Source organism: Pristiophorus japonicus, chromosome 13, assembly GCF_044704955.1.
Source record: "Pristiophorus japonicus isolate sPriJap1 chromosome 13, sPriJap1.hap1, whole genome shotgun sequence".
NCBI lineage: Eukaryota > Metazoa > Chordata > Chondrichthyes > Pristiophoridae > Pristiophorus > Pristiophorus japonicus.
Genome location: NC_091989.1, coordinates 96,432,364 through 96,567,363, shown reverse-complemented (window position 1 = coordinate 96,567,363; position 135,000 = coordinate 96,432,364). Strand labels below are relative to the sequence as shown.

General features: G+C 50.2%; 2 protein-coding genes across 6 annotated transcripts in view; one reads left to right on the top strand and one right to left on the bottom strand.

Annotated features, from left to right (window-relative positions):
• Positions 1-42,738: 42,738 nt before the first annotated feature.
• fbxl9 (F-box and leucine rich repeat protein) lies at positions 42,739-93,226 on the top strand. 3 transcript variants are annotated; one of them, XM_070897772.1, is made up of 8 exons: positions 42,739-42,780; positions 63,832-64,059; positions 77,995-78,096; positions 81,157-82,140; positions 84,210-84,428; positions 86,107-86,313; positions 87,109-87,326; positions 88,666-93,226. In XM_070897772.1, the coding sequence occupies exons 2-8, from the start codon at positions 64,027-64,029 to the stop codon at positions 88,832-88,834; spliced, it is 1,932 nt and encodes a 643-aa protein (XP_070753873.1). In that variant the 5' UTR covers positions 42,739-42,780; positions 63,832-64,026; the 3' UTR covers positions 88,835-93,226. The 3 variants fall into 3 exon arrangements, with proteins under 3 accessions (XP_070753873.1, XP_070753872.1, XP_070753874.1); XM_070897771.1 differs by lacking the exon at positions 42,739-42,780 and adding an exon at positions 62,817-63,718; XM_070897773.1 differs by lacking the exons at positions 42,739-42,780; positions 84,210-84,428 and adding an exon at positions 62,817-63,718.
• Positions 93,227-100,327: 7,101 nt separating this feature from the next.
• Positions 100,328-135,000, bottom strand: part of elmo3 (engulfment and cell motility 3) — a 133,382-nt gene continuing 98,709 nt past the window's right edge. For all 3 annotated transcript variants that reach the window (XM_070897769.1, XM_070897768.1, XM_070897770.1), the window contains 6 exons: positions 117,855-118,018; positions 116,011-116,123; positions 113,314-113,418; positions 109,747-109,829; positions 103,607-103,687; positions 100,328-100,878 (listed from right to left, as the gene is read on the bottom strand). In XM_070897769.1, coding sequence (XP_070753870.1) covers positions 100,666-100,878; positions 103,607-103,687; positions 109,747-109,829; positions 113,314-113,418; positions 116,011-116,123; positions 117,855-118,018 — 759 coding nt within the window. In that variant the 3' untranslated portion in view covers positions 100,328-100,665. The remainder of the gene's footprint in view (positions 100,879-103,606; positions 103,688-109,746; positions 109,830-113,313; positions 113,419-116,010; positions 116,124-117,854; positions 118,019-135,000) is intronic.

Here is a 135,000-nt window from a genome sequence, read left to right as displayed (position 1 = left end):
CAGGTGGCCCTGTACAATAGTAGTAAGACCTTCCTGCTCCTATACTTGATGTTTGAATGTGTGTGTGAGTGTGTGTGTGTGTGTGTATGTGTGAGTGTGGGTATGTGTGTGTGTGAGTGTGTGAATATATGTTTGTGTGTGAGTGCGCGCGCGTGCATTGGTGAATCTGTCTGAGTGTGTGAATATGTGTGTGTGAATGTGTGTGTGCGTTAGTATGTGTGTATGAATGTGTGTGTGAATGTGTGTGCAAGTGTGAGTGTACGTGTGTGAATGCGTGTGTGTGTGCGTGAATGTGAGTGTGTGTGAATGTGTGCGTATGAGTGTGTGAATGTGTGTGTGAGTGTGTGAATGTGTGTATGTGTGTGTGACTGTCTGTGCATGTGTGTGAATGTGTGTGTGTGGGGGGTGAATATGTGAATCTGTGTTTGGGTGTGATTGTGTGTGCGTGCGTGAGTGTGAATGTGTGTGTGCATGTATGAATGTGTGTGTGTTTGTGTGAACATGTGTGTGAGTGTGTGTGTAAGAGTGTGAATGTGTGTGAGTTTGAGTATGTGTGTGTGAGTTTGAGTATGTGTGTGTGAGTGTGTGTATGTGTGAGTTTGAGTATGTGTGTGTGAATGTGTGTGTGGGTGTGTGAATGCATGTATGTGTGTGTGTCTGAATGTGTGTGCATATGTGAATGTGTGTGAGTACGTGCATGTGTGAATGTGTGTGTGTGTATGTGTGTGTGAATGTGTGTGTGTGCGTGTGTGCATGTGTGCATGTGTGAGTGAATGTGTATGTGTGAGCATAGAAACATAGAAACATAGAAAATAGATGCAGGAGTAGGCCATTTGGCCCTTCGACCCTGCACTACCATTCATTATGATCATGGCTGATCATGCATTTCAGTACCCCATTCCTGCCTTCTCTCCATACCCCTTGATCTCTTTAGCCATGAGGGCCACATCTAACTCCCTTTTGAATATATTTAACGAACTAGCCTCAACAACTTTCTGTAGTAGAGAATTCCACAGGTTCACAATTCTGAGTGAAGAAGTTTCTCCTCATCTCGGTCCTAACTGGCTTACCCCTTATCCTTAAACTGTGACCCCTGGTTCTGGACTTCCCCAACATCGGGAACATTCTTCCTGCATCTAACCTGTCCAATCCCATCAGAATTTTATATGTTTCGATAAGATGTGTGTGTGTGTGTAAGTGTGAGTGTGAATGTGTGTATGTGTGAGTGTGAATGTGTTTGTGTGTGCATATGTTTGTGTGTGTGAATGTGAAAGTGTGTGCATATGAGTGTGTGTGTGTGTGAATGTGGATGTGTGAGTGTGTGGGTGTGCGTGCGTGTGTGTGTGTGAATGTGTGAGTGTGTACATCTGCATGTGTAAATCTGTGTGTGAGTGTGTGTGAATGTGTGTGCATGTGTGCGCGCATGTGTAAATATTTGTGTGTGTGTGTGTGTCTGCGAATGTGTGTGTGTATTGGTGAATCTGTATGTGTGTGTGTGAGTATATGTGTGAATGTGAGTGTGTGTGTATGTGTGTGTGAGTGTGTGTGTGAGTATGTGTGTGTGAGTATGTGTGTGTGAGTGTGTGTGTGAGTATGTGTATGTGAATGTGTGTGAGTATGTGTGTGTGAATGTGTGTGCATGTGTGTGTGTGTGTGTGAATGTGTGAGTGTGAATGTGTTGTGTGCATGTGTGAATGTGTGTGTGTGTGAGTGTGAATGTGTGTGTATGTGTGTGAGTGTAAATGTGTGTGTGTGTTTGTGAGACTGTGTGCGCGTTAGTGTGAATGTGCGTGTGCTTGTGTCTGTGTGTGTGTGTGTGTGTGCGTGTGAGAGAGAGAGTGTGTGTGTGTGTGTGTGTGTGAATGTGTTTGTGTTTGTGTGTGTGTGTGCGTATGTGAATATGTGTGTGTGGGTGTGTGTGAATGTGTGAGTGTGTGTGTGTGTGAGTCTGAATGTGTTGTGTGCATGTATGAATGTGTGTGTGTTTTTGTGTGAAAATGTGTGTGTGTTTGTGAGAGTGTGTGTGTGTTAGTGTGAATGTGCGTGTGCTTATGTCTGTGTCTGTGACTGTGAATGTGTGAGTGTGTGTGTGTGTGTGTGTGCGTGCGTGTGTGTGTGTGTGTGAATGTGTGTGAGTGTGTGTGTGTGAATGTGTGGGTGTGTGTGCGTGTGTGTGTATGTGGGTGTGTGTGCTCACATGCACAAACACACAGTCGGGAATGTACAAGAGGTCAGAGTTGGAGGAATGCAGCTCTCAAAGGGCTGGAGGAGGTTACAGATAGGGAAGGGCGAGGCCATGAAGATATTTAACACAGGATGTAACCAGCAATGGGAACCCTGAATGAGCTCCAACTGGCCTAACCCAGCAGCTGTGAGACAGATTGTAGAACCGCTACCCCGACCCTGGGTAAACAGGCATTATCTCGAGTCAAACCTGCCACATCCCGGAGTATATGGCTGAAAATCGCTGAGCCATCGAGGGAGCCTGGTGAAAGAAAGACTTGAATTACATAGCGCCTTTCATGACTTCAGGAATATCCCAAAGTGCTTTACATACAATGAAGTACTTTTGAAGTGTGGCCACCGTTGTGTTGCTGGGAACAGCTTTGCGCACAGCAAGCTCCCACAAACAGCAATGTGATAATGAGGGTGAACTTTGTCTTGGGCAGGTCAGCAAGATGATGTAGTGAGACAATCTGTACAGCTCCCTCGGGGAGAAAGAAAGACATAGAAAAGAGAATAGGGAGAGAAAAAGAAAGAGAGAAAAAGAAAGGGAATGTGAAAGAAAGAGATAAAGAGATAAAGAGAGAGATAAAGAGATAAAGAGAGATAGAGAGATAAAGAGAGAGAGAGAAAGAGAGGGAGAAAGAAAGAGAGAAAGAGAGAGAGAGAGAGAGGAAGGAAGAAAAGAGGAAGTGAGGAAGGAGGGAGGGAGGAAGGAACAAAGGAGGGAGGGAGGGAGGAAGGAAGGGAGGACGTGAGGAAGGAGGGAAAGAAGGGAGGAATCATGGATCATCCTGTAAAAGTGATTGAGATAACGAGCTGTCCACTGAGAAAAACAAATTGGCTTCATTGATCCTAATTGATTTGAACAAATAATCATTTGCTCACAACGGGACTGTGACAAAGACCACTATTACTAGACCCATTACTTCACCTGGTTAGAGGTCAGAGATCAATACAATCCCAACCAACATCATATTTGGACAGCAGTTCACAAGCGCCTCATCACATCTCCGAGATTTTAGGTGGGAAGTGTGGCTGCCATTTTCACCACAGCAAGATCCCACAGTCAGCAATGGGCAGATCATAGAAACATAGAAAATAGGTGCAGGAGTAGGTAATTCAGCCCTTTGAGCCTGCACCACCATTCAATAAGATCATGGCTGATCAGGCACTTCAGTACCCCATTCCTGCTTTCTCTCCATACCACTTGACCACTTTAGCCATAAGGGCCACATCTAACTCCCTTTTGAATATACCTACCGACTGACCTCAACAGCTTTCTGTGGTAGAGAATTCCACATGCCCACAACTCTCTGAGTGAAGAAGTTTCTCCTCATCTCGGGCCTAAATGGCTTACCCCAATCCTTAGACTGTGACCCCTGGTTCTGGACTTCCCCAACATTGGGAACATTCTTCCTGCATCTAACCTGTCCAGTCCCGTCAGAATTGTATATGTTTCTATGAGATCCCCTCTCATTCTTCTAAATTCCATTGAATATAAGCCTAGTCGATCCAGTCTTTCTTCATATGTCAGTTCTGCCATCCCGGGAATCAGTCTGGTGAACCTTCGCTGCACTCCCTCAATAGCAAGAACGTCCTTCCTCAGATTAGGAGACCAAAACTGAACACAATATTCTAGGTGAGGCCTCACTAAGGCCCTGTACAACTGCAGTAAGACCTCCGTGCTCCTATACTCAAATCCTCTCGTTATGAAGGCCAACATGCCATTTGCCTTCTTCATCGCCTGCTGTACCTGCATGCCAACTTTCAATGACTGATGTACCATGACACTCAGGTCTCGTTGCACCTCCCCTTTTACTAATCTGTCACCATTCAGATAATATTCTGCCTTCCTGTTTTTGCCACCAAAGTGGATAACCTCACATTTATCTACAAACTACCGCATCTGCCATGCATTTGCCCACTCACCTAACCTGTCCAAGTCCCCTGCAGCCTCTTAGCATCCGCCTCACAGCTGACACTGCCATCCAGCTTAGTATCATCTGCAAACTTGGAGATATTACATTCAATTCCTTCGTCTAAATCATTAATGTAAATTGTAAATAGCAGGGGTCCCAGCACTGAACCTTGCGGTACCCCACTAGTCACTGCCTGCCATTCTGAAAAGGGCCCGTTTATTCCTATTCTTTGCTTCCTGTCTGCCAACCAGTTCTCTATCTACTTCAGTACATTACCCCCAATACCATGTGCTTTAATTTTGCACACTAATCTCTTGTGTGGGACCTTGTCAAAAGCCTTTTGAAAGTCTAAATACACCACATCCACTGGCTCCCCTTGCCCACTCTACTAGTTACATGCTCAAAAAAATTGATGGTGGATAGGCAATGATTTCCCTTTCATAAATCCATGCTGACTAGGACTGATCCTGTCACTGCTTTCCAAATGCGCTGCTATTACATCTTTAATAATTGATTCCAACATTTGCCCCACCACCGATGTTAGGCTAACCGGCCTATAATTCCCTGTTTTCTCTCTCTCTCCTTTTTTAAAAAGTGAGGTTACATTAGCTACCCTCCAGGCCAGAGGAACTGATCCAGAGTCTATAGAATGTTGGAAAATGACCACCAATGCATCCACTATTTCTAGGGCCACTTCCTTAACTGGGATGCAGACTATCAGGCCCTGGGGATTTATTGGCCTTCAATCCCATCAATTTTTCTAACACACTTTACTGACTAATAAGGATTTCCTTTAGTTCCTCCTTCTCACTAGACCCTCGGTCCCCAAGTAGTTCTGGAAGGTTATTTGTGTCTTCCTTAGTGAAGAGAGAACCAATGTATTTGTTCAATTGGTCTGCCATTTCTTTGTTCCCCATTATAAATTCGCCTGATTTTGACTGTAAGGGGCCTACATTTGTCTTCATTAATCTTTTTCTCTTCACATATCTGTAGAAGCTTTTGCACTCAGTTTTTATGTTCCCTGCAAGCTTACTCTCATATTCTATTTTCCCCCTCCTAATTAAACCCTTTGTCCTCCTCTGCTGAATTCTAAATTCAGATTTGCTGCTTTTTTTGGCCACTTTACATGCCTCTCCTTGGATTTAACACTATCCCTAATTTCCCTTATAAGCCACGGTTGAGCCACCTTCCCTGTTTTATTTTTACGCCAGACAGGGATGTACAATTATTGAAGTTCATCCATGTGATCTTTAAAATGTTTGCCATTGCCTATCCACCATCAACCTTTTAAGTATCATTCGCCAGTCTATCCTAGCCAATTCACGTCTCATACCGTCTTTAAGTTCAGGACTTTAGTCTCTGAATTAACTGTGTCACTCTCCACCTTAATGAAGAATTCTACCATGTTATGGTCACTCTACCCCAAGGGGCCTCACACAATAAGACTGCTAATTACTTCTCTCTCATTACACAATATCCAATATAGGATGGCCAGTTCTCTAGTTGGTTCCTCGACATATTAGCCTAGAAAACCATCCCTTATACACTTGAGGAAATCCTCCTCCACTGTATTGCTACCAGTTTGTTTAGCCCAATCTATATGTAGATTAAAGTCACCCATGATAACTGGTGTACCTTTATTGCACACATCCCTAATTTCCTGTTTGATGCCATCCCCAACCTTACGACTGTTTGGTGGCCTGTACACAACTCCCACTAGCGTTTTCTGCCCTTTGGTGTTCCGCAGCTCTACCCATACAGGGCCCAAGTTTTGAGCCGCGCCTAGAACGGCGCAGTCCCGACCTGGACGCCCATTTTTCGCGCCATAAAGTGCGCTTAAAAAAAACTTCTAGATTCTCCAGCTCCCTGCAGGTCGTTTGCAGCTTGGCGCAGTGCAGCAGGAGCTGTAGGGGGCGGAGCCAGGTCCCTGCGCTGAAAACAGTGCCGGGACCTCTGCACATGCGTGCTACAGTGGGCGCGCATGTGCAGTAGCTCCAGGCGCCCAAAACTGTGTGGGAGGGGCCAAATGGCCTCACTGGGGCTACGTGAATAAGGCTCCTCCCACGGCCAGCTCCTGCTTCCTCCCGACGCGACCCGACTTCCACTTCCTCCCCGCCCCCGGACTGGACCTGACCCGACTCCCGCTCCCCCGCCTCCGGTCCGGACCCGACACCGACCCGACTTCCGCTTCCTCCCCGCCCCCGGACCGGACCTGACCCGACTCCCGCTCCCTCGCCTCCGGTCCGGACCCGACACCGACCCGACTTCCGCTTCCTCCCCCGCCCCTGGACCGGACCCGACCCCGACACCGACACCGACCCGACTCCCGCTTCACCCCCACACCCCCGACTGGACCCGACCTGACCTCCCTCCCCCCGACCCGAACCGAACCGACCTCCCTCCCACCACCCCCCCGACCCGCGCTCCCCCCGACCCGACCCAACGCCACCTACCTGTAAATCTGCTGCTGGGGACGAGCCCTGCCCGAAGTCTCGGGCCCGGCCCGTTCAGCCTCCCTCCCCCTTCTCCTTTCCTCCCCCCCCCCATCTCCTTTCCCGCCCCCCCATCTCCTTCCCCCCATCTCCTTTCCCCCCCATCTCCTTTCCCCCCTCTTCCCCCCCCTTCTCCCCCCCTTCTCCCCCATCCCTCCCTCTGCTTCCCCCCTCTCTCCCTCTACCCCCCTCCTCTCCCTCCCCTTGCTGTCAGAAACACAGACACTGACAGACAGAGAATGAGAGACACACAGACACACAGACAGACAGACAGAGAGATAGAGACACACTGTGGGGGGGTGGGGGGGCATCCCAGCACGCTGTTGGAAGGCTCCTGGTGCTGCAGTCGGTAAGTAGAAAATGTTTTATTTATTGATTTAAAACATTTTTATTTCTTATTAATTTTTTTGGATTGATTTATTGGTTGATTTATTGATGTATTTATCATTTATTATTGATGGTGGCTCTTTATTTGCAAAACTGAAGTGTTTAATGTTTGTAAACTTCCCTTTAAAACCCCCCCCCCCCACCTCATTCCCTACGCCTGATTTGTAACCTACGTCTGATTTTCTAAAGTGTAGACAAGGTTTTTTCGAGCGTACAAAAATCTTCACTTACTCCATTCTAAGTTAGTTTGGAGTAAGTTTTCACTGACGAAACTTTGAAATCAGGCGTAAGTGGCCGGACACGCCCCCTTTTGAAAAAAAAATTCTGTTCCAAAGTGAAACTGTTCTAACTGACTAGAACTGGAGCAAACTAAATGGCGAGAATTCCGATTTCTAAGATACTCCGTTCTACACCAGTTGCTCCTAAAAATCAGGAGCAAGTCATGTCGAAACTTGGGGCCACAGATTCCACCTCATCCACGCTAATGTCCTTCCTTACTATTGTGTCAATCTCCTCTTTAACCAGCAATACTACCCCACCTCCTTTTCCTTTCTGTCTATCCTTCCTGAATGTTGAATACCCCTTGAGTTCCCAGCCTTGGTCACCCTGGAGCCATGTCTCTGTAATTCCAATTACATAATATCCGTTAACAGCTATCGGCGCAGTCAATTCATCCACCTTATTACGAATGCTCCTCGCATTGAGACAGAGCCTTCAGGTTTGTTTTTTTAACACTCTTCGTCCTTTTAGAATTATGTTCTGCTTTTTGCCTTTGATTTTTCTGTCCTCCACTTCTATTTTTTTCCTTTCTACCTTTTGCTTCTGACCTCATTTTACTTCCCTCTGTCTCCCTGCATAGGTTCCCATCACCCTGCCCTATTAGTTTAAATCCTCCCCAACAGTACTAGCAAACACTCCCCCTAGGACATTGGTTCCGGTCCTGCCCAGGTGCAGACCATCCGGTTTGTACTGGTCCCACCTCCCCCAGAACCGGTTCCAATGTCCCAGGAATTTGAATCCCTCCTTCTTACACCTTTCCTCAAGCCATGTATTCATCCTAACTATCCTACTATTTCTACCCTGACTAGCATGTGGCACTGGTAGCAATCCTGAGATTACTACCTTTGAGGTCCTACTTTTTAATTTAACTCCTAGTTCCCTAAATTCAGCTTGTAGGTCCTCATCCCGCTTTTTACCTATATCGTTGGTACCTATATGCACTACAGCAACTGGCTGTTCACCCTCCTCCTCCAGAATGCCTTGCAGCCGCTCCGAGACATCCTTGACCCTTGCATCAGGGAGGCAACATACCATCCTGGAGTCTCGTTTGCGGCCGCAGAAAGGCCTATCTATTCCCCTTACAATAGAATTCCCTATCACTATAGCTCTCCAACCTTTTTTACTGCTCTTCTGCGCAGCAGAACCACCCATGGTGCCATGAACTTGGCTGCTGCTGCCCTCCCCTGATGAGCCATTTCCCTCAACAGTACCCAAGGTGGTGTATCTGTTTTGGAGGGAGATGACTGCAGGGGACCCCTGCACTATCTTCCTTCCACTGCTCTTCCTGATGGTCACCCATTCCCTATCTGACTGAGTAACCTTTACATGCGGTGTGACTAACTCACTAAACGTGCTATTCACGACATCTTCAGCATCGCGGATGCTCCAGAGTGAATCCATGCGCAGCTCCAGTGCTGCAATGCGGTCTGTCAGGAGCTGAAGCTAGATACACTTCCCGCACACATAGTAGTCAGGGACACTGGAAGCGTCCCTGATTTCCCACATAGCACAGGAGGAGCATGGCAAAGGTCTGGGTTCTCCTGCCATGACTTAACCCTTAAATTACTTAATTTTTCAACAATGACAAGGTTTCTTACTGCTAAGAAAAAGAAAAAAAATGAAGAAAAAGAAAACTACTCACCACTCAACTAGCCAATCACTTACCCTCTTGGCTGTGATGTCACACTTCGATTACTTTTTACTTCTTTCTTACTTTTGACCCCACTGCAGCTGCAGCTAGCTGCTCCTCCAACTGCTCCTCTCCGACTGCTGCCGATCCTGGACTGCCGCTAGGCCTTTATAGGCCGCCGCTGCTCCTCCTCCGGCCGCTGCTCCCCGACCCTAATGTGCTGTGACGTTGGTTGAGGGACATTGGATCCCTCCCTCAGTACTGCCCCTCCGACAGTGCAGCGCTCCCTCAGTACTGCCCCTCCGACAGTGCCGTGCTCCCTCAGTACTGCCCCTCCGACAGTGCCGCGCTCCCTCAGTACTGCCCCTCCGACAGTGCAGCGCTCCCTCAGTACTGCCCCGCCGACAGTGTGTTGCTGCCCCAATGCTGCCCCACCGACAGTGCGGCGCTCCCTCAGTACTGCCCCTCCGACAGTGCCGCGCTCCCTCAGTACTGCCCCTCCGACAGTGCAGCGCTCCCTCAGTACTGCCCCTCCGACAGTGCAGCGCTCCTTCAGTACTGCCCCTCCGACAGTGCCGTGCTCCCTCAGTACTGCCCCTCCGACAGTGCCGTGCTCCCTCAGTACTGCCCCTCCGACAGTGCCGTGCTCCCTCAGTACTGCCCCTCCGACAGTGTGTTGCTGCCCCAATACTGCCCCTCAGACAATGCGGCGCTCCCTCAGTACTGCCCCTCCGACAGTGCCATGCTACCTCAGTACTGCCCCTCCGACAGTGCCATGCTCCCTCAGTACTGCCCCTCCGACAGTGCCGTGCTCCCTCAGTACTGCCCCTCCGACAGTGCCGTGCTCCCTCAGTACTGCCCCTCCGACAGTGCCGTGCTCCCTCAGTACTGCCCCTCAGACAATGCGGCGCTCCCTCAGTACTGCCCCTCCGACAGTGCCATGCTCCCTCAGTACTGCCCCTCCGACAGTGCCATGCTCCCTCAGTACTGCCCCTCCGACAGTGTGTTGCTGCCCCAATACTGCCCCTCCGACAGTGCGGCGCTCCCTCAGTACTGCCCCTCAGACAGTGCGGTTTTTCCTCAGTACTGCCCCTCCGACAGTGCGGTTTTTCCTCATGTTGCCTTTGGTTCTTTTTCCAATCACCTTAAATCTGTGTCCTCTGGTTCTCGACCCTTCCACCAATGGGAACCGTTTCTCTCTATCTGCTCTGTCCAGACCCCTCATGATTTTGAACACCTCGATCAAATCTCCTCTCAACCTTCACTGCTCCATGGAGAACAACCCCAGCTTCTCCAGTCTATCCACATAACTGAAGTCCCTCATCCCTGGAACCATTCTCGTAAATCTTTCCTGCACCCTCTCTAAGGCCTTCACATCCTTCCTAAAGTGGGGTACCCAGAATTGGACACAATGTTCCAGTTGAGGCTGAACCAGTGTTTTATACAGGTTCATCATAATTTCCACACTTTTGTACTTTCTGCCTCTATTTATGAAGCTCTTGATCCCGTAAAGTTTTTTTAATGGCTTTCTCAACCTGTCCCGCCTCCTTCAACGATTTCTGCACAAATACTCCCAGGTCTCTGTTCATGCACCCCCTTTAGGATTGCACTCTTTAGTTTATATTGCCTCTCCTTGTTCTTTCTACCAAAATGTAACACTTTGCACTTTTCTACATTAAATTTCATCTGCCCCGTGTCCGCCCATTTCACCAGCCTGTCTATGTCCTCTTCAAGTCTATCACTATCCTCCTCACTGTTCACTACACTTCCAAGTTTTGTGTCATCTGCAAATTTTGAAATTGTACCTGTACCCCCAAGTCCATGTCATTAATATGTATCAATAAAATCAGTGGTCCTAGTACTGACCCCTGGGGAACACCACTGTGTACCTTCCTCCAGTCCAAAAAACAACCGTTCACCGCTACTCTCTGTTTCCTGTCACTTCGCCAATTTTGTATCCATGCTGCCACTGTCCCTTTTATTCAAATTTGCTGACAAGCCTATTATGTGGCAATTTGTCCATACACACCACGTCAACCGAGTTGCCCTCATCAATCCTCTGTTACCTCATCAAAAAACTCAATTAAGTTAGTTAAACACGATTTGCCTTTAACAAATCCGTGCTGGCTTTGTCCAAGTGAATGTTAACTTTGTCTCTGATTATCATTTCTTAAAGCTTCCCCACGACCGAGGTTAAACTGACTGGCCTGTGGTTGCTGGGTTTATCTTTACACCCTTTTTTGAACAAGGATTTAACATTTGAAATTCCCCGTCCTCCGACACCGCCCCTGTATCCGAGGATGATGGGAAGATTATAGCCAGTACCGCCGTGATATCCTCCTTCACTTCCCTCAGCATCCTAGGATGTATTCCATCCAGTCCTGGTGACTTATCAACTTTAAGTGCAGCCAGCCTTTTTAGTACCTGCTCTTTATCAATTTTTATCTCATCCAGTATCCCCACTACCTCCTCTTTCACTATGACATTGGCAGCATCTTCTTTCTTGGTATAGACAGATGCAAATACTCATTTATACCCTCAGCCATGCCCTCTGCCTCCATGTGTAGGTTTCCGTTTTGATCCCTAATCCACCCCACCCCTCCTCTTATTACTCATTTACTATTTAAAATGGTAAAACGTACAATTTATTTTAGTGACCCTACTCCTGGAGTATCCAGGACAGTCCTAAAGGGTTGGCAACCCTTCGGGTACAACAACAGCATTTACATAGCGCCTTTAATGTAGTAAAATGTCCCAAGGTGCTTCACAGGAGGGTTATAAAACAACATTTCACACCAAGCCAAATAAGGAGATATAGGGACAGGGAAAAGGTATGTTTTAAGGAGCGTCTTAAAGGAGGTTTAGGGATGTAGAAGGGTGGAGAGGTTTAGGGAGAGAATTCCAGAGCTTAGGGCCTCGGTGGCTGAAGGCACGGCCGCCAATGGTGGGGCGAATAAAATGAGAGATGTGCCAGAGGCCAGAATTGGAGGAGCGCAGCGATCACTGAGGTGAGGGGAGCGGGGGGGGGGGGGCAATTGCGGGTGAGGCCATGGAGGGATTTGTAAACAAGGATGAAAATTTTGAAATCAAGGCGTTGCACAACCAGGAGCAAATGTAGTTCAGCGAGCACAGGGGTGATGGGTGAGCGGGACTGGGTGCGAGTTAGGACACGGGCAGCGAGCACAGGGGTGATGGGTGAGCGGGACTGGGTGCGAGTTAGGACACGGCAGCGAGCACAGGGGTGATGGGTGAGCGGGACTTGGTGCGAGTTAGGACATGGGCAGCGAGCACAGGGGTGATGGGTGAGCGGGACTGGGTGCGAGTTAGGACACGGGCAGCGAGCACAGGGGTGATGGGTGAGCGGGACTGGGTGCGAGTTAGGATACGGGCTGCCGAGTTTTGGTTGAGCTCAAGCTTGTGGAGGGTGGAAGATGGGAGGCCAGCCAGGAGTGCGTTGGAATAGTCAAGTCTAGAGGTAACAAAGGCATGGATGAGGGTTTCAGCAGCAGATGAGCTGAGGCAGGGGTGGAGATGGGCGATGTTACGGAGATGGAAATAGACGGTTTTAATTATGCTGCGGATATGTAGTCGGAAGCTCATCTCTGGGTCAAATATGACACCAAGGTTGTAAACAGTGAGTTTCAGCCTCAGACAATTGCTAGGGAGAGGGAGTGGCTACGGAATGGAGTTTGTGGCGGGGATCGAAGACAATGGCTTCGGTCTTCCCAATATTTACTTGGAGGAATTTTCTGCTCTTCCAGTCGGGATGTTGGACAAGCAGTGTGATAGGCACAGTTGTGAGGTTTAGCTGCCTGGCCTCTCCCTTCAGGCCACTGCTCTAAATAGGCAAACCCAGGTAATTGTGAATCTGCTGAGGTGTAACTGCCTCTGAATTTCAGGCCTGAGCTCATTAACTGCCTTTTCCTTTGGTTTTTGTTCAAAGAGCAGTTGATCCGCCGTGGGGTGCCTCACAGGGAGTCGAGGTGAGGCGGAGTCTTCAGGTCAAATGGTGGTGCGGCTCATTGGGTCATGGCTGAGGGGTAACTGCAAGGATGGAGGGAAATGGAGGATGGGGAGGGTCCTTCTGAGTGTTTAACAACGTGTATTTATATAGCGCCGTTAACGTAGAGAAACGTCCCAAGGTGCTTCACAGGAGTGTGTTAAGACAAAACAAATACATTTGACACCGAACCACACAAAAAGAAATGATGGCACATGACCAAAAGCTTGGTCAAAGAGGTAGGTTTTAAGGAGCATCTTAAGGGAAGAAAGAGAGGCAGAAAGGCGGAGAGGTTTAGGGAGGGAGTTCCAGAGCTTGAGGCCTAGGCAACTGAAGGCTTGGCCACCAATGGTTGAGCAGTTACAATCAGGGATGTTCAAGAGGGCAGAATTTGAGAAACGCAGACATCTCGGTGGGTTTTGTGGGGCTGGAGGTGATTAGAGATAGGGAGGGGTGAGGCCATGGAGGGATTTGAAAGCAAGGATGAAAGAGGGACTAGTAACCAGTGAAACCCCAGCAGCTGTCAGTCTGGCCGTGGCCCCAGGCCTATTCACTGCTGCCCTGACCCAGCACATTCACTGTCCTTGGCAGTTCAATCATTAACAGACACCCTCCCTTCCTTTCCAGTACAGTCAGCTGTGGCTCAGTGGGTAGCACTCTGGCCTCTGAGTCAGAGGGTTGTAGGTTCAAGTCCCACTCCAGAGACTTAAGCACAAGATCTAGGCTGACACTCTCAGTGCAGTGCTGGGAGCAGCGTGGAGGCCCCGACCTGTGTGAGAACACCAGCGGCAGGTCGGGGCCATAATAAGAGCAGAGGTGCGGCCTGGGGAAAGCGTGGAGGCCTACCAGCCCAGGGAGCAGCGCGAGCTGGTGCAGGAGGGTGACAGCAGCGAAGAGTGACGTCATCAAGGTCCAGGTCGGTGATAGGAGCGGCGAGAGACTGTGGAGGGATGTGATCAGGGCCCAGGGGAGGCACGAGTTCGGGGCCAGGGACAGCACGGGCCAGCCCACACTGCGATATGTGTACGCACTAGGTCTGTGCAGCAGAGCTGTTTCCAGTCGTCTTGGTTAACCCTTGCTACTGGACCAAGACCTAGCTCTGTCCAGCCCGTGTGGAGGTTGGTGTACAACGGCCACTACACGTTAAATAAATCCACGCACAGGCATCTTCCACCCTTCAGGATGTAGTTCAGGATCTGGAATATTAGGTCCTTCATTGAAACACATGTGAACTCATCCTTTTTTTGGCATGGAAGCAAGTCATCCTCGCTTCGAGGGACTGCCTATGAGGAGGTGCTGTCTTTTAGATGAGACATTAAACCGAGGCCCCATCTGCCTTCACGGGCTGGCAATATTTTGAAGAAGAGCAGGGAAGTTATCCCACACAGTAAAATATACACGGGCATGTATATACAGTGGGACACGCATTTATATAGCACCTTCCAAGACCTCAGAACGTCCTAAAGTGCTTGACGTGCAAATAGAAACATAGAAACATAGAAAATAGGTGCAGGAGTAGGCCATTCGGCCCTTCAAGCCTGCACCACCATTCAATAAGATAATTGCTGATCATTCCCTCAGTACCCCTTTCCTGCTTTCCATACCTCTTGATCCCTTTAGCCGTAAGGGCCATATCTAACTCCCTCTTGAAGTAGTTTTGGAGTGTAGTCACTGTTGTAATGTGGGAAACGCAGCAGCCAAGTTGCGCACAGCAAGCTCCCACAAACAGCAATGTGATAATGACCAGATAATCTGAGTTAGTGATGTTGGTTGAGGGATAAATATTGGCCAGGACACTGGGGATAACTCTTCTGCTCTTCTTCAAACAGTGCCATGGGTGTTTCACACCCAGCTGAGAGATCAGACGGGGCCTCGGTTTAACATCTCATCCGAAAGATGCTAATGGACACATCCGCACCCCGATCAGTGAGCACTCGAACTTCAGATTGCTGGCAGCACTTCGCTGGGTGGACACAGTCCTGGATCACCATGTGGGACCAATCACCGTGTGGGACCAATCACCGTGTGGGACCAATCACCGTATGGGACCAATCACCGTGTTGGACCAATCAATGTGTCGGACCAATCAACCAATCACCATGTGGGACCAATCACCGTATGGGACCAATCACTGTGTGGGACCAATCACTGTGTCGGACCAATCACTGTGTGGGACCAATCACTGTGTCGGACCAATCACTGTGTGAGACCAATCACTGTGTGAGACCAATCACTGTGTGGGACCAATCACTGTGTCGGACCAATCACCGTATGGGACCAATCACCGTGTGGGACCAATCACCATGTGGGACCAATCACCGTGTCGGACCAATCACCATATGGGACCAATCACCGTGTTGGACCAATCACTGTGTCGGCCCAATCAACCAATCACCGTGTGGGACCAATCACCGTGTGGGACCAATCACCGTGTGGGACCAATCACTGTGTCGGACCAATCACTGTGTCGGACCAATCACCGTGTGGGACCAATCACCGTGTCGGACCAATCACTGTGTCGGACCAATCACTGTGTCGGACCAATCACTGTGTGGGACCAATCACTGTGTCGGACCAATCACCGGAGGCGTGTTGAGCTGAACTAAGTGCAGCTGTCAAGAACAACAGCTTCGGGTTCAGGGAAAGAATTCCAGAGCTTGCGGCCAGGCAGCCTCCATTTCAAAATTCTCATCCTAGTTTTCATATCCCTCCCCATCTCTATTGTAATTCAATGACAGAGGTTGGAACAATCTTGGATCTGGACTGGAGGCGTCGGAGGTAAAACAATTTACCGCTTGTCCTGCAGATTATCTCCACTCCAGCGTGGAGCTTGTTAAAGGTGAGATGAAGCATTGCAGCGAGGAAGATTGAGAAGAGTGTTGGTGCGATGACACAGCCTTGCTTGACCCCGGTCTGAACTTCTATTGGGTCTGTGGTGGATCCATTGGTCAGGATCACGGCTTGCATGTTGTTGTGAAGCAGGCGGAGGATGATGACAAATATTTGAGGGCTCCGGGGGACTGTCTAAGAAGAGAAGAGATATAAATACTTGATGTTGTTGTTGAAGGCACGACTGCCAGTGGTGGAGCAATTAAAATCGGGGCTGCGCACAAGGCCAGAATTACAGTAGCACCGATATCTCGGGGGGTTGTGGAGCTGGAGGAGGTCACACAGACAGGGAGGGGTGAGGTCATAAAGGGATTTGAAAACAAGGATTTTAAAATTGAGTTGTTGCCGGACTGGGACCCAATGTAGGTCAGCAGGTACAGAGGTGATGGGTGAACGGGACTTGGTGCGAGTTCATCATAGGTGGTCCCTCGAACGAGGATGACTTGCTTCCACGAGTTCACAGGTGTTTCGATAAAGGACCCGATGTTCCAGTCCTGAACTCCAATTGAGGGGGTGGAAGATGCCTGTGCGTGGATTTTTTTAACATGTGGTGGCCGTTGCACACTAGCCACCACACGGGCTTGACAGAGCTAGGTCTTGGTCCAGTGGCAAGGGTTAACCAGGACGACTGGAGACCTAGTGCGCACACATATCGCAGTGTGGGCTGGCCCGTGTTGCCCCTGGACCCTCAGCTCTTCTGGGCCCCGTACCCTCATCTGTCGCACCTCCGCCATGATCTCTCGCTGCTCCTCCGCCATAAACATTCACCGCATCTTGTCACACATGCTTGCCGCTCATCCGCCCCGACCTTCCCACTCCTCTGTACCTGGGTCCTGCCGATGTTCCTGCCCACGCTCCAAAATAGCGACCAGATTTTGATGACGTCACCCAGTCGCCCATCTCAAAATCGTCGCACACTTGGAGCAGCTCGCGCTGGACACGAGTTAGGACTTGGGCAGCAGTGGGTGCATCTTGGGAGAGCTCCAGTTTACGTCAAGGTTTGTCAAGGTTACGTCAAAATCCTGCAAATCCCCTGGGAGGACAGGCGCACCAACATCAGTGTCCTCAACCAGGCTAACATCCCCAGTATTGAAGTACTGACCACACTTGATCAGCTTCACTGGGCAGGCCACATAGTTCGCATGCCAGATACGAGATTCCTTAAGAAAATGCTTTATGCGGAGCTCCTTCATGGAAAACAAGCCAAAGGAGGACAGCGGGAACGTTATAAGGACACCCTCAAAGCCTCCCTGGTAAAGTGTGACATCACCAGTGACACCTGGGAGATCCTGGCCGAAGACCGCCCGAGGTGGAGAAAGTGCATCCGGGAGGGCGTTGAGCTCTTCAAATCTCAACGCAAAGAGCGTGAAGAGGTCAAGCGCAGGCAGCGGAAGGAGCACGCGGCAAACCAGCCCCACCGACCCCTTCCCTCGACGAATGTCTGTCCCATCTGTGACAGGATCTGTGGCTCTCGTGTTGGACTGTTCAGCCACCGGAGAACTCACTTTGGGAGTGGAAGCAAGTCTTCCTCGATTGCGAGGGACTGCCTATGATGATGATGATGCTGATGTGGACAACAGCGCCATCCATTGGTCAAGCATGGGAGTGCAAACCGACGCAGAATGGACACTCCGTGACTCTCCTGATGGTGCAGCTTGTTAACCCAATGACTGGCTGAACAGTGCTGAGACAGGCTTAGGCCCCATTCTGTGGTGAGTGTGCTGATCTCGGGGGTGGGGTGGGTTTGGGAGGGAGGTGACAATAGAGGTGCTGCAATTGGTTTCAGTGCCTTGGGGCACAAGAAGGGAACTTGACAAGGGGAGATGTGTGTTTAATTATCATATGCAGTCCACTCGGAATCGAGGAAGACTTGCTTCCACTCCTGAAGTGAGTCCTTTGGTGGCTGAACAGTCCAATACGAGAGCCACAGATCCTGTCACAGGTGGGACAGACATTCGGCGGGGGAAGAGGGGGTGGGTGGGACTGGTTTGCCACGCGCTCCTTCCGCTGCCTGCGCCCGACCTCTTCACACTCACAGTGTTGAGATTCGAAGAGCTCAGCGCCCTCCCGGATGCACTTCCTCACTCAGGGCAGTCTTCGGCCAGGGATTCCCAGGTGTCAGTGGGGATGTTGCACTTTATCAGGGAGGCTTTGAGGGTGTCCTTGTAACGTTTCCGCTGCCCACCTTTGGCTCGTTTGCCGAAGAGGAGTCAGTGAGTGAGTGTGTATGTTTGTGAGAGAGTGAGCATGTCAGTATGGGTGCACCATCATCCCCTCTGCCTGCCGCTCTATCACACACCTTGCTCTTTGCTCTTTTCTCCCCTCCCTTCTTTCCCTGCCTCTGCACTCGCTTAAACGGCATTAGTGACAGCATGGCGGCCCCAACCTGCGAGAGACCATCAGCGGCAGGACAGGGCCATAAAAGGAGCGGCGAACGGCGGCCATGGGTAGCGTGGCAGCGTACCACGGCAAAGTACAGCGTAAGCTGGTGCAGGAGGGCGACGGCAGCGAAGAGTGACATCATCAAGGTCCAGGTTGCTGACTGGAGCGTGGGCAGGTACAGCAGGAGCGGCGAGGTTGGGGCAAAGGAGCAGCGAGAGATTGTAGAGGGACATGATCGGGGCCTGGGAGAGGCGAGAGTTCGGGGCCAGGGGCCCAGGGGCAGCACGGGCCAGCCCACACTGCGATATGTGTGCGCATTAGGTCCGTGCAGCAGAGCTGGTCTCCAGTCGTCCTGGGTAACTCTTGCCACTGGACCAAGACCTAGCTCTGTCAAGCCCGTGTGGTGGTTGGTGTGCAACGGCCACCACACGTTAAAAAAATCCACGCACAGGCATCTTCCACCCTTCAGGATGTAGTTCAGGATCTGGAATATTAGGTCCTTCATTGAAACACCTGTGAACACATCCCTTTTGGGCGTGGAAGCAAGTCATCCTCGATACGAGAGACTGCCTATGATGGTGACGTGCTTAAAACCCGTCACATCTGTAACATTTTCCAGCTCTGACCAGAGGTCATCGGCCAGAAACGTTAACTCGGTTTCTCCCTCCACAGCCACTGCTGAGTATCGCCAGCATTTTCTGCTCCCTCTAGTGACAGCCTGCGGAACAACCTCGCTGCCAGTCTGGGAGTGGGACACTTGCCCATCATCTCACCCAGGGACTGGGGCTCAGGTGGAAATCAAACAGGAGGCTGAAAGTCTCCACACCCTCTGTGCTGTAACACTGATTCACACCGAGCAGAAAGTCACAGGTTTGATCCCGATCTGAACCATCGTGCCTTTGTCGGCTCTTTGAAAGAGCCATCCCATTAATCCCACTCCCCTGCTGTTTGCCCACAGCCTTGCAAATTTGTCCTCGTTTATATCCAATTCCCCTTTGAATGTTACTATTGAATCTTCTCCCATCACCCTGTCAGACCGTGCGTTCCAGATCACAACAACTCGCTGTGTAAAATATCGTTTCCTAATGTCACCCTTGGTTCTTTTGCCAATCACCTTAAATCTGTGTCCTCTGGTTACCAACCCTTCTGCCACTGTAAAGAGTTTCTCCTTAATTACTCTATCAAAACCTTCATCATTTTGAACACCTCTAGTAAATCTCCGCTTAACCTTCTCTGCTCTATGTAGAACAATCCCAGCTTCTCCAGTCTATCCACATAACTGAAGTGCCTTATCCCGAGTACCATTCTGGTAAATCTCCTCGACCAGCTCCTTTGGGCGGGCCACGTCGTCCGCATGCCCGATACGAAACTCCCAAAACAAGCGCTCTACTCGGGGCTTCGACACGGTAAGCGGGCCCCAGGTGGGCAGAGGAGACACTTCAAGGACACCCTCAAAGTCTCCTTGTAAAAATGTAGCATCCCCACCGACACCTGGGAATCCCTGGCCCAAGACCGCCCAATGTGGAGGAAAAGCATCCGAGAAGGTGCCGAACACCTTGAGTCTCTTCGCCGAGAGCAAGCTGTATCCAAGCGTCGACAGTGGAAAGAGCCTGCGGCAACCCAGGCTCCTACCCCATCCGTTCCTTCAACCACCGTCTGCCCCACCTGTGACAGAGACTGTAGGTCCCACATTGGACTCATCAGTCACCTGAGAACTCATTTTTAGTGCGGAAGCAAGTCATCCTCGACTCCGAGGGACAGCCTCAGAAGAGAAGTGGCAGAACTGAAATATGAGGAGAGACTGGATCGACTGGGCCTGTATTCACTGGAGTTTAGAAGGATGAGAGGGGATCTCATAGAAACATATAAAATTCTGATGGGACTGGACAGGTTAGATGCAGGAAGAATGTTCCCGATGTTAGGGTCACAGTCTGAGGATAAGGGGTAAGCCATTTAGGACTGAGATGAGGAGAAACTTCTTCACTCAGAGAGTTGTTAACCTGTGGAATTCTCTACCACAGAAAGTTGTTGAGGCCAATTCACTGGATATATTCAAAAGGGAGTTAGATATGGTCCTTATGGCTAAAGGGATCAAGGGGTATGGAGAGAGAGTAGGAAAGGGGTACAGAGGTGAATGATCAGCCATGATGTTATTGAATGGTGGTGCAGGCTCGAAGGGCCGAATGGCCTCCTCCTGCACCTATTTTCTATGTTTCTAAGAGAAATCCCCTCTGTACCCTTTCCAAGGCCCTAACATCCTTCCTAAAGTGCGGCGCCCAGAATTGAACACAATACCCCAGCCTGGGCCGAACCAGTGTTTTATAAAGGTTTAGCAGAACTTCTTTGCTTATGTCCTCCATTCCTCGATTGATAAAGCCAACGATCCTAGATGCTATTTTAACAGCCGCTCAACTTGTCTTGCCACCTTATACGGTTTGTGTATACACCCCTGGGTCTCCCACGGAAACAAGCTCCCCTTGCCCCACATCATTCCCCAGAACTGGATCCAGCACTGCTCCCCTCTCATTGGCTGGAAACACACTGATCAATAATGTTCTCTCCCCCTCTAGCCCTTTACACTGTGACTATCCCAGTCTCCATCAGGGTCACCGAAGTCCCCAATTATCACTACTCTGTAGTTCCTGCATCTTTCTGTAATTTGCTCCTCTATCCCCTTCCCACTATTTGCTGGCCTACAGTCTTCTTCTTCTTAGGCAGCTCGCTGGAGTCGAGGATGACTTGCTGCCACACTGATATGAGTTCGAAGGTGACAGATGAGACCAATGCAGGATCTACAGTCTCTGTCACAGGTAGGGCAGGTAGTGGTTGGAGGGACGGGTGGGTGGGCTGATTGGTCTGTCGTACACTCCTTCTGCTATTTGTACTTGGCTTCCGCATGCTCCCGGCTATTATGTCTGTAATGTACCTATGAATGACTCCACGAGGCAATGTGTTGTACTCAAACTGTAGTGATCTTGGTCCTTTATTCGTAACTCCAGAGTGAGGCAGCCACATGGTGGCTCCCCTTTTATACAGTCCCTGCCACTAGGGCAGGAACTCCAGTCTCCACCAGTTGCACCCTCTAGTGGTGCCAGCATATATATACACAATGTAAACCTTATTGATAGTACATCAGGTCACAAGTCTCCATCTTATGCAACTATACAGTGACTATACAGAGAGTATATCTATAGTCTGCATATATAACATCACTCTCCCCCAATCATTTGTGCCGATTACCTTTGCACTATGTGCTCTGGTTTAGTTCTCCCCCAGACTTAAGTGCCAATAGCCCTTGCACCTTGGCTGTGCTATGGCTTGGCTCTCTCCTTGTTAACCCCCAAGTCCTTTTGCCACAACGTTTGGTAGTGGCTATCAGTTTGGATGGTTCGGTGATGCCATGGAGGTTCCAGTGGGTTCTGGGTGTGATCCATGTGTGTGTCCATGGCAACATACATCCATTTCCCCCCCCCCACCACAGCGAGATCATGCAACTGGCCCGTTACATTAACATACACTGCAAATACACAGAAAGGAAGGAAAAAAATTGTTATACTTTGTATCGTGACACCTTGGTTCAGTGGCTTACATTTGTTACGTTTTATGGTCGTGCGCCAGGATTGGGTAGCTTGCATAATTAGTTCAGTCATGGTCAGTACTGCGGTAACAGTACAGGTATGCGAGGACGCAAGTTCCAGAGCAACCGGACGGGGTCCGAGTCGTCTGATAGCGGTGCTTCGCCCCCTGCTAGGGGGGTGGGCTTGGTTCGCTCACCTTGCCAGGACTCCGGGCCTTTGCCGTTGCCTAGTGATGGGCAGAGCCACAGATGTATGTGGCCTCCATGTCCTCATTTGAGGGCTGCAGCATCTTCTGCCTGCTCTCTAACGGTGTTGGGAACCTGGTTGTTCCAGGTCCCGTTTGGGGAACTCGTTGGTTCTGACCTCTCGCTCCCGGACATGGCCAAGGTAGCGACTGGGTCTGGGGACTGCGCCGTCTCCACCCGGGTGGTGGGTAACGGCGGCCGACTGTGCGTATTGGTGCCATTTTCATTTCCAGGTCCATGGCGAATATTGCCATCGGCTGCCTGCAGCGTGGGATAGAACTGGGGCAGGGTATCAGGATCAGTGCCTTCACCCTCCTGAGGTCACTGGCCTATAACTTGTGGGGACACCTGAGGCAGGGCATCTTTACCCTCCCGAATTTGCTCCCTTGCTACTTTTGGGGACACTCTATTCCCCACATTTCGCAACATTTTGTTCTTTACATTCTTAATCGGTGTGTTACATTGATTGCCATGCATACAATGTCTCTTTAAGTTCAGTTGGTTGCAGGTCTCCTTTAAGAGAACCCTGCTGGCTTTATTCCAATCAAATCCTTTGTTAGACATCATGTGTTGTTCCCTCAGCGTTGCACCTCGTGATATGGCCACGGCCATCTTTTTTTTCAGCCACGCTGCATCTCGCTGCAGCAGGGACGCCATCTTGCCTCGGTCCTCGAGGTCGACTGCCTTGATCCTTCTCTCCCGCGATTCTGCCACAAAAGCTGGAAGAGTGCCTGTGAATTCGATCTTCCTCCCCAGGAGTCTTGCCACTGGAGCCGGGAAGGTATTTTTAGGTCGTGCCAGTCGAATCATTGCCTCGCAGTCATGATGGATCGTCTGTGCCTCAGGTGCTGCGCTGGTCTGTTCTCTGGTGCCTGGCCCAAGCGAAGGTGAGGTTTTGCTCTGCCTCTGAGCATGGGGGACATCGATTGCTGGAGTGAAGAGGTCTTCCCATTTCCACTGGATCTTCCCCATCCACTTTCTTCCGAGTAGCATTGGACCATCACCTGCAGCAATCCACAGAGGTAACTTGTGCACTACGCCATTATGGATTACACTTACATCCGCACTACCAAGGACTGGGATCAGCTCCTTGGTGTAGGTGCGCAACTTTTCCTGTACTGGAACCAGCTCGTGTCGTTTTTCATTCCACAGCCTCTCAAAGGCATTCTGGCTCATCACTGATTGGCTTGCTCCCGTGTCCACTTCCATGAAGACTGGAACGCCGTTTATCTCTGTCATGTATTCAACTATCATTGTAACCCATGTATAAGCTGACCTAAGTTGTACACCTTGAGAACATTGACCACAAGGGGGTGTACTTGTGGGAGACACTCCTAACCTGGACTTTCAGGTATAAAAGGGGAAGCTCCACCCACCTTCATCACTTGAGGTCTTGGGAATAAAGGTAACTGGTCACAGAGTGACCTTCTCTCAAATATGGGCCTCGTGTGCATTTATACTGTATAGTAAGGACATATCATTGGCGACGAGAAACTGGGATTTAAACCATGTGAGCATGGCCACTTGCAGCACAGAAGAGAGGTACTGTGTTGGTGATGATTGGGACGACTTTATTGGGAGGCTACAGCAAAGTTTTGTCACTAAGGAATGGTTGGGACAGGATTCGGCCGACAAACGCAGGGCTCATCTCCTGACGGTTTGTGGATCCAGAACGTACTCCCTGATGCAGGACCTTCTAGCGCCAGAGAAGCCGGCAGACAAGATGTTCGAAGAGCTCAGTAAGTTGATCGGGGAACACCATAAGCCGACAAGCAGCATGCACATGGCGAGACACCGGTTTTACATGCACCGGTGGCGAGAAGGGCAAAGCGTTCCAGACTTCGTGGCAGACCTCCGGCAACTGGTGCATGCTGCGAAACTTTTTTTATTGAGAGCATTGGGCACGCTGGGGTTTTCAGGAAACAGATTGAGACCAAAGACTTGACCTTGGAAGCGGCGGCTCTGATAGCCCAGACATTTATCTCCGGGGAGGAAGAGACCAGAATGATGTATGACAAAAATCTTGGCTCAAATGCGGCAAATGACCAGGGAGTCAACATTGTTAATGCGGCACACAGTTCTCTAGGCAGACAAGGGCAATCGCATATACCCCAGCATGTAGTCAAACCCAAAGGGGGAATTCAACAGAGAAAATGGCTAGCTGAACGGTGATTCATGCCATCGCAATGGACAATGCGGCTAGTAATGGGGCCATCAACACCTGTTAATAGTGCGCTTAAGGACAGTTACAGAGACAGTCAGACGATCGACTGATAATGGACCTTTTGTTTCCAACAACAGCTCATGCTGGAGGTGTGGAGGCAAACAACAGCAATATACCTGCAGAAACTGCAACGTCAGCGGTCATTTTGCGCGTATTTCCAGGAAGCCTGCAGCCAGGTTGATGTACGAGGAGGACGGGCCCGATGTAAGCCCTATGAGGCCAAATGAATACTGGGGAAAATTGCTAGAAGCTGAAGTTCAGCGAGTTCATGTGGAGCACATACACAGTTCATATACCTGGACGCCACCGATAATGATGAAAGTGCTCCTCAATGGCATCCCAGTATTAATGGAGCTAGACACGGGGGCCAGCCAGTCCCTGATGAGTATCAAACAGTTCGAAAGGTTGTGGGTGTCCAACGCCAGGAGGCCAAAATTATTGCTGATTGACGCACTGCTACGGACATATACAAAGGAGATCATTCAGAGAACAGGTTGCCACTCTGGATTGTCCCAGGGGACGGTCCCGCACTACTGGGGAGGAGTTGGCTTGCTGTCATGAACTGGAAATGGGACAATGTCAATGCAATTTCTTCTGTGGAGCGAGTATCATGCTCACAGATCCTGGACAAATTTGACTCATTATTTCAACCCGGAATTGGCACTTTCATGGGGACCAAGGTAGTGATTGACATAAACCCAGACGCCAGGCCAGTACACCACAAGGCCAGAGCGGTGCCGTACGTGATGCGGATAAAGATAGAAGGCGAATTAGACCACCTGAGGGAAGGCATCATCTCGCCAATTGAATTCAGTGACTGGGCGAGCCCGATCATGCCGGTGCTCAAGGCGGATGGGTCGGTCAGGATATGTGGCGATTACAAGGCCGCCATCAATCGGGTGTCACTCCAAGACCAGTACCTGCTACCGAGAACGGAGGGCCTCTTTGCGACGCTATCCGGGGGCAAACTTTTTTCAAATTTGGACCTGACCTCAGCTTACATGACCCAGGAGCTGGCGAGTGAGTCAAAGAAGCTGACCACCATCACGACACAGAAGGGGTTGTTTGAGTATAACAGATGTCCGTTCGGGATTCGTTCGACTGCCGCGATCTTTCAGCGAAATATGGGAAGCCTCTTCAAGTCGATTCCAAGGATGGTGGTTTTTCAAGACGACATCCTCATCACGGGTCGCAATACTGAAGAACACCTCCGCAACCTGGAGGAGGTGCTACGCAGACTGGACCGGGTAGGGCTTGGACTGAAAAAGGCTAAGTGCTTCTTCTTAGCTCCAGAGGTAGAATTCTTGGGGAGGAGGGTAGCAGCAGACAGGATCAGACCTACTGCGTCCAAAACGGAAGCGATCCAGAGAGCACCCAGACCCCGTAACACGACGGAGCTGCCTTCGTTCCTGGGGCTCCTGAACTATTTTGGCAACTTTCTTCCCAAATTGAGCACGCTGTTAGAGCCGCTACACGTGCTCCTACGCAAAGGTCACGATTGGATCTGGGGGGACAGCCAGGAAAGGGCTTTTGATAGAGCACGCAATTTGTTATGCTCCAACAAACTGTTAACGTTATATGACCCATGTAATAAACTTGTTTTAACCTGCGATGCGTCATCCTATGGGGTCGGGTGTGTGTTGCAGCATGTGAATGCCAATGATCAGTTACAGCCGGTAGCTTATGCCTCCAGAAGTCTGTCCCAGGCAGAAAGGGGCTACGAGATGGTAGAAAAGGAAGCGCTAGCATGTGTATATGCATTAAAAAAAATGCACCGTACCTGTTTGGCAGGAAATTTGAGCTGGAGACAGATCACAAACCCCTAACGTCCCTTTTGGCCGACAACAAGGCCATAAATGCGAATGCATCGGCCCACATACAGAGGTGGGCACTCAACGTTAGCCGCCTATGACTACACAAATCGCCACCGACCGGGCACTGAAAACTGCGCCGATGTACTCAGCAGGCTCCCACTAGCCACCACTGAGGGGGCAACTGTGCATGATGCTGAGATGGTCATGGCTGTTGAAGCTTTCGAAAGCGAAGGCTCACCTGTGACAGCCCGCCAGATTAAATTCTGGACAAATAAGTCCCGCTACTGTCTTTAGTTAAGAAATCTGTCCTGAATGGGGACTGGGCAGCAACGTACGGGGCATGCCCTGAGGAATTTAAACCGTTTCATAGGCGCAAGGATGAACTCTCGATTCAGGCCGATTGCCTACTGTGGGGAAGCCGAGTAGTCATGCCCCAGAAGGGCAGAGAGGTGTTCATCAGAGAACTTCACAATGAGCACCCGGGCATTGTCATGATGAAGGCAATTGCCAGGTCACACGTTTGGTGGCCAGGGATAGATGCAGACCTGGAACTTTGTGTTCGCAGGTGCAACCCGTGTGCTCAGCTGGGCAACGCACCCAAGGAAGCCCCCGTTAGCCCCTGGTCCTGGCCCGCCAAGCCATGGTCATGCATCCATGTGGACTACGCAGGTCCTTTCATGGGAAAAATGTATTTGGTTGTAGTAGACGCCTACTCCAAATGGATTGAGTGTGCCATTTTAAATTCAAACACATCCTCTGCCACGGTAGAAAGTCTACAGGCAATGTTCACCGCCCATGGTCTACCGGATGTTTTGGTCAGTGACAATGGCACGTGCTTCACAAGCACTGAATTCCAGGACTTCATGGCAGCAAATGATATCAACCATGTCAGAACGGCACCGTTCAAGCCGGCCTCAAACGGCCAGGCGGAACGAGCAGTGCAGATAATCAAACAGGGGATGCTCAGAATCCAAGGGGGTTCCCTACAAAACCGCTTATCACGCCTCTTGTTGGCCAATAGATCCCGACCACATTCGCTCACAGGGGTTCCACCCACAGAGCTGCTAATGAAAAGGACGCTCAAAACCATGTTATCCCTTATACTTCCCCCCTATGAAAGAAATTGTTGAGAGCAGACGTCAGTCACAATGTGACTACCATGACAGGAATGCGAGGGCGCGATGTATTGATGTCAATTACCCTGTTTTTGTCCTTAATTACGCTGCAGGGCCCAAATGGCTTGCAGGCACTGTGATTGCCAAAGAGGGGAATAGGGTTTTGGTAGTTAAACTCACCAATGGACAAATCTGCCGTAAACACATGGATCAAACTAAAAGGAGGTTCAGCAACCCCATAGAAGAAGTAGAGGAAGAACACGACGTAGAGTTTACTCCACCACAGGTGACCGAACACCGGAACCAAGTGGAGAAGAGCCCAATCACTGTGGGCAGTCCGGACAGGCCTGAGGCACCGCAAACAGCAGACACTCAGGCCAGCGCCCAACAACCGGAGCCCCAACTCAGTCGCTCTACAAGGGAGCGTAAACCACCAGAGAGACTTAACCTGTGATCCCAATAAGACTTTGGGGGGGAGGTGATGTCATGAATTCAACTATCATTGTAACCCATGTATAAGCTGACCTAAGTTGTACACCTTGAGAACATTGACCACAAGGGTGTGAACTTGTGGGAGACACTCCGAACCTGGACTTTCAGGTATAAAAGGGGAAGCTCCACCCACCTTCACTTGAGGTCTTGGTAATAAAGGTAACTGGTCACAGAATGACATTCTCTCAAGTATGGGCCTCGTGTGCATTTATACTGTATAGTAAGGACATATCAATCTCGACTTCCATCTTCACTGGAGGACAATCGGTGGTGCAGGTATACACTCCATACACTTCTTCTTGAGACTGAGCTGCCTCTCTGGCCAAATCATCATACTCCCCGCTGGATTCAAAGTCATCTACCGACTCCTCTGCTAGACGGTGAGTCGTGTTTCTTTTACACATAAACTGGAGGTGGTCCTTCGTGTTACAGGCTTTGCATACGTACTCAGAAAACCAACACTGGTGAGACCTATGGTTTCCTCCACAACACCAGCATGGTGCTACTCGATTAGCACCCCTTGGCAGACTCTGAGTCCTGGAACCCCGAGGTCTGTGCTCTCTGCCCTGGGCAGAGCCACGTTCTACAATCCTGCCTGTGAAAGGCACCATTCTGTCTACAGTACTTGCCGGGTTTGAGTCCACAGGATGAATGATTTGCTTGGTGCTGCAGGTCGAGGTCATGAATGCCTGACTGATGCGGATGGCCTTCTGCAAGTTGACTGTGGTCGGCAGCATATTTTGCAATCTCCTGGCCCTCAGGTCTGCGGTGAGTGTAGAATCTGTGCCTGGCCGTGAGGATGCTCTGTTTTGGTTTTAGTTGGTCGCGAATTAGTTCAGTCAGCTCATCATATGTCTTATCCTTGCCCTTCATGAGTGCCAACAAATCCCTGACAAGGCAGTAGACCTCAGGCCCACAACTGGTCAGCAGTATAGCCTTGCGCTTCTCCGCTGATGCGTCCGTCTCCCCTGCCAGGTCGTTTGCCACGAAATATAGCTCGAGCCTTTCCGTGAAAGCATCCCAATCCTCACCCTCTGCGAAGTCTTTTAATGTGCCAAAGGTAGCCATAATCACATGAAAGTTCCTATTCTCGTCGCCAGTTGTTATGTCTGTAATGTGCCTATGAATGACTCCACGAAGCAACGTGTTGTACTCAAACAGTAGTGATCTTGGTCCTTTATTCGTAACTCCAGAGTGAGGCAGCCACATGGTGGCTCTCCTTTTATACAGTCCCTGCCACCAGGGCAGGAAACCCTGGTCTCCACCAGTTGCACCCTCTAGTGGTGCCAATATATATACACAGTGTAAACCTTATTGATAGTACATCAGGTAAACATGTATCCATATTATGCAACTATACAGTGACTACACAGAATATATCTATAATCTGCACATATAACACCGGCGAAGAGACTCGAGGAGTTTGTGCCTTCTCAAAGGTTTCTCCTCTACTTTGAGTGGTCTTGGGCCAGGGATTCCCAAGTGTCGGTGAGGATGTTACACTGTTTCAGGGAGGATTTGAAGGTGTCCTTGAAGCATTTTCTCTGCCCTCCTGAGGCTTGCCTGTCGTGACGGAGCTCCGAGAAGAGCGCTTGTTTCAGGAACCTTGTATCAGGCATGTGGACGATGTGGCCCGTCCATCGGAGCTGATTGAGCGTGATCAGTGCTTCAGTGCTGGGGATGTTGGCCTGAGTGAATTTGTTGTGCGGTAAAAATTATGTCCGTTGTGCCTCTAAGTGGGCGGAATTTGTATTGCGACTCTGGGAGGAGCTCTTCAGCCACTGGGAGGAGACGATTGAGGAGGATTCTTGTGATAATTTTGCCTGTGGCAGACAGCAGGGAAACTCCTCTGCAATTACTGCAATCGGACTTGTCCCCTTTCTTGAAGATGGTCACGATTACGGCATCTCTGAGATCTCCTGGCCGCTCTCCTCCTGCCAGATAAGAAAGATGAGGTCATGGATTCGCGCCGAGTACTTCTCCACCATGCATACAGTATACACCCAGTAGCATAATCACTCCTCCATTGATCCTTCAGAGAAGAGGCCAGGTTGTCGGTGGAGGAAAGGATGCCCAGTCACCGCTGGGTGGAGGCTCAGAGGGCAGGCTGGCGCATGAGGTAGGCCCGAACCTGTGGTTGGAGCTGGTCGAAGGCTCACCGGGTGCCGTTGTGGATCGGGTGGAGCAGCTGAGTCAGCCACGTCCAGCCACGTCCAGTGGGGAGCGTGAGGTAGGCCTGCGGGGAGCTTGGGGGATGGGCAAGACAAAGCTTCTCCACCAGCACTGCCCCCCCAGTCATCAAGATCCATGGCACGGCCCTGGACAAGGTGGACCATTTCCCATACCTCGGGAGTCTCTTATCAACAAGTGCAGGCATCGACAACAAGATTCAACATTGCCTCCAGTGCGCCAGCACAGCCTTCGGCCGCCTGAGGAAAAGAGTGTTCAAAGATCAGGCCCTCAAATCTGGAACCAAGTTCATGGTCTACAGGGCTGTAGTAATTGTGCCTGCAGCTCACCAACCTTATTTACCATGCTCCGTGCATTTACAAACCCATCTTAGACTGCTTGGCAATTTGCCTCGTCTGATCCCTCCTATGTGTGAACTATTCTTTACTCCAGTGTTATTTGCCACTTCCAGTCCTCTGTTCACTTTTTTTCTCCTCTCTAATGTTTCATCTGGGTGCCTTACCAAATGAGTCAACTGATGCCAGCCCAGGTGATGACAAGGATGGTACGGCCCCCATCAGGTTGGGAATGGAGAATCCACTTCCTATCCAGTACTGCCCGTCCGAAATGTTCCGTGTGTCTAGTCAACGGAGTGAGGACAGAATCAGATTCGGTGGTGATGCCCACCACTGTCAAATAGCCTGCCTGAGCTCACACTTGAAACATAGAAACATAGAAACATAGAAAATAGGTGCAGGAGTAGGCCATTCAGCCCTTCTAGCCTGCACCGCTGTAAATTCCTGGATTCTTTTACCTCAATCTGGTTCAGTAAAATTACTGAGTCGAATACCTCTTGTGCTTTGAACAAAGCAGTCTTTATTACCGGCCAGTAAGACCTATCAGACAGAAGATATACTCTCTGGATAGAGCGTACACACTCCCTACGGATAGGTGAAGTTACATCGTAAAGCGTTAACAGTTAGACAGTTTTGAAATCAGATAACAAAATACAAATGGATTGACAGTCTAACTCAGCCACTCATTAGTCAATCTATATGAGATGTTCTTCTTGAAAGCTCAAGCATTGCCTCTAAATGTTCCAATCTAGTGGTGTGACTATTAGCTGAGACCTTGCAATTCTGCAGATGTATTTCATGTTACAATTATATATTATTGGCAGGATTAGTGACTTGAAACCTTGAGAAAGACTGTTAGCTATGCTGATGTTGCACTATTTGCAATCTGACATTCTCCCAGCTATTCTTCCATGGCTTATACATTTTCATATATCCCGTTTACCTTACTGTCCTTAATTCCATATATTCCGTTCAGATATCCACATCCCTCCTTTTATCATTCTATGATAACATTTAGGATCATTCTAGGAGTATTGCATTGTTGAGTAGTTCTCTAGTTTGTTGGATCATAACCCGGGAACCCTTGACCACAAAGAGGGTCTGCTAACCTTGTCATTACTTTACAGCAGAGGTTAAGGCAACCAACAATCAAACAGCAGGTAATTATTACGATGAGAACAATTGCCCCATGTATTAGATAGGATCTCCAAGATCCACCCAGAAACCAATCAAACCTGCTAAGTTCTTTTGCTGGTGTGGATAACTTTTTCACCTCCCTCCTTATGTGATCGGCAAGGTGGGTTATATTTTCTGAACTATCAGGAATGTAAGTGCAACATTCAGATCCTATCAGGACACACGTTCCCCCTTTCTCAGCTAACAGGTAATCGAGGGCCATTCGGTTTTGTAATGCTACGATCCTTATCGCTACCATTTCAGCTGTGATGCCCTCCAGAGCCTCAGCAGTGCGGTTAGCTACCTGTTCCAATATCGTTTCTTTGAATCCATCTAACAGCCTCAGTTAGGGTCAGTGGAACGGTGCGCAAAGGAATTCCCCCTTTGGAATGTATAGGGATATGTGAACACACCCAGCATCTAGTGAAGTGCCCTTTTTCCGCATAAACGTAAGATATATACAAAAAGGTGTTTACATGGAGCTCTCGCCTTTGTCTTCCTTCCCGTGCGCCAAAACTGTCATATATCAACACTATTATGCAGACAGTGGCATACAGACACAGTCTCATCTTATAAATAGTCCAATTATTTAGCTGATAAAGAGTTCTGTTTTCCCGTTTCCCTTCTTCAGGTCTCCGTCAGTGTATTTGGCTGTCTTACAGGTAAAAGTTCAAACTGATCCTCCTTCAACTGCCTTGTTCAGCTATGGGGAAGAGGAGATCTGGAACAGAAACAGGAATTAGACTAACCAGCAAAATTTGTTTAAATGGTGATGAGCTTGCAGTGGTGCAGGTGAACCCAGGCACTTTTCCCCTCAACCTTGGCTGCAGTGGGGGTAGTGAGTGACACCTAAAAAAGGTCCCTCCCATTGTGGCTCTAATCCCTTCCGAATCCATACTTCCCTGGTGCCACGAGGGACAATTCGGGTAAAACTGGGAGGTCGAGGTGAGCATCTTGAACCTGGTTGTGAACTAGTCGCAGAGCCTGAGTCAGAGAAAGAACATAGGTGGTCATCAGTCGAGCTGAGATCTCATATCTAGGAACAATTTCCCTCATTAACACCTTAACAACAGTCTGAGTCTTATTGTCCAGGTTAGGGTAGGCTTCAATCCATCTGCCAAACACATCTACTATTACTAACACATATTTGTAACACTGAACTTTTTGCAACTCAATGTAGTCCAACTGAAATGTCTCAAAGGGACCTTCGGGTAGGGGCGTTTTACCCCAATCACAGGGGACTCCCTTCCCTGGATTATGTTGCTGGCCAACCAGGCAACGACTACTGATGTTCTGGGTGAGCGCCTGGAGTCTAGGGTGCCACCAAGTAGCCAAAAGTGTGTCACTCGTGGTCCTTGCTCCACAATGAGTAGCAAAATGCAGACATTCTATAACCCATGAGGCCAACTCGTCAGACATGCAAGTCTGTTCCGCGGGCGTGGTCCAGAGTTTAGAAACATTGTCATAAGTACATGCATAATATTTCCACAACAGTTTATCTTTTTCAAGAGCGTCCTCCTGTGCTTATATAACATCTTGGATGGTTGGCATTGGTTTTTCCGAGGCTAACTTATCCTTCGCAGGATTTTTAGTCTGACTCATAATTTTGGGCACTACCATCTGTTGGTCACGAGAGGCCTGTTTGGCCTCTTGGTCAGGACAACGATTCCCTATATCAACCAGAGAATTTCTGGTAGTATGGGCGGTGCATTTGACAATGGCAATGCGTTTGGGGAACATGAGGGCGTGCAACAAATCAGATACTAACTGTTTATGAGATATCTCATTCCCCTGTGAGGTTAGGAATCCCCTATTTTTCCATAATTGTCCGAAATCATGGGCCACCCCAAAGGCATACCTAGAGTCGGTATAGATATTGACTTTGAGATCTTTGGCCAAGATACAGGCTCGGGTGAGGGCGAATAGTTCAGCTTGTTGAGCAGAATAGGCGGTTTCAAAGCGGCAGATTCCAAGACCTGATTCTCCTGGTTTACTATGGCGTATCCTGAGATTCGTGTATCTTCTGGATTAATAGAAGTACTTCCGTCAACATACATAAACAATCATGATTGGGTTCTTCCTCATCTTGGGGTGGCTCAGTAAGAATACAGTCTGGATCTTCCATCAACTAAATCTTCCCTGACTGATGTGGCCTCTTAAATTAAAGATAAGCAATCATGACTGGGTTCTTCCTCATCTTGGGGTGGCTCAGTAAGAAAACAGGCCGGATTAATTGCAGTACAGTGCCGAAAGGTCAGTTTAGGATTGCCTGTGATTTCAGTGGGTTCTGTCGGATAGAGGGCCAGTCCACATTGCCCTTCACTGGGATCTCAATCGGATCAATGGGAGTATAACCCACTTGGGAGGGGTCCTCTGCCCACACATGAGGATCCACATAGTCAGGTATGTCCGAGCCAGTATGATGCTGTAGAGTCGTTAAGACCTTCTCGGGGTCCCCATGAAATTGGACTGTTCGGCCATGTTTTACGATTTGCACATCCCGGCTGGTAGGGTCAGCCTCATCTATGGCCTTGCGCACCATAACTCCAAAATCTTTAGCATGGTGAGGGGCTAATACTTCACGAGCAATATACGGTGCCATTGTTAGGGGCTGTTTCCACAGATTCTTATCCACTTCCACAAAATCTGCCTCTCTTTCCAGTCCAGTCACTCTAGCCCTTAATAGAATTCCCTTCACTTCCCCTTCGTGATCCTGATAAAAGTTCTGCAGGTCCTGATTCTTTCCACTGGGATCGTATGCTAGGGTCACGTGATAGGGTACCTGCGGCAGGTCCAGAGACCACCACTGAGGGGTTCTAGTGGTATAATACTGCCGCTTAAGGGTTTCCTGTTTTACAATAATCCCATCATCTCCACACTCCAAATGCAACTGGAATTTGCAAAGGAGGTCTCTAGCCATCAAGTTACAGTCCAGATTGGTTGTGATAACAACTCGATGTTCCACCGATTCTTCCTGGTAACCCATTTTAGCCGGTTCTGACACTGGGAATGTCGAGATTTGCCCCAAGAATCCTGAAAGTTCCTGTGTTTCAGTAGAGGCAGGGAGTTTAAGCTTTGATTGTACAGAAGACATGAAGGCTCCCGTATCTATCAAAAAGGGTTGCCACTCATTCAGAATGGGTTCGTCGTCCGGGGAGGATCCCTGCACAATCAAGCTGCGTAGTCAATCGGGGGACAATTGACCAAAGGGGTTGTTTCTGGGAGAAGTTAGTGTAAGATCCTCCTCTCCCCCCTTGCCCCCCTCCTCTTCCTCCTCTTCCTTTTCCATGCTGACGGTAGGGGCAATTTTTATTCCAATGTCCTTCCTGCCCACAATTAAAATAATCAATTCCTCTTACCCAGTCCCGGCCTCTTCCCATACCATGCCGGGGACAATAGGGAGGTTTATTAGCAGGGCTCGGGCCGTTTGGTTGTTTAGTATAACCGTATCCTTGCTTATCCATCCAATCCTGTATGCAACACTACGGTTCTATTGATCCTTCCTCCCGAGATGGCTCTTCCTTTCTAGTCACGTATTCAGCCTTGACCCGGGTTGGGGGCGCACCTCCCCCCTCCCCTTTCTTTTCCTGCCAATAATATCTAACTGTCCTCATATCTGTCTGGATAGCATGAGCAATCAAATAGTTGTTTGAAGATCACAGACATCTATAGAGAGGTGGTCTACAGCTTGTTGTGCATCAGAGTTTGGCATTGGTCTGACAGGGAATTGGTGTCGGGACTTTGGGATCTTGGAAATCATTTCTAGGCCGGAGAATGCTTCAGAGTTGTCTGACTGCTTGACAGTTCTGCGTATCGATCGGCGGGGGTGTTTGCTATGTCTTTCACAACTTGGACTGGTAGATTGACTAGAAGATTTACGGGACTGTTTGTGATGTTGAGATATAGTTCTGCCCTTTCGAGTGTGAGATCTGGTCCTTTCGGCTATATTGCTTGTAAACTGGGGATCCGAATCGCTATCAGAGGATGAGGAGTCAGTTCGGGTTTGTTGCTTTGGTGGTATGGGGTTATTTTTAACTCCTCTCGCCGGAGTGTAAGGTGGAGGGTGTTGGGAAGAGGACTGAAGCAAGAGGCCAGGGGGTGCGGGAGGCGCCGTTGGGCGCTGAGTCAGTGGCCACTCATCAATTTCATCATCAGCCTCGGTTAACACAATGCCAGCCATTTTAACTCGTAGTTGATCAATACCTTTCTCAGAGGTCCCAGAGGATCTTTTAGCAAGTTTCTCGTGCGCACATTCTTTCTTTAAGACATCTACAGTTTTAACATGTGTTCCCTCTGTCAATGCAAGTCCTAATTTAATAGCATTTGTTTGCCAACTCGGTAGAAGTGATCCATCTTTTAATTTCTGACAATAATGTCACCAGGTTGCAATTAAATTTTTATCCCCTTTTCCTCGTCCCCTTCTCCAAATTAATCCCTGTGCTTTTTTTGCTACCTCTACGCTTCTAGTGTCACCTAGAGGCCACTGGTCATCCCCTAATAATTTATTCAGGGCTCCTGATAATTTTCTAAAGTCTTCAGCTCTTTCAGGGAATTCCTCACATAACTTTTGTAGCGGACTATCCGCATCTGTGGTTTTATCTAACTGATTACCCATTTTCACGCAACTCCTCGTATTACTGTGTCGCTACGCGTTCGTGTCGTCGTGCAATTTAAACAAACTTAAAAATAGACACAGACTTTACAGAAACTAACACTGACTTTAACTAACTCCAAATAATCAAACTTTACTAATGCTAACACTTACCCGTGTCGCCGCGCGGTTCGCGTCGCCGCGCGATACTTATAACTCCCACGTCGCCCCGCAGTTCACGTCGCCGCGCAATCCGCATTGCCTCGCAGTTCACGTCGCCACGCAATCCGCGTCGACCCGTGGCTCGCGTCGCCGCGCGAGTTAAGATACTTAAAACTTTAAAAGATAAACAAGGACTTCTAACACTTACCCGCGTCGCCGCATGGTTCGCGTCACCGCGCGATTTCAATACAAAATAGACAAAGACTTCTAACACTTACCTGCGTCGCCGCACGGTTCGCGTCGCCGCGCGATTTAGGATACTTAAAACTTTACTTAAAACTCTAAACACTTAAGACTTACAAAGACTTACTGACATTAGAACTGACTTTCGTGATTTGCGTTGCTGCGCCTCTGCGTCACTACGCGTCGGCGTCACTGCGCGTTTACTCACTGCGCATTTACGTACTGCGCGTCTACGTCACTGCGCGTTCGCTTCCCTGCGCGTTTGCTTCGGCCCTTCTCCTCTCGGCCGCACGCTCACGCCGCTGCGCGTCTCGCGTTGTTTGTGCGTCTGCGCCGCTGCGCGTTCGCGTCGGCCCTACCTTCCGAGTTGCTGCGGGGTTTTTTTTTTTAATTCAATCAGAGCCTAGACGGGCCAAGTGATATTCAAGGTCCCTTCGTCGTACCTGAGTTGAACACCTATCCTCTATTTAAATCCCCATTTTATTCCCTGTGAGCCTAAGTTTCTAAATTTGATTTCTTATGAGCCTCAATTAATTTCTTTCAGTCTCCAAATTTCCCTATCCTTTCGCGTTACTGCGCAGTTTAAATCCAATCAGTCAATGAAAGCCCTAATTTAATGGAGTTTTTCTGCCAACTGGACAGGAGTGATTTTATTTTTTTTTACTGCAGTGGAATTTTTCTCATAATTTAAAATCTCAGAACATTTTTTTTTTAGCACCTATTTAGTACGTTACTTTTTTTTTATAACTAGAGAGAAGTCTGGCACGTAGGCTGTGGACTGCTTTTCGTTATCTCAATTGTTCCGGCCTCAAGGTCGTGTTATTTAACCACCGGGACCATGTAATTTTTTTCTTTTTTTAACAACAAACCTATCCTTTGTGCATTTCCTGGCTCCGTAACTTATCATCCGAATATACGTAATTTAGTAACGTTCACACTCTTAAACTTCCCACATACAGGACAACACTACGAAGGGGTAAAACAAACTTTCATTCTGTTTGAGATAAAACAAACCACAACTCCCCGGCTTTTTTTCTACAGTAAAAATCACAGAAGCATTTCTCATTTAAACAGACATTCACAAGAGTCTCTTTTCTTTCCTATTAATTTTTGGATCCATGATTGATCATCTATCCCTATCTAGCTCTAACTATAACCTATCTTTCCAAGTCGCCGCTTGGTTTGCGTCATCGCGCAATTTCCCTATCTCTATCCCTATTCTAAGTTTGAAAGGTATTCACCAGATTGTCCTGGATCTCGTTCAGACACTACCTGAGAACCAGCGAGTGGCTAAACTTTCCTCAGACTTTTGAAACCGGGGGAAACTGGAGCAGTATTGAAATCATACTCACTCCAGTGGCCACTTTCCCCTCGTCTCGTCCAAGGCTAGTCTGGCTCTTAATTCGCAAGTTTTCGGCAGTCGTCCGTTGAGATCCCACTTCTGACACCAAATGTAAATTCCTGGATTCTTTTACTTCAATCTAGTTCAGTAAAATTACTGAGTCGAATACCTCTTGTGCTTTGAACAAAGCAGTCTTTATTACCGGCCAGTAAGACCTATCAGACAGAAGATATACTCTCTGGATAGAGCGTACACACTCCCTACGGATAGGTGAAGTTACATCGTAAAGCGTTAACAGTTAGACAGTTTTGAAATCAGATAACAAAATACAAATGGATTGACAGTCTAACTCAGCCACTCATTAGTCAATCTATATGAGATGTTTTTCTTGAAAGCTCAAGCATTGCCTCTAAATGTTCCAATCTAATGGTGTGACTATTAGCTGAGACCTTGCAATTCTGCAGATGTATTTCATGTTACAATTATATATTATTGGCAGGATTAGTGACTTGAAACCTTGAGAAAGACTGTTAGCTATGCTGATGTTGCACTATTTGCAATCTGACATTCTCCCAGCTATTCTTCCATGGCTTATACATTTTCATATATCCCGTTTACCTTACTGTCCTTAATTCCATATATTCCGTTCAGATATCCACACCGCCATTCAATGAGTTCATGGCTGAACATGCAACTTCAGTACCCACTTCCTGCTTTCTTGCCATACCCCTTGATCCCCCTAGTAGTAAGGACTTCATCTAACTCCCTTTTGAATATATTTAGTGAATTGGCCTCAACAACTTTCTGTGGTAGAGAATTCCACAGGTTCACCACTCTCTGGGTGAAGAAGTTTCTCCTCATCTCGGTCCTAAATGGCTTACCCCTTATCCTTAGACTGTGACCCCTGGTTCTGGACTTCCCCAACATTGGGAACATTCTTCCTGCATCTAACCTGTCTAAACCCGTCAGAATTTTAAACGTTTCTATGAGGTCCCCTCTCATTCTTCTGAACTCCAGTGAATACAAGCCCAGTTGATCCAGTCTTTCTTGATAGGTCAGTCCCGCCATCCCGGGAATCAGTCTGGTGAATCTTCGCTGCACTCTCTCAATAGCAAGAATGTCCTTCCTCAAGTTAGGAGACCAAAACTGTACACAATACTCCAGGTGTGGCCTCACCAATGCCCTGTACAACTGTAGCAACACCTCCCTGCCCCTGTACTCAAATCCCCTCATATGAAGGCCAACATGCCATTTGCTTTCTTAACCGCCTGCTGTACCTGCATGCCAACCTTCAATGACTGATGTACCATGACACCCAGGTCTCGTTGCACCTCCCCTTTTCCTAATCTATCACCATTCAGATAATAGTCTGTCTCTCTGTTTTTACCACCAAAGTGGATAACCTCACATTTATCCACATTATACTTCATCTGCCATGCATTTGCCCACTCACCTAACCTATCCAAGTCACTCTGCAGCCTCATAGCATCCTCCTCGCAGCTCACACTGCCACCCAACTTAGTGTCATCCGCAAATTTGGAGATACTACATTTAATCCCCTCATCTAAATCATTAATGTACAATGTAAACAGCTGGGGCCCCAGCCCAGAACCTTGTGGTACCCCACTAGTCACTGCCTGCCATTCTGAAAAGTACCCATTTACTCCTACTCTTTGCTTCCTGTTTGACAACCAGTTCTCAATCCACGTCAGCACACTACCCCCAATCCCATGTGCTTTAACTTTGCACATTAATCTCTTGTGTGGGACCTTGTCGAAAGCCTTCTGAAAGTCCAAATATACCACATCAACTGGTTCTCCCTTGTCCACTTTACTGGAAACATCCTCAAAAAATTCCAGAAGATTTGTCAAGCATGATTTCCCTTTCACAAATCCATGCTGACTTGGACCTATCATATCACCTTTTTCCAAATGCGCTGCTATGACATCCTTAATAATTGATTCCATCATTTTACCCACTACTGAGGTCAGGCTGACCGGTCTATAATTCCCTGTTTTCTCTCTCCCTCCTTTTTTAAAAAGTGGGGTTACATTGGCTACCCTCCACTCGATAGGAACTGATCCAGAGTCAATGGAATGTTGGAAAATGACTGTCAATGCATCCGCTATTTCCAAGGCCACCTCCTTAAGTACTCTGGGATGCAGTCCATCAGGCCCTGGGGATTTATCAGCCTTCAATCCCATCAATTTCCCCAACACAATTTCCCGACTAATAAGGATTTCCCTCAGTTCCTCCTTCTTACTAGACCCTCTGACCCCTTTTATATCCGGAAGGTTGTTTGTGTCCTCCTTAGTGAATACCGAACCAAAGTACTTGTTCAATTGGTCTGCCATTTCTTTGTTCCCCGTTATGACTTCCCCTGATTCTGACTGCAGGGGACCTACGTTTGTCTTTACTAACCTTTTTCTCTTTACATATCTATAGAAACTTTTGCAATCCGCCTTAATGTTCCCTGCAAGCTTCTTCTCGTACTCCATTTTCCCTGCCCTAATCAAACCCTTTGTCCTCCTCTGCTGAGTTCTAAATTTCTCCCAGTCCCCGGGTTCGCTGCTATTTCTGGCCAATTTGTATGCCACTTCCTTGGCTTTAATACTATCCTTGATTTCCCTTGATAGCCACGGTTGAGCCACCTTCCCTTTTTTATTTTTACGCCAGACAGGAATGTACAATTGTTGTAGTTCATCCATGCAGTCTCCAAATGTCTGCCATTGCCCATCCACAGTCAACCCCTTAAGTATCATTCGCCAATCTATCCTAGCCAATTCACGCCTCATACCTTCAAAGTTACCCTTCTTTAAGTTCTGGACCATGGTCTCTGAATTAACTGTTTCATTCTCCATCCTAATGCAGAATTCCACCATATTATGGTCACTCTTCCCCAAGGGCCCTCGCACAATGAGATTGCTAATTAATCCTCTCTCATTACACAATACCCAGCCTAAGATGGCCTCCCCCCTAGTTGGTTCCTCGACATATTGGTCTAGAAAACCATCCCTTATGCACTCCAGGAAATCCTCCTCCACCGTATTGCTTCCAGTTTGGCTAGCCCAATCTATGTGCATATTAAAGTCACCCATTATAACTGCTGCACCTTTATTGCATGCACCCCTAATTTCCTGTTTGATGACCTCCCCAACATCACTACTACTGTTTGGAGGTCTGTACACAACTCCCACTAACGTTTTTTGCCCTTTGGTGTTCTGCAGCTCTACCCATATAGATTCCACATCATCCAAGCTAATGTCTTTCCTAACTATTGCATTAATCTCCTCTTTAACCAGCAATGCTACCCCACCTCCTTTTCCTTTTATTCTATCCTTCCTGAATGTTGAATACCCCTGGATGTTGAGTTCCCAGCCCTGATCATCCTGGAGCCACGTCTCCGTAATCCCAATCACATCATATTTGTTAACATCTATTTGCACAGTTAATTCATCCACCTTATTGTGGATACTCCTTGCATTAAGACACAAAGCCTTCAGGCTTGTTTTTTTAACACCCTTTGTCCTTTTAGAATTTTGCTGTGCAGTGGCCCTTTTTGTTCTTTGCCTTGGGTTTCTCTGCCCTCCACTTTTCCTCATCTCCTTTCTGTCTCTTGCTTTTGCCTCCTTTTTGTTTCCCTCTGTCTCCCTGCATTGGTTCCCATCCCCCTGCCATATTAGTTTAACTCCTCCCCAACAGCACTAGCAAACACTCCCCCTAGGACATTGGTTCCGGTCCTGCCGAGGTGCAGAGTGGTGACGTACTGAGGAGCAGTTGGGATTAGGTGCAACTGTACCCCAGCAAGGATTACAAACAGAAGAAATAGGTGCAGGAGAAAGGCCATACCACCCCTTGAGTCTGCTTCGCCATTCAATGAGATCATGGTTGACATTCGACCTCAACTCCACTTTCCCACCCGATCCCCATATCCCTTGATTCCCTTAGAGTCCAAAAATCTATCTATCTCACCTTGAATATACTCAATGACTCAGTATCTGCAGCCCTCTGGGGTAGAGAATGCTAAAGATTCACAACCCTCTGAGTGAGGAAATTTCTCCTCATCTCACTCCTGAATGACCGACCACTTATTCTGAGACTGTGACCCCCTAGTTCTCGATGCTCCAGCCAGGGAAACAAACTCTTAGCATCTACCCTGTCAAGCCCTCTCAGAATGTTGTATGTTTCATTGACATTACCTCTCATTCTTCTAAACTCCAGAGAGTATCAACTCAATTTTTCCTCATAGGACAAGCCTCTCAACCCAGGAATCAATCTAGTGAACTAATGTCCATAGGAGCTGGGGATCTTTAGGTTATGTTGTGATGCCATTTTTAAAAAAAATGTTGAGTCTTCATTTCCGCCAACCAGAACATTCCCTTTATCCCTACTCTCTGTCTCCGACCTCCAACCGATCACAAAGTTACCTCCAAGTCCATGTGCTCTCATTTTTGCTAAATATGCTGGAGCAGCCCAAAACCCATTCAAATGTCTATTGTTCGTGTGTGAGCCCAGTGAGTGTCGGCAGGGCTATTGAACTGTAACACGCATCACACTTTGATCACATTCCTTTCTTCACTGCTGCATTTTCCAACAGGGGACAATGGAGCGCGACCAAGAGCAAGAAGCTCGGCCATTTTTTCCTCTCCCTATCCCAGGGGTACTGAGGCAAATTCTTAGGCCTTCCCAGTTAAATCATCACAGATCACAGCAGCATCACACCGCCCCTGCATTTACCCAACAGGCCTCAGGGCCTACTCTTGTACCTGGCAAAATCCGGCCAGAACCCTGTAACAAGAGACTAATTGATCTGACAGTGTAAAGCTGCACCAGAAGTTGTTCATAAACCCACAGAAAGAGGGATACAGGGACAGATAGTGCCAGTGCTTTACCAACATGGCCGCCCCGTATCTTCAGCTTCAGCACTGCGCACGCTCCATTACCAACATGGCCGCCGGACCCGAACCCTCAGCCTGAGGGCAGCGGGGCGCAGGCGCGGCAGGACTGCATCTCCCGTCGTGCACAGCGCCAGGACCACCCCATCTGACTCATCACCTTGGTTACAGCAGGTAGCTGGAGCAAAGAGAGAGAGTGAGAGCGTGCGTGCAGGGGACAGACGGACGGACAGACAGATAGACAGAGAGAGAGAGAGTGAGCGTGCAGGGGGGAGAGAGAGAGAGAGAGAGAGAGAGCGTGCAGGGGAGAGAGAGAGAGAGAGTGAGCGTGCAGGGGACAGACAGAGAGAGAGAGTGAGCGTGCAGGGGACAGACAGAGAGAGAGAGAGTGAGCGTGCAGGGGACAGATAGAGAGAGAGAGAGTGAGCGTGCAGGGGACAGATAGAGAGAGAGAGAGTGAGCGTGCAGGAGAGAGAGAGAGAGAGAGTGAGCGTGCAGGGGAGAGAGAGAGAGAGTGAGCGTGCAGGGGAGAGAGAGAGAGAGAGAGAGTGAGCGTGCAGGGGACAGACAGAGAGAGAGAGAATGAGCGTGCAGGGGAGAGAGAGAGTGAGCGTGCAGGGGAGAGAGAGAGAGAGAGTGAGAGTGAGCGTGCAGGGGAGAGAGAGTGAGCGTGCAGGGGAGAGAGAGTGAGCGTGCAGGGGAGAGAGAGTGAGCGTGCAGGGGAGAGAGTGAGCGTGCAGGGGAGAGAGTGAGAGAGAGAGCGTGCAGGGGAGAGAGAGGGAGGGAGAGAGAGAGAGAGAGTGCAAGAGAGAGAGAGAGAGTGAGCGAGCGTGCAGGGGAGAGAGAGAGAGAGTGAGCGTGCAGGGGGGAGAGAGAGAGAGAGAGAGAGAGAGTGAGCGTGCAGGGGGAGAGAGAGAGAGAGAGAGAGAGAGAGTGAGCGTGCGTGCGTGCAGGGGGAGAGAGAGAGAGAGAGAGAGTGAGCGTGCAGGGAGAGAGAGAGAGAGAGAGAGAGAGAGAGAGAGTGCGGGGGGGGAGAGTGAGAGAGTGAGCGTGCAGGGGAGAGAGAGAGAGGGAGCGTGCAGGGGAGAGAGAGAGGGAGCGTGAGTGTGTGTGCAGGAGAGAGAGACAGAGAGGGAGCATGAGTGTGAGTGCAGGAGAGAGAGAGGGAGTGTGAGTGCAGGAGAAAGAGAGGGAGTGTGAGTGCAGGAGAGGGAGAGAGGGAGCGTGAGTGAGAGTGCAGGAGAGAGAGAGAGAGAGAGAGGGAGTGTGAGTGCAGGAGAGAGAGGGAGTGTGAGTGCAGGAGAGAGAGGGAGTGTGAGTGCAGGAGAGAGAGGGAGTGTGAGTGCAGGAGAGAGGGAGTGTGAGTGCAGGAGAGAGAGGGAGTGTGAGTGCAGGAGAGAGAGGGAGTGTGAGTGCAGGAGAGAGGGAGTGTGAGTGCAGGAGAGAGAGAGAGAGAGAGAGGGAATGTGAGTGCAGGAGAGAGAGAGAGGGAGTGTGAGTGCAGGAGAGAGAGGGAGTGTGAGTGCAGGAGAGAGAGAGAGAGAGGGAGTGTGAGTGCAGGAGAGAGAGAGGGAGTGTGAGTGCAGGAGAGAGAGGGAGAGGGAGTGTGAGTGCAGGAGAGAGGGAGTGTGAGTGCAGGAGAGAGGGAGTGAGTGCAGGAGAGAGGGAGTGCGAGTGCAGGGGAGAGAGAGGGAGTGTGAGTGCAGGAGAGAGAGGGAGTGTGAGTGCAGGAGAGAGAGAGAGAGGGAGTGTGAGTGCAGGAGAGAGAGAGAGAGAGGGAGTGTGAGTGCAGGAGAGAGAGAGGGAGTGTGAGTGCAGGAGAGGGAGAGGGAGTGTGAGTGCAGGGGAGAGGGAGTGTGAGTGCAGGAGAGAGGGAGTGTGAGTGCAGGAGAGAGGGAGTGCGAGTGCAGGGGAGAGAGAGAGAGAGAGAGAGAGAGTGAGTGAGTGCAGGGGGGAGAGAGAGTGTGCAGGGGGGAGAGAGAGTGTGCAGGGGGGGAGAGAGAGTGAGAGCAGGGGGGAGAGAGAGAGAGAGAGAGTGCAGGGGGGAGAGAGTGAGAGAGTGCAGGGGGGAGAGAGTGAGAGAGTGCAGGGGGGAGAGAGTGAGAGAGTGCAGGGGGGAGAGAGTGAGAGAGTGCAGGGGGGAGAGAGTGAGAGAGTGCAGGGGGGAGAGAGTGAGAGAGTGCAGGGGGGAGAGAGTGAGAGAGTGCAGGGGGGAGAGAGTGAGAGAGTGCAGGGGGGAGAGAGTGAGAGAGTGCAGGGGGGAGAGAGTGCAGCGGGGAGAGAGTGAGAGAGTGCAGGGGGGAGAGAGTGAGAGAGTGCAGGGGGGAGAGAGTGAGAGAGTGCAGGGGGGAGAGAGTGAGAGAGTGCAGGGGGGAGAGAGTGAGAGAGTGCAGGGGGGAGAGAGAGAGAGAGAGAGTGCAGGGGGGAGAGTGAGTGAGAGAGTGCAGTGGGGAGAGAGAGTGAGAGAGTGCAGGGGGGAGAGAGTGAGAGAGTGCAGGGGGGAGAGAGTGAGAGAGTGCAGGGGGGAGAGAGTGAGAGAGTGCAGGGGGGAGAGAGTGAGAGAGTGCAGGGGGGAGAGAGTGAGAGAGTGCAGGGGGGAGAGTGAGAGAGTGCAGGGGGGAGAGTGAGAGAGTGCAGGGGGGAGAGAGTGAGAGAGTGCAGGGGGGAGAGAGTGAGAGAGTGCAGGGGGGAGAGAGTGAGAGAGAGTGCAGGGGGGAGAGAGTGAGAGAGAGTGCAGGGGGAGAGTGGGAGAGAGTGCAGGGGGAGAGTGGGAGAGAGTGCAGGGGGAGAGTGGGAGAGAGTGCAGGGGGGAGAGTGGGAGAGAGTGCAGGGGGGAGAGTGGGAGAGAGTGCAGGGGGGAGAGTGAGAGAGAGTGCAGGGGGGAGAGTGAGAGAGAGAGAGTGGGAGAGTGGGAGAGTGGGAGAGAATGCAGGGGGGAGAGAGAGAGAGAGTGCAGGGGGGAAGAGAGAGAGTGCAGGGGGGAGAGAGAGAGAGAGAGAGAGAGAGTGCAGGGGGGAGAGAGTGAGAGAGTGCAGGGGGGAGAGAGTGAGAGAGTGCAGGGGGGAGAGAGAGAGAGAGAGTGCAGGGGGGAGAGTGAGTGAGAGAGTGCAGTGGGAAGAGAGTGAGAGAGTGCAGGGGGGAGAGAGTGAGAGAGTGCAGGGGGGAGAGAGTGAGAGAGTGCAGGGGGGAGAGAGTGAGAGAGTGCAGGGGGGAGAGAGTGAGAGAGTGCAGGGGGGAGAGAGTGAGAGAGTGCAGGGGGGAGAGAGTGAGAGAGTGCAGGGGGGAGAGAGTGAGAGAGTGCAGGGGTGAGAGAGTGCAGGGGGGAGAGAGTGAGAGAGTGCAGGGGGGAGAGAGTGAGAGAGTGCAGGGGGGAGAGAGTGAGAGAGTGCAGGGGGGAGAGAGTGCAGGGGGGAGAGAGTGAGAGAGTGCAGGGGGGAGAGAGTGAGAGAGTGCAGGGGGGAGAGAGTGAGAGAGTGCAGGGGGGAGAGAGTGAGAGAGTGCAGGGGGGAGAGTGAGAGAGTGCAGGGGGGAGAGTGAGAGAGAGTGCAGGGGGGAGAGTGAGAGAGAGTGCAGGGGGGAGAGTGAGAGAGAGTGCAGGGGGGAGAGTGAGAGAGAGTGCAGGGGGGAGAGTGGGAGAGTGGGAGAGTGGGAGAGAGAGAATGCAGGGGGGAGAGAGAGAGAGTGCAGGGGGGAGAGAGAGAGAGAGAGAGAGAGAGAGAGTGCAGGGGGGAGAGAGAGAGAGAGAGTGTGCAGGGGGGAGAGAGAGAGCGAAGGGGGGAGGGAGGGGAAAAGAGAGGGAGGGCGAGAGGGAGGGAGGGAAAGGAAGGAAGGGAGAGTCGAGAGCGAGAGAGCGTCGAGTGCGAGGACGAGGGAGAGGGAGAGGGGGAGAGAGAGAGAGAGAGAGAGAGAGAAAGAGATTGGGTATATATAGATTGGGTAACCAAATTGGTAGCAATGCGGTGGAGGAGGATTTCCTGGAGTGTATTAGGGATGGCATTCTAGACCAATATGTCGAGGAACCAACTAAAGAGCTGGCCATCCTAGACTGGGTGATGTGTAATGAGAGAGGACTAATTAGCAATCTTGTTGTGCAAGGCCCCCTGGGGAAGAGTGACCATAATATGGTAGAATTCTTTATTAAGATGGAGAGTGACAGTGTTAATTCAGAGACTAGGGTCCTGAACTTAAGGAAAGGTAACTTTGATGGTATGAGACGTGAATTGGCTAGGATAGATTGGCAAATAATACTTAAAAGGTTGACACTGGATAGGCAATGGCAGAGATTTATAGATTACATGGATGAACTTCAATAATTGTACATCCCTGTCTGGAGTAAAAATAAAACGGGGAAGGTGGCTCAACCGTGGCTAACAAGGGAAATTATGGATAGTGTTAAATCCAAGGAAGAGGCATATAAATTGGCCAGAAAAAGCAGCAAACCTGAGGACTGGGAGAAATTTAGAATTCAGCAGAGGAGGACAAAGGGTTTAATTAGGAGGGGGAAAATAAAAGTATGAGAGGAAGCTTGCTGGGAACAAAAAAACTGACTGCAAAAGCTTCTAAAGGTATGTGAAGAGAAAAAGATTAGTGAAGACCAACGTAGGTCCTTTGCAGATAGAATCAAGTGAATTTATAATGGGGAACAAAGAAAATGGCAGACCAATTGAACAAATACTTTGGATCTGTCTTCACGCAGGAAGACACAAATAACCTTCTGGAAATACTAGGTTCGAGGGTCTAGTGAAAAGGGGGAACTGAAGGAAATCCTTATTAGTCAGGAAATTGTGTTAGGGAAATTGATGGGATTGAAGGCCGATAAATCTCCAGGGCCTGATAGTCTGCATCCCAGAGTACTTAAGGAAGTGGCCCGAGAAATAGTGGATGTATAGGTGATCATTTTCCAACATTCTATTGACTCTGGATCAGATCCTATTGATTGGAGGGTAGCTAATGTAACACCACTTTTTAAAAAAGGAGGGAGAGAGAAAGCGGGTAATTATAGACCGGTTAGCCTGATATCGGTGGTGGGGAAAATGTTGGAATCAATTATTAAAGATGAAATAGCAGCACATTTGGAAAGCAGTGACAGGATCGGTCCAAGTCAGCATGGATTTATGAAAGGGAAATCATGCTTGACAAATCTTCTAGAATTTTTTGAGGATGCAACTCGTAGAGTGGACAAGGGAGAACCAGTGGATGTGGTGTATTTGGACTTTGAAAAGGCTTTTGACAAGGTCCCACACAAGAGATTGGTGTGCAAAATTAAAGCACATGGTATTGGGGTAATGTATTGACGCGGATAGAGAACTGGTTGGCAGACAGGAAGCAGAGAGTAGGACTAAATGGGTCCTTTTCAGAATGGCAGACAGTGACCAGTGGGGTGCCGCAAGGTTCAGTGCTTGGACCCCAACTATTTACAATATACATCAATGATTTAGATGAAGGAATTGAATGTAATATTTCCAAGTTTGCAGATGACACTAAGCTGGGTGGTGGTGAGAGCTGTGAGGAGGATGCTAAGAGGCTGCAGGGTGACTTGGACAGGTTAGGTGAGTGGGCAAACGCAGATGCAGTATAATGTGGATAAATGTGAGGTTATCCACTTTCGTGGCAAAAATAGGAAGACAGAATATTATCTGAATGGTGACAGATTGGGAAAGGGGAGGTGCAGCGAGATCTGGGTGTCATGGTACATCAGTCATTGAAGTTTGGCATGCAGGTACAGCAGGCGGTGAAGAAGGCAAATGGCATGTTGCCCTTCATAGCTAGAGGATTTGAGTATAGGAGCAGGGACGTCTTACTGCAGTTGTATAGGGCCTTAGTGAGGCCACACCTGGAATATTGTGTTCAGTTTTGGCCCCCTAATCAGAGGAAGGACGTTCTTGCTATTGAGGGAGTACAGCGAAGGTTCACCAGATTGATTCCTGGGATGGCAGGACTGACGTGAGGAGAGACTGGATCAACTGGGCTTGTATCCACTGGAGTTTAGAAGAATGAGAGGGGATCTCATCGAAACATATAAAATTCTGATGGGATTGGACAGGTTAGAGGCAGGAAGAATGTTCCCATTGCTGGGGAGTTCCAGAACCAGGGGACATAGTCTAAGGATAAGGGGTAAGCCATTTAGGACTGAGATGAGGAGAAACTTCTTCACCCAGAGTGGTTAACCTGTGGAATTCTCTACCGCAGTTCGTTAGAAATATTCAAAAGGGAGTTAGATAGGGCCCTTACGGCCAAAGGGATCAAGGGGTATGGAGAGAAAGCAGGAAACGGATACTGAGGTTGAATGATCAGCCATGATCATATTGAATGGTGGTGCAGGCTCGAAGGGCCGAATGGCCTACTCCTGCACCTAATTTCTATGTTTCTATGAGAGCGAGTGCAGGGCCGAGGGGAGAGCGAGAGCGAGTGCAGGGCCGAGGGGAGAGCGAGAGCGAGTGCAGGGCCGAGGGGAGAGCGAGAGCGAGAGCGAGTGCAGGGCCGAGGGGAGAGGGAGAGCGAGAGTGAGTGCAGGGCCGAGGGGAGAGCGAGAGCGAGTGCAGGGCCGGGGGAGAGCGAGAGCGAGTGCAGGGCCGGAGGGAGAGCGAGAGCGAGTGCAGGGCCGGGGGGAGAGCGAGAGCGAGAGCGAGTGCAAGGCCGAGGGGAGAGCGAGAGCGAGTGCAGGGCCGGAGGAAGAGCGAGAGCGAGTGCAGGGCCGGGGGGAGAGCGAGAGCGAGTGCAGGGCCGGGGGGAGAGCGAGAGCGAGAGCGAGTGCAGGGCCGAGGGGAGAGCGCGAGAGCGAGAGCGAGTGCAGGGCCGGAGGGAGAGCGAGAGCGAGTGCAGGGCCGGGGGGAGAGCGAGAGCGAGTGCAGGGCCGGAGGGAGAGCGAGAGCGAGTGCAGGGCCGGAGGGAGAGCGAGAGCGAGTGCAAGGCCGAGGGGAGAGCGAGAGCGAGTGCAGGGCCGGAGGAAGAGCGAGAGCGAGTGCAGGGCCGGGGGGAGAGCGAGAGCGAGTGCAGGGCCGGGGGGAGAGCGCGAGAGCGAGTGCAGGGCCGGAGGGAGAGCGAGAGCGAGTGCAGGGCCGGAGGGAGAGCGAGAGCGAGTGCAGAGCCGGAGGGAGAGCGAGAGCGAGTGCAGGGCCGGGGGGAAAGTGAGAGCGAGAGCGAGTGCAGGGCCGAGGGGAGAGCGAGAGCGAGTGCAGGGGGGAGAGCGAGAGCGAGTGCAGGGCCGGGAGGAGAGCGAGAGCGAGAGCGAGTGCAGGGCCGAGGGGAGAGCGAGAGCGAGTGCAGGGCCGAGGGGAGAGCGAGAGCGAGTGCAGGGCCGAGGGGAGAGCGAGAGCGAGTGCAGGGCCGAGGGGAGAGCGAGAGCGAGTGCAGGGCCGAGGGGAGAGCGAGAGCGAGTGCAGGGCCGAAGCGAGAGCGAGTGCAGGGCCGAGGGGAGAGCGAGAGCGAGTGCGAGTGCAGGGCCGGAGGGAGAGCGAGAGCGAGAGCGAGTGCAGGGCCGGGGGGAGAACGAGAGCGCGAGCGAGTGCAGGGCCGGGGGGAGAGCGCGAGCAGGGCCGGGGGGAGAGCGAGAGCGAGAGCGAGAGCGAGTGCAAGGCCGAGGGGAGAGCGAGAGCGAGAGCGAGAGCGAGAGCGAGAGCGAGTGCAGGGCCGGGGGGAGAGCGAGAGCGAGTGCAGGGCCGAAGGAAGAGCGAGAGCGAGAGCGAGTGCAGGGCCGGGGGGAGAGCGAGAGCGAGAGCGAGTGCAGGGCCGGGGGGAGAGCGCGAGAGCGAGAGCGAGTGCAGGGCCGGAGGGAGAGCGAGAGCGAGTGCAGGGCCGGAGGGAGAGCGAGAGCGAGTGCAGAGCCGGAGGGAGAGCGAGAGCGAGTGCAGGGCCGGGGGGGAGAGCGAGAGCGAGAGCGAGTGCAGGGCCGGGGGGAGAGCGCGAGAGCAGGGCCGGGGGGAGAGCGAGAGCGAGAGCGAGTGCAGGGCCGGGAGGAGAGCGAGAGCGAGTGCAGGGGGGAGAGCGAGAGCGAGAGCGAGTGCAGGGCCGGGAGGAGAGCGAGAGCGAGTGCGAGTGCAGGGCCGAGGGGAGAGCGAGAGCGAGTGCAGGGCCGAGGGGAGAGCGAGAGCGAGTGCAGGGCCGAGGGGAGAGCGAGAGCGAGAGCGAGTGCAGGGCCGAGGGGAGAGCGAGAGCGAGTGCAGGGCCGAGGGGAGAGCGAGAGCGAGTGCAGGGCCGAAGCGAGAGCGAGTGCAGGGCCGAGGGGAGAGCGAGAGCGAGTGCGAGTGCAGGGCCGGGGGGAGAGCGAGAGCGAGTGCGAGTGCAGGGCCGGGGGGAGAGCGAGAGCGAGTGCAGGGCCGGAGGGAGAGCGAGAGCGAGAGCGAGAGCGAGTGCAGGGCCGGGGGGAGAACGAGAGCGAGAGCGAGTGCAGGGCCGGGGGGAGAGCGCGAGAGCAGGGCCGGGGGGAGAGCGCGAGAGCAGGGCCGGGGGGAGAGCGAGAGCAGGGCCGGGGGGAGAGCGAGAGCAGGGCCGGGGGGAGAGCGAGAGCGAGAGCGAGTGCAAGGCCGAGGCGAGAGCGAGAGCGAGTGCAGGGCCGGGGGGAGAGCGAGAGCGAGTGCAGGGCCGGAGGAAGAGCGAGAGCGAGTGCAGGGCCGGGGGGAGAGCGAGAGCGAGTGCAGGGCCGGGGGGAGAGCGCGAGAGCGAGAGCGAGTGCAGGGCCGGAGGGAGAGCGAGAGCGAGTGCAGAGCCGGAGGGAGAGCGAGAGCGAGTGCAGGGCCGGAGGGAGAGCGAGAGCGAGTGCAGAGCCGGAGGGAGAGCGAGAGCGAGTGCAGGGCCGGGGGGAGAGCGAGAGCGAGTGCAGGGCCGGGGGGGAGAGCGAGAGCGAGAGCAAGTGCAGGTGCAGGGCCGGTGGGAGAGCGAGAGCGAGAGCGAGAGCAGGGCCGGGGGGAGAGCGAGAGCAGGGCCGGGGGGGGAGCGAGAGCAGGGCCGGGGGGAGAGCGAGTGCAGGGCCGGGGGGGGAGAGCGAGAGCGAGAGCTAGAGCGAGAGCAAGTGCAGGGCCGGTGGGAGAGCGAGAGCGAGAGCAAGAGCAGGGCCGGGGGGAGAGCGAGAGCGAGAGCTAGTGCAGGGCCGGTGGGAGAGCGAGAGCAAGTGCAGGGCCGGTGGGAGAGCAAGAGCAGGGCCGGGGGGAGAGCGAGAGCGAGAGCGACAGCAAGTGTAGGGCCGTCGCGAGAGCGAGTGCAGGGCCGGTGGGAGAGCGAGAGCGAGAGCGAGAGCGAGAGCAGGGCCGGTGGGAGAGCGAGAGCGAGTGCAGGGCCGGGCCGGGGGGAGAGCGAGAGCGAGTGCAGGGCCGGAGCGAGAGCGAGTGCAGGGCCGGAGGGAGAGCGAGAGCGAGAGCGAGAGCGAGTGCAAGGCCGAGGGGAGAGCGAGAGCGAGTGCAGGGCCGGAGGAAGAGCGAGAGCGAGTGCAGGGCCGGGGGGAGAGCGAGAGCGAGTGCAGGGCCGGAGGAAGAGCAAGAGCGAGTGCAGGGCCGGGGGGAGAGCGAGAGCGAGAGCGTGTGCAGGGCCGGGGGGAGAGCGCGAGAGCGAGAGCGAGTGCAGGGCCGGAGGGAGAGCGAGAGCGAGTGCAGGGCCGGGGGGAGAGCGAGAGCGAGTGCAGGGCCGGGGGGAAAGTGAGAGCGAGAGCGAGTGCAGGGCCGAGGGGAGAGCGAGAGCGAGTGCAGGGGGGAGAGCGAGAGCGAGTGCAGGGCCGGGAGGAGAGCGAGAGCGAGAGTGAGTGCAGGGCCGAGGGGAGAGCGAGAGCGAGAGCGAGTGCAGGGCCGAGGGGAGAGCGAGAGCGAGTGCAGGGCCGAGGGGAGAGCGAGAGCGAGTGCAGGGCCGAAGCGAGAGCGAGTGCAGGGCCGAGGGGAGAGCGAGAGCGAGTGCAGGGCCGAGGGGCGAGCGAGTGCGAGTGCAGGGCCGGGGGGAGAGCGAGAGCGAGTGCAGGGCCGGAGGGAGAGCGAGAGCGAGAGCGAGTGCAGGGCCGGGGGGAGAACGAGAGCGAGAGCGAGTGCAGGGCCGGAGGGAGAGCGCGAGAGCAGGGCCGGGGGGAGAGCGAGAGCAGGGCCGGGGGGAGAGCGAGTGCAGGGCCGGGGGGAGAACGAGAACGAGAGCGAGAGCGAGTGCAGGGCCGGGGGGAGAGCGCGAGAGCAGGGCCGGGGGGAGAGCGAGAGCAGGGCCGGGGGGAGAGCGAGTGCAGGGCCGGGGGGAGAACGAGAGCGAGAGCGAGTGCAGGGCCGGGGGGAGAGCGCGAGAGCAGGGCCGGGGGGAGAGCGAGAGCAGGGCCGGGGGGAGAGCGAGAGCGAGAGCGAGAGCGAGTGCAAGGCCGAGGGGAGGGGAGAGCGAGAGCGAGAGCGAGTGCAGGGCCGGGGGGGAGAGCGAGAGCGAGTGCAGGGCCGGAGGAAGAGCGAGAGCGAGTGCAGGGCCGGAGGGAGAGCGAGAGCGAGTGCAGGGCCGGAGGGAGAGCGAGAGCGAGTGCAGGGCCGGGGGGAGAGCGAGAGCGAGTGCAGGGCCGGGGGGAGAGCGCGAGAGCGAGTGCAGGGCCGGAGGGAGAGCGAGAGCAGAGCCGGAGGGAGAGCGAGAGCGAGTGCAGGGCCGGGGGGAGAGCGAGAGCGAGAGCGAGTGCAGGGCCGGGGGGAGAGCGAGAGCGAGTGCAGGGCCGGGGGGAGAGCGAGAGCGAGAGCGAGAGCGAGTGCAGGGCCGGGGGGGAGAGCGAGAGCGAGAGCGAGAGCGAGAGCAAGTGCAGGTGCAGGGCCGGTGGGAGAGCGAGAGCGAGTGCAGGGCCGGGGGGGAGAGCGAGAGCGAGAGCGAGAGCAAGTGCAGGTGCAGGGCCGGTGGGAGAGCGAGAGCGAGAGCGAGTGCAGGGCCGGGGGGAAAGTGAGAGCGAGAGCGAGTGCAGGGCCGAGGGGAGAGCGAGAGCGAGTGCAGGGGGGAGAGCGAGAGCGAGTGCAGGGCCGGGAGGAGAGCGAGAGCGAGTGCAGGGCCGAGGGGAGAGCGAGAGCGAGTGCAGGGCCGAGGGGAGAGCGAGAGCGAGTGCAGGGCCGAGGGGAGAGCGAGAGCGAGTGCAGGGCCGAGGGGAGAGCGAGAGCGAGTGCAGGGCCGGGGGGAAAGTGAGAGCGAGTGCAGGGCCGAAGCGAGAGCGAGTGCAGGGCCGAGGGGAGAGCGAGAGCGAGTGCAGGGCCGGAGGAAGAGCGAGAGCGAGTGCAGGGCCGGGGGGAGAGCGAGAGCGAGTGCAGGGCCGGAGGGAGAGCGAGAGCGAGAGCGAGAGCGAGTGCAGGGCCGGGGGGAGAACGAGAGCGAGAGCGAGTGCAGGGCCGGAGGGAGAGCGCGAGAGCAGGGCCGGGGGGAGAGCGAGAGCAGGGCCGGGGGGAGAGCGAGAGCGAGTGCAGGGCCGGAGGAAGAGCGAGAGCGAGTGCAGGGCCGGGGGGAGAGCGAGAGCGAGTGCAGGGCCGGAGGAAGAGCGAGAGCGAGTGCAGGGCCGGGGGGAGAGCGAGAGCGAGTGCAGGGCCGGAGGGAGAGCGAGAGCGAGTGCAGGGCCGAGGGGAGAGCGAGAGCGAGTGCAGGGCCGGAGGAAGAGCGAGAGCGAGTGCAGGGCCGGGGGGAGAGCGAGAGCGAGTGCAGGGCCGGAGGGAGAGCGAGAGCGAGAGCGAGTGCAGGGCCGGGGGGAGAACGAGAGCGAGAGCGAGTGCAGGGCCGGGGGGAGAGCGAGAGCGAGTGCAGGGCCGGAGGGAGAGCGAGAGCGAGAGCGAGTGCAGGGCCGAGGGGAGAGCGAGAGCGAGTGCAGGGCCGAGGGGAGAGCGAGAGCGAGTGCAGGGCCGAGGGGAGAGCGAGAGCGAGTGCAGGGCCGAAGCGAGAGCGAGTGCAGGGCCGAGGGGAGAGCGAGAGCGAGTGCGAGTGCAGGGCCGGGGGGAGAGCGAGAGCGAGTGCAGGGCCGGAGGGAGAGCGAGAGCGAGTGCAGGGCCGAGGGGAGAGCGAGAGCGAGTGCAGGGCCGGGGGGAGAGCGAGAGCGAGTGCAGGGCCGAGGGGAGAGCGAGAGCGAGTGCAGGGCCGAAGCGAGAGCGAGTGCAGGGCCGAGGGGAGAGCGAGAGCGAGTGCAGGGCCGAGGGGTGAGCGAGAGCGAGTGCAGGGCCGAAGCGAGAGCGAGTGCAGGGCCGGGGGGAGAGCGAGAGCGAGTGCAGGGCCGGAGGGAGAGCGAGAGCGAGTGCAGGGCCGGGGGGAGAACGAGAGCGAGAGCGAGTGCAGGGCCGGGGGGAGAGCGCGAGAGCAGGGCCGGGGGGAGAGCGAGAGCAGGGCCGGGAGGAGAGCGAGAGCGAGTGCAGGGCCGGGGGGAGAGCGAGAGCGAGAGCGAGTGCAGGGCCGGGGGGAGAGCGAGAGCGAGTGCAGGGCCGGAGGAAGAGCGAGAGCGAGTGCAGGGCCGGAGGAAGAGCGAGAGCGAGTGCAGGGCCGGAGGAAGAGCGAGAGCGAGTGCAGGGCCGGAGGAAGAGCGAGAGCGAGTGCAGGGCCGGGGGGAGAGCGAGAGCGAGTGCAGGGCCGGGGGGAGAGCGCGAGAGCGAGAGCGAGTGCAGGGCCGGAGGGAGAGCGAGAGCGAGTGCAGGGCCGGAGGGAGAGCGAGAGCGAGTGCAGGGCCGGAGGGAGAGCGAGAGCGAGTGCAGGGCCGGAGGGAGAGGGAGAGCGAGTGCAGAGCCGGAGGGAGAGCGAGAGCGAGTGCAGGGCCGGGGGGAGAGCGAGAGCGAGAGCGAGTGCAGGGCCGGAGGGAGAGCGAGAGCGAGTGCAGGGCCGGAGGGAGAGCGAGAGCGAGTGCAGAGCCGGAGGGAGAGCGAGAGCGAGTGCAGGGCCGGGGGGAGAGCGAGAGCGAGAGCGAGAGCGAGAGCGAGTGCAGGGCCGGGGGGGAGAGCGAGAGCGAGAGCAAGTGCAGGTGCAGGGCCGGTGGGAGAGCGAGAGCGAGAGCGAGAGCAGGGCCGGGGGGAGAGCGAGAGCAGGGCCGGGGGGGGAGCGAGAGCAGGGCCGGGGGGAGAGCGAGTGCAGGGCCGGGGGGGGAGAGCGAGAGCGAGAGCTAGAGCGAGAGCAAGTGCAGGGCCGGTGGGAGAGCGAGAGCAAGAGCAGGGCCGGGGGGAGAGCGAGAGCGAGAGCGAGAGCGAGAGCTAGTGCAGGGCCGGTGGGAGAGCGAGAGCGAGAGCAAGTGCAGGGCCGGTGGGAGAGCGAGAGCAGGGCCGGGGGGAGAGCGAGAGCGAGAGCGAGAGCGACAGCAAGTGTAGGGCCGTCGCGAGAGCGAGTGCAGGGCCGGTGGGAGAGCGAGAGCAGGGCCGGTGGGAGAGCGAGAGCGAGAGCGAGTGCAGGGCCGGGCCGGGGGGAGAGCGAGAACGAGTGCAGGGCCTGGGGGATAGCGAGAGCGAGAGCAGGGCCGGTGTGAGAGCAAGAGCGAGAGCGAGAGCAAGAGCAGGGCCGGGAGGAGAGCGAGTGCAGGGCCGGGGAGGAGAGTGAGCGAGCGCGAGCTCAGAGTGCAGGGAAGGGGAGAGAGAGAGAGAGAGAAAGCGAGCGAGCGCGAGCTCAGTGAAGTGAGGGGGGGGAGAGAGAGAGAGAGAGAGAGAGAGAGAGTGCAGGATAAGAGAGCTCAGAGTGCAGGGAGAGAGAGAGAGAGAGAGAGAGAGAGATAATGTGTGTGTAAGAACATAAGAACATAAGAATTAGGAACAGCAGTAGGCCATCTAGCCCCTCGAGCCTGCTCCGCCATTCAATATCATGGCTGATCTGGTCGTGGACTCAGCTCCACTTACCCGCCCTCTCCCCGTAACCCTTAATTCCCTTATTGCTTAAAAATCTATCTATCTTTGACTTGAAAACATTCAATGAGCCAGCCTCAACTGCTTCCTTGGGCAGAGAATTCCACAGATTCACAACCCTCTGGGAGAAGAAATTCTTTCTCAACTCGGTTTTAAATTGGCTCCTCCGTATTTTGAGGCTGCGCCCCTAGTTCTAGTCTCCCCCACCAATGGAAACAACCTCTCTGCCTCTATCTTGTCTATCCCTTTCATGGTTTTAAATGTTTCTATAAGATCACCCCTCATCCTTCTGAACTCCAAGGAGTAAAGACCCAGTCTACTCAATCTATCATCATAAGGTAACCCCCTCATTTCTCGAATCAGCCTAGTGAATTGTCTCTGAACCCCTTCCAAAGCTAGTATATCCTTCCTTAAGTAAGCTGACCATAACTGCACGCAGTACTCCAGGTGCGGCCTTACCAATACCTTATACAGTTGCAGCAACACCTCCCTGCTTTTGTACTCCATCCCTTTCGCAATGAAGGCCAACATTCCATTTGCCTTCCTGATTACCTGCTGCACCTGCAAACTAACCTTTTGGGATTCATGCACAAGGACCCCCAGGTCCCTCTGCACCACAGCATGTTGTAATTTCTCCCCATTCAAATAATATTCCCTTTTACTGTTTTTTTTCCCCAAGGTGGATGACCTCACACTTTCCGACATTGTATTCCATCTGCCAAACCTTAGCCCATTCGCTTAACCTATCCAAATCTCCTTGCAGCCTCTCTGAGTCCTCTACACAACCCGCTTTCCCACTAATCTTAGTGTCATCTGCAAATTTTGTTGCACTACACTCTGTCCCCTATGTATATTGTAAACAGTTGTGGTCCCAGTACTGATCCCTGTGGCACACCACTAACCACTGATTTCCAACTGGAAAAGGACCCATTTATCCAGACTCTCTGCTTTCTGTTCGCCAGCCAATTCTCTATCCATGCTAATACATTTCCTCTGACTCCGCGTATCTTTATCTTCTGCAGTAACCTTTTGTGTGGCACCTTATTGAATGCCTTTTGGAAATCTAAATACACCACATCCATTGGTACACCTCTATCCACCATGCTTGTTATATCCTCAAAGAATTCCAGTAAGTTAGTTAAACATGATTTCCCTTTCATGAATCCATGCTGCGTCTGCTTGATTGCACTATTCCTATCCAGATGTCCCGCTATTTCTTCCTTAATGATAGTTTCAAGCATTTTCCCTACTACAGATGTTAAACTAACCGGCCTATAGTTACCTGCCTTTTGCCTGCCCCCTTTTTTAAACAGAGGCGTTACATTAGCTGCTCTCCAATCCGCTGGTACCTCCCCAGAGTCCAGAGAATTTTGGTAGATTATAACAAATGCATCTGCTATAACTTCCGCCATCTCTTTTAATACCCTGGGATGCATTTCATCAGGACCAGGGGACTTGTCTACCTTCAGTCCCATTAGTCTGTCCAGCACTACCTCCCTAGTGATAGTGATCATCTCAAGGTCCTCCCTTCCCACATTCCTATGACCAGCAATTTTTGGCATGGTTTTTGTGTCTTCCACTGTGAAGACGGAAGCAAAATAATTGTTTAAGGTCTCAGCCATTTCCACATTTCCCATTATTAAATCCCCTTTTCATCTTCTAAGGGACCAACATTTACTTTAGTCACTCTTTTCCGTTTTATATATCTGTAAAAGCTTTTACTATCTGTTTTTATGTTTTGCGCAAGTTTATCTTCGTAATCTATCTTCCCTTTCTTTATTGCTTTTTTAGTCATTCTTTGCTGTTGCTTAAAATTTTCCCAATCCTCTAGTTTCCCACTAACCTTGGCCACCTTATACGCATTGGTCTTTGATTTGATACTTTCCTTTATTTCCTTGGTTATCCACGGCTGGTTATCTCTTCTCTTGCCGCCCTTCTTTTTCACTGGAATATATTTTTGTTGTGCATTATGAAAGAGCTCCTTAAAAGTCCTCCACTGTTCCTCAATTGTGCCACCGTTTAGTCCTTGTTTCCAGTCTACTTTAGTCAACTCTGCCCTCATCCCACTGTAGTCCCCTTTGTTCAAGCATAGTACGCTCGTTTCTGACACAACTTCCTCATCCTCAATCTGTATTACAAATTCAACCATATTGTGATCACTCATTCCGAGAGGATCTTTTACGAGGAGATCGTTTATTTTTCCTGTCTCGTTACACAGGACCAGATCCAAAATGGCTTGCTCCCTTGTAGGCTCTGTTACATACTGTTCTAAGAAACAATCCCGTATGCATTCTATGAATTCCTCCTCCAGGCTACCCCCTGCGATTTGATTTGACCAATCGATATGTAGGTTAAAATCCCCCATAACTACTGCCGTTCCTTTTTCACATGCCTCCATTATTCCCTTGATTATTGCCCGCCCCACCATGAAGTTATTATTTGGGGGCCTATAAACTACGCCGACCAGTGACTTTTTCCCCTTACTATCTCTAATCTCCACCTACAGTGATTCAACATTTTGTTCATTGGAGCCAATATCATCTCTCACAACTGCCCTGATATCATCCTTTATTAACAGAGCTACCCCACCTCCTTTCCCTTCTTGCCTATCTTTCTGAATCGTCAGATACCCCTGTATGTTTAATTCCCAGTCTTGGCCACCTTGCAACCATGTTTCTGTAATGGCCACCAAATCATACCCATTTGTAATGATTTGTGCCATCAACTCATTTACTTTATTTCTAATGCTGCGTGCATTTAGGTAGAGTGTTTTCATCCTAGTTTTTAAACCATGATTTTTAGTTTTTACCCCTCCTGCAGCCCTTTTATATTCAGTGGCCCTTTTTGTTTCTTGCCTTTGGTTTCTCTGCCCTCCACTTTTACTCATCTCTTTTCTGTCTTTTGTTTTTGTCTCCTTTTTGTTTCCCTCTGTCTCCCTGTATTGGTTCCCATCCCCCTGCCATATTAGTTTAACTCCTCACCAACAGCACTGGCAAACACTCCCCCTAGGACATTGGTTCCGTTCCTGCCCAAGTGCAGACCGTCCGGTTTGTACTGGTCCCACCTCCCCCAGAACCTGTTCCAATGCCCCACGTGTGTGTGAGGGAGAGAGCCCTGGTTACATGGGGCGATAGATAGATAGATAGATAGATAGAGAGAGACAGACAGACAGACAGACAGAGAGAGAGACCTGGTTACGGGGAAGGGAGAGAAAAAGAGTGAGCCAGTGCAGGGTACAAAGGCAGAAACACAGAGAAATAGCCCATGATACAGGAGTGAGAGAGACAGCAAGCAGGGAGGAATGAGTGAGTGCTGGATACAGTAACAGTTACTGACAGGCTGGAAAAGTGGGGAAGGAAAAAGTGAAATAGATAGGGAGTGGGTATCTGGGACTGCGAAGCAGGGATCGAGTGATGGTGTGAATGAATGAAATAGGGATTAGGTTTGAGCGGGAGGTACAATCAAAGCCAAAGTGTATCAGGAGGGAAGTAAAGAGCGAGACGGTGTTACTGTAGCCGGTGACTGATGGTCAGAGTGTGGAGGGAGAGTCGGTGACTGATGGTCAGAGTGTGGAGGGAGAGTCGGTGACTGATGGTCAGAGTGTGGAGAGAGAGTCGGTGACTGATGGTCAGAGTGTGGAGGGAGAGTCGGTGACTGATGGTCAGAGTGTGGAGGGAGAGTCGGTGACTGATGGTCAGAGTGTGGAGGGAGAGTCGGTGACTGATGGTCAGAGTGTGGAGGGAGAGTCGGTGACTGATGGTCAGAGTGTGGAGGGAGAGTCGGTGACTGATGGTCAGAGTGTGGAGGGAGAGTCGGTGACTGAAGGTCAGAGTGTGGAGGGAGAGTCGGTGACTGATGGTCAGAGTGTGGAGGGAGAGTCGGTGACTGATGGTCAGAGTGTGGAGGGAGAGTCGGTGACTGATGGTCAGAGTGTGGAGGGAGAGTCGGTGACTGACGGTCAGAGTGTGGAGGGAGAGTCGGTGACTGATGGTCAGAGTGTGGAGGGAGAGTCGGTGACTGATGGTCAGAGTGTGGAGGGAGAGTCGGTGACTGATGGTCAGAGTGTGGAGGGAGAGTCGGTGACTGATGGTCAGAGTATGGAGAGAGAGTCGGTGACTGATGGTCAGAGTGTGGAGGGAGAGTCGGTGACTGATGGTCAGAGTATGGAGAGAGAGTCGGTGACTGATGGTCAGAGTGTGGAGGGAGAGTCGGTGACTGACGGTCAGAGTGTGGAGGGAGAGCCGGTGACTGATGGTCAGAGTGTGGAGGGAGTCGGTGACTGATGGTCAGAGTGTGGAGGGAGAGTCGGTGACTGATGGTCAGAGTGTGGAGGGAGAGTCGGTGACTGATGGTCAGAGTGTGGAGGGAGAGTCGGTGACTGATGGTCAGAGTGTGGAGGGAGAGTCGGTGACTGATGGTCAGAGTGTGGAGGGAGAGTCGGTGACTGATGGTCAGAGTGTGGAGGGAGTCGGTGACTGATGGTCAGAGTGTGGAGAGAGAGTCGGTGACTGATGGTCAGAGTGTGGAGGGAGAGTCGGTGACTGATGGTCAGAGTGTGGAGGGAGAGTCGGTGACTGATGGTCAGAGTGTGGAGGGAGAGTCGGTGACTGATGGTCAGAGTGTGGAGGGAGAGTCGGTGACTGATGGTCAGAGTGTGGAGGGAGAGTCGGTGACTGATGGTCAGAGTGTGGAGGGAGAGTCGGTGACTGATGGTCAGAGTGTGGAGGGAGAGTCGGTGACTGATGGTCAGAGTGTGGAGAGAGAGTCGGTGACTGATGGTCAGAGTGTGGAGAGAGAGTCGGTGACTGATGGTCAGAGTGTGGAGGGAGAGTCGGTGACTGATGGTCAGAGTGTGGAGGGAGAGCCGGTGACTGATGGTCAGAGTGTGGAGGGAGAGTCGGTGACTGATGGTCAGAGTGTGGAGGGAGAGTCGGTGACTGATGGTCAGAGTGTGGAGGGAGAGTCGGTGACTGATGGTCAGAGTGTGGAGAGAGAGTCAGTGACTGATGGTCAGAGTGTGGAGAGAGAGTCGGTGACTGATGGTCAGAGTGTGGAGAGAGAGTCGGTGACTGATGGTCAGAGTGTGGAGGGAGAGTCGGTGACTGATGGTCAGAGTGTGGAGGGAGTCGGTGACTGATGGTCAGAGTGTGGAGGGAGAGTCGGTGACTGATGGTCAGAGTGTGGAGGGAGAGTCGGTGACTGATGGTCAGAGTGTGGAGGGAGAGTCGGTGACTGATGGTCAGAGTGTGGAGGGAGTCGGTGACTGATGGTCAGAGTGTGGAGGGAGAGTCGGTGACTGATGGTCAGAGTGTGGAGGGAGAGTCGGTGACTGATGGTCAGAGTGTGGAGGGAGAGTCGGTGACTGATGGTCAGAGTGTGGAGGGAGAGTCGGTGACTGATGGTCAGAGTGTGGAGAGAGAGTCGGTGACTGATGGTCAGAGTGTGGAGGGAGAGTCGGTGACTGATGGTCAGAGTGTGGAGGGAGAGTCGGTGACTGATGGTCAGAGTGTGGAGAGAGAGTCGGTGACTGATGGTCAGAGTGTGGAGGGAGTCGGTAACTGATGGTCAGAGTGTGGAGGGAGAGTCGGTGACTGATGGTCAGAGTGTGGAGGGAGAGTCGGTAACTGATGGTCAGAGTGTGGAGGGAGAGTCGGTGACTGATGGTCAGAGTGTGGAGGGAGTCGGTGACTGATGGTCAGAGTGTGGAGGGAGAGTCGGTGACTGATGGTCAGAGTGTGGAGAGAGAGTCGGTGACTGATGGTCAGAGTGTGGAGGGAGAGTCGGTGACTGATGGTCAGAGTGTGGAGGGAGAGTCGGTGACTGATGGTCAGAGTGTGGAGAGAGAGTCGGTGACTGATGGTCAGAGTGTGGAGGGAGAGTCGGTGACTGATGGTCAGAGTGTGGAGAGAGAGTCGGTGACTGATGGTCAGAGTGTGGAGGGAGAGTCGGTGACTGATGGTCAGAGTGTGGAGGGAGAGTCGGTGACTGATGGTCAGAGTGTGGAGGGAGAGTCGGTGACTGATGGTCAGAGTGTGGAGGGAGAGTCGGTGACTGATGGTCAGAGTGTGGAGAGAGAGTCGGTGACTGATGGTCAGAGTGTGGAGAGAGAGTCGGTGACTGATGGTCAGAGTGTGGAGGGAGAGTCGGTGACTGATGGTCAGAGTGTGGAGGGAGAGTCGGTGACTGATGGTCAGAGTGTGGAGGGAGAGTCGGTGACTGATGGTCAGAGTGTGGAGGGAGAGTCGGTGACTGATGGTCAGAGTGTGGAGGAAGAGTCGGTGACTGATGGTCAGAGTGTGGAGGGAGAGTCGGTGACTGATGGTCAGAGTGTGGAGAGAGAGTCGGTGACTGATGGTCAGAGTGTGGAGGGAGAGTCGGTGACTGATGGTCAGAGTGTGGAGGGAGAGTCGGTGACTGATGGTCAGAGCGTGGAGGGAGAGTCGGTGACTGATGGTCAGAGTGTGGAGGGAGAGTCGCTGACTGATGGTCAGAGTGTGGAGGGAGAGTCGGTGGCTGACAGGGTCAGAGTGTGGAGGGAGAGTCGGTGACTGATGGTCAGAGTGTGGAGGGAGAGTCGGTGGCTGACAGGGTCAGAGTGTGGAGGGAGAAGGGACTATATCTCCCTTTGAATATCTCGACTTTCCCACACTCATTGAGAGAGGAAATGATCCACTTTGAAGTTACAGTGTAGTCACGCTGCATTTGAGTGTGAGGAGAGAAATGCGGCAGTGAGGAGAGAAGGGAGTAATAGGGCTAGTATAGTCCTAGTATTAGGCAGTCCCTCGTGTCAAGGATGACCTGCTTCCACACCAAAAAAAGATGAGTTCACGGATGTTTCAATGAGGGACCTGACATTCTAGGTCCCAAGCTACATCTTGAAGGGTGGAAGATGTGTGTGAAGTGAGTGTGTGTCAGGATATCTATGACCTAGAAACAGAGTATTGCCACCACGGATGGCAGGATGCTGGGGGTGGTGTGAATACAGGGATCGCAGGAGCAGAACATGGCTGTAATGCAAAGAGGCTGCTTGCAGGAAAGCACACGGGTGGCAGTGCAGCAAGGGTTAAAACCCAGACGTATCGAGAAGTGTGTGTGACTGAAGTCCAAATAGTGAGGAAGTAAGCATGGTTGAAGGGGAGGTACCCATCCCTGCCATGCAAATAATAGAGTTTGACCTATAGTAAGCACTATTGGCACCTGACGTTTAGTGTTGGATGTATGAAATTTCCATATTATATTCAGCTGAACGATAAAGAGCAGCCAGCCGTGCAAATGTAGATTGTATTCCCAGCCTGCGTGGTGTCTGTTTTAAGCTGTGTTAACACTAGGGTGAAGTGCAGGTGAGTACAGGTCTGCCACGGGGGGTGGCAGGGATGGAAGCATTTTTAGATGAATTAAAAATAGCGCACAACATTAGTTTAAGTGCGATTTTTATTTTCCCCCCTTTCTATAGTGTATCGAGACGCATAAACGAGCAAATCTGATGAGCACGCCTGTAAGAGTACAGGAGAAGTTTCAGCAATTCTGCGGGCCGGGGCAGACCTGTTATGCTGCTGAACTGTAGACTAACTGGCCGTGCATTATCCAGGGGGAGGTTTACGCTGAACTCGGGGCAACGTGCTGTAAGATCGTACGACCGAGTGGAACCATGGAGGCTGAGGCACCAGATTTACCTGTAGAGGTAAGGCGACTTCATTGTGCTTTTAATTGGACTTGTATGACAAGGTTGTGTCATTCCTGCTTTACCTCTAGACTTGATTATTCCAGCGCTCTCCTGGCCAACCTCCCACCTTGCACCCTCCGTAACTTGAGCTCATCAGAAACACTGCTGCCCGTGTCCCATTCACCCATCACCCTTTTCCTACATTACAGCAGTGACTACACTCCAAAAGTACTTCATTGGCTGTAAAGCGCTTTGAGACGTCTGGTGGTCGTGAAAGGCGCTATATAAATCCAAGTCCTCCTTTTTTTTTCTTTTCTTCCTCCCTGACTTACATTACCTCGATTTTTATAATTCTCATCCTGGTTTTCAAGTCCCTCCATGCCCTGTGAAGCGCACTGGTTTGGTTAACTACGTTAAAGACGCTAGATAAGTGCAAGTTGTTGAGATTCTAAATTGGATCATCAGTTTCTTTACTGCAGACTTGTGATTCTATCAGTTTAATAAAGGGTTTTCATAGAGTAGATAGGCAGGAGGGTCGGTAACCAAAGGACATACCAAAGCAAATGGTGAGGAGGACACACAAAATCTGCAAAGTGATATAGAGAGGCTAAGTGAGTGGGCAGAAATTTGGCAGATGGAGTATAATGTGGGAAACTTTGGCAGAAAAAAATAGAGAATCAAATTCTAATTTTAAATGGAAAAAAATTGCAAAGTGCTGCAGTACAGAGGGATCTGGGGGTCCTTGTGCATGAAACACAAGAAGTTAGTATGCAGGTACAGCAAGTTATCAGGAAGGCAAATGGAATGTTGGCCTTTATTGCAAGGGGGATAGAGTATAAAAGCAGAGAAGTCCTGCTACAATTGTACAGGGTATTGGTGAGACCACATCTGGAGTACTGAATACAGTTTTGGTCTCCGTATTTAAGGAGGGATATACTTGCATTGAAAGCTGTTCAGAGAAGGTTCACCTAGGTTGATTCCGGAGATGAGGGGGTTGACCTATGAAGTTGAGTAGATTGGGCCTATGCTCATTGGAGTTCAGAAGAGGTGATCTTATCGAAACATATAAGATAATGAGGGGGCTCGACAATATGGATGCAGAGTGGATATTTCCACTCATAGGAAAAACTAAAACTGGGGGACATAGTCTCAGAATAAGAGGCCGCCCATTTAAAACTGAGATGAGGAGGAATTTCTTCTCTCGGAGGGTTGCAAATCAGTGGAATTCTCTGCCCCATCATTGGATCATTGAATATTTTTAAGATACAGATTTTTGAGCAATAAGGGAGTGTAGGGTTATGGGGAGCGGGCAGGGAAGTGGAGCTGAGCCCATGATCAGATCAGCCATGATGCCAATGGTGCTTAATATGGGTCAAACTCCACACACACTTTCTATTATTTGCATGGCAGGGATGGGTACCTCCCCTTCGACCATGTCTACTTCCTCACTATTTGGACTTCAGTCACACACACTTCTCGATACGTCTGGGGTGGGGTTTAACCCTTGCTGCACTGCCACCCGTGTGCTTTCCTGTAAGCAGCCTCTTTGCATTACAGCCATGTTCTGCTCCTGCGATCGGTGCCCCTGTATTCACACCACCCCCAGCATCCTGCCATCCGTGGTGGCAATACTCTGTTTCTAGGTCATAGATATCCTGACACCCACTCACTTCACACACGCACGTTCAGACATTTTCCACCCTTCTCGATGTGGTGAGGGACCTGACATTCTAGGTCCCGAGCTGTGAACATCTGTGAACTCATCTTTTTTTGGTGTGGAAGCAGGTCATCCTTGACACGAGTGACTGCCTAATACTACTACTATATTAGCCCTATTACTCCCTTCTGCTCAATGTGTTACTGTGGTCCTCACTGTCGCATTACTCTCCTCCCACTCTGGGACAGAGAATTCCACAGATTTGCAACTTTCTGAGAGAAGAAATCCCTCCTCATCTCAGTTTTAAATGGACGATCTCTTATTCTACAACTATGCCCCTAGTTCTAGATGGCCCCATGAGTGGAAATACTCTCTCTGCATCTACTTTGTCAAGCCCCTTCATAATCCCCGGAATCAACCTCGTGAACCTTCTCTGAACTGCCTCCAATGCAAGTATATCCCCCCTTAAATACGGAGACCAAAACTGTATGCAGTACTCCAGGTGTGGCCTCACCAATACCCTGTACATTTGTAGCAGGACTTTCCTGCTCCTGTACTTCACCCCTTGCAATAAAAGCCAAGATTCCATTGGCCTTCCTGATCACTTGCTGTATCTGCATGCTAACCTTTTTGTGTTTCATGCACCAGGACCCCCAGGTCCAGCTGTATTGCAGCATTTTGCAATCTTTCTCCATTTAAATAATAACTTGCTCCTCAATTTTTTTTTTCATCAGTTCACCATCACCATTTTGTTTTAGTGCATTTTCAGAGGATGGTCAATGTAGACCTGGGGTGGCTTTTATCCCCCAAAACAGCCAGTTTTCAGGCTTCCCGCCCACAGAGAGGTTGTGTGTTTAAGATTTCCGCCAGGAGAGCGGTGAGGTGAGTTTGCACCAGCAGTATGATTCATAGTGTAAGCAGCAAGTTCCTGTTTCAAATTCTATAAACGCAGTGAAAGTGAGTGGCGTCTTTATCATTTTATGTATGGCGGGAATAGTGGCATATGATTCACTGTTTTATACTCTTCATTTACCTGTTTTATTTAATTAAACTGTCTGTTGCTTTTGAGCCAGATTCTCAGTCTGATACAAGTTCTTGTTCAGTTCTTTCGAAGACTGAGAAATCAGCTGGTGGCCTGTGATACATTCCAATCGCTGAAAGGGTTTTTCTATTGTGATTCCTGAGTTCTTGCTAGTGTTGACCTAGATACTGGGCCAGTCCACACTGCGTTATGTGTGCGCGCTAGGTCCGTGCAGCAGAGCTGGTCTCCAGTCGTCTTGGGTAATCCTTGCCACTGGACCAAGACCTAGCTCTGTCAAGCCCGCGTGGTGGCTGGTGTGCAACGGCAACCACACGTTAAAAAAAATCCATGCACAGGCATCTTCCACCCTTCAATATGTAGTTCGGGATCTGGAACATTGAAACACCTGTGAACTCATCCCTTTTTGATGTGGAAGCAAGCCGTCCTCGCTTCGAGGGACCGCCTATGGTGATGATGAGGGGGTAGAAAAGAGGAAACTGGTCTGTAAGGGGATGAGATCCTCTTACGATGCTGGGAAGGGAAGTTGGTTGTGGGCGGGTGATGCAGTACAGTGCGACCTGGGGGTCCTGGTACATGAAATTCAAGAGGATCGTTTATTTATGTGGACTTGTATTTACTCTGTACAACCACCAGAGGGCTCATCCTCTGGAGTCCCAAGGGATCCCATAATCCCTTGGGAGCACAGGTATGTAAGGAGGCTTCAACGGTTGGAGAGGCACTCTGGAGACCTGCAATAAAAGACTGGTCACTTTACTTTGAGCTCACCGTGTTCAGTCTGACTCTTTCTCCATACACAACAGCTGGCGACGAGATACAGATAGCGAACCCAACGATGCAGAGAACAGTGGGCATCCTGGAGAAATTTTCGGAGGGAGATGATTGAGAAACTTTTGTGGAGCGACTCGACCAATACTTCATGGCCAATGAGCTAGATGGGGAAGAGAGCGCTGCCAAAGGAAAGGCGATCCTCCTCACCGTCTGTGGGGCACCAACGCATAGCCTCATGAAGAATCTGCTCACTCCAGCAAAACCCACGGAGAAATCGTACGACGATTTGTGCACACTGGTCCAAGAGCATTTGAACCCGAAGGAAAGCGTTCTGATGGCGAGGTACCAGTTCTACACCTACAAAAGGTCTGAAGATCAGGAAGTGGCGAGTTATGTCACCGAGCTAAGACGCCTTGCAGGACATTGCAAATTTGAAGGACATTTTGTACTTGGCATTGTCCACGAAACCATACTTGGCAAACTTTTGCCTATAGAGACCCCAACCTTGAGTATAGTATAGTAGTATAGTATTGGGCAGTCCCTTGTGTCGAGGATGACCCGCTTCCACACCAAAAAGGGATGAGTTCACAGGTGTTTCAATGAGGAACCTGACATTCTAGGTCCCGAACTACATCCTGAAGGGTGGAAGATGCCTGTGCTTGGATTCTTTTAACGTGGTGTGGCCGTTGCACATCAGCCACCACACGGGCTTGACAGAGCTAGGTCTTGATCCAGTGGCAAGGGTTAACCAAGACGACTGGAGACCAAGCTCTGCTGCACGGACCTAGTGTGCACACATGCTCCTACTATCCACAGATCGCAGAGTGGGCTGGCCCGTGCTGCTCCTGGGCCCTCGCCTCTTCTGGGCCCCGATCACGACGCTTCTGGGCCCCGATCTCTTACCGCTCCTCCTCCCCAATCAAAAATGGAGCAGTCATTAACAGCCATAGCAATAGCCCAGGCATTCGTTGCCACCAGTGACAATACGAAGCAAATCTCTCAGCACACAAGTGCTGCTACAAGTACTGTGAACAAAGTGATGATTTTGAATCGTAACGTACAGGGCAGGTCACACATACCTGCAGCTGCACGTCCGCAAATGACTGAGTCCACCATCAAGGGTGATGAATGCAAAGCCATTAACACCTTGTTGGCGCTGCGGGGGTGATCATCGATTCCATTCATGCCGATTCAAAGAGTACGTTTGCAAGGGCTGTGGAACAATGGGACACGTCCAACGAGTGTGCAGGCAAGCTGCTAAGGCTGTTAAACCTGCAAACCACCATGTTGCAGAGGAGGACAGATCCACGGAGGGTCACGACGAACCAGAGCCTCAGACCGAGGAGGCAGAGGTACATGGGGTGCACACATTTACCATGAATTGTCCCCCGATAATGGTGAATATTGAACTAAATGGACTCCCGGTGTCAATGGAGCTGGACACGGGCGCGAACCAATCCATCATAGGCAAAAAGATTTTCGAAAGGTTGTGGTGCAACAAGGCCTCAAGGCCAGTCTTAACTCCAGTTGGCATGAAACTAAGAACTTACACGAGAGAACTGATTCCTGTAGTCGGCAGTGCTACCGTAAAGGTCTCCTACGATGGAGCGGTGCACAAGCTACCATTCTGGGTGGTACCGGGCGATGGTCCCACACTGCTCGGCAGGAGCTGGTTGGGAAAGATAATGGCCTTGCTGGAACTGGGACGACGTCAGAGCGCGATCGCCCGCTGACGACACTTCGTGTGCCCAGGTCTTAAACAAATTTCCTTCGCTGTTCGAACCAGGCATGGGAAATTCCAAGGAACAAAAGTGCAGATCCACCTAATTCCGGGGGCACGACCCATCCATCACAAGGCGAGAGCATTAACGTACATGATGAGAGAAAGGGTAGAGATCGAGCTAGACCGGCTGAAAAGAGAGGGCATCATTTCACCGATTGAGTTCAGCGAGTGGGCCAGTCTTATTGTCCCAGTTCTCAAGGGAGAAGGCACCGTCAGAATCTGTTTACAAAGTAAATACCAATTGTTTCTCCCTGCAGGACCAATATCCACTACCAAAGGCCGACTACCTGTTTGCAGCACTGGCGGGAGGAAAGACATTCACGAAGCTGGATCTGACTTTAGCCTACATGACGCAGGAACTGGAGGAATCATCGAAGGCCCTCACCTGCATCAACACGCACAAGGGTCTTTTTGTTTATAACAGATGCCTGGTTGGAATCCGATCAGCGGCGGCGATATTCCAGAGAAACATGGAAAGTTTACTGAAGTCGGGCCCGCACACCGTGGTCTTCCAGGACGACATCTTGGTCACAGGTCAAAACACAGTCGAGCACCTGCAGAACCTGGAGGAGGTTCTTAGTCGACTCGACCGCGTGGGGCTCAGGTTAAAACGCTCGAAGGGCGTTTTCCTGGCACCTGAAGTGGAGTTCTTGGGAAGGAGGATTGCGATGGACGGCATCAGGCTCACTAACGTGAAGACGGAGGCAATCGAGAACGCACCGAGGCCACAGAACGTGACGGAGATGCGGTCGTTTCTGGGACTCTTGAACTACTTTGGTAACTTCTTACTGGGTCTCAGCACCCTGCCAGAACCACTACATGTCTTATTACGAAAAGGGGGCAAATCGGTTTGGGGCAAAAGCCAAGAAAATGCCTTTGTAAAAGCGAGAAAATTGTTATGCTCAAACAAATTGCTTATGTTGTATGATCCATGTAAGCGTTTGGTACTAGCATGTGATGCGTCGTCATATGGCGTCGGGTGTGTGTTGCAACAAGCTAATGGTTTCGGGAAACTGCAACCGGTTGCTTATGCATCCAGGAGTCTGTCTTAAGGCTGAAAGAGCCTACAGCATGATTGAAAAAGAAGCGTTAGCGTGTGTCTATGGGGTAAAGAAAATGCATCAATACCTGTTTGGGCTAAAATTCGAATTGGAAACTGACCATAAGCCACTTATATCCCTGTTTTCCGAGAGTAAAGGGATGAATACCAACGCATCGGCCCACATCCAGAAATGGGCGCTCACGTTGTCCGCATACAACTACGCCATCCACCACATGCCAAGCACAGAAAACTGCGCCGATGCTCTCAGTAGGCTGCCATTGCCCACCACGGGGGTGCAAATGGCGCAGCCCGCAGATCTAGCCATGGTTATGGAAGCATTTGAGAGTGAGCAATTATCCGATACTGCCCGGCAGATCAAAACCTGGACAAGCCAGGACCCCTTATTATCTCTAGTCAAAAGCTGTGTGCTTCACGGGAGCTGGTCCAGTGACCCAGTGGAAATACAGGAAGAGATAAAGCTGTTCCAGCGGCGCAAAGATGAAATGTCTATACAGGCAGACTGTCTTCTGTGGGGCAATCGAGTAGTGGTCCCCAAGAAGGGCAGAGACACCTTCATCAATGACCTCCACAGTACCCACCCAGGCATCGTAATGATAGCCAGATCCCACGTGTGGTGGCCCGGTATCGATGTGAACTTGGAGTCCTGCGTTCACAGATGTAATACATGCTCGCAGTTAAGCAATGTACCCAGGGAGGCGCCGCTAAGTTTATGGTCTTGGCCCTCCTAACCGTGGTTGAGGGTATACGTTGACTATACAGGCCAGTTCTTGGGTAAAATGTTCCTTGTGGTTGTAGATGCGTACTCCCAAGTGGATTGAATGTGAGATAATGTCGGCTAGCACGTCCGCTGCCACTACTGAAAGCCTGCGGGCCATGTTTGCCACACATGGCTTGCCCGATGACCTGGTGAGTGACAACGGGCCATGTTTTACCAGTGCTGAGGTCAAAGAATTCATGACTCGTAATGGGATCAAACATGTTACATCTGCCCCGTTTAAACCAGCGTCCAATGGCCAGGCAGAGAAAGCAGTGCAAATCATCAAGCAAGGCTTGAAGAGGTTAACTGAAGGTTCACTGCAGACTCGCCTATCCCGAGTCCTGCTTAGCTACCGCACGAGACCCCACTCACTCACTGGGATCCCACCTGCTGAACTGCTCATGAAAAGAGTGCTTAAGACAAGGCTCTCGTTAGTTCACCCTGATCTACATGAACAGGTAGAGAGCAGGCGGCTTCAACAAAGTGCATACCATGATAGCGCAAATGTGTCACACGAGATTGAAATCAATGATTCTGTATTTGTATTAAATTATGGACAAGGTCCCAAGTGGCTTCCCGGCACAGTCGTGGCCAAAGAGGGGAGCAGGGTGTTTCGGATCAAACTTTCAAATTGACTCATTCACTGGAAACACGTGGACCAAATCAAACTCAGATTCACGGACTATCCTGAGCAACCCACCTTGGACCCAACCTTTTTTGATCCCCCAACATACACAGCAGTAACAACCGGTACCACAGTTGACCACGAAGCAGAACCCATCATCCACAGCAGCCCTGCAGGGCCGAACACACCAGGCAGTCTAGCAAGGCCAGCTGCACAGCAGCCCAGCGAGGGCCCAACAAATGATTCAACAACACCAGCTTTCACACTTTCAACTAGGGCAAGAAGGGCCCCAGATCGACTCACATTGTAAATAGTTACACTATTGACTTTGGGTGAGGGGGGGGGAAGAGACTGTTGTTATATATGTAGACTTGCATTTACGCTGTACAGCCACTAGAGGGCTAATCCTCTGGAGTCCCAAGGGATCCCATAATTCCTTGGGAGCACAGGTATTTAAGAAGGCTTCACATGTTGGAGAGGCACTCTGGAGACCTGCAATAAAAGACTAAGGTCACACTTTACTTTGAGCTCACAGTGTTCAGTCTGACTCTTTCTCCATACACTACAGTTAGTATGCAGGTACAGCAAGGGATCAGGAAGGCCAGTGGTATCTTCGCCTTTATTGCAAAAGGGATGGAGTATAAAAGCAGGGAAATCTTACTACAGCTATATAAGGTATTGATGAGGCCACACCTGGAATACTGCGTACAGTTTTGGTTTCCATATTTACGAAAGGATATACTTGCTTTGGAGGCAGTTCAGAGAAGGTTCACTAGGTTGATTCTGGAGATGAGGGGGTTGACTTATGAGGAAAGGTTGAGTAGGTTGGGCCTCTACTCATTGGAATTCAGAAGAATGAGAGGTGATCTTATCAAAACGTATAAGATTATGAGGGGGCTTGACAAGGTGGATGCAGAGAGGATGTTTCCACTGATGGGGGAGACTAGAACTAGAGGGTATAATCTTAGAATAAGGGGCCGCCCACTTAAAACTGAGATGAGGAGAAATTTCTTCTCGGAGGGTTGTGAATCTGTGGAATTCGCTGCCTCCGAGAGTTGTGGAAGCTGGGACATTAAATAAATTTAAGACAGAAATAGACAGTTTTTTAAATGATAAGGGGTTATGGGGAGTGGGCGGGGAAGTGGAGCTGAGTCCGTGATCAGATCAGCCGTGATCTTATTGAATGGCGGAGCAGGCTTGAGGGGCCTTATGGCCTACTCCTGTTCCTATTTCTGATGTTCTTATGAACCTGGTGTATTCACTAATGCCCCTGTGTGGGTGGAGTCTGCAATGGGTGAATGGAAGCCTGGTGTACCATTGTGGGAGTACCATCACCACAAGGACTGTAGACCACCAGCACATCTCGGGGCAACTGGGCCTGCCAGCATTATCCATATCCTGGGAACAGATATTAAAAGTGAGCTCATGTAATAGGGTTTCACTTCAAGTCGCCCTGATGTGTTCGAAAACCCTCCTCCGTTCCCGAGCATTATTGTGGCATAATGTTTCAGTGCTGCTAGCTTCGTAGTGCCGCAGGAAGAAGCGCAGTGCTGAATGTACAGTAAACATTCCTGGGATTGTCTCGTCTTTAACCTCAGGCCATAAATCCAGTTGATTTGTGTGTGAAAGACTGTTTTTATTGTAGGCTAACGACTTGTGTTAGTTCAACTTTTGAAACAGCATGACCGATATAAAATGCCACCTTGCAAGACCTACAACATGTGGCCCCTCTAGTGGGGATTTTTGTTGTTGTCAACTTTTGCCTGAAGGTGCTGCCTCTCGCTAGGTTTTCCCCAGTTGGCTGTTTTCCACACAAGTTTGGATGGCGAGCGTGCGCAGGCTTGTCACTTCCTAGATAGATGAGTTTGGTCATGTCTGCCTGTGGACACCTTCCTGTGGTGGGAGGGGAGTGCGGGGGTGGATCTCGCTCCTCAGCGAATGCGTCTGTCTGAAGTTGCTAACTTGATAAACCATAGACCAAATGAGCTATAAATCGGGGATGATCGATTCTGTGTTCTACCTGCACATCTTTTACAAAGAGTCCTTCCAAACAGTTTTGTTCTAATGCCTCCTTGTCCCCAGTTGTCCGCTCTGCTAAAGAAAGACTTGCATTTATATAACGCCTTTCACGACCACCGGACGTCTTAAAGCACTTAACAGCCAATGAAATACTTTTGGAGTATAGTCACTGTTGTAAAGTGGGAAACACGGCAGCCAATTTGCACACAACAAGCTCCCACAAACAGCAATGTGATAGTGACCAGATAAACTGTTTTTGTTACGTTGATTGAGGAATAAATATTGGCAGCGACACCGGGGATAACTCCTCTTTGTCAAAATAGTGCCATGGGATCTTTTACATCCACCTAAGGTTTAACGTCTCATCTGAAAGACGGCACCTCCGACAGTGCAGCACTACCTCAGCACTGCACTGGAATGTCAGCCTAGATTTATGTGCTCAAGTCCCTGGAGTGGGATTTGAACCCACACACTGAGCCACAGCTGACAGTGCTTGGCTAAGGTGCAGACTTCTTTTTGAGTTTTACTCCACAGGCCTGGCAGCCCTTCACCAAATAGTCACGCTTCACGTGCGAACGTATGCTGGCTGTTCAAAATCCCAAAGAGTCACCACTCCGTCTCTCCCACCTTACCTCGCTGTGAATGTGCAGTTTTAACAGAAAACATTCTGCTGCCGAGTTTCTAAATTTATTCAAAGCCCAGGAGAATGTTAATGCTATTTAAACTTCACCATTCCCTCTTGAAGTGTCTGCTTTCAGCAGGTATTGGTGGTGCAGTGGTTGCCATTGCATCGGAGCAACAGGAATGAGTGGCTGGCATTAATATAGGTCATTGAACACTTAGACTGCCGCCCACAGCTATTTCCATCGCCTTTACCTACCTGTCCCAGACAGGGGAACGCTACAAAAACAGGGCGCTTTAGCAAACCACAAGCAAAAAAAGTCAAATGACCCAGATTGCGCGCTAGCAGGATGAGCTCCCTCAGTATTCAAACATGCCCCTGTATGTCCGAAGCCCAGCACGCTCATGGGTATAAAAGTTAGCCTTGCGTGGATTGTATTTTATGACTTCTAACTTGAATTTTATCAGAGGTTGCAAATTTTAAAATTCAAAAATTCTTAACATGCCCCGATCCTCCCTTCCAGCCTCTCCCATCCTGTTACTGCATTTATGCAGCTTCTAAATTTCATATATTCATCTGCAATTAATTTTGCAAGTGCAGATATGAAAATGGCCCTTGTCTGTCCGTGTGTTTGCTGTAATTCAATATTAAAAGAAAGAAAGACTTGCATTTATATAGCGCCTTTCACGATCACCGGAAGTCTCTGCGCTTTACAGCCAATGAAGTACTTGGGCACAATTAGGTCAGTGTACTATTAGGTCAGTGTTTATCTCCAGCTCACTCTCACACGAGAGAACATGGTGTTTGCGTGATCGTGCAGTTCCCTAGTGGCTGCTGCATTTGCCCACATAAGGCACTGCACTTTAGGGCAGAATCTGGGTCACATGCTTGGAATTTGAGGTTTGTTGAATTAGTGTATTGTTTTTGCATATTTGCCCCACATAGGACAAATATGTAAGACAATGGAAATATCTGATGACTATTCCGATGTGGGAAAGATCATCCACGATTGGTTCAAGAAAGTGGTGAGTGGAATCCTAAAGGCTAACGTGAAGCCAAGTAGGCAAGAACATGGCAACAACTCCCAGGGCGATGTTCGCCGTCGCCGTTCCCAGGGTCCCGTTCCCCAGCACCGTTCCCAGAGCGACTTTCACCATTACCGTTCCCAGGCGATGGTCGCCGTCCCCATTCCCAGGGCGATGGTCGCCGTCCCCGTTCCCAGGGCCCTGACAGGGACCAATCCATTTAATTCACAGTTGTGTCTGAGAACATGTTGGATTGGCCACTCTTTGAGTTTCAGATGTATTTAAATTCCCTTTTCCCAGGTCAGATTTTGAAGAGTATTTCTCAACCATTCTAGTTCAAATTGGGTAGTCTGTCTGATGGTATCGGTAGGCCACTGATTCTGTTCATAGTCAGCAACAAGCTGCCATGTTAAGGATAATGTTGTGACCTTGAGCCAGGTAAATTTTATATTGGAGTTTAGTGCCATTCTCATTATTTTCCATCTTCCAAGTAGAGCTTTGTACCTACTGTGAATCTGCAGTACATCATTACTTCTGTTCACTTATCCATTTACCGTTTTATAAATCTATTTGGCAGTTTGTAGTGTAAGCCAGGCTCCAGAAGCAATAGGAATACTAATGTTTATCCTGCTGCCGATCGGTATCGAGGGCACGAGATGTCACCAGCGGATTAAATGCAGCAACAAAGGTTTTCTACTTGACGCTTTGCTTGCTACGGGTTGCCCAGAAGTTGGCACTCTAGTGTGGGCATTGAGGCCTTGCCCACAGGAGGGGTCTGAGGTGCCCAACCTGGAGAATAAGTTGCCGAAAATGCAACAATAACTCATAGCAGAATCATAAAATCTTACAGCACAGAAGGAGAGGTCATTCGGCCCATTTGGTCCCACTCCTCCACTCTATCCCCATAGCCCTGCAAGCATCAATAAAATAGACGGGAAAGGTTGCAGTGGAGAAATAGCTTGTTGGCTGGAAGGGGAAAAGAAACCGCTGTCAGATGACCCTTTTCCTTGTCTCCAGCAGGAAATCCTTTTGTAAAGATCCACGTCTTCATGAAAAGTTTATTTTATTTTTCCAATTGCTTCCACCTATCTCTTCTGAAGACACTAACTTTACGTTGGGCTCCTGTTTGGTCGGTGCCAGCCTCCGAGGCATTCTTCCCCTGTGAGCTTGGACAGTGAGTCTGAGCATCGCGACTGTGCCATCCGAGTGGGTCACGGCTGCACACAACCTTGCCCTCAAGCACGTGGCCGCGCTTTCCAGAAGAGTTTGACTAGCTAGAGATCAGGGCCCCAAGTTTCCACACGCGGCAAAACAGGTGCCCCTCCGAGCTGGGCGCCCGTTTTTCGCGCCAAAAACGCGCTATTCTCGAGCGCTTTGCAGCTCGATGTCAGCTTGGCGCAGCGCCCAGGGGACGGAGCCTACCACTCGCGCCGATTTTGTAAGTCGGAGGAGGCGGGTACCATTTAAATGAGTTTTTTTCGTGCCGGCAACCCTGCGCGTGCGCGTTGGAGTGTTCGCGCACGCGCAGTGTGAAGGAAACATTGACACTCGGCCATTTTTGTAGTTCTTTGTAACTGTTCAATTTTTAACATTTTTTAATAAAAGCACATTGCCCTTCCATGATCAGCACTGAGGCTTCTTGCAGCAGTGAGAAGGCTGCAGGAAGCCTCAGAAGTTGAGGCAACCGTTTCCTGACGGGCCCGACCGACGGCAGGGGGGCTTTCCCCCCCCCCCCACCGTCGGGAATGGCTGCCTCAACTTCTGAGGCTTCCTGCAGCCTTCTCACTGCCTCCCCTCCGCTGCCGTCGGTCGGGCCCTCACTGCCTCCCCCCCGCTGCCGTCGGTCGGGCCCTCACTGCCTCCCCTCCCCTGCCGTCGGGAACGGCTGCTGCTGCTGATAACCAGAGGACACAGATTTCCCCCCCCCCCCCCACCACCCTCCCGCCTACCCCAAATCCCAGTCCAGTTGATCAGCTAACTCGGCACATAGTCTGAATGGAACCTAGGAGCTGCTGGGAGTTCTGGTCTGTACGGTTTAGCTGCTACACGAGAGTAGCGCACATGCTCACTCAGCTGTCTGGGAATGTCGGTGCACAAATAGGGCAAAAATATGTTTGGCACACGCACGTCATGAGCACGCAAATTGCACAAGGATGTGTTGGTTGGATACGACACTGTGGTGAAAATGATAGCTGCAAGTTCTAGAATTAGGGGGCATAATCTTAGAATAAGGGGCCGTCCATTTAAAACTGAGATGAGGAGGAATTTCTTCTATGAGGGCTGTAAATCTGTGAAATTCACTGCCTCAGAGAGCTGTGGAGGCTGGGTCATTGAATAAATCTAAGACAGAGATAGACAGTTTCTTAACCGATAAGGGGTTATGGGGAGCGGGCGGGGAAGTGGAGCTGAGTCCATGATCGGATCAGCCATGATCGTATTAAATGGCGGAGCAGGCTTGAGGGGCCGTATGGCCTACTCCTGCTCCTATTTCTTATGTTGCTTATTATGTTCTCTCCCTCTCCAAATAACAGTGTCCTTGGATCCCACAGAATCGAGTGTTTTCTACAATTGCTACTGTTCTTCTGTTAACAGGTCATCCGCTACATCCTGAGCTTCCTGTCTACGTCTGACAGGAAGGAGGCGTCACTGGTGAGCAGAGCCTGGTATGCTGCTTCTCTGGACCGCAGTCTCCAGGTAACTTCTTTTATATAAAAAAAAACCCAGATATAATTTAGTCTTCTATTTTGTACCCTGCTCCCGAAGGCACCGACTTGCTCTGGGTTACAGTTCCATGGGCAGCAGCTACCCACGGATATCTCACCAAAGTCACCTTGAGTGTTGGCAAGTGAGCGGGCATGATGGGCATATACAGCTGATCCTGATCCCAGCCTCACCCACTGGCCACGTGCATGCAATTCCCAGGGGGGTCGCTGCGTAGCAGTTAGGAGTGGCAATGCTGGCTGATCATTTCTGTTTTTCCTTTCCTTCCCCTCCCAGCCGTGGCTCAGTGGGTAGCACACTCGTCTCTGCATCTGAAGGTTGTGGGTTCAAGTCCCACTCCACGAACTTGAGCACAAAAATCTAGGCTGGCACTCCAGTGCGGTGCTGAGGGAGTGCTGCATTGTTGAAGGTGCTGTCTTTTGGATGAGATATTAAACCGAGGCCCCGTCTGCTCTCTCAAGTGGACGTAAAAGATCCCACGGCACAATTTTGAAGAGCAGGGGAGTTATCCCCGATGTCCTGGCCAATATTTATCCCTCAATAAACAACTAAAACAGACTATCTGGTCATTATCATATTGCTGTTTGTGGGAGTTTGCTGTGCGTGTTTCCCACAATGCAACAGTGACGACACTTCAAAGGTACTTCATTGGCTGTGATGCGCTTTGGGATGTCCTGAGGTCGTGAAAGGTGCTATAGAAATGCAAGTCATTGATCTCCCTATCCCAAGTACTATGGATAGACGATTATAACACTCCCACTGCTGCCTCACCAGTGATCAGACAACTCGACACCAGCCACTCCAGTAGCACTCCTCACGTATGGGAAGACATCTCATAATGTTGAGGATGTCCGACAGTGGATGCTGAGCAAGGGAATGGAGGAAGTCACTAGATGGGGGAGCAAAGGCATAGTCAAAGAGAAAGGCGCTCAGTAGGTGTTTGTATGCATGGAAGGGAGAAGGGAATTGAGAGGTGTATGGTGACAGCAGTGGTGGAGCAGAGGGGTCGAGGGCGCGCAGGAACCTGCTGTTAGGAGTGGAGGGATGTAGGGCCGGAGGGGAGACTTGAGGCTGGGTGAGGTGGGGCGGCGGAGCTTTTTTGAAAATGGAGATGAGAATAGGCACTGTGGGTGGGGTGTGTGGGGGAGGGGGTGGGGGGGGTGTGGGACTGTGTCGGGGGTGATGGGATGGGATGGGAGGAGAGGGGGGTGGAAAAGTGTGGGACTGTGTTGGGGGGGGGGGGGGGCAGAGAGGATTGTGGGACTATGGGGGGGGGGGGGAGACTGTGTCGGGGGTGGGGGGGAAGTGACTGTGGGGGGGGGGGGAGACTGTGTCGAGGGTGGGATTGTGGGGTGGGGAGACTGTGTCAGGGGGTGGGGAGACTGTGTCAGGAGGCGGAGGGGGTGGGGAGTGTGGGACTGTGTCTGGCTCGGGGGGACTGCCGTTTTCTGAACAAGTTGGATCTGAACACTGGCCGAGGTTTGTCGCTGAAGTCTTTGACTTACATGGCTTAGAAGTACGCTGATGGTACCATTGCTGTGGGTGAGGCTAAATGTTGAACTCTTAATGTTGAAAGTACATTCAAGCCCTATTGCTAAGGTTTAGTTGGGATCTTTCACTGGGCTTTACGTAATCTTCCATTAACACTTAGTTACTGTTTGGCAAAAACATTCTTCACTGTATGCCCAAAGCGGGAACCCTTTGCTGGTTGTGTGAGCAGCAAATATTAATGAAAGTAGACTGGGGAACTGGGGTCAGCAGAATTACAGACACAAGGTCCCTGACCTGAAACATCAACTCTGTTTCTCTCTCCACAGGTATTACCTGACCTACTGAGTATGTGCAGCCTTTTCTGTTGGTATTCCAGAATTACATGGCTCTCAGATAGCACAGGAGTTGTGTACAGGAAAATGGTGTTCAACACCTTCCCTGACCTCCCCTCCCACTGGTACTCTGCCCCTTCCCCTCCCCTCCCACTGATACTCTGCCCCTCCCCTCCCCTCCCCTCCCACTGGTACTCTGCCCCCTCCGCTCTCCTCCCACTGGTACTCTGCCCCTTCCCCTCCCCTCCCCTCCCCTCCCACTGGTACTCTGCCCCCTCCCCTCCCCTCCCACTGGTACTCTGCCCCCTCCCCTCCCCTCCCCTCCCCTCCCCTCCCCTCCCCTCCCCTCCCACTGGTACTCTGCCCCTTCCCCGACCTCCCCCTGGTACTCCAAGTCAGGCACTGCAACTGGAGAGCAGCGGAGAAAGGTGCTAGTTAATTCACATCGCTACCAATCGTAAATCATTTGGCGTGAAGCAACTGGTATTTGGTTAGCAAATTAGCCCTATAATTGCAATCTTTTCATATTTATTAGACTGCTTTGTTTTTGACGGCACTTGGGAAGACTTTTGATTTTGACTGGGTTTATTTTCCGTCCCCTCCTGAACATGTAGAATCTTTACTGACGTACTGTTACACAGGTGCCGGCTACCCTCTGCTACCATGGCCATGAGTGAGGCTGGACAGCGAGTGTTGGCAGGGTATCACAGGCAAGCTGATGTTCACATGCACACAGTGAGGCCACTTGTAGCCTAATTATTCCCAGCTAATTGCTACCTCACTGAGCACAGATAAGGGATCGAAGCCGAGGCCCTTCTGGCTGACTCAGTCAGGAGCACTCTCCCCTTTGAGTCAGAAGGTTGTGGGTCCAAATCCCACTCAGTGAAACAGTGATTACACTTTAAAAGTTCTTCATTGGTTGTGAAGCACTATACTAATGCAGGTCCTTGTTATTTTTATTCTTTGGGTAATGCCAGGGACCTCATTTTCATTTTGAAGTACGACCTATGTTAAAGAAAGACTTGGATTTACATAGCGCCTTTCACGACCACCGGACGTCTCAAAGCACTTTACAGCCAATGAGGTACTTTTGGAGAGTAGTCATTGTGGTATTGTGGGGGAGAAATCCAGGGGGCTTAAAGGGGGTAGAACTCATTGAAGACGTTTAGAAGGGAGTTATCTCACTGCACCGGTTTATTTTTTTATACAGAAGAATATCCTTTACAATCTCCAAGCAACATGTGCATCTCTTGAGTCTATCAGCGGTTTAGGACGGCGACAGAGTCCGTGCTTGGCTCTCAGCAATCTTGACGGCTCGACAGTTTCAAAGATGGTCATACAGAGCGTTGCGCTGCACCTGGCCCCCCACCTGGAGAAGCTCTCGCTGCGGGACAGCAACATCACCGAGACCTCCTTCATGGCTCTGATCCCGTCCTGCCGCAACCTGCGGGGGCTTGACATCGGCGGCTGCAACAGCCTTTTCATGCCCGGCACCTTACTGTCCAAGGAAGAGAGCAAAGCCAGGGTGGAGGAAGCCCTGGCTGACCTCCGCGAGCTCGACCTCTCCAACCTGCGCTACCTGTCCGACTCCACCTTCAACCGACTGGCTGGCTGCACCCCCGGGCTCCAAACGCTGTCGCTCGCCGGCTGCCACATCACCATCGAGTTTGATCCCTACCGTGGGACGCAGGCACGCAATTCCACCGCCGTGCTGTCACTGAACAACATCCTCCACTTTGTCAGCAGGCAGGCCGCCATGCTGAAGGGCTTGGACTTCAGCCGCACCGGCATCACGAACGAGGCCATGCGGTCGCTGGTCCAAGTGGCCGGGCTCCGTCTGGAGGGGCTGGTGCTCCAGCACTGTAAGGACTTCACCGATGACGCCGTCTGCGCCATCTGCGCCTGGCAGCCGGGGCTCGCCACCCTGGACCTCACCGGCTGCACCGAGCTGACCGGCAAGTCCGTGGAGGCCGTGGCCTCGAGTCTGCGGTGCCTGGAGCGCCTGTCCCTGGGCAAGGTCCGACGCATCACCGACCGCTCGCTGAGGGGCCTGGCCGCCATCCCCACCCTGCGGGCCCTCGACCTGTCCGAGTGTTACCAAATCAGCGGCGGTGAGCTGGTCAAGGGCTTGGCCTCACCGTGGGCCACGGTGGGTCTGGCGAGTCTCAACCTGAGCTGCTGCACCATGGTGAACGTAAGTCACTCCGCCAGCAGTACTCGCACTGCAGTGAGCCACAGAACAGCCCTGAAATTTCTAGCCGATACGGGATCAAATTCACCATCGTGTGGAGGTTGCGGGGAATATGGGACAGGAGTCGCTCTCTCCATGCGTTTTCAATCCCTTTCCTTTTAAAATACCAAGTTCCACCGGCGGTGGTGCTTTTTTTGTGCCACCACCTCCCCGTGTGGGCACCACCCAGAACTGACTGGTTGATATAGTTTGCTGGAAATCCCACCTCAATTATCCCCACTGCCAAGGATGCCTGCGTGATGCAGGACCAGAGGGGGCACCCACAGGGGTTATGAATGTACGAAAAATGACACAGGTTAAGACCATCCGGCCCATTGAGCCTGTCCCACACAACTGCTATACCTTGTGTATCACAACATATACACTGCACCCCACCCCAAATCATGTGGTCTCCTGAGAGGCAAAAAAACCTAGGCCAATTTGGAAAATAAATCTGCAAAATTCCTCTCCGACCCATCTAGGCGATGTAGGTGTTCTAAAAGACAGCTTCCTAACTGCACCCTGGCAGCACTGAGAAAGGTATGGGTGCTCTTGCACGCTATACAGATTACCGTGACACGACTGCTCCCCCCCCCCCTCCCCCCACACAAGGGATTTTGGACAGGCTGGGGAATCGCAGATGACAGGGCGGAAGGTTGACTCCACCCAGGAGGTCACCACGGGTATTTCCAGCTTTGTGTATTATACACACACAAACATTTCTCCCCTTCTCCACGTTGCAGTGGCATACAGCCCCTTGGGCACCAGCGGCCCTTTGGGGCCCCTCCTGCGCTTTAAAATAAATGGTTTGTTCTTGGAATGGCGGCAAGCTGTTTACCGCCCATGCCTCATTGCCATGTGACGGAATCCTGGCCATGTTTGCGATGGTACTGTGACTTTGGGTAGGGAGCAGGGAATGCCAAGATTTGTACCCAGCGGTAGATATATGTCCAAGTCTGGTCTATTTCTCTCTCCTCCCCACTCCATCCCAGTGACATTGAAGCAATAAATAACTGGTACTGACCACGATTGAACCTTGGGAGTGCCTGGAATTTCTATTTTAGCACCAACTTTCATTTTTCCAAAAATACAACTGAGTTTTGCATTCAGATAATCATCACCACCATAGGCAGTCCCTCGGAATCGAGGAAGACTTGCTTCCACTCTCAAAATGAGTCCTTAGGTGGCTGAACAGTCCAATACGAGAACCACAGTCCCTGTCACAGGTGGGACAGATAGTTGTTGAGGGAAGGGATGGGTGGGACAGGTTTGCCGCACACTCTTTCCGCTGCCTGCGCTTGATTTCTGCATGCTCTTGCGATGAGACTCGAGGTGCTCAGCGCCCTCCCAGATGCACTTCCTCCACTTAGGGCGGTCTTTGGCCAGGGACTCCCAGGTGTCAGTGGGGATGTTGCACTTTATCAGGGAGGCTTTGAGGGTGTCCTTGTAACATTTCCTCTTCCCACCTATAGCTCGTTTGCCGTGAAGGAGTTCCGAGTAGAGCGCTTGCTTTGGGAGTCTCATGTCTGGCATGCGAACAGTGTGGCCTGCCCAGCGGAGCTGATCAAGTGTGGTCAGTGCTTCAATGCTGGGGATGTTGGCCTGGTCGAGGACGCGAACGTTGGTGCATCTGTCTTCCCAGGGAATTTGTAGGATTGCGGAGATATCGTTGGTGGTATTTCTCTAGTGTCTGCTCTATATGGTCCATGTCTCTGAGTCATACAGGAGGGCGGGTATTACTACAGCCCTGTAGACCATGAGTTTGGTGGCAGATTTGAGGGCCTGGTCTTCAAACACTCTTTTCCTCAGGCGGCTGCCGCACTGGAGGTGGTGTTGAATCTCATCGTCAATGTCTGCTCTTGTTGATAGGAGGCTCCCGAGGTATGGGAAATGGTCCAGATAATACATTAAAATGGCAGGGTTGAATTCTAGTCAAGCTGCAAATGAGCAACAGTGATTGCAAATCTCATTGAGCTCTCGCTGGCATTAGTTCTGTAATGTTGCTCACTCTCGCATTGGGTTAAACTCCGCAGGACAGCTGTGTGTTCTCCATGGCGAGGATCCTGGGTGAGAGCCTGCGGGAGCTGGATCTCACCTCCTGCATCTACATCACTGACATCAGCGTCCACGACATCGCCAACTACCTCAGGAGTCTGACGGCGCTGCGGCTTGGCTGGTGTAAGGAGATCACCGACTGGGGGCTGCTGGGAATGAGCGCGCCCAGCGACAACTGCCGGCCCAGCAGGAAGCAGGTCTGCTCTTTGTTCCTTGTTAACCTACTGCTGGCCCCTTGGTGGGAGAGCCAGGCTTCATGTGAGAACTTTGAAAGGCTAGCAGCCATGTCTGGCAAGGTGGAGGCTGCTTCTTGAATATTAGAAAGAAAGACTTGCATTTATAATAGCGCCTTTCATGACCACCGGACGTCTCAAAGCGCTTTACAGCCAATGAAGTATTTTTGGAGTGTAGTCAATGTTGTAATATGGAAAACACGGCAGGCAATTTGTGCACAGCAAGCTCCCACAAACAGCACTGTGATAATGATCAGATAATCTGTTTTTGTTATGTTGATTGAGGGATAAATATTGGCTAGGACACCGGGGATAACTCCCCAGCACTATGGGATCTTTTACGTCCACCTGAGAGAGCAGACGGGGCCTCGGTTTAACGTCTCATCCGAAAGACGGCACCTCCGACAGTGCGGCACTCCCTCAGCACTGCACTGGAGTGTCGGCCTAGATTTACGTGCTCAAATCCCTGGAGTGGGACTCGAACCCACAACTTTCTGACTCGGGCAAGAGTGCTACCCACTGAGCCCCGGCTAACACTTGTGCAATAAGCATCCACTTGTCCCTTCGCTGAAGACTTTCCAAGCGTTCTGTCTTGTGCTGTCAGTTTGTAGATGTTCTAATTTCGATCCCCTTTTCCCCCCAAGCTTCTCCTGCTCCCCAATATATTCCTTTCTTAAAATAAAAAGCATGGAGTGAAGAAAGGCCTCTTGTAAAACTGAAAGCTAACCAGGAACATTGTTAATCCAAAGATCAGACATCTGAATTGATAATCAATACTTTGAACATCCACCTTGTCCAAACAGTGAAATGTTGAAGTTTAAATACTTAATTCCACCATGCACAGTAAGGATAAGATAAAGATGTACTTGCGATCTTTCATTTAGACTAGGTTTGTGAAACCCAAGACGGTAGAGTTCCTTTTCTACTCCTTTTATTAACTTTACACACATCATTTTGATTGTGGGTTTAAGTGGGTACACAGCTTAAGGGCTTTGAGCTCCAGTATCTGTGTAATGATTCTTTGAACTTTACTTCCTGGGCCATAGCTGGTTTAGGACTGATACTCATTCATAAAACGAATAAATCTGTAACCGTTCCTGAAATCTAACCCTGTAATGACCCTTGGGGATGTGAGGGAGTGGTCAGCAGAGCCCGAGATGAACTACACATATTCTACACTGTGACAAGCAATCACCTACAAAGCTGACCCGCTTCCAACCCTGGATAGACCTGTCATTGAATCGATATTCTCTGGCTGCAGAATTTCCCTCGATTTGCTGCAGGATTATAGAGCTCTAGATTATGTAGCGATTTGAGAATGTTATTAGAAGGAGTAATAGTGGTTAGAATGTAGAATTCACACCACAAGGAGTGGTTGAGGCGAATATACAGATATATTTAAAAGGGAAATAAATACAGGCAGGAGGGAGAAAGGAATAGGATATGCTGATAGAGTGCGATGAAAGAGGATGGGAGGAGTACGTGTGGAGCATAAACACCGGCACGAACCTGTTGGGCCAAATGGCCTGCTTCTGTGCTGTAAATACTGTGTAATACTATGTAATTGTAACGTGTTCAAGTGTGCTGATCGAATGAAATGTAAGGTGACTGTCTAACATATTACTTTTTCCCCCCTTTCCAGGGCGATAATGAGCCAAAGTTTAGCAGGACCTTTGGCAACATGGGATTTTTTGCTCCTCCCAAGTATCTGGACGATAAGCCCCGGATCGTAACCGTATCTGACATGGCGGCCTCCAAGGAGAAAGGAACTTCACTCAGTGCGTTGACGTGTCTTAAGGAGCTCAGTCTGACTGCCTGTACCAAACTGACAGACACCAGTATAACCAAGGTATTCCATGCAGGGACTGTTGAGGCTGCAGTGTATAACTGTGTAGGCCGTACACTGGAGAATGGAATAGAGTTGATTAAAACACAATATAATAACTACCTAGAAGCATAATCAGGGGATCTTGCAGCACAGGAGGCCGTTCGGGGGAGGAACGGGGAGAATGGAGGGGGGAGGAGGAAAGGGGAATGAGGAGAATGGAGGGGGGGGAGGAGGAATGGGAAGAATGGAGGGGGGAGGAGGAAAGGGGAATGGAGGGAGGGGGAAGAGGAACGGGGGGAATGGAGGGGGGGGAGGAGGAACGGGGAGAATGGAAGGGGGGAGGAGGAATGGAGGGGGAAAGGAGGAACGGAGGGAAGGGAGGGGAGGAGGAACGGGAGGAATGGGGGAATGGAGGGGGGAGGAGGAAAGGGGAATGGAGGGAGGGGAGGAGGAACGGGGGGAATGGAGGGGGGAGGAGGAACGGGGGAGAACGGGGGCAGCAGGTTGCAGTGCTTCAGGATAGTGCAGTGCGGAGAATGACAGCATTGACATGCACACCATGACTAGCACAAAATAATCCAATAAATAAGCTTAAAGACAAAAATGCTTCTATTTTATCACAATTGCCAGGTGACCTTTGTACATTTAGCAAGTAGCAGGAGTATCCTGAACATGCACCTCATCTCCAGTTGATGCATGCCCTGGGAAAGGCTGGGAAAGTAAATAACTTGGGGTGGGACAGAGGATGTGTATCTTTAACCAAAAGAAGGAATTTAGTCTGGCCTGGCGAGACCTGTTTTCGAATTGCTTCTGCAGGAAATCCGTTTTGAGGAGCTAAAGACCTTATCGCTGAGCATGGTCCGCAATATAACGGACGAGAGCATCGCCTCCATCGCAATGCACTGCCGCAGCCTGGAGAGACTTTTCCTCAGCCACTGCAGCCAACTGACTGACCACGGGATGATTGCTGCCATGCGCTACATGAAGAGGCTGACCCATCTCGATATCTCCTGCTGTGATAAGATCACTGACCAGTAAGTAACTCGCTTTAAAACAAAAAGGATTTGTGACTCTGCCGTATCCGAGGTGAGATTTGCCTCCAGTTATGTTGTATTCTTGATTACTTAAAAATATTTGTGGGAATAGCTCCCCAGTGGGTGTATAGAGAGTACTGAGTGCATGTTTAAACTCCCCAGTTTTATCTAAGGAAGAATATACTTGCCTTGGAAGGGGTACAACGAAGGTTCACTGGATTGGTTCCTGGGATGGATGAGAGGGCTGGCTTAAGATGAGAGATTGTGTAGAGTGGGCCCGTACTCTCTGGAGTTTAGAAGAATGAGAGGTGATCTCATTGAAACATACAAGATTCTGAAAGGGATTGATAGGGTAGATGCTGAGAGGTTGTTTTTCCTGGCTGGAGTGGCTAGAACTAAGGGGCATAGTCTCAGGATAAGTAAGCCATTTAAGACCGAGATGAGCAGGAATTTCTTCACTCAGAGGGTTGTGAATCTTTGGAATTCTCTTCCCAAGAGGGCTGAGATAGATAGATTTTTGGAGTCTAGCGGAATCGAGGGACATGGAGATCGGGCGGGAAAGTGGATGATCAGTCATGATATTAAATGGCGGAGCAGGCTCGAGGGGCCGTATGGTCTACTCCTGCTCCTATTTCTTACGTAACCTAGTGTACAAAGGCAGAAGGTTGTGGGTTCAATTCCAGAGACTTGAGCACATAATCCAGGCTGACACCCCAGAGAGTCTGGGGGCGAAAGTGGAAATCAAAGGCTGCCTGATCTATACACATGCATTGCTACCAGGGGTCACTGGACAGCGATTGAGGGCAGGATACTTAGCTTTTCATTTCCTTCCCCTTTTCACCTGCCTACTTCTACTCATGGAGACCCAAGCTAGGGGCCATCAATATAAGATAGTTGCTAATAAATCCAATCAGGAGAAACGTCTTTACTCAGCATGGTGAGAATGTGAACTTGCTACGACATGGAGTGGTTGAGACGAATAGCGTAGATGCATGTAAGGGGAAGCTCGATAAGCACATGAGGGAGAAAGGACTAGGAGGATATGTTGATATCGTGAGAGGAAGTAGGGTGAGAATTGAAATAGGGAGTCGAGGGTTATGGGGAGCGGGCAGGGAAGTGGAGTTGAGGCTAAGATCAGATCAGCCATGATCTCATTGAGTGGTGGAGCAGGCTCGAGGGGCCGTATGGCCTACTCCTGCTCCTATTTCTTATGTTCTTAATTGGCTGGTGTGAAGTGTAATCAGCAGCACAGACCAGTTGAGCCGAATGCCCTGTTTCTGTGCTTTGGATTGGATGTAATGGATTGTTATTCCTCCATCACGCTGTTTGTCCTCCCCAGGGCGCTGGAGGTCCTCTCCCAGGAGTGCAAGTGGCTGAAGAGCCTGGACGTCTCCATGTGCAGCGGGCTGACGATCGCGGGCATCAAGCGAATCCAGCTGCTGCATCCCACGCTCACCAGCATCCAGGCGCGATACCTGGGCGGAGCTGACCTGTCCCTCACTCTGTGAGCGAGGACTGGAGGACGCGTTAAACGTGGAGCTGGAGGAGGTCGCAGCTCGCAAATCCCCGTGCCGCCAAAACCGGGCTTTGAAACACTGACTGAGTGCTGTGGCCCGTCAGCAAAGTCTGACTTGCCTTTAGTAACGCAAGGCTCGACTTTCAGCTCTGAATTGTTACCACTGACACAGCTGATGTATGTTAAACTAACTGCAGTAATACTTCAGTCGAGTGAGATGACGGAATGTGTGGAGCAGGAACAGCAGCCGAGACCGCTTGGGCCCAATGGCCTATTTCAGCGCTGTAAATTCGCTGTAATTCTATTTCAAGGCAGACTTCTCGGCTCCGCAGTGTAGCTTACAGTCAGTACGCAAAATCAATGAGTTGCACTAATGGGGGTTTTCTTCTGTCCTGAAGATATACACTGTGACCAGGCTTGACTGTGTCAGATACTCTGTGTGAAGGAGTCCTTTTCATATCTCTCTCATTGCACCGAGAAGCGATTGGATTCCCTGCCTTGTAATCACTCCCAAGTACCTTTTCTTACTCTGCTCTCCAATTTTCTTCCTATCCGTCCCGAATGTATTGAGTTCATAACCGGGCTTACAGTGCCGTGTGTGGTTCCACACCGGGGTACAGTGCCACTTGTGGGTCCATATATCAGTCCCAATGATGAATGGCGACTGGCTATTTGACTGTGGAGAGCGTCCCGAACCTGCCCAAGGCTGCCGCTGCCTGACCTATAACTATACACATGCACTGCTCCCAGGGACCACAGGATAGTGATCGAGGGCAGGATTCCTAGCGCTTCATTTTCTCCATTTTTCTTTCTCCCTCGTTCCCTTCCTCACCCCCGGGACAATACGACCTTCGTATTCAAGTTCCATTTATTCACTCTAGAAAACAGCTGACCTCGCCATGATCACTGCCAAATCCATTACTCCTGACTGCTCTTTCACTCATAGTTTTCCTTCCTCTTTTACATTTCTCGTTGGATGAATGGCGAATGGCAGCAGGGTTGCAGCTCCTGGTGGACCTCTGCCCTGCCACACATCACCGTCTCCAGCAGAGGTGCTGCCCCCCTGCCACACATCATCATCTCCAGCAGAGGTGGTGAAAGGGGACAAAAACAGAAGGAGAATTAGTTTTTAAAAGCCCAGGAAAGGTTTTTCTTTTGCAAAATATAAAGCTCTATTGCTGAACTCATGCATTGCATCTCCAAAACCGCCTGCCCCTAAAGCTGTGTGTGTATAAATCCCATCCCACCCGCACTGCAGTATCTGATGGAACATCTCCGTGCTATGACGGGCAGCTCTTCCCCTTACTAAAAGATACTGTTAGTTTGAGATGATAAGCAACCACTTCAAGGCATCTCTGAGATTAAAGCCAATTTGTTGCCCCCTCCCATGGCCCAGTTGATAAAGGAAGCGTGTGTCTAAGTTGTACAGACTAAGATTCAATTTGCATCCTCTGAGTGTGATCTCCGCTGGGGCAGGGTTAGGATTTTACAATTGGCCTCAGCGTATAGAGACATAGAAACATAGAAAATAGGTGCCGAAGTAGGCCATTTGACCCTTCGAGCCTGCACCACCATTCAATATGATCATGGCTGATCATGCAACTTCAGTACCCCATTCCTGCTTTTTCTCCATATCCCTTGATCCCTTTAGCCGTAAGGGCCACATCTAACTCCCTTTTGAATATATCGACTGAATTGGCCTCAACAACTTTCTGTGGTAGAGAATTCTACAGGATCACAATTTTCTGAGTGAAGAAGTTTCTCCTCATCTCAGTCCTAAATGGCTTACCCCTTATCCTTAGACTGTGACCCCTGGTTCTGGACTTCCCCAACATCGGGAACATTCTTCCTGCATCTAACCTATCCAATCCCGTCTGAATTTTATATGTTTCTCTGAGATCCCCTCTCATTCTTCTAAATTCCAGTGAATATAAGCCTAGTCGATCCAGTCTTTCTTCATATGTCAGTCCTGCCATCCCGGGAATCAGTCTGGTGAACCTTCACTGCACTCCCTCAATAGCAAGAATGTCCTTCCTCAGATTAGACGACCAAAACTGTACATAATATTCCAGGTGAGGCCTCACCAAGGCCCTGTACAACTGCAGTAACACCTCCCTGCTCCTATACTCAAATCCTCTAGCTATGAAGGCCAACATGCCATTTGCCGCCTTCACCGCCTGCTGTACATGCATGCCAACTTTCAGTGACTCAGGTCTTGTTGCACCTCCCCTTTTTCTAATCTGTCATCACTCAGATAATATTCTGACTTCCTGTATTTGCCACCAAAGTGGATAACCTCACATTTATCCACATTATACTGAATCTGCCATGCATTTGCCCACTCACCTAACCTGTCCAAGTCACCCTGCAGCCTCTTAGCATCTTCCGCACAGCTCACCCAGATTAGTGTCATCTGCAAACTTGGAGATATTACATTCAATTCCTTCGTCTAAATCATTAATGTATATTGTAAACAGCTGAGGTCCCAGCACTGAACCTTGCAGCACCCCACTAGTCACTGCCTGCCATTCTGAAAAGGACCCGTTTATTCCTACTGTTTGCTTCCTGTCTGCCAACGAGTTCTCTATCCACGTCAATACATTACCCCCAATACCATGTGCTTTAATTTTGCACACTAATCTCTTGTGTGGGACCTTGTCAAAAGACTTTTGAAAGTCCAAATATACCACATCCACTGGTTCTCCCCTGTCCACTCTACTAGTTACATCCTCAAAAAGTTCCAGAAGATTTGTCAAGCATGATTTCCCTTTCATAAATCCATGCTGATTTGGACCGATCCTGTCACTGTTTTCCAAATGCGCTCCTATTACATCTTTAATAATTGATTCCAACATTTTCCGCACTATCGATGTCAGGCTAACCGGTCTATAATTACCTGTTTTCTCTCTCCCTCCTTTTTTAAAAAGTGGGGTTACATTAGCTACCCTCCAATTCATAGGAACTGATTCAGAGTCTATAGAATGTTGGAAAATGACCACGAATGCATTCACTATTTCTAGGGCCACTTCTTTAACTGGAATGCCGACTATCAGGCCCTGGGGATTTATCGGCCTTCAATCCCATCAATTTCCCAAACACAATTTCCTGACTAATAAGGATTTCCTTCAGTTCCTCCTTCTCACTAGACCCTCGATCCCCTAGTATTTCTGGAAGATTATTTGTGTCTTAGTGAAGACAGAACCAAAGTATTTGTTCAATTGGTCTGCCATTTTCTTTGTTCCCCATTATAAATTCGCCTGATTCTGACTGCAAGGGACCTACATTTGTCTTCACTAATCTTTTTCTCTTCACATATCTATAGAAGTTTTTGCAGTCAGTTTTTATGTTCCCTGCAAGCTTACTCTTGTACTCTATTTCCCCCTCCTAATTAAACCTTTAGTCCTCATCTACTGAATTCTAAATTTCTCCCAGACCTCAGGCTTGCTGCTTTTTCTGGCCAATGTATATGCCTCTTCCTTGGATTTAACACTATCCCTAATTTCCCTTGTTAGCCACGGTTGAGCCATCTTCCCCGTTTTATTTTTATGCCAGACAGGGATGTACAATTGTTGAAGTTCATCCATGTGATCTTTAAATGTCTGCCATTGCCTATCCACTGTCAACCCTTTCAGTATCATTTGCCTGTCTATTCTAGCCAATTCACATCTCATACTATCGAAGTTACCTTTCTTTAAGTTCAGGACCCTAGTCTCTGAATTAACTGTGTCACTCTCCATCTTAATGAAGAATTCTACCATGTTATGGTCACTCTTCCCCAAGGGAATATGTAGCCAGAGTTTCTGATTGCTGAACAGTCAGCCCCTCTATGTTGGGTGAGGAAAGGGATTTTCCATAATGCCACATGCAGTCAAATATCCGACTAACTGGCTTGCCTTACATGGAGAATAACCACAGAAGGAGGTACTGGAGGGCAAGAGGCAGCCGGGAGCTACAGCCCACAGGAGTCATTGTTGATGAAAAACTATTTAATATCAGCTGTTTTCTAAATACAACCATTGGTACAAATTGACATCCTTTTTAGTGTCACATTTTTAGACTGTAGTTCCATCCCAGGTCACTGCTATCCCATGGTTACTGACAGAGGGGCTGGCCTCCTGCTGCTGCTGCTAGGTGTACTGTATGTATTCCGCTTTGCACTATCAAATCTGTTAGCAGCTAGATTTAGCAGGGACCAATTCCGTGCAAGGTCCCTGTTATTGAAATGGCGTTGCGTCCAACGGTCAAATCCCGCTGACGGAATTTGAATTTGATTTTTTTTAAAGTCTCGACTGTACCAATGAACTCGAAGATGGGGTTGCTTTTAAATTTTCGTTTGTTCTGGTGTAAATCCCGTTTTGCCCACAAGTCGCACAACGTAATAAACCTGTGCTATTTAAAATAAAGTTTATCGGCAGTGATTTGCAGCAGCATCTTGGCCTGTCTTACAGGGGACGAGACGCACTCAATCGCAGTTTTCTGTATTTGTAACAAACTCAAAGCTTGTAAGGTATCTTGGACAGCACCTCCCAAACCCCTGACCCCCACCACCGAGAAGCACAAAGGCAGCTGGTGCATGGTAATACCACCACCTCCAAGTTCCACTCCATCCCGGCTTGGAAATATTTTGGCCGTTCCTTCATCGTCGCTGGGTCAAAATCCTAGGCCTCCCTTCCTAACAGCACTGTGGGAGTACCTTCACCACTCAGACTGCAGCGGTTCAAGAAGGCGGCTCACCACCACCTTCTCAAGGGCAATTAGGGATGGGCAATAAATGCTGGCCTTGCCAGCGATGCTTCTATCCTGAGAATGAATTTTAAAAATTGGAAACGAACTGCAGGAAATGGTAGCTCAATGAAAGCCAGTGTATAACAAACTATACAAAGCAGCAGATCTCGGGTATAGTCAGGGCTCTACAACCGGCCTCAGTGTCCCTGAGTTAGGGGAAAAATGTCATCCAGGTTTCCTACTCCCGATCTCTTCCAGAGACAGCCTGTGCTGTTCCCAATTTTCAATCTTGCAGTCCCGGCGAAACCAAACTCGGCCTGTGCCACATGTCCTCAGTCCCATGCTGTGAGTGTCACTACACCGCACCGGGATCCCCAGAAGCTGGGAACCCTCAAGTGCCACGGTGGGTAATGAACAGTCTCTCAGCTGAGACGAATAAGTGAATGCCTACCCTACTGTGCAGCAGATGAACTGTCTCCAGGGTGAATGCGCTGCTGTGTCAGCAGGTAGGATGACTGAGTTAAATCCTTTCCAGTAATTGAATGGACTCTCTTCGGTGGGAACGCTGCAGATCGGATAACAGGATGACGGGTAGGAGGTTTAGAGGGGATTTGAGGAGAAATGTCTTCACCCAGAGGGTGGCGAGGGTCTGGAACTCACTGCCTGAAAGGGTGGTAGAAGCAGCAACCCTCACCACATTTTAAAAGTACTTGGATCAAGAGCTGGAAAGTGGGATAAGGCTGGATAGCTGTCCTGCATGTGCTGTAAATTTCTCTGATAAATCCCATCTATTTCCCTAAAGCACGTTGCAAGTGAACGGCCTCTTCTCCAAGTGTGTTTGCAAGTTGTGCAACCCAGCGAGGCCGTGCCGACATCTAAAGGAGGCGAACGAGCGGCCAGAATTGGAGGAGCGCAGTGATCTCGGAGGGTTTAGAGCTGGAAGGATTGCAGAATAAGGGAGGGGCGAGTGCATGATGAGGTTTGAACACACTGATGAGAATTTTAAGTACAAAGTTTTGCCAGTGTAGGTCAGCAACCATGGGGGTGATGGGTTCCTCTCGCATGTCTAAGTTTGCTGTCTGGAGGGTTTGGGGCACACGGTGTTGAACAGTGTGCCTACACCTACACCATCACTATACACGTTCTCACTACTGTGACTGATGCTTCTGCTCTCATTGTTGTGCAATGGAGGAGTGCAGCCCAAATTTCATTGAGGTACTGCAACTTATTTTATGGCTAGTTAGATCTTAATGTATGCCTTTCGGTTCATTGCAGAAGGCTGTTGAGTTTCTCGAAGAAACTGAGACCATAATGCATGGAGCATCTTAACAGTGGGTCCTAGTCATCCTTTCAAAGCTGTAACTATCTCTGCTCACTCGTCAGTTTTGGTTCTTTTCCTTGTTAAGTAATTTCCATAAGCTCATCTTCAAAGGTGAGAGGTCATTCTTTTGCTTCGTGACATTACTGATTACATTACAGTAGCAACACCAACAACTTGTATTTATACAGCACCTTGACCTTTAACGTAGTGAAATGTCCTAAGGTGCTTCACAGGAGTATTATGAGACAAAATATTTGACACCCAGCCACAAGGAGAAATTAGGGCAGGTGACCAACAGCTTGGTCAAAGAGGTAGGTTTTAAGGAGTGTCTTAAAGGAGGTGGAGAGATTTAGGCAGTGAGTTCCAGAGCTTGGGCGGCAACAGAAGGCACGGCCACCTATGGTTGAGTGATTATAATCGGGGATGCTCAAGAGAACAGAATTAGAGGAGCGTAGACATCTCGGCAGTGGTGGTGGGTGGGTGGGTGGGTGGGGGCTGGGATTTGTGGGACTGGAGGAGATTACAGAGATAAAGAAGGGTGAAGCCATGGAGGGATTTGAAAACAAGGATGAGAATTTTGAAATCGAGGCCTCACTTAACCGGAAGCCAATGAGGTCAGTGAGAACATGGATGAAGGGTGAGCGGGACTTGGTGCGAGTTAGGACACAGACTGCTGAGTTTTGGATCATGTCTAGGTTATGTAGGGTAGAATGTGGAAGGCCAGCCAGGAGTGTGTTGGAATAGTCAAGTCTAGAGGTAACAAAGGCATGGATCATCAATAGTAACAGTATTAATCTAGCAGTAAGGCGGTGATTGGGGAAAGAAGGTGTGAAAGAGGGGGAACAAACCCTCAGCTGGTAGCCACTTGCCCCACCACCTTGTATTTCATTCGCTTGTCTTTGTCCTGGATTTCTTGGTTGCCTCCTCGAAGGGAACAAGCGGATCGAGTTGGAGGAGGCAATTTGCCTTGTTTGATCTGGTGGACATTTTCGTCTCGCTCTCACAATACAAAGGGGGTTCTGATTCTCGTCCTCCCTTCATCCCATAGCCAAGTGCAACGTCTGAAGAGGTGAACATACCTGGGTTCAACTCCTGTACATGCAGCTGGCACGTCGATTGGCCATGGATTTGTTCTGGGGAGGGATTTCTTGTGCTGCTGCCCGCCTTAAAGACACAGTGGATTGTTTTATCCGGCTGGGTGGATCAGGAAGGGTGTTTCTTCTCCTTGTGTCTGGCTGTACTTGCTAGGGAATTGCCCCTCCCTTGGGAGAGTTGGATCTCCTGTCTATCAGCACCATTGTAAGAAGCAGGAGAGCGATAGCAGTGAGATACCGCTGCAGGAAGTGGAAGCAGAGGCACGAGGTGCTCTCTCCTCATGGTAAGGTCTTGCCGAAGGCGACAGGATCAGTATCAGTGTCATTGCATGCAGGTATATTTACTGTAGTGCCAAAAAAAATTCAACAACCTCACCAGGTTAAGCAAGGTAGGCATCCAGCTCAGACATCATTGCACGCAAGTATTCGATTGAGCTTGCTGGAGGGCAAATGTTGGTAAGATGACTCAGAAGAGGCTACCTGTCTTCACCTATTGTGTCATTATCCTAAAGTATACCCTGGGGGGCGGGGGGACAAATGAGAGTAATTACATGCACGAGATATGCCGCAAGTGATCAGGAAGGCCAATGGTTTCTTGGCCTTTATTGCAAAGGGAAGTCTTGGTACAGCTATATAAGGTATTGGTGAGGTCACACCTGGAATACTGCGTGCAGTTTTGGTTTCCATATTTATGAAAGGATATACTTGCTTTGGAGACAGTTCAGAGAAGGTTCACTAGGTTGATTCCGGAGATGAGGGGGTTGACTTTAGAGGCCCAACCTACTCAACCTTTCCTCATCTCATTGGAATTCAGAAGACTGAGAGGTGATCTTATCAAGACGTATAAGATTATGAGGGGGCTTGACAAGGTGGATGCAGAGAGGATGTTTCCACTGATGGGGGAGACTAGAACTAGGGGGCATAATCTTAGAATAAGGGGACGCCCATTTAAAACAGAGATGAGGAGAAATTTCTTCTGAGAGGGTTGTAAATCTGTGGAATTCGCTGCCTCAGAGAGCTGTGGAAGCCGGGACATTGAATAAATTTCAGACAGAAATAGACAGTTTCTTTAACAATAAGGGGTTATGGGGAGCGGGCGGGGAAGTGGACCTGAGTCCATGATCATATTGAATGGCGGAGCAGGCTCGAGGGGCCGTATGGCCTACTCCTGCTCCTATTTCTGATGTGACTCCGTGTGGAAATCCGTACAAAAGTAGCAGAGTGACATTTTATTATGAATTGAAAGCAAGAGCTGATGCAAGATCTATCGATGGCATTTTGTTCTGCGGCAGAAAAACCACACCCATTTTCTTACAAAACATGTTAACCTCTCTTTTTTAATATATATATATATATATATACACACAAAAAAACCCCAAAGCAGTAGTGTTGTCATAAATAAATTAACCAGTAGCGGGTACGCGCATTTGATCCAGTGTATGTTTGTCTCCCTGTTCTAGCCTACCCAGTGAGCTTTGGCAGGGTATTTGACCGCTGAAGGTGGCGTCTGCCACACGCACACACCAGGAGCGGTAACTGTAAGCGACATATTCCTGCCCCTAACACAACAGGACTGAGGCTGCTCTACGCTGCTTCAGCACACTGTTACACTGGGCGTCAACTCTATCCACTGACCCAACATGCAGTCAGTCCCACACAGGCCCAGGTACACGGCACACTCCAGGTCATCATTACTGCCGAACCATTTCAGTCCTGTGAACTCACTCGTTTCAGTTTACACCACAACAGGATAAATCCTGTACCAGCGCCTGACATACAGCACCCTGTCTGTAACCTAATGTTAACAGCTTCCGGCCAGCTAGTGTAAGGCCCCCTAGTTCCCTATAGCCCCCTCCCACCTACATCAGCTACTTGAACAAATTTACTTGGCAAGTGACAGAGCAACCCTGCTTTGAGTCAGAAGGTCGTGGGTTCAAGTCCCACTCCAGAGGCTTGAGCACATAAGCCAGGCTGACACTCCTGTGAACCGTTAAACCGAGGCCATCTGTACTCTCAGGTGGACGTAAAAAATCCCAGGCCGTTATTTTGAAGATGAGCAGGGGACTTCCTACGGGTGTCCTGGCCAATATTTATCTCTCAACCAACATCACTAAAACAGATAATCTGGTCATTTATCACATTGCTGAACAAATTGGCTGCTGCGTTTCCTACTTTACAACAGTGACTGCACTTCAAAAGTACTTCATTGGCTGTAAAGCATTTTGGGATGTCCTGAAGTCGTGAAAGGAGCTATATAAATGCATTACCTTGCACTCAAAGTAACCCTGCTACTCAGTGAGAACTCTGTTCAGCATACAGCATGTGCTACAAATAGTTCTATCATTTGATCCTTCTATAATATTTTACGAGGTTTTATCTCGTTGTAGGGGTGCAGCGCAGGTTCACCAGAATGAAACTGCGGCTTAGAGGGTTAAATTACAAGAACAGGTTGCATCGGGCTTGTATTCCCTGGACTATCGGAGATTGAGGGGTGAACTGATCGAGGTGTTTAAAATGTTTCGATAGGGGAAGATAGAAGGAGAGAAACGATTTCCTCTGGTGGGAGAGTCAAGAACAAGGGGGCATAATCTTAAAATTAATTCGGCCATTTAGGAGTGAGATCAGGGGGCATTTTTTTCCAAAGGATAGTGGAAATCTGGAAAACTCTCCCCCTAAAAGGCTGTGGATGCTGGGGAACAACTGGAGCTTTCAAGACTGAGCTTGATGGATTTTCATTAGGTAGGGATAGTGAGGGCTATGGAACCAAGGCGGGTATATGGAGTTGTGGCACAGATCAGACATGTTACAATTGAATGGCAGAACAGACTCGAGAGGCTGAATGGCCTTCTCCTGTTCCTATGTTCCTCTTGTTTCAGTGGGTTAGTCGTGGGTTTGGCATCATCCCACTACAACAACAATGGCGAACCATAACATAAGGGATCCTATACATGGCTTTGTTTAATAACAGCACTGTTCTTTCTCCTTGCAGCTGCCTCAAGCCTCCATTTTAGTACCATGAGCAAAATGGTCCATACCTCCCCAATTCCCTCCTCACCGTCCCTTGCCACCCAGCAACCTCCTGGTATCTCATCCAAGTAGCCCTGCAGTAGGCTATTCAACCATGAAGGGCATCGGGGATGAGTACAATCTTGTTTTCACCCAATATCCACACGTCGACACACTTCCCGGTAGAGATCGCCAGGCAGCAATTCAGGAGTAGAAACTCTGCCTGACCTTTCCTGTCCACAGCTCATTGGGCGATGAGGCCAACTGGGGCCCTCCTGCACTGCCCCGCTCGTCCCAGCACCAACACAGAGACAGAGCCCATGGTCTTATTTACAGCTTGGTGCATTTACAGACAAGGTTTGCAGAAATACTGACTGCAGGTCTCTGCTCTTGGCCTAGGTGGTCTTACAGAGCTGACTATAATCCCTTCCCCACGGCTAATGCCCTTCCCAGGCACCATTGCAGTCTGACCGAGTAGCAACACACGGGTATGTGTGGTTTGGAAAGTCTCCTCTCCTCCCCCACCCCTACACACCAGTCACAATGCCGAGTAAAATTCACAAGATAAAGTTCTGCAGAAATGTTAGAGAGTCAACACCATCTTAAATGCATAATACGTTGTGAATTTTAATATACTGGAACCCGATTAAAACTAACCTAAAAAGGTAATTATGTTCTTGCAGCTTTTGCTCCCCTCAGTGAACTCTAAGAACACCTTTCCTTTCCAATATTCTCCTGAGGCCAAGAGCAGAGACCTGCAGTCAGTATTCTCTTCAGAGGATGCTGACTTGTACTGGTACTATGGTCCCAGACGGACGTGGCGGCAGTATATTGGACCATGTGGAGCATCGCAGCTGAGCCCAATCGTTTGTTCTTATTGCCCGCCCCTCGTTTCCCGTGAGGTGGTGGTGGTGATGGGTTTTCTGCAACCATTGCAATATGTGCACAGTGCTGTTAGGTTTGGTTTTGAGAACATAAAAAATAGGGGCAGAAGTAGGCCATTCGGCCCTTCGAGCCTGCTCCGCCATTCAGTTAGATTTGAATAGGTGGGAGGGGCACGGAGGGGGGGGGGGATGGTTCAATAAACGGGCAGGTAATGCCACCCACCCCTCTCAGAATCAAAGGCTAGCTGCAGCAAGTGATATCGGCTTCCCAACCTCCCCTTCCTCTCTTGTGGTGAGAGAAACGTAGGGTTAACACTGCAGGTTAATGACCTTTGGTGGATGAAAGGTCACCAAACTGACTTGCCAACCCAACCTTCCTCTCTCCACAAATGCCGCCAGAGGTGCTGAGCATCTCTGGCATTTTCCCATTTTTTATATATATATATATATATATATATATATATATATATTATATATATAATATATATATCCACTTCCCTCTCTTTCGGGGATTGCCCAGTTCTTGCTAGCCCCGACCCCCAAAAATCCCTCAGCGAGCCAGGGTTCTCAGCTGATTGGCTGCCCGTTGCCATGGCTGCCGTCGTGTGTACTGCAACCTCCTCTCGCGAGTACCTTTTTTTCCTTTTACAATATTGCACACGAAAATACTTGAGTCACTGCCTGTGTATAAAACCCATTTTGTACATGCACCGTATAAAATCCACATCTCCTTCCCCCCCCCCCCCCCCCAGGAAGTGCTGGCCCGTTTCAACGTGACGCCGCCCTGCCACAATCAGTGCTCAGCGTGGCTGAAGTCGTAGCAAAAGTTGTAGTTACTGGGCGCGCTGGGGATGGGCGGAGCGGCATCCGGGATGGGGATGTTCTCCAGGTCCAGGAGCCGGAGTTTGATCTCCATGGACAGCAGGATCTCCAGCTCGCTCTTGGTCTGCTCGCTGGTCAGCTCTTTGCCCAGCAGGATATTCAGGCCATCCGTCCAGAGACAGAACTGGGACAGAGAGAAATAAAACACTTGTCACGCAACAAAACACACACAGCTACATTGGAAAGTACAAGTGGACATTTCAGAGCTGATCAACTATGGGCAGTTCTGACGAAGGGTCATCGACATGAAACGTTAACTCTGTTCCTCTCTCCACAGGTGCTGCCTGACCCGCTGAAGGGTTACAGCCTGTTTTGTTTTTATTTCAGATTTCCAGCATCTGCAGTATCTTGCTTTTGTAACTAATTAACTAACTCATCATAGGCGATCCGTCGAGTGAGGATGACTTGCTTCCACGAGAGTTCGGACCCAATGTTCCAGTCCTGAACTCCAGTTGAGGGGGTGGAAGATGCCTGTACGTGGATTTTTTTTAACGTGGGGTGACCGTTGCACACCAGCCACCACACGGGCTTGACAGAGCGAGGCCTTTATCCAGTGGCAAGGGTTAACCAGGATGACTGGAGACCTGCTCTGTTGCACGGACCTAGTGCGCACACATATCACAGTGTGGGCTGGCCCGTGCTGCCCCTGGGCCCTCGGCTCTTCTGGGCCCCGTACCCTCATTCGCCGCACCTCCGCCACAATGTTGCAGGGCCCGGCACTCCAGCTTTATTTATAGCCCCGACCTGCGGTGGTGTTCTCATAAGAACATAAGAATTAGGAACAGGAGTAGGCCATCTAGCCCCTCGAGCCTGCTCCGCCATTCAATAAGATCATGGCTGATCTGGCCGTGGACTCAGCTCCACTTACCCGCCCACTCCCCATAACCCTTAATTCCCTTATTGGTTAAAAATCTAGCTATCTGTGATTTGAATACATTCAATGAGCTAGCCTCAACTGCTTCCTTGGGCAGAGAATTCCACAGATTCACAACCCTCTGGGAGAAGAAATTCCTTCTCAACTCGGTTTTAAATTGGCTCCCCCTAGTTCTAGTCTCCCCGACCAGTAGAAACAACCTCTCTGCCTCGATCTTGTCTATCCCTTTCATTATTTTAAATGTTTCTATAAGATCACCCCTCATCCTTCTGAACTCCAACGCGTAAAGACCCAGTCTACTCAATCTATCATCATAAGGTAACCCCCTCATCTCCGGAATCAGCCTAGTGAATCGTCTCTGTACCCCCTCCAAAGCCAGTATATCCTTCCTTAAGTAAGGTGACCAAAACTGCACGCAGTACTCCAGGTGCACCTAACTAACTCGGTTGTGTTTGAAATGAGCACTTTGTAAGGCACAGGAGATGACTATTTGGCCCATCATGCCTGTGCCGGCTATTTGAGCTATCCAATTAGTTCCACTTCCTTGCTCTTCACCCATAGCCCTGTCAGTTTTATCCTTTTCAGGCATACATCCAATTCCCTTTTGAAAGTTATTACTGAATCTGCTTCCAGCACCCTTTCAGGCAGTGCATTCCAGATCACAACAACTCGCTGCGTAAAGAAATATTTCCTCATCTCCTGCCTGCTTCGTTTGCCGATGACCTTAAATCTGTGCCCTCCGGTTACCGACTCTCCTGCCAGTGGGAACAGTCTCTCTCCATCAAACCCCCCCCCCTGATATTGAGCATCTCCATTAAACTCTCTCCTTAAACCTCTCTGCTCCAAGGAGAACAACCCGGTTTCTCCAGTCTGTCCACATAACTGAAGCCCCTCATCCCTGCAACCACTGTAATAAATCTCCTCTGCACCCTCTCCGAGGAATTCCTAAAGTGAGGAGCCCAGAACTGAACACAATACTACAGCTGAGGCCTAACCTGCGTTTTATTCGGGTTTAGCATAATCGCTTCCATTAATAAAGCCAAGGATTCCATATGCTTTTTTAACAACCTTTTTATTTATTTGTTCATGGGATGTGGGCATTGCTGGCAAGGCCAGCATTTATTGCCCATCCCTAATTACCACCTAGACTATTTCAGAGGGCATTTAAGAGTCAACCACCTTGCTGTGGGTCTGGAGTCACATATAGGCCAGACCGGGTAAGGGCGGCAGGTCTCCTTCCCGAAAGGAATTAGTGAACCAGTTTGGTTTTTACGACAATCCGGTATCTACATGGTCACCATTACTGATACTAGCTTTTTATTCCAGATTTATTTAATTAATTTAAATTACTAGCTGCCATGGTGGGATTTGAACTGACTTTGCCGGATCATTAGTCCCGGCTTCTGGATTACTATGCCAGTGACATAACCACCATGTGTACATACACACCGAGGTCTTTCTGTTCCTGCACCCCTTGGTAAAATTCCACCCTTTAGTTTATATTGCCTCTCAGTCTTCCTTCCAAAATGCATCACATTACATTTCATCTGCCATGTGTCTAATATGTCCCCTGTAATTTGTTTTCCGTGCATGGGCCCTTTAACTGGCTGCGTGGCCCATCCAGATTTTGGCACATGTGCAGTTATTCCCATTGAAAAGCCGATGAGCGGCCTGCGCGGAACCTCCAAACCGCTGCATTGCTGCTCAACGGGAAGGCTGCATGTGACTGGCCATTTCACCAGTCGCTCTATGTCCTCCTGCAGCCTGTTACTGTCCTCCTCACTGTTCACTACACTTTCCTGAGCCTTTCCTGCAGTGTGTGCTTAAGTCTTTTGTAACTGCCGATAACCTGGCAGCATTGGTGGTCTCGCGCACTGGTGGTCTTGCGCACTGCAGCCCAAGTCAGAGCAGGTAGTTGCTGCATTCCAACCCCCTCCCCCGCCCATCACAGCTTGCCTTCCGCCCCACCGACACTCACGTCATATTTGGTTGGCGCTATGAAGTTCAGTGAGTAGTCCTCCGCGTCGTACAGGACGGAGAAGGCCAGATCCAGCACCTCCTGTGAACAGAAGGGGGTTCAGGTTAGTGTCAAAACCAAATGGGGAGGGGGGGGGGGAAAGAGGGGATCAAGTGGAAAAAGAAGGACCAGTGAAAAGTAGGAACAGAAGATGGCGGAAATTCACAGCCGTCCGTCAGCCATGGAACACAGAGGCTAACATTTTCAGTGGAGACTCTTGGTGGAACCTGGATAGGGCAGGAAGGCCAGCTCCAAGATAGAGGGAAGGGGTCAACAGTTTAAAGGTCACTGGCCAAAGGTCACAGGAAACGGCGTACAGTTCCGGTCGCCGCAGTCCACAAAGGATATTGCAGATATAGAAAGAATATAGAAGGGAGCAAAACAGATTGAACGGATGGAAGGTTTGGATTATGAAGAGCGATTATGTAAATTGAGCATGTTCTCACTGGAAGTGAGAAGATGGAGAGGAGATAGGTTTGCTGTTTTTAGGATTCTAAAGGGACTGGATAATCTAGACCATGACGAGCTGTTTCACCTTGCCCAGAACAGCAGAACCACGGGCCTGCGCTTGAAGTGGAGTAAACTCAAAACTAATCTGTGGAGATATTTCAGTGAGCGAGTAGTCAATCTCTGGGACAAACTCCCGAGGGACACACGGGAATTGGTTAGTATTGATTCGCTCAAATGCCAACTAGATTTAGATTTCTTTCAGAAAATAACACATTGGGATACAGTATACGAGCGATCTCAGACATGACGTGTGGTAAGTGTAGCATGTTTGGGAGGAACAAGTGACTTTGAACCTGAGGTTCCCAAAGTTCTCCACCACTGGAGCTTTCGTTGCCTCGTGTCTGGGTCTGTTGTACACTCACTGATAGAGATTGATCGCGGTGATTGGTCAACAACTCCAGTATTGCTGTGTTGTGTGATGACTAGGATGGGAGAAGGCAAACTAGATGGACTGTAGTTTTATTTCCTATGTTGCCATGCCACAGTGACAGTGGGTCTTAGCGAATCAAGTCACAAACAAGGCGGGAAATGAACTGGTCAACAGGATGAAAGAGGCAGACGAGAATCAATCGACAAAGGTACTGCATGTCTGAGGTGGCGGCGAATCAAAAACCAGCGAGAGACATAAAAGGCAAGTCTGCAGTGAAGACATCAAATGCTGCAGGTACACAGCCGCTCCCTCAGCTAGGTGGTGAGTCAGCTCCCTTGCTCACCCTAGTGGCCAGGTGGGGATGTGCAGCTGCAGAAGCCTGCGACCCCAGGCCAGGGGGGAGTTGGCCCATGTTGAGGGCCAACAGTTACTGACTGAGCTTCTACACTCATTTCTCAACTTTAAAGAGGATGTGAGAAATCTGTGTTTTCTAAAAAATAAATCTAAGTCCAGTTTCTCAGTTCTCTGATGTGGAATTGTTTATTAATTAGGCAGTTCATCGACACCAATGGAAACAGCAGGACTCCAGCCATGACCCCAATCCCTGCCCCTCCCCTTTCTGCTGGCGTCCAACTGATAAATGCCCACGTAATAAAATGTCTCTCCCATCATTGGGCTGATGTGGCAAGTCACAAGGGACAATTGTAGGGGGTGCAGGGTGTGGACTACAAGTCATAGAAAATTACGACACAGGAGGCCGCCATTCGGCCCATCGTGTCCGCGCCGGTCGAAAAAGAGCTACCCAGCCTAATCCCACCTTTCAGCACAAGGTCTGTAGCCCTGTAGGTTACGGCACTTCAAGTGCACATGCAAGTATTTGTTAAATGTGGTGAGGATCTACCACCCTTTCCAGCAGTGAGTTCCAGACCCCCACCACCCTCTGGGTGAAGAAATGTCTCATCTCCCCTCTAATCCATCGACCAATTACTTTAAATCTATGCCCCCTGGTTATTGACCCCCTCTGCCAAGGGAAATAGGTCCTTCCTATCTACTCTATCTAGGCACCTCATAATTTTATACACTTCAATAAGGTCTCCCCTCAGCCTCCTGTGTTCTAAGGAAAACAACCCCAGCCTATCCAATCTTTCCTCATAGCTAGAATTCTCCAGTCCAGGCAACATCCTCATAAATCTCCTCTGTACCCTCTCCAGTGCAATCACCTCCTTCCAGTGATGTGATGACCAGAACTGCACGCAGTACTTCAGCTGTGGCCTAACTAGTGTTTTATACAGTTCAAGCATAACGTCCTTGCTCTTGTATTCTAGTCTCAGCTAATAAAGGCAAGCATTCTGTATGCCTTTTTAACAACCTTATTGACCTGTCCTGCTACCTTTAAGGATCTGTGGACATGCATTCCAAGGTCCCTCTGTTCCTCCCCACCTCGCTGTATCCTCCCAATTATTGTGTGTTCCCTTGCCTTGTTGCTCCTCCCCAAATGCATTACCTCACACTTTACTGGATTGAATTCTATTTGCTACTTTTCTGCCCAACTGACCAGCTCATCGATACCTTCCTGCAGTCTACAGCTATCCTGTCAACCACACGGTCAAAATGGTCGCCTATGGGTCTTCGATGTGGATTCTCTTTGCGGGCGGGAAAGATCCCACGGCACTATTCCAATAGGAGTAGGGGAATTCTCCCCGGTGCCCCGGCCAATATTTATCCCTCAACCAACATCGCTAAAAACAGATAATCTCGTCATTATCTGTTTGTGGGACCTCGCTGTGCACAAATTGGCTGTTGCATTTCCTATAGGACAACTGTGGAACTTCTAAGTTATACTTCATTGGCTGTAAAAGGTGCTGTATAAATGCAAGTCTTTCTTTCACAATAAATCAGCGTAGGTCATGGCTCATATTAAAAAATAAAACCTGCAGATATTTAGTGATATCAAGCAGGAGGAAGCTTCATGTCTATGTCCTGTTCTTCCTCTTTCAGATGCTGACTGATCCTTGCTGTGTATTTCCAGCATATTCTGCTTTTAAGCTCACAGGACACAGTCAGTAGCCTTCCAGGCTGCTGCAACAACAGTTATTAATGTGGTTTGAGTGCTTTATGATCAACGCCTTGATTTTAAAATTCTCATCCTTGTGTTCAGGCCTCTCCCTATCTCTGTAACCTCCTCCAGCCCGACAACTCTCCGAGATCTCTAAGCTCCTCCAATTCGGGCCTCTTAACCAACCCGATTTCTATTGCCCCACCATTGGTGGCTGTACCTTCAGCTGCCTGAGCCCTAAACTTCTCCGCCTCTCCACCTCCTTCTCTTTTCAGTCACTCCTTAAAACCTACCTCTTTGACCAAGCTTTTGGCCATCTGCCTAATATCTCCTGTGGCTCGGTGTCAAATTCTGTCTGATTATGCTCCTGTGAATGTTTTACTACGTTAAGGGCGCTATATAAATGCAAGTTGTTGTTGAGGCTGAACCTTGAGGGTGAGCGGGTACCCCCTGACCTCATAAACTCCCCCGAGCACAGTTCGAGTAGTTTGTGGGGTGTGGTCTGAAGCCAGAGACTGCGATGTGACAGGAAGGGACAGAGTGTACAAACATAAGAGTGTATCAGAAAGTGGGGTCAAAGCAAGGAAAAATGGTAAAAAGGCAAAATTAAAAGCTCTTTATCTGAATGCACGCAGCATTCATAACAAGATAGATGAGTTGACGGCACAAATAGATGTAAAGGGGTATGATCTGATAGCCATTACAGAGACGTGGTTGCAAGGTGACCAAGGCTTGGAAATGAATATTCAGGGGTATTTGATCATTTGAAGGGAAAGACAAAAAGGGAAAGGAGGTGGGGTAGCTCTGTTAATAAAGGATGAGATCAGTGCGTTATTGAGAAATTATATTGGCTCAGAAGATCAAGATGTTGAATCAGTTTGGGTGGAGATAAGAAATAATAAGGGGAAGAAGTCACTGGTGGGAGTAGTCTATAGGTCCCCTAACAGTAGCTACACTGTTGGATGGAGTATAAATCAAGAACTAATGGAGGTTTTTAAGAAAAGTATGGCAATAATCATGGGGCGATTTTAATCTTCTTATTGATTGGACAAATCAAATTGGCCAAGGTAGCCTTGAGGAAGAGTTCATAGAGTGTATCAGGGACAGTTTCCTTGAACAGTACATTGTGAACCAACCAGGGAGCAGGCTATCTTAGATCTGGTACTGTGCAATGAGACAGGATTAATAAATGGCGGAAATGGTGGAGATTTTGAACAAATATTTTGTGTCGGTCTTCATGGTAGAAGACACTAAAAACATCCCAATAATGGATAATCAAGGGGCTATAGGGAAGGAGGAACTTAATACAATCAATATCACTAAAGAAATACTCGGTAAATAATGGGACTAAAGGCGGACAAGTACCCTGGACCTGATGGCCTGCATCCTAGGGTCTTGAAAGAAGTGGTTACAGAGATAGTGGATGCATTGGCTGTAATCTACCAAAATTCCCTGGATTCTGGGGCGGTCCCAGCGGAAAACCGCAAATGTAACGCCCCTATTTAAAAAAGGAGGCAGACAGAAAGCAGGAACCCGTAGACCAGTTAGCCTAACATCTGTCGTTGGGAAAATGCTGAAGACCATTATTAAGGAAGCAGTAGCAGGACATTTGGAAAAGCATAATTGAATCAAGTAGAGTCAGCATGGTTTTATGAAAGGAAAATCATGTTTGACAAATTTTCTGGATGTAATGAGCAGGATGGATAAGGGGGAACCAGTGGATGTGGTGTATTTGGATTTCCAGAAGGCATTCAATAAGGTGCCACATAAAAGGTTACTGCACAAGATAAAAGTTCACGGGATTGGGGGTAATGTATTAGCATGGATAGAGCATTGGCTAACTAACAGAAAAGAGAGTCATTTTCCGGTTGGCAAACAGTAACTAGGGGGTGCCACAGGGATCGGTGCTGGGGCCTCAACTATTTACAATTTATATTAATGACTTGGATCAAGGGACCGAGTGTAATGTAGCCAAATTTGTTGATGATACAAAGATGGGTGGGAGAGCAAGTTGTGAGGACACACAAAATCTGCAAAGTGATAGATAGGCTAAGTGAGTGGGCAAATATTTGGCAGATGGAGTATAATGTGGGAAAGTGTGAGGTTATCCACTTTGGCAGGAAAAATAAAAAAGCAAATTATTATTTAAATGGAGAGAAATTACAAAATGGTGCAGCACAGAGGTACCTGGGGTCCATGTGCATGAAACACAAAAATTAGTATGTAGGTACAGCAAATAATAAGGAAGGCAAATGGAATGTTGCCCTTTATTGCAAAGGGGATGGAGTCTAAAAGTAGGGAAGTCCTGCTCCAACTGTACAGGGTATTGGGGAGGCCACACCTGGAGTACTGCGTACAGTTTTGATCTCCGTATTTAAGGCGGGGATATACTTGCATTGGAGGCAGTTCAGAGAAGGTTCACTAGGTTCATTCCTGAGATGAGGGGGTTGACTTATGAAGATAGGTTGAGCAGGTTGGGCCTATAAAATCATTGGAGTTTAGAAAAATGAGAGGTGATCTTATGGGCTTGACAAGGTAGATGCAGAGAGGATGAACTAGTTTCAGAATAAGGGGCCGCCCATTTAAAACTGAGATGAGGAGGAATTTATTCTCAGAGGGTTGTAAATCTGTGGAATTCTCTGCCCCAGAGAGCTGTGGAGGCTGGGTCATTGAATATATTTAAGGCGGAGATAGACAGATTTTTGAGCGATATTGGAATAAAGGGTTATGGGGAACGGGCAGGGAAGTGGAGCTGAGTCCATGATCAGATCAGCCATGATCTTATTGAATGGCGGAGCAGGCTCGAGGTGCCGAATGACCTACATGTTCTTATGTAACTCGCTCTGCCATGATTGCTCCCTATTCAATGAGTGGTATATTAACTCTTAGACCAACAGCAGACCCCAGGTAGACTGCTGGGGGCCGATTGTTACCTGTAGCCTGCCTGTCCCGGCAGCGAGGAGGCTGGAGCCATTTTGAGGCCCGGGCGCCAGCGAGCCGGGGGCAGCAAACAGGCGTCTCGATGCAGCTCGCATGATTCAGGGCGGCCCAATATCGGGTGGCCCAGAGTGCACCTGTCGGTAGTTTTGGAGTGGGGGGGGGAGGGACGGGTGATGGATCATGACCCATCAGGCCGTTCTGTTGGCAGTGCCCCCCCACACTCACCCGGTTCTGTTTCAGCGTGCTCTTCTCCTTCATGTGCGGACAGTCCTTCCCAGTCACCAGAGCCTTGATGTCAGCCACAGGAACTGCAAGAGAGGCACGGCACAGGGTTTAATCAGCTCTGCATTTACCTATTCAGTCGACACCCCAAAGATCTACCAGGGCGTCAGACACGTTCACCCATGCCAGTGAATTCACACTCTACCCACGTGTGTCTGAGATACAAGCCTCTGGCTGGAACCTGGCCTGAAAACAGTACCGATCACACAAACATACAATGGTCCAGCACAAGAGGACTCGGCCCATCATGCCTGAGCCGGCTCTTTGGTAGAGCTATGCAATTAATCTCACTCTTTGTCACCTATCTGTGATGTCACCCCCCTGTCACCTATCTGTGATGTCACCCCCCTGTCACCTATCTGTGATGTCACCCCCGTTACCTATCTGTGATGTCACCCCCCTGTTACCTATCTATGATGTCACCACCCCGTCATGTCACCACCCTGTTGCCTATCTGTGATGTCACCACCCCGTCACCTATCTGTGATGTCACCACCCTGTCACCTATCTGGGATGTCACCACCCCGTCACCTATATGTGATGTCACTTATCTGTGATGTCACCAACTTGTCACCTGTGATGTCACCACCCTGTCACCTGTGATGTCACCACCCTGTCACCTATCAGTGATGTCAACTGTGATGTCACCACCCTATCAGTGTTGTCACTTATCTGTGATGTCACCAACTTGTCACCTATCTGATGTCACCAACCTGTCACCTGTTATGTCACCACCTTGTCACCTATCAGTGATGTCACCACCGTCACCTATTTGTGATGTCACCACCCTGTCACCTATCAGTGATGTCACCTATCTGTGATGACACCACCCTGTCGCCCATCTGTGATGTCACCACCTTGTCACCCATTAGTGATGCCACCTATCTGTGATGTCACCACCCTGTCACCTATCAGTGATGTCACCATCCTGTCACCTGTGATGTCACCACCCTGTCACCTATCAGTGACATCACCTATCTGTGATGTCACCACATGTCATGGGTAGGGAATTGGTTATCAGGTAGGAGACAGAGAGTAGGAATAATGGGTATGTACACAAATTGGCAGGATTTGTCTTGTGGTGTTCCCTAGGGATCTGTTCTGGGACCGCAGTGTTCCCTATATTTCTCAATGTTTTAGATGAAGGAATAGAGAGCCATATCCAAGGCTACTCACGAGACTACTTTAGGTGGCAGAGCAGTGTAGATGGGAGCAGGAGGTTGCAAAGGGACATTCATCGATTACCCGAGTGGGCAAAACTGCGGCAGATGGAATTCAATGTAGGAAAATGTGAGCTCATCCACTTTGGACCTAAAACGATAGATCAGAGTATTTTCTAAATGGCGAGAAGCCAGGAACTGTGGAGGGGCAGAGGGATTTAGGGGGCCATGTACAGAAATACTGAAAGCTAGTGGACAGCTACAAAAAGTAATTGAAAAGGCTCAAGGAATCATAGAATCATAGAAATTTACAGCACGGAAGGAGGCTATTTCGGCCCATGGTGTCTGCGCTGGCCAACTAGAGGCTATCCACTTTCTGCTCTTGGTCCGTAGCCCTGTAGGTTACGGCATTTCACGTGAACATCCCAGTACTTTTTAAATGTGGTGAGGGTTTCTGTCTCTACCACCCTTTCAGGCAGTGAGTTCCAGACCCCCACCACCCTCTGGGTGAAGACATTTCCTCTCAAATCCCCTCCGACCAATTACTTTACATTTATGTCCCCTGGTTGTTGACCCCTCTGCTAAGGGAAATAGGCCCTTTCTATCCACTATATCCAGGCCCCTCATCATTTTATACACCTCAATGAGGTCTCCCCTCAAACTCCTCTGTTCCAATGAAAACAAATCCAGCCTATCCAATCTTTCCTCATAGTTAAAATTCTCCAGTCCAGGCAACGTCCTCGCAAATCTCCTCTGCACCCTCTCCAGTGCAATCACATCCTTTCTGTAATGTTGTGACCAGAACTGCACGCAGTACTCCAGCTGCGGCCTAACCAGTGTTTTATACAGTTCAAGCATAACCTCCCAAGCTCTTGTATTCTATGCCTCGGCTAATAAAGGCAAGCATTCCGTTTGCCTTCTTAACCTGTCGGACCTTATCTCAAGGGGCTTGGGTACAAAGGGATGAAGTGATGCAACAGCTGTAGAGAGTTCTGGTTAGACCCCATCTGGAGAACTACCTTCACGTCTAGGCACCGCACCTCAGGAAAGATGTATTGATTGGACTTGGAGTGGGTGCAGTGCAGATCCATCAGAATACCACAGAGCTAAAAGGGTTATATTATGAGGACAAGTTGCATAGACTAGGCTTGTATTCCTTTGAATATAGATTAAGGGGTGATCTAATTGAGATGTTTAAGATGATTCAAGGATTTGAAAGCGTAGCTAGAGAAAAACTATTTCCTCTGGTGGGGGAAGTTCAGAACAAGGCGGTGTAACCTTAAAATTAGAGCCAGGCCATTTAGGCAGCATTTCACACAAAGGGTGCTGAAAATCTGGAACTCTCTCCCCCAAAAGCTGTTGAGGCCGGGGGTCAATAGACAATGTCAGTACTGAGATCAGTAGATTTTTGTTGGGTAAGGGTATTAAGGTAGTGGAACCAAGGTGGGTAGATTGAATTGAGCTACAGATCAACCATGATCTAATTGAATGGCGGAGCAGGCTCGAGGGGCTGAATGGGCTCCTCTTGTTCGTGATGTGTCTCACTGACGATTGGCTCATCCGCCCCCCCCCCCCCAATAATAACTACAAATCTGCCAAATCCTTTCCCCCCTTGCACCTTTACAGTGAAGCCCACTGCCGTGCCCATCCTGATCCACCCCGTTTCTGAAACGCAGCACGGATCCAATGCAGGACCGTGCTTTGTCTATGTTCCCGGGGTCACAGAAGCCACACTGGGGTGGTGGGATAGCGACACAGGGCCGGGCCCGGATACTGCCGTCTCCCATTGCCCAACCCCCGCTGACACTCCAAAGTGATGCATTTTAGGTTCTGTGTTTTTCAATGTTTCTGAGAGACGAGGCCCGATGTAAATGCACAATGCTTTGCTCGGATCTCTCGGTGTACCTATTGCATGGTGTCTGTTGTCTGCCCTAATCATTAAAATAACATCGGATGCAATATCTGATCAAAATGCCTCACACAAGTCACCCAGTGAATTACTTCAGGGAGCAGTGACTGCCGTCTTGCAGGGTTTAAGACTGTTACCTTCACAGAATGGCATGGGTTGTACAGCATGGAAACAGACCATTGGGCCCAACGTGTCCATGCCGGAGTTAATGCTCCACACCAACCTCACTTCATCTCACCCCATCAGCACATCCTCCTATTCCTTTCTCCCTCATGTGTTTATCAACTTCCCCTTAAATGCATCTGTGCTATTCGCCTCAATCCCTCCTGGTGGCAAGGAGTTCCATATTCTAACCGATCATCTCAACTGAAATAAAACTTTTTCACAATTGATTTCAACGGCGAGTGAAAGACTGAATTGGTTTCTGGGAGCAGCACGCACTCTTGTCTTCCAGACACTCGATGGGCGGATTAGCGCTTCCTTCCTCCACATCGCCGTAGTGCAGCACCTTGTGATTGGGTGACAGGCGACAGTACCACAGCTTGTCTGTCGGAGCAAACACAGTAAAAGGTTAACCCTTCGCACCTCTGCTGCACTCCTCACTCCAACCCTTTCAGCCACTGATCGCTGCTGGAGAAACGGTCGCATCCCATTCGATACCCAACGCAGCAGGCATCAACCCCTCACACACCGGTCACCTCTCAGTGTCCATTAAATGCCCAACCTGTATTTACATCCGATGTGTAGCACAGAAACAGGCCATTCGGCCCATCTGGTCGAAGTCGGTGTTTATGTTCCACACGAGCCTCCTCCTACCCTACTTCAACAAACCCAATTCCTTTCTCCCTCATGTACTTATCTAGTTTCTCCTTAAATGCATCTATACTATTCACCTCAACCACTCCCTGTGGTAGTGAGTTCCACATTCTCACCACTCTCTGGGCGAGACGTTTCTCCTGGGTTCCCGAATGGATTTATTAGTGACTGTCTTATATGGCCGCTACTTTTGGTCTCCCTCACGAATGGAAATATCTACCTTACACCTACCCTCGCAAACTCTTTATGATGAAAGACCTCTGTCGCCCCTCAGTTTTCTGTTTTCTAGAGAGAAGAGCAGCCTGGTCAGCCTTTTCTGATGGGTATAACTATAACTGTGGAACCCTCTCCATACATCTCTCCGGCCAGTCCTGACCCCAGCCAATGTGGAGGCCCCCCCCACCCACCCCCCGACTGAACTGATTGGCCCTCCCGAGCCACTGAGACCCACTGTAGAATCACCCTAGCTCGTTGTGTTTTCAGCTCATTGGGCAGTGATGGATCAAAGCCGCTCGCGGCCAACACCTCGGACCGACAGAGCCTGTCGTGTGCTGGCAGCTGCTGTGGCTGAGGTTCAAAGTGGGTGATTTACAGCCTGTTTACAACAGGACTGCCAATTCCAATTAAATCTGATTGTACAAGCACCCGTACACAAGGCCCAGTGACACGCATGTCCAATCAGCACAGCAGCTTTCAAAGCAAGGCCTGGATTTCCAATTTAATACTATTGATCTCTCCCTGATCCCAACATCTCCCCTCCCCGAGGGTTACTACCATATATTCCCTGTACTCTGGCAATCTGTATTGCACTCATTTCACAGCAATGAAATGCTGCCAGCAGAAGCAGTGCACAGCTATAAATGCCCCCCCACCATAGGGACAATATATTTCCTCTGTGCAAACTGCTCCGTCAGTTTTACCACAACGCCTCCTCTGCAGGAGGCCATGCATCTGATCTTTAACCTCGACCGTGAGCTGCGTCAAAGCTCGAAGGCAAGCAACAGCTAAAAGTCACATGGTGAGTCGGTCTACCCTTAAAATAACCCCCCCCCCACCCCCCCACAAACCCGGGCTTAATCACAATCATTAAAACCCAGCGTCTGCAATACACCAGAGACAGGAGTTTAGTCAGGTCCCCTCTCCAACACATTGACTATTTGAGCAGATTCTTTACAGCACAGAGTGGTTTTAGCACATGAAGAAATCTCACTCTGCAACTAATATACCATTCCAAGTTCTCCCCCCCGCAATCCACCATCAATTCTCTCCCTGCCCGTCCCGAATGCTTGGGCTCTTGCTGGGAATAATTCCACAGACACCTCACCCACACACCCATTCTTCACTTGTGACTCTGGGCAGTACCTTTCTGTGGGCTATTCCAACATGAGGTGCATCGGTTGACTTATGAGGAAAGTTTGAGTAGGTTGGGCCTCTACTCATTGGAATTCGGAAGAATGAGAGGCGATCTTATCGAAACGTATAAGATTATGAGGGGGCTTGACAAGATGGATGCAGAGAGGATGTTTCCACTTCAGGGGGAGACTAGAACTAGAGGGCACGATCTTAGAATAAGGGGCCGCCCATTTAAAACTGAGATGAGGAGAAATTTCTTCTCTCAGAGGGTTGTAAATCTGTGGAATTCGCTGCCTCAGAGAGCTGTGGAAGCTGGGACATTGAATAAATTTAAGACAGAAATAGGCAATAAGGGGTTATGGGGAGCGGGCGGGGAAGTGGAGCTGAGTCCATGATCGGATCAGCAACAGTCGTATTGAATGGCGGAGCAGGCTCGAGGGGCCGTATGGCCTATTCCTGCTCCTATTTCTTATGTTCTTATGTAACAGGGGTTTGCTGGACAGCCACAAATAGTGAGAACCTTGGCCAATTGTCCTCTCCCCAACCTAGAGACACTGGGGACAAGTGTAGGTCCTCAACTGTTCCCAGCACCTGTGGAACTGTACCCCGGTCACTGCATTTAGAACACTGAGGACGAGGGGGTGGGGGGGAGAGAAAGGCAATCAAACAGCCGTCAGTGATTAATTGAGCCACACGGACCAGGACGGTTTGTGGCTGCGGTAACAATCTCTGCAGAGGCAGCCTTTGGGCACTGCCATGAGCCTGAGCACCCCCAGATCAGGAAATGGGATCAAACCCTACACCTCGGGCTCCCACACTAGCCGGCTGCAGATTGCGACTGACTGGGCTGCTGTGGTGTGGGCTGGAGGTTGGTCAGCACCGTGGAGCCAGAGGCAGAGGCCGCTCCTTCACAAGGAGAGGAATGAACCAGTCTCCGTTACTTCGACCGGCAGCTCCGGGAGTATCTACCTTGGCGGCGCCGGCTGCTGATTTTGCGGAAGAGCGTCCCGTCACACAGGCGATTGAGGCGCTGCTGTTTGATCAGCTCCATCAGCTCCGGCTTCAGTCTCTCCCTCAACTCCCTGGGTGACAGAAGAGATGCGTGTTAATAGGCCCAGCCACACGAACACACACTCGTGCGTGCACACACACGTCAGACCACGCACACACACACACATGCACAGACACACGTGCACACACACACGTGCACACGTCAGACCACACACACGCCGCTGGAAGGAATTCCAATGGACCCAAGCCGTTCCCACTTACACCTATTGTTTGCAATTCTGATGGGTCAGCCTGTTGTGCAGAACTCCAAGAATCCTGGGTGTTAAGAGGCGATTCTTGACGTGTGAGCGGGACCCGATCCTGTCCTTACCCAACATGGCCATCTAAACACACTCCAGCAGGGATCGCTCGGTGGCAATGGGGAGCAGGAACTCTGGGATTTTCCTCTCTAAGGTCAAGGGTCACTAATTCAGCACAGAATAATGTAAAAAAAAAGTCAAACATTAATCGAGGGACTCAGCTGAGCAACAAAAGCTTTGTCTATCTGACTGGATACTGTATAATGAAATGGCTGAAAGATGTTCTAGATTCTTCTCCAGTGGCTACTTGCCATGGCTCATGAGGAACCTTGACTCAAAATCACGAGGGTGAAAGGTCAGGTATGTTCTTGACGCGAGATCAGGGGATATGGGATACATAGAATCATAGAATGGTTACAGCACAGGAGGCCGTCATTCGGCCTGTCGAGCCCCTGCCGGCTCTCTGCAAGAGCACCTCAGCCAGTCCCACTCCCCCGCCCTTTCCCCGTAGCCCTGCAAATGTTTTCCTTCAGGTACTTATCCAACTCCCTGTTGAAAGCTGAGATCGAGTCTGCCACCACCCTTTCAGGCCGTGCATTCCAGATCCTAACCACTCGCTGCGTAAAAAAGTTTTTCCTCATGTTGCCTTTGGTTCTTCTGTTAATCACCTTAAATCTGTGTCCTCTGGTTCCCGACCCTTCCACCGATGGGAACAATTTCTCTCTATCTACTCAGTCCAGACCCCTCATGATTCTGAGCACCTCGATCAAATCTCCTCTGCTCCACGGAGAACTCCTCCAGCTTCTCCCGTCTATCCACGTAACTGAAGTCCCTCATCCCTGGAACCATTCTCTGAAATCTTTTCTGCTCCCTCTCTAAGGCCTTCATATCCTTCCTAAAGGGCGGTGCCCAGAATTGGACACAATGCTCCAGTTGAGGCTGAGCCAGTGTTTTATAAAGGTTCATAACTTCCTTGCTTTTGTACTCACTGCCTCTCTATATAAAGCTCAGGATCCCATATGCTTTTTTGAACCACTTTCTCAACCTGCCCTGCCACCTTTAATGATTTATATGGATGATGTGATCTGTGTAAGGAGGGAAAAAAATGGGTATGGAGGTAAATGGAGCGGAGGTGTGGATCAGGCATGATCTGGTTGAATGGCAGGACAGGCTCGAGGAGCTGACAGGTTTGAGGAGTTGAATGGCCTACTCCTGCTCCTAATGTGACTGAAAAGGATTGTTTGACTTTTCAGTGTGGAGGATACCAGTTTGAAGAACCCTTTGTATGAAGCTCACTGATACCAACCAGTGCCCAACATCACAAGGCCAGAAAGTGCCGAGGAGATTTAGTGAGACACTTTCTTTCTCCTTGCGCATGTTGGAGAGAGGCAGGCCAACCTGAAGCCCCAGCGGTTCATGGCCAGTAAGTGAATCCTGCTCGCCGGTTATTCCCACTTCACGTTACACCCACACAGCTATGCCAAGGCCTTGCCAAGCTCTTACAGGACAGGCGGTGCCAGTGTCTCTTCCTGGTGCATCCTCTCCGTCTGCCGCAGTTTGAGAATCTCGCTGTAGTTCAGAGCGTTCACCTTGTTGCGGAAGAGCTCAAGGGAGGTAGGCTTGGAGGCCAGCGTCCGCGTGATCTGCTCCCGTACCACCTGCATAACCTGCAACAGAAAGCACAGCTCACCGTCAGTGGGGCTTTCAACCGGCGGGGCACCGATCGCCAATGCTCACACTCCTCTGGCCAATCAGCCGCAATTACACCGATCTGCCTGCCTGCCCAGAGCAGCTCTGCACCACGCAGAAGTGAGGGAGAGCTGCGCTGTTAGAGGTGCCACCTTTGGGATGAAACGTTCTGCCAGTCCCGACTGCCTGGTTAGGTGGGCATGAACCCAACTTCCTGCCCTTACCACGCACCGCCCCCCCGTCGCGCAAGAGATGGAGCATTGTATGGGGGTCACGGATTGTTAACAGGTTTATTGGGTATGAAGTGAATATGACAGTGTCGTAGATTCCGGATTTCATCCACTTCAACGATGTCACTTGTCACACACGCACCAGCTTTCTGAGAAATCGGGTGTGGGTGTAAAGGGTGTGGGGTTGGAAGAACGTGATCCGTCTTCCCTGAGTTTCCTCTCTCTCTCCCCTCCTCCCCAGTCTCTCTCTCTCTCTGCCCCCACTCTCTCTCTCTCTCTCTAACTCTGCCCCCACTCTCTCTCTCTCTCTCTCTCTCTCTGCCACCACTCTCTCTCTCTCTCTGCCCCCACTCTCTCTCTCTCTCTCTGCCCCCACTCTCTCTCTCTCTCTCTCTCTGCCCCCACTCTCTCTCTCTCTCTGCCACCACTCTCTCTCTCTCTCTGCCCCCACTCTCTCTCTCTCTCTCTCTGCCCCCACTCTCTCTCTCTCTCTCTCTGCCCCCACTCTCTCTCTCTCTCTCTCTGCCCCCACTCTCTCTCTCTCTCTCTCTCTCTCTCTCTCTCTGCCCCCACTCTCTCTCTCTCTCTCTCTCTCTCTCTGCCCCCCCACTCTCTCTCTCTCTCTCTCTCTCTGCCCCCCACTCTCTCTCTCTCTCTGCCCCCCCACTCTCTCTCTCTCTCTCTGCCCCCCCACTCTCTCTCTCTCTCTGCCCCCCCTCTCTCTCTCTCTCTGCCCCCCCTCTCTCTCTCTCTCTCTCTCTGCCCCCACTCTCTCTCGCTCTCTCTCTCTGCCCCCTCTCTCTCTCTCGCTCTCTCTCTCTGCCCCCACTCTCTCAGTACCTCCGATTTTTTTCTCTCCCACAGAAGGCTGCGAAAATGTTCGTGTAGGTAATCACGCCGATATTTTAGCAAAAGTCTAAATCAACAAAGCACCGTGGTCGGCAGCAGGTCACGATACAGGCCCCACTTCCGGTTCTGGGTTTGAGTCCACGAATGCGCGGGACGGACGGGACAGGGTGGGGTGGGGGGGGGGGCGGTCGTGCGCAGGACACACAAAAAACTTGAAAATAATAATTCCGTCTGTTTAACATCTCATCTGAAAGATGGCACCTCCGACAGTACAGCGCTCCCTCAGCACTGCGCTGGGAGTGTCGGCCTAGATTTTTCGTGCTCACGACCCTGGAGTGGGACTTGAACCCACAACCTTCTGGCTCAGAGGCGAGAGTGCTACCCACTGACACAAAGGATATGATCTCATGGTTGGGATGGCAACAAGCACTTGTGATGTTATCTGACCTTGGAATAGATTAGCTCGCAGTAATCACTCCTCGCTCCCTCTGCTCCATCATTTATTGCAGGATGTTAGTATGTTGCTGTTGAACCAGCTGCCAATGTTACTCCCTCTCCACACAAATTATTGCCGCAGAGCTAATGCTTACCCAAACATCCAATTAACATCAGTGCCCTGCGTAGGCTGCTTTCGAAGTCAGTATTATTTTGTTAAACAATTGTTGCAGTGCTCTCGCAAAGCTCCAGAGCCAGATCTCAATCACCAGACCGTCCCATTTACAAGCATCTGTGCTATTTATGTGTGTGCGTTCCATGGCCTCCCCCCCCACCTCCTCCAGTGAGGCCGGCAAGGATTCACTGACAAGGCCCCAGGCTGTGCCTGTGTATCTTTGTTAAACACTGCCAGTTACAGCAGTGGTATGCAGTTGGGGTTGACAATAGAGCGGGGTTGTATAAAAGCCCGTTTGACTGATTTACCACACAGAAGCCCAAAATGTTACAGAAGGAGTGCCTCTCAGTCATTCATCCCTTCAGAGTAATCGCCGACACGACAATGGCGCTTCTCCCTAGTGACATCAGACATAAGGACTGAACTTGAAGGATGCTGGGAAATTTGGAGCTTTCAAAATGGAGATCGCTAGATTTGTATTGGGTAAGGGGATTAAGGGAAATGGTGCTACAGCGGGTAAATGGAGTTGAGGTGCAGATTAGCTCATCATCATCATCAGAGGCAGTCCCTCGAAATTGAGGAAGACTTGCTTCCACTCCCAAAGTGAGTTCTCAGGTGGCTGAACAGTCCAATACGGAAATTACAGTCTCTGTCACAGGTGGGACAGATAGTTGAGGGAAAGGGTGGGTTGCCGCACGCTCCTTCCGCTGCCTGCACTTGTTTTCTGCATGCTCTCGGCGACGAGACTCGAGATGCTCAGCGCCCTCCTGGATGCACTTCCTCCACTTAGGGCGGTCTTTGGCCAGGGACTCCCAGGTGTTGGTGGGGATGTTGCACTTTATCAGGGAGGCTTTGAGGGTGTCCTTGTAACGTTTCCTCTACCCACCTGGGGCTTTCTTGCCATGTAGGAGTTCCGAGTAGAGCGCTTGCTTTGGGAGTCTCTTGTCAGGCATGCAAACAATGTGGCCCGCCCAACAGAACTGGTCGAGTGTGGTCAGTGCTTCGATGCTGGGATGTTGGCCTGATGGAGGACGCTAACGTTGGTGCGTCTGTCCTCCCAGAGGATTTGCAGGATCTTGTGGAGACATAGTTGGTGGTATTTCTCCAGCGATTTGAGGTGTCTACTGTATATGGTCCACGTCTCTGAGCCATACAGGAGAGAGGGTATCACTATAAGCCCTGTAAGACCATGAGCTTGGTGCCAGATTGGAGGGTGTGATCTTCAAACACTCTCTTCCTCAGGCGATTGAAGGTTACGCTGGCGCACTGGAGGCGGTGTTGAACCTTGTCGTTGATGTTTGTCCTTGCTGATAGTAGGCTCCCGAGGTATGGAAAGTGGTCCACATTGTCCAAGATCTGACTGAATGGCGGAACAGGCTCGAGGGACTGAATGGCCTCTTCCGGTTCCTAACCGCTGTGAAGTTTTTGCGATGTCACTGAAGAAGTTTTATTCCACATGCTTACTCACAAGCCACCAATAGCTAAACAGTTTGAAGGAATGAAACAGGGGGACATGCGGCTGAAAGACCCCAGCAAATATATTTCGTGTGGCTTGTTCAGCAAAATTCCCTTCCCCTTCCAAAAAACACATTCAAGATTCAACTAATTGTCACAACAAGCACAGAACCGTCAACCATTTTACAGGAACCTCACACTGGTTTCCATCACCACAGCGGTAACAGCCAAGCCAAACGGGGCATCATTAGCTCATTGACAGTGGACGACCTGTGGACTTGGATACAGGTCACACTGAGGAGAGAAAACTAGGCCAGCGGCAAAACCTCAGAGTCCGAGAGTTAACTCCATCCCTCCCTCCCCCTCCCACCCACCCAAAGGTACTTAAAACCAATGACACATACGGACAAGGGCCACCCCCTCCAATAATTCCACGACTGTGTCCTCTTCACCATTTTACTGAGAAAATGGATGTCATGCAGGGCTTTACCGAAAATATTTTGAAGACTTTGTGAAATAAAAAATACACTTACCCGTGGCAAAACTAATGATAAGTAATTAACGTCCACACAACGTAACCCTGCACATCGGTTACCAAATAATGTTATTTCCCTACATTCACATGCAACTTTCACGAATTTGGGCATCCCCAGTATTCCCACCTTTGAACGGGAGAAGAGTTACATTTTGGCAATCAGCCATTAACAACTTGCAAGTCAACCTGAATGCGCAGTGTACTTGTTCACCGCTCTTCAAGTGAAAGAACAGCTCGGAGCATTTTTAGAAGGTAGATACCAGGCAGCAAGTGATGGAGCTTAGCAAGGGCCGACTGATAGCACAGTTGGAGAGAGGTAGCTAGGAGATGGGCGTATTGAGAGAGAATTCCAGAGGATGGGGCAGAAGGCTTCGGAAGAAGCAGGGATTTGGAGCGAGGAGCATGGGGTGGGTCGGTACCTATGCAAGGGGAGGTCAGCAATAGGTGGGGCAGGATCGTGGATGAATTTGAAATGACAATGAGGGCCTTGAAGTCAATTTTCTGAGGTGAGGAACCAGATCATCTGTGCAAGGACAGGGGTGCTGGGTGTGTGGGAGCTGTACGGTTCGGGACTCGGGCTACAGATTACTGGATTGGCTGAGGTTTGTGAAGGTTAGGGGTAAGGAGGCGAGCCCTTGAGAAATATTGCCCAAAGTGTGGATAATGTGGAGCTGAAGGAGGGCTGATAAACCAACCATGTTCTAGACACAGGAGACGGCAGTTCGGGGATGGACTGCAGGTGGTAGGTTCATGGAAGAAATACGTTGAAGAGCAGAAGTCGAGATGGTGGGGGATAAGCTGCAGAATATAGAGGGAGTCGGAGCTGGGAAAGGGGTTAGTTGGAGAGGGGTGTGAAAGTGAGAGGAGAGGAGGAAAGTACCAGGATGTGGAAGGGGCCCCAGATGACGAGGATCTTAGCATCATAGAAACATAGAACTTTATATCAGGAGGCTGCTATTCTGCCTATTGTATCTGTGCTAGAGCAATCCAAAATTGATCCCACTTCCCTGCTCTCCCTCTGCTTCAAGTGCTTATCTAACCTTCCCTTAAAAAGATGCACTGGTCTCTGCCTCAACCAGTCCTTGTGGCAAAGCATTCCTTACTCAGACAACTCTCTGCAAAGATGGTGGAGGAGGAGGTCCCCAAATAAGGAATAAGTGTCAGACGAGTATCAAGATGGAGGTCACACCCACCTCCACAGCAGGCCATTTACTACTGAAACCCTCATCTGTGCCTTTGTTACCTCCAGACTTGACCAATTCTCTCCTGGCTGTCCTCCCACCTCCCCACCCTCCCTCCATATGCTTGAGCTCATCCAAAACTGCTGCCCATGTCCTAACTCACACCAATTCCCATTCACGCACCAGCCCAGTACTCGCTGACCTACATTGGCTCCCGGTTTGCCAAATCCTCAATTTTAAAATTTTCATATCCCTCATGGCCCCTTGATGACTGGGGAGCAGCGCTGTGTGGTGAGGACAGGCTGGTGGAGGACCTTTGTCTTACGGATGTTTAGCGTAAGGTCCATGCTTTCGTTTGCCTCAGTAAATATGTCGACTATGTCCTGGAGTTCAATCTCTGTATGATGTCTCTGCAAGATCCTACAAATCCCCTGGGAGGACAGACGCACCAACGTAGTGTCCTCGACCAGGCCAACATCCCCAGCATTGCAGCACTGACCACACTCGATCAGCTCCGCTGGGCAGGCCACATAGTCAGCATGCCAGACACGAGACTCCCAAAGCAAGCGCTCTACTCGGAACTCCTTCACGGCAAACGAGCCCAAAGGCGGGCAGCGGAAATGCTACAAGGACACCCTCAAAGCCTCTCTGATAAAGTGCAACATCCCCACTGACACCTAGGCGTCCCTGGCCGAAGACCGCTCTAAGTGGAGGAAGTGCATCCGGGAGGGAGCTGAGCACCTCGAGTCTCGTCGCCGAGAGCATGCAGAAAGCAAGCGCAGGCAGCGGAAGGAGCGTGCGGCAAACCAGTCTCACCCCTCCCCCTTCCCCTGAGGAATCCAAGCTACTCAACACATCAACACACATCGAGGTCTTTTCATGTACAATCGATGCCCATTCGGCATCAGGTCAGCAGCTGCCATATTTCAGCGCAACATGGAGAGTCTGCTCAAGTCCATCCCGGGGACGGTTGTATTTCAAGACGACATACTTATCACGGGCAGGGACACCGACTCCCATCTCCATAATTTGGAGGAAGTACTAAAGCAGTTGGATCGGGTAGGCCTACGAGTCAAGAAATCCAAGTGCTTGTTTCTCGCACCCGAGGTTGAATTTTTGGGCAGAAGAATTGCTGCTAATGGAATGCATCCAGGAGGGAGCTGAGCACCTCAAGTCTCGTCGCTGAGAGCATGCAGAATGCAAGCGCAGGCAGCGGAAGGAGCGTGCGGCAAATCAGTCTCACCCCTCCCCCAACAGAGTACAAAACAGAAGCAATTCGCCTGGCACCCAGGCCCAGGAATGTCTCAGAACTGCGCGCCTTTCTCGGGCTACTCAATTACTTTGGGAACTTTATGCAGAACTTAAGCATGCTGCTGGAGCCTCTCCACGTGCTGCTCAGGAAGGGGTGCGATTGGTTTTGGGGGGCGCCCAGGAACGCGCCTTCAATAAGGCACGCAACCTTCTGTGTTCCAACAGTGTCTTGACTTTCTTTGACCCAGATAAAAAGCTAGTTCTCACATGCGATGCGTCAGCGTATGGGGTCGGGTGCATTTTGCAACATGTCAATAGTGCGGGCAAATTACAACCCATAGCTTATGCCTCCAGGTCACTTTCGCGGGCGGAGCGCGGGTACGGAATGGTAGAGAAGGAGGCGCTCGCGTGCGTGTACGGTGTCAAAAAGATGCACCAATACCTTTTCGGGGCCAAGTTCGTGTTAGAAACTAACCACAAGCCCCTCACGTCCCTCCTATCCAAGAGCAAGGCAATAAACGCCAACGCCTCGGCGCGAATTCAACGGTGGGCACTCATGCTGGCGTCCTACGACTATACCATAAATACAGACCAGGCACAAACAACTGTGCCGACGCGCTCAGCAGGCTACCCCTGGCGACCACGGAAGGGTCTGACGAACAGGACTGTGAGATAGTTATGGCAATCAATGCCTTTGAGTCCACAGGTTCGCCCATGACGGCTCACCAAATCAGAGCCTGGACGGCCAGCGACCCCACGTTATCCTTAGTAAAAAGATGTGTCCTAAGCGGTGACTGAGCAGAGGCTCGCGATGCATGAGCTATCACTATAAGCAGACTGCCTGATGTGGGGCAGCCGAGTAGTCATGCCTCTGCGAGGCAGAGAGGCATTTGTCCGGGAGCTCCACCGTGAGCACCCGGGGATCGTTCTCATGAAGGCCATAGCCAGATCCCACGTCTAGTGGCCTGGTATTGACGCGGACTTGGAGCTCTGCGTCCGAAGGTGCACCATTTGTGCCCAACTCAGCAATGCCCCCAGGGAGGCTCCACTGAGTGCCTGGCCTACCAAACCGTGGTCGCGGGTGCACGTAGACTATGTGGGCCCATTCATGGGCAAAATGTTCCTCGTAGTTGAAGATGCATTTTCAAAGTGGATCGAATGCACCATTTTAAACTCGAGCACAACCTCCACCACTGTGGAGAGCCTCGCAACCATGTTTGCAACACACGGAATCCCTGACATATTGGTCAGTGACAATGGTCCGTGCTTCACCAGCGCAGAATTCCAAGACTTTATAATTGACCACGGCATAAATCACGTCAAGACGGCACCGTTCAAGCCGGCCTCTAACGGCTAGGCGGAGAGAGCAGTGCAAATCATTAAACAAGGCATGCTTAAAATCCAAGGTCCCACGCTGCAGGGTCGCCTGTCGCGACTGCTGCTGGCCTACAGATCTCGTCCGCGCTCACTGACTGGGACCCCCCCCCCCCCCGCGCAACTGTTGATGAAAAGGACTTTAAAAACAAGGCTCTCATTAATCCTCGCAGACATGCACAAAATTGTTGAGGCAAAGCACCGTAAGCTGACTGAGTACCATGACAGAAATTCGAGGGGGAGATGGAAGGAGAACAGCCAGTTGTCGTGGTGCACGTTGGTACCAATGACATAGGTAAAAAAAGGGATGAGGTCCTACGAAATGAATTTAAGGAGCTAGGAGCTAAATTAAAAAGTAGGACCTCAAAAGTAGTAATCTCAGGATTGCTACCAGTGCCACGTGCTAGTCAGAGTAGGAATCGCAGGATAGCTCAGATGAATATGTGGCTTGAGCAATGGTGCAGCAGGGAGGGATTCAAATTCCTGGGGCATTGGAACCGGTTCTGGGGGAGGTGGGACCAGTACAATCCGGACGGTCTGCACCTGGGCAGAATCGGAACCAATGTCCTCGGGGGAGTGTTTGCTAGTGCTGTTGGGGAGGAGTTAAACTAATATGGCAGGGGGATGGGAACCAATGCAGGGAGATAGAGGGAAACAAAAAGGAGGCAAAAACAAAAGACAGAAAGGAGATGAGGAAAAGTGGAGGGCAGAGAAACCCAAGGCAAAGAACAAAAAGGGCCATTGTACAGCAAAATTCTAAAAGGACAGAGGGTGTTAAAAAAACAAGCCTAAAGGCTTTGTGTCTTAATGCAAGGAGTATCCACAATAAGGTGGATGAATTAACTGTGCAAATAGATGTTAACAAATATGATGTGATTGGGATTACGGAGACGTGGCTCCAGGATGAGCAGGGCTGGGAACTCAACATCCAGGGGTATTCAACATTCAGGAAGGATAGAATAAAAGGAAAAGGAGGTGGGGTAGCATTGCTGGTTAAGGAGGAGATTAAGGCAATAGTTAGGAAGGACATTAGCTTGGATGATGTGGAATCTATATGGGTAGAGCTGCAGAACACCAAAGGGCAAAAAACGTTAGTGGGAGTTGTGTACAGACCTCCAAACAGTAGTAGTGATGTTGGGGAGGGCATCAAACAGGAAATTAGGGGTGCGTGCAATAAAGGTGCAGCAGTTATAATGGGTGACTTTAATATGCACATAGATTGGGCTAACCAAACTGGAAGCAATACGGTGGAGGAGGATTTTCTGGAGTGCATAAGGGATGGTTTTTTAGACCAATATGTCGAGGAACCAACTAGGGGGGAGGCCATCTTAGACTGGGTGTTATGTAATGAGAAAGGATTAATTAGCAATCTCGTTGTGCGAGGCCCCTTGGGGAAGAGTGACCATAATATGGTGGAATTCTGCATTAGGATGGAGAATGAAACAGTTAATTCAGAGACCATGGTCCAGAACTTAAAGAAGGCTAACTTTGAAGGTATGAGGCGTGAATTGGCTGAGATGGATTGGCGAATGATACTTAAGGGGTTGACTGTGGATGGGCAATGGCAGACATTTAGAGACCGCATGGATGAACTACAACAATTGTACATTCCTGTCTGGCATAGAAATAAAAAAGGGAAGGTGGCTCAACCGTGGCTATCAAGGGAAATCAGGGATAGTATTAAAGCCAAGGAAGTGGCATACAAATTGGCCAGAAATAGCAGCGAACCTGGGGACTGGGAGAAATTTAGAACTCAGCAGAGGAGGACAAAGGGTTTGATTAGGGCAGGGAAAATGGAGTATGAGAAGAAGCTTGCAGGGAACATTAAGACGGATTGCAAAAGTTTCTATAGATATGTAAAGAGAAAAAGGTTAGTAAAGACAAATGTAGGTCCCCTGCAGTCAGAATCAGGGGAAGTCATAACGGGGAACAAAGAAATGGCGGACCAATTGAACAAGTACTTTGGTTCGGTATTCACGAAGGAGGACACGAACAACCTTCCGGTTATAAAAGGGGTCGGGGGGTCTAGTAAGGAGGAGGAACTGAGGGAAATCCTTATTAGCCGGGAAATTGTGTTGGGGAAATTGATGGGATTGAAGGCCGATAAATCCCCAGGGCCTGATGGACTGCATCCCAGAGTACTTAAGGAGGTGGCCTTGGAAATAGTGGATGCGTTGACAGTCATTTTCCAACATTCCATTGACTCTGGATCAGTTCCTATGGAGTGGAGGGTAGCCAATGTAACCCCACTTTTTAAAAAAGGAGGGAGAGAGAAAACAGGGAATTATAGACCGGTCAGCCTGACATCGGTAGTGGGTAAAATGATGGAATCAATTATTAAGGATGTCATAGCAGTGCATTTGGAAAGAGGTGATATGATAGGTCCAAGTCAGCATGGATTTGTGAAAGGGAAATCATGCTTGACAAATCTTCTGGAATTTTTTGAGGATAGAGTGGATAAGGGAGAACCAGTTGATGTGGTATATTTGGACTTTCAGAAGGCGTTCGACAAGGTCCCACACAAGAGATTGATGTGCAAAGTTAGAGCACATGGGATTGGGGGTAGTGTACTGACATGGATTGAGAACTGGTTGTCAGACAGGAAGCAAAGAGTAGGAGTAAATGGGTACTTTTCAGAATGGCAGGCAGTGACTAGTGGGGTACCGCAAGGTTCTGTGCTGGGGCCCCAGCTGTTTACACTGTACATTAATGATTTAGATGAGGGGATTAAATGTAGTATCTCCAAATTTGCGGATGACACTAAGTTGGGTGGCAGTGTGAGCTGCGAGGAGGATGCTGTGAGGCTGCAGAGCGACTTGGATAGGTTGGGTGAGTGGGAAAATGCATGGCAGATGAAGTATAATGTGGATAAATGTGAGGTTATCCACTTTGGTGGTAAAAACAGAGAGACAGACTATTATCTGAATGGTGACAGATTAGGAAAAGGGGAGGTGCAAAGAGACCTGGGTGTCATGGTACATCAGTCATTGAAGGTTGGCATGCAGGTGCAGCAGGCGGTTAAGAAAGCAAATGGCATGTTGGCCTTCATAGCAAGGGGATTTGAGTACAGGGGCAGGGAGGTGTTGCTACAGTTGTACAGGGCATTGGTGAGGCCACACCTGGAGTATTGTGTACAGTTTTGGTCTCCTAACCTGAGGAAGGACATTCTTGCTATTGAGGGAGTGCAGCGAAGGTTCACCAGACTGATTCCCGGGATGGCGGGACTGACCTATCAAGAAAGACTGGATCAACTGGGCTTGTATTCACTGGAGTTCAGAAGAATGAGAGGGGACCTCATAGAAACATATAAAATTCTGACAGGGTTAGACAGGTTAGGTGCAGGAAGAATGTTCCCAATGTTGGGGAAGTCCAGAACCAGGGGTCACAGTCTAAGGATAAGGGGTAAGCCATTTAGGACCGAGATGCGGAGGAACTTCTTCACCCAGAGAGTGGTGAACCTGTGGAATTCTCTACCACAGAAAGTTGTTGAGGCCAATTCACTAAATATATTCAAAAAGGAGTTAGATGAGGTCCTTACTGCTAGGGGGATCAAGGGGTATGGCGAGAAAGCAGGAATGGGGTACTGAAGTTGAATGTTCAGCCATGAACTCATTGAATGGCGGTGCAGGCTAGAAGGGCCGAATGGCCTACTCCTGCACCTATTTTCTATGTTTCTATGTTTCTATGGAATGAGATAGGGGACAAAGTGTTTGTACTAAACTATGGCAGGAGTCCCAAATGGCTTTCAGGGACAGTAACGGGCAAGGAAGAAAACAGGCTACTGGTAGTACAAATGGACAATGGCAAAACCTGCTGGAGGCATGTAGACCAAGTCAAAAGCAGATTTACCAACAACACTGCAGAACCAGAGGCAGACTACAATGTGGAACTCGCACCACACCTGGTGGACAGACAGAGGGAACAACCTGAGGAAAGGGCAATCCCAACAGACAGCCCAGGCGAGTCAACAGCATCACACCAATCGAAACAGACAGCCCAGGCGAGATACCAGCAACCACACCCAAAGAAAAGCAGACCACAAGGCAAACAACTGAACCACAACTCAGACGCTCCACGCGAGAGCGAAGACCACCTGAGAGACTGAACCTATAAAGACAGTAAGACCTTGGGAGAGGGTGATGTCATGTATCTTACATTATTATATACAACTGCATCCTAACATGCTATACATGACTGTAATAAGATATGACATGTAACCACCAGCATACCTTACCACCTGGGGTGCACTTGCAAGAGACAGGTATATAAAGACAGGTCTCAGGCAAGTGCAGCATTCCAGAGTAATAAAGGTGCAGGTCCAGAGTGACCTTGACTTCACTACATGCCTTGTGTGAATCTGTACTGAGGGGACAGGACTTTACAAGGGGTGGGGGGGAAAGAGAGCGAGGGGGGCGGGGCGGGAAGAGAGCGAGGGGGGCGGGGGGGAAGAGAGCGAGGGGGGCGGGGGGGAAGAGAGCGAGGGGGGCGGGGGGAAGAGAGCGAGGGGGGGGGCGGTGAGGGAGATGAGATGAGGGTGGATACATCATCAACAAAATGAATATTCTACAGCCCCAGAAAAGGGTTACCAGCGAGGGCTGATGGTAACTATCGGGGACCGTCTGATCAATGCACAACAGATTGGTAAGTGAAGTGACAGCACGCCAGGGAGTGTGTCCAAATATACTCAATCTGTCAATCCTAAAAACATGCCAGTATTTCTTCATTGCCATGGTTTAACTTGCGGAGGGTGGGGGTGGGGCGGGGGGGTGGGGTGGGGTGTAACAGATGGGATTGGCCCAGGACACCAGGGATAACTCCCCTGCTCTTCTTCAAAATAGTGCCATGGGATCTTTTACGTCCACCTGAGAGGGCAGATGGCACCTCGGTTTAATGTCTCAACAGAAAAACGGCCCCTCCGACAGCGCAGCACTCCCTCAATACTGCACTGGAGTGTCCCCTAGATTTTTATGCTCAAGTCTCTGGAGTGGGACTTGAACCCACAGCCGTGTGACTCAGAGGCGAGGGTGCTACCCACTGAGCCACGGCTGACGGGATATGCTGGCACGGAGCCTCAAAGTGGATTGGTGAAACTTGTCTAACGAGAACAGTCAAACCTGAATGAAAGTGGGATCTGGGATCCTGTCAAGGTGAAGTAGGGCTCCTGTTAGTTGCACACAAATGTGTTGTGAGTTCTCTCTAGTATTTGCTCAAGGTTCCTACCCCGAGCTACACCCCATTTGAGCGAGAAGTCCACTGGTGATGCAATTACTGGGCCATCTTTTGAGCAGGGCAATGAATGGGCTTCATTCTTATTCAGAGTTCTGTCTGCTGCCACCTTCACTATTACTAGGTCTGACGTGCAGCTTATTTTCTTAAACCAAATTTATACTTGTGTGAAGGTGTGAGATTATTCTGTCAGCTTTAAAGCCCAAGGGGAATGTCCAGTCAGAGAAAGGTGCCATTTTAGGTCATAGAATCATCGAATGGGTACAGCACAGAGGCCATTCGGCCCATCGAGCCCGTGCCGGCTCTCTGCAAGAGCACCTCAGCTAGTCCACTCCCTCCCCCCCGCTACCCCACCATCCTTTCTCCGTGGCCCTGCAATTTTTTTTCTTTCCAATACTTATCCAACTCCCTTTTGAAAGCCACGATTGAGTGTGCCTCCACCTCCCTTTCAGGTAGTATATTCCAGACCGTAACCACTTGCTGTGTAAAAACGTTTCTCCTCATGTCGCCTTCTCAGTCCTTCTGCCAATCACCTTAAATCTGTGTCCTCTGGTTCCCAACCCTTCCACCAATGGGAACAGTTTCTCTCTCTCTGCTCTGTCCAGACCCCTCATGATTTTGAACACCTCGATCAAATCTCCTCTCAACCTTCTCTGCTCCATGGAGAACAACCCCAGCTTCTCCAGTCTATCCACATAACTGAAGTCCCTCATCCCTGGAACCATTCTCGTAAATCTTTTCTGCACCCTCTCTAAGGCCTTCACATCCTTCCTAAAGTGGGGTGCCCAGAATTGGACACAATGCTCCAGTTGAGGCCGAACCAGTGTTTTATGAAGGTTCATAATGCTTTTGTACTTGATACCTCTATTTATAAAGCCCAAGACCCCATATACTTTTTTAACTGCTTTCTCAATCTGCCCTGCCACCTTCAATGATTTGAGCCCCAATCTCTCTGTTCATGCACCCACTTTAGTTTATACTGGCTCTCCTCATTCTTCCTACCAAAATATGTCACTTTGAAATTTCTGCATTAAATTTAATCTGCCACATGTCTGCCCATTCCATCTCGACATCACTCACTCCCCTCCTCACTGTTCACTAAACCTCCAAGTTTTGTGTCAACTGCAAATTTTGAAATTGTAGATGTCAAGTGCAGATAATGCAGTGATATTTTCACATGAATGAACTGATATTTACCACAATTAACATTGCGGAACACCAATTTAACCACTGATCGTGCCCTTTTAATGACCTCACGATATATGCTTTCGATACAACATAGGAAAAAAAGTTAACTCATCGTTAAAATTGGCCAACTAAAATGGTGGTTCTTAAATTATGAACAACCTTGAACTGGGAGGAGCCAACTGAGCTAATGTGGAAAATGTGACAATCTTCTTGGCATTTTTTTTAGAATAAGTGATTGATTATTGAGCCCTTTAAAGCCTATCTCATTGATCTGGTGTGACGTCCATTTAAAACCCATCCCGGCATGCTTTCAATATCACCTCTTTGTTTGATCTGATGTGGAGGTAGGCCACCATGATTCACTGTTTAAAAACGGACCTACGAGGAGTAGGCCATTCAGCCCCTCGAGCTTGCTCCGCCATTCAGTTAGATCATGGCTGATCTGTACCTTAACTCCATCTACCCGCCTTGATAGCAGATTCCTTTAATACCCTTGCCTAACACAAATCGATCAATGTCAGTTTTAAATTTTTCAATTGACACCCAGCCTCAACAGCTTTGTTTTTGGTGACGAGGGAGGGGTTGGTGGTAGAGAAAGGCTTCCAGATTCCCACTACCCTTTGTGTGAAGAAGTGCTTCCTGGCATTACTCACAACAGCCTGGCTCTAATTTTAAGGCCGTGTCCCCTTGTTCTGGACTCCCCCCATCAGAGGAAATAGTTTATCTCCATATTCCCCATCAAATTCTTTAATCACCAAACACCCCAATTAGATCACCCCTTAATCTTCTGTACTCAAGCAGTTTTGATTGGTGTTTCAGAAACATTAAAAAAACACATGAACCCTTTTTCTGTGATGTAGTGCTTACACATCACGGCGAGGGTTAAGTATTGGACTTTGTGTCGACACTGACTTTGGAAGAGAAGACAGAGAACTGCTGTGTTCATGTTTAAAGGCTTGAATAGTTTGGGCGAGCCTGAGCAAAACTTTCTGATGGTGCAACAGTCAACTGCAAATCTTAACAATTACTTTGATTTTAATATTTACTATGCATTCAAGGGTTAAAAATAAACTTACCTCAATGGACAGGGTTTTTAATATGAAAATGATTAAATGTAATTTTTCTAGGTTTTAAAAGTGTTATGCTGGGAAAAGTAAGCTGTACACCTGCTTTCACCAGGCGTAAGAGTTTAATGGACATTAGCTGGGCGAGAGTTTGGCAAATAGCCCAATCTCTCCCGCACGGATGTCCTTCCTGTGGGAATGCGTAGCATCTGTCTAAAGAAATTTTGACAGATCGGGAAAGCTGGTTCTGGACACATGCACATTGCGCCCCGAAAACCGGCTTTTGTGAGGCCTCGCTGGGTCCGTGCGTACCCAGCGAGGCCAGAATTTTTGGCCCATTATTGGCTGGAAATACTGAATCACAATACACTTCAAAATGCTGGAAAAGGCACCAAAAAACCCCATCTAAAATCAAAATGTGCTGGGTGGGAGCACGACCCCCCCAGATCCCTCCCTAAGAAATACATTTTGCTCTCAGTTCAACATTTTCTAAATGCACCATTGCAACATTTGCAATTCTGTCTCACTTAATTTCCCCCCCCCCACCCCCAACCCACCGCACAGAGTACTACCGATGGAATACTGGTTGGAGCAGTAGCTGAAGTCACGACCAATTCTTGTCCCACTCCAATTTTAACCGTTTCTTTTCAGGTGTCAGGTATGAGGCAAAGCGGGTTTTTCCAATTTGTACTGAGAGAAAAAAACAAAGCAGCAAATGGTGGGCCACGATTGCAAGACACCAATAACAACCCAAAATCAAAATGTCATTACAAAAAAGAGTTTGGTGAAGATTTTCAAATTGCCGGGTGTAAGATTGACGTTGAGGATCAGCCGGCCCGGCTGATTTAATTGGGAATGCAAACCGGACGGTTTGTATAACGGGCAGCCCATTCACAACACACTTTAATTCACCCCTCCACTCCCACTCCGACATGTCCATCCTCGGCCACCTACACTGTTCCTCGAGCTTGTGTTGAGCTTCGTTGGAACAGAACCTCATCTTTCACATGTTACAGCCTTCTGAACTCAACATCGAGTTCAACAATTTCACACCATAACCTCTGCCCAGGTCTCTTTTCCCTTTCCTCCGTTTCTTTTTAAACCCCCCCTCCTTTTATTTTTCTTTCCCAGGGCAGCTGGTGATGATTCCACCATTCACACCCCATCGAGACTCACCTTTTGTTTCCCAACTTGTCCCATTACCATCTCCTGTTTGCCCATCATCCCTTTTGTCTCTAATCTCGCCTGCCTTCCACCCGATCACAGACCTTCCCTTTCGTTCTTCACTCCCCTCCCCCTTTCACTGCCCCCTGCACTTCCATAAGAATCTGGTACATCTCAAACTTTTCCAGTTCTGACAAAGGGTCACCGACCTGAAACGTTAACTCTGTTTCTCTCTCCACAGATGCTGCCCGACCCGCTGACATTTCCAGCATTTTCTGTTTTTATTTCAGATCAGAGTATCTGCAGTATTTTGCTTTTGTACCAGCTTTACACCCAGGCAGCCGGCGAAATCTGCCCTTTCCATTAATTGTTGCGGTGAAGCAGTGACCTTTATTCAGGGCGGTTGTGTTTTGGGCGAGTTGCCAGGTTTTGGTTCTGAACGGGTTTGCCGAGGGTTGTGGGTTGGGATTGGATGGGATCGGTGCTGAGCAGCACTGAGGTAGAAAGAGCAGCTGCCGGGGATGTCACACAGCAGCATTGATAGGTTCAAAGTTCAAGGGCAATTAGTGCGGGCACAACAACAACAACTTGCATTTAGACAGCGCCTTTAACATAGTAAAATGCCAAAGTACGTGAGTGATCACAGCGGTGATGGGTGAAGGGGATTTGGTGTGAGAGTTCAGATAGCGGCAGCAGAGTTTTAGATGTGACTGACATTATAGTGACTCCCAGAGTCAAACAGTCCTGCTGAATACAATTCCCAGGTTACAGGCATTAAGGGAACGATTTCAAGGGGCTATTCTTTGTTTGAAGTACCCCCTTCCATATGCCGG

What these genes read in the sequence shown, in the direction of transcription:
- fbxl9 (XM_070897772.1), top strand. Translation starts at nt 64,027, where the DNA reads ATGGAGGCTGAGGCACCAGATTTACCTGTAGAG. An exon ending in CTCTGGACCGCAGTCTCCAG is followed by an intron (nt 78,097 to 81,156) that starts GTAACTTCTTTT and finishes TTTTTTATACAG; the next exon opens with AAGAATATCCTTTACAATCT. An exon ending in CAGACACCAGTATAACCAAG is followed by an intron (nt 86,314 to 87,108) that starts GTATTCCATGCA and finishes TTGCTTCTGCAG; the next exon opens with GAAATCCGTTTTGAGGAGCT.